The sequence below is a fragment of the Chanodichthys erythropterus genome, chromosome 21 (genome assembly GCF_024489055.1).
Source record: "Chanodichthys erythropterus isolate Z2021 chromosome 21, ASM2448905v1, whole genome shotgun sequence".
NCBI lineage: Eukaryota > Metazoa > Chordata > Actinopteri > Cypriniformes > Xenocyprididae > Chanodichthys > Chanodichthys erythropterus.
This window is the reverse complement of record NC_090241.1, coordinates 19,514,054-19,658,232: the sequence shown is the minus strand read 5'-3', so window position 1 is coordinate 19,658,232 and position 144,179 is coordinate 19,514,054. Positions and strand designations below refer to the sequence as shown.

The 144,179-nt window shown below is 36.3% G+C and overlaps 5 protein-coding genes across 6 annotated transcripts; 2 read left to right on the top strand and 3 right to left on the bottom strand.

Annotated features, from left to right (window-relative positions):
• The first annotated feature begins 33,389 nt into the window (after positions 1 to 33,389).
• On the top strand, positions 33,390 to 88,162 carry pex5la (peroxisomal biogenesis factor 5-like a). Its single transcript, XM_067373403.1, has 15 exons — positions 33,390 to 33,458; positions 44,995 to 45,106; positions 51,563 to 51,757; positions 52,045 to 52,165; positions 54,869 to 54,962; positions 55,177 to 55,206; positions 58,418 to 58,513; positions 71,797 to 71,913; positions 72,028 to 72,171; positions 73,151 to 73,221; positions 75,895 to 76,101; positions 77,871 to 78,036; positions 78,631 to 78,788; positions 87,858 to 88,055; positions 88,144 to 88,162. Exons 1-15 carry the CDS (start codon positions 33,390 to 33,392, stop codon positions 88,160 to 88,162), a joined length of 1,797 nt encoding a protein of 598 aa, XP_067229504.1.
• Positions 88,163 to 91,807: 3,645 nt separating this feature from the next.
• Positions 91,808 to 121,189, bottom strand: usp13 (ubiquitin specific peptidase 13). Its single transcript, XM_067373224.1, has 21 exons — positions 120,986 to 121,189; positions 119,361 to 119,486; positions 116,696 to 116,756; positions 115,516 to 115,637; positions 113,190 to 113,332; positions 111,445 to 111,629; positions 111,167 to 111,261; positions 110,716 to 110,906; positions 110,351 to 110,422; positions 109,362 to 109,455; positions 108,687 to 108,812; positions 104,066 to 104,219; positions 103,618 to 103,792; positions 103,197 to 103,285; positions 102,556 to 102,678; positions 101,918 to 101,944; positions 101,581 to 101,724; positions 98,667 to 98,833; positions 95,035 to 95,227; positions 94,834 to 94,918; positions 91,808 to 93,716 (listed from the first exon to the last, which is right to left on the bottom strand). The coding sequence occupies exons 1-21, from the start codon at positions 121,094 to 121,096 to the stop codon at positions 93,620 to 93,622; spliced, it is 2,580 nt and encodes an 859-aa protein (XP_067229325.1). The 5' UTR covers positions 121,097 to 121,189; the 3' UTR covers positions 91,808 to 93,619.
• A 1,394-nt stretch (positions 121,190 to 122,583) lies between these two features.
• On the bottom strand, positions 122,584 to 127,049 carry ndufb5 (NADH:ubiquinone oxidoreductase subunit B5). Its single transcript, XM_067373807.1, has 6 exons — positions 126,891 to 127,049; positions 126,300 to 126,385; positions 126,126 to 126,192; positions 125,973 to 126,034; positions 125,716 to 125,822; positions 122,584 to 122,836 (listed from the first exon to the last, which is right to left on the bottom strand). The coding sequence occupies exons 1-6, from the start codon at positions 127,006 to 127,008 to the stop codon at positions 122,716 to 122,718; spliced, it is 561 nt and encodes a 186-aa protein (XP_067229908.1). The 5' UTR covers positions 127,009 to 127,049; the 3' UTR covers positions 122,584 to 122,715.
• Positions 127,050 to 127,449: 400 nt separating this feature from the next.
• On the top strand, positions 127,450 to 130,672 carry mrpl47 (mitochondrial ribosomal protein L47). The gene is made up of 7 exons (XM_067373989.1): positions 127,450 to 127,622; positions 127,750 to 127,880; positions 128,719 to 128,779; positions 128,864 to 128,960; positions 129,717 to 129,847; positions 129,940 to 130,035; positions 130,441 to 130,672. Exons 1-7 carry the CDS (start codon positions 127,489 to 127,491, stop codon positions 130,547 to 130,549), a joined length of 759 nt encoding a protein of 252 aa, XP_067230090.1. The 5' UTR covers positions 127,450 to 127,488; the 3' UTR covers positions 130,550 to 130,672.
• Positions 130,673 to 130,820: 148 nt separating this feature from the next.
• On the bottom strand, positions 130,821 to 142,708 carry actl6a (actin-like 6A). Of its 2 annotated transcripts, none has more exons than XM_067373987.1 (14): positions 142,565 to 142,708; positions 142,136 to 142,212; positions 141,872 to 142,046; positions 140,759 to 140,859; positions 140,552 to 140,649; positions 140,267 to 140,361; positions 139,556 to 139,662; positions 139,343 to 139,432; positions 139,189 to 139,250; positions 137,415 to 137,529; positions 137,236 to 137,316; positions 137,040 to 137,135; positions 134,895 to 134,981; positions 130,821 to 133,012 (listed from the first exon to the last, which is right to left on the bottom strand). In XM_067373987.1, the coding sequence occupies exons 1-14, from the start codon at positions 142,587 to 142,589 to the stop codon at positions 132,932 to 132,934; spliced, it is 1,290 nt and encodes a 429-aa protein (XP_067230088.1). In that variant the 5' UTR covers positions 142,590 to 142,708; the 3' UTR covers positions 130,821 to 132,931. The 2 variants fall into 2 exon arrangements, with proteins under 2 accessions (XP_067230088.1, XP_067230089.1); XM_067373988.1 differs by having other exon boundaries at positions 142,127 to 142,212; positions 142,565 to 142,606.
• Between the last annotated feature and the right edge of the window lie 1,471 nt (positions 142,709 to 144,179).

Below are 144,179 nucleotides of genomic sequence, written 5' to 3'. Positions count from 1 at the left end.
CATATTAACCCTAATATGCCAACCAAAACATTGTTAAACTGTTAATTACAAGGGGCAAAGTACAAAAAAGCAACAACAACACTGGCAGGCAGTTTGGGGTTTACCTCAGTAGAGGGCTTTTTAAAGAGACTCAAGGATACTTCAGCAGGGGGCAGTGCCTCCAGCACAGCTGTGACCCAAACCCTTGCCTTGTCCCATCTGTTCCACGCAAGCTCACATGTGCGGAGGTCAAGTGGTGCTGGCATGATGAATTCCCCACCCAGAAACAGAAGAAATCATGCTGCATGCAGTATACAAGGTCAAAGGGCATCATGCTATCTATCCTTTAGATGTGAACATGCTTGACAGGCGTGTAATGCAAACTGGAAGGACAGAGAAAGGCACAGAAGATAGTTTATGGTGTAGGAGTAGATTGACAAGATTGCAAAATATGAAAACAACATTTGTTACATGGCACACCACACTGGGCTGAAGTGTTGAAACCTAAACTCTCTTCCAAAAGCAAGTGAACTGCCTACGGATGCAGCATTTTAGGCATCATAGGCACCCTCTTGACATAAAAGCTGTTCCAAAAGGAAGGCATCTTAATTATTCGGATTCCTAGATACTTTGTTTTGGCCAAATCTTGAGGCAGAATTGTATCCTTTATGGAGAAGCCAATCCCATGATGCATTATAAGCACAGAAATTATGATTATACACAACTGTTCAAAAGTCTAGGGTTGGTAAGATTTGTTTAATGTTTTTGAAGTATCTTATTTTCACCAAGGCTGCCTTTATTTGATGAAAAATATAGTAAAATAGTAATATTGTGAAATGTTATTAATTTAAAAGTATTGTTTTCTAATTTAATATATTTTAAAATGTAAATAGAAATAGAAATCTTTTGTAACATTATTATAATTGTCTTTACTGTCACTTTTGATCAATTTATTCCATCCCTTTCAAAAATAAAATAAATAATTCTTACTGACCCCAGACGTTTGAATGGTACACAGCAAAATCCCCATAGTTAAATCAACTCTGCTTTGAGTACATATGGTCCCTCTCTAAATAGTGTTAAAGTAATGCTACTGAAGCAGAGTTAAAGTTAATGATATATTTAAAGGATTAATTAAGTGATGATTGAGCATTAGTGATGAACACCTGCTGTTAACAAGCAGAATCACTGAAGAAAAGAGAAACACAAAAACTACAACTGACTTTAACTCTGTTTCAGTGTTACTCTAACACTATTTAGAGAGGGACCATATGTACTCTAAGCAGAGTTGATTTAACTCTGGGGATTTTGCTGTGTATGTATATTTAATTAAATGCTAAAAATGTATCATTAAAACAAGTTACACTGAAAAATACTTTTATCCATTATTTGTGTAATATTGTGAGCATTATGCTGTTATCATAGCAACACACTAACAGTTATTGCTATTGGTGTGGTGCGTAGTGTAAAATACAACCATAAAGAATTAGTGTAATTTATTCATAAAATCATTTATCCAAATGTTTTTATGACTGGCTTAAATTATTAAATTAATTCTGCTTGTGTTTTGTGTACTAGATCCATTTTGTAATGCCTTAATCTGACAGAATTAATCATATATTGGGTTAGCAAAAAAAAATCAACAAAAATACATAAACTCTTCATAGTAGGGCTGGACGATATATCGAATGCTTTTGTCACGCGCATTTCGTCAGTAAAGCCGGTTCCCTGATTACCGCTAAATCGCCATCACCTGCTTTCAAATAGAGCGGCATTTAATAGACAGAGCCGTAGTTCACTGATAAGCCACGCAATATCGCGTTCAATATCGACGGCGATTCATATCGATATTGAACGCGATATTGCGTGGCTTATCAGTGAATTACGGCTCTGTCTATTAAATGCCGCTCCATTTGAAAGCAGGTGATGGCGATTTAACTGTAATCAGGGAACCGGCTTTACTGTCGAAATGCGTGTGATAAAAGCATTCGATATATCGCCCAGCCCTACTTCATAGTCTTTATAGACTAAAATATGAGGACTGTTGACAAAATGGCCGGCATGTTTTTGAACTCTGCAAACAGCAGCATGTGTTTCTATTTTGGTCTGATAAAACAGCCCATCTTTTGGTCAGCTCTGATGAGCTTATCCTCTTAAATCACTCACAGTCCTTAAATACTTGAAGTCCAAGCTCAGGCTGCTAGCTCTGTTACTATCACTAGTAATCTTCGACAAACAGATCACTGACAAACTTAAACCGCACACATACAAGAGTGCGAGCGAGAGCTAGAGAACAAGGTTGTATTACAAACACTGACACGAGACATTGGCCTACATGCACATTTCCACCAGGTGTTCAGGGATACAATGTGTGAGTGTGATTGTGTTTGTCTGTGTGTGCTGGACTGACCCCTAACCACACAGTCTGGCTCTACTGTCATGGGGCCTGACTAGTCCAGACACAGATGGCTCTCTCAGGTAGCGTCTGTGTAGTGTAAGGATTTTCTCTATGGAATTCCTTCTGCTGAAACAGCTGGTTTTCTCAGCCAAGCTCACTTCTTCCAGGCTCACTTCTTCCTGAAGCACACACTCCCAACGAATTAACACAAGTACACACCACCATAAATCTAACCGCAGATGCTACAGCACTCATTTTCCTCCCATTATATTTAGCTGGGGGGTTGATATATATAGCCTATGAACTGGATTTCTTATGGCCCCTATCAATCCTATAATATAATATATATTTTTTATTATAATGTATGTCTAGTCTCTTTTGTTGTTACTTTTTGTAAACTATATGTGCACTATTAAATAAATTAAATATACTTTCCTCGTAAAATTATTAAAGGTGCCCTAGAATTAAAAATTTAATTTATATTGGCATAGTTAAATAACAAGAGTTCAGTACATGGAAATGACATACAGTGAGTCTCAAACTCCATTGTTTCCTCCTTCTTATGTAAATCTCATTTGTTTAAAAGACCTCCGAAGAAAAGGTGAATCTCACCGACTGTTACATAAAAGTCGGGATCATCAATATGTACGCCCTCAATATTTGCATATGCCAGCCATTCAAGACATGACACAAGCCAGTATTAACATCTGGATCTGTGCTGAATCATCAAACTAGGTAAGCAAGCAAGGACAACAGCGAAAACTGGCAGATGGAGCAATAATAACTGACATGATCCATGATATCATGATATTTTTAGTGATATTTGTAAATTGTCTTTCTAAATGTTTCGTTAGCATGTTGCTAATGTACTGTTAAATGTGGTTAAAGTTACCATTGTTTATTACTATATTCACAGAGACAAGAGCCGTTACTATTTTCATTTTTAAACATGTGCAGTCTGTATAATTCATAAACACAACTTCATTCTTTATAAATCTCTCCAACAGTGTGTAATGTTAGCTTTAGCCACGGAGCACTATCAAACTCATTCAGAATCAAATGTAAACATTCAAATAAACACCGTACTTACGCGATTAGACATGCTGCATGACGAACACTTTGTAAAGATCCATTTTGAGGGTTATATTAGCTGTGTGAACTTTGTGCTGTTTATGCTGTTTAAGGAAAGCGCAAGCTCGGTGGGCGGGGAGCGTGAGGAATTAAAGGGACCACAGCATGAATCGGTGTATAATGATGCCCCAAAATAGGCAGTTAAAAAAATTTATTAAAAAAAATCTATAGGGTATTTTGACCTGAAACTTCACAGACACATTCAGGGGACACCTTAGACTTATATTACATCTTGTAAAAAACGTTCGATGGCACCTTTAATAGTAATCAGTGCTAGCCAGTTCATTTAGACTAATGTGACTCAGTAGTCTAGACTTGAATATATCTACTGCCATAATTGTTTAGTTACCGAGTACTTTGCTTTGTCAGCAATTATGACAAGCTCTTGCTGTATGTCAATAAATGTTTTCAGGCAAAGCCAGCAGTCTGAAAACAATTACAATATTACAATCAATTCATGGTTCATGTTTTAGTGTCATAACCAGTTTGCATTTCTCCAAAGACATCCTACTAAATTGGATGATGTGAGTGCATCTATAGAAATAGCTCCTTATACTGAGAGCAGCTGAGCATGGCAGATAATTCCTCTGGTGGCAGGGGGCTGTTTGTCAGCAAATAGAGTAAAGTGGATTCTTGCCGCCAGTGAGGAACCAGTACATTATTGTTTGCTTAGTGGAACAAATTGAGTGGTTACAGATAAAAGGGAAATCACTTACAACTCAATGAGAAATATGTTAGAATAAACTTTATCTAAAAAATGTAGGCAGAGGCTATTTACTCAAAGTCATAAGGTGAGACAGATGGTATTTGCACCCGATGTAAAAACATTTTTTTTTCTAGTAACACATAATAATTATAAATTAGTCTACTATTTACTATTTATATATGTGACCACCAAGGCTTGACATTAACTGTTTTGCTCACCGGCCACTGTGGCTAGTGGTTTTCCAAAGTTACTAGCCACTCAGGATTTTAACTGGCCGCTTTTGACATCAATACCATGGGCAAAAATGGCCATATAGATATTTTTAATATTATCTGATCATTTGGCAGCACTTATATTAGGCTGCTGTCACTTTAAGACCTGACGCGTGAATCCATTATACTGTTAGGGCTTGTTCACACAACTTTTTCAAAGCAAAAACGTGAGACTTGGGCAGTGGAATGGGGAAATACGCAAGGTCTCGAGATGCGTTTTTTAAATATTTATAATATTATATTTAAAAATACACATCCGTCTACTGTGTGTTTACATAGAAAAACAATGGACACATTGCAATGTGTTCTGTGTGAACGGCCCCTACACATGCATTTTCTTGAGTGAGGCAAGGCAAATTTAACTCGCTGTCGGAGAGATGAGAGAAAGAAAGCGCAGCTGATATCGTGTATATATTCTGTGGAAAATGAGTATTAGAACAATTTCAGATATTTCAGTATCGATATATATCGAAAAATCAATATTTTTGACAACACATTGCACTTAGTTTATTATTTCAGATGCCTTTTTAAAAGACTACAATTGAAAAATGTATATTATATATAAAATCCACCCGCACTTGTGTTGTCAAGCCCTGGTGACCACTTATATTGTCATGATTCTCTGTGTTTAGTGTTCTTGGACTTTTATTTTGATATTCTTGTGTCTTGCTATGTCTGTTTTTCCCCCCTGTGTTTAGTTCCTGTTTCTATAGTTACTCTTGTCAGTCTCCGTGGTTACTAATGTTCCACACCTGTTCCACATTACCCATCTTGTTATTCTTTGCTTGTGTCAATCTGTAGTTGTCGGTCATTGTCTTTTCACACTTGTTGTAAAGCTGTTGCGTCTCCTGTTACATGTTTGGATTATTACTATTGGCTTCTTGTTTGGATTATCCTTGTGTTTATATGTTCATGGAATAAAGACTACTTGCTAAAAGATCCTCACCTCTCCTTGTCCCTGCTGTAACACCTGTGACATTTGCCATACATATATATACCACCGTTCAAAGGTTTGGGGTCTTTTTTTAAAGAAATTAATACGTTCAGCAAGGATGCATTATATTGATCAAAAGTGTTAGTAAAGACATGTTATAAAATATTTCTATTTTAAATAAATGCTGTCCTTTCTATTGATCAAAGAATCCTTTAAAAAAAAAAAAAAAAAACTATAACTGTTTCCAAAAATATATTAAGTAGCACAACTGTTCTCAACATGATAAGAAATCTTTCTTGAGCACAAAATCAGCATATTAGAAAGATTTTTAAAGGCTCATGTGACACTGAAGACTGGAGTAATGATATATATAAAACAACCTACCAATACTTGTCCTGTACCAGTGTCTCCAGCATCCAGATCACCGTCACGCTGTGTGGCCAGCACTACAACCAGCACGAATCACTCACTATCAATGAAAAAATGACAATTCAATTAAACTTTCTGTATGATGACAATGATCTACATTCATAAACCAACCTCATGAATTCTGATGTCACATACATTTTAATGTCAGACACGTCCTTTACAGGCTGTCTATCTTTGTAACCCAAATGATTTCTGCCTGTCATGGTATACCAGTCCAACTAGCAAACCCTCAAGCAGTGGACCATGTCAATTATATCCCATCCTCAGGCACAGATCCTATCCAGCGTTGTCTGCCAAGGCAAAGGTCAGTCGTGACCCAGGCCCTGGCATGAAATTCTCAAGTCTGAAAATAAAGAAAAACAGCTGTGTCCTGAGTCATTCATTTGATTCAGTTCTCACACTGATAATACTTTGCATCTTCAATAACTCATAATACCTCACAATTTATCTTATCAACCAATTTATCTTAATTATCTAATTTGTTTTTCATCTGAGGTATTTTCCAGTACATTGTTATTGTCGACTAATTTGGGGCTGGTAAATTAGTGCCAACTGGCAACCTAGGGACATGCTAGGAGCTTAGCAACAAAGCTGTGTGACTGAAAAAAAGAGGATTAAAAACAATAAACAAATGTCAGTTTTGAAATGAGAACATTGTTCTCAGTGGCTTAGACAACCTGCTAGCTTCATAAAAATGGTACTGTACCTTTAAATGGTGCTCTGCAGCATGTATTGTATTGATAATAAATAAAACAGCTGGTGATGAACTCTCTCAGTAATTGCTACTTCAGGGGAAACAAGTTCATGCCCAATCATTTCCCAACTTCATTCACTGTAGTTCTGAATTGCCTTGCGTCACATTTGTGACCCGTCGCGTTGTTTTAGGAAATGAGGATGGATAGCATGATTACTCGGATCCCTCCGTGGCTCGTGCAATCAAGACCATGATACTTGTCTAATCTCACACGGAGCCCTTGCTCTCCAGTGCAGCCACGAAGACACGTCTAACAAAATGGCCCTCCACGATGAAGTCCTCAGCAGAGTTTCGGTGATTAGCTTATGCAGATTGACATTTATATAGCCGTGGTAGAGCTCGCTTCTTGCGCTCTTTATCAAAAAAGCACTCAAGTGAAAACACAGCCTCATAGTTCTAGCCTCTATCATTTGTCAGTCCCAAAATGTATGCCCCTCTTCCCAACCTCCTGAGACTGATTGCCACGAGCACTTCATGTTTTTTCCCTCACTTGGAAGAATATTGCTGATGAACAGATCAAATCATGCAGTGCACATCTTTCATTTGGAGTGATGGAGAAGGAACAAGAAAGAAAGCGAAAAGGAGATGATGATGAATTTTCATCTTCGAGTGCATTATGCTTGAAAGGAGCTTTGTAACTCCATACTTTGAGATCAATAGGTGGAAGCTAGTCTAAATCTGTCTGGGCTGTTGAGGGGGACGCCGTGGGCTTCCAGTGCACGGGGCCTTCAGTAGGTAGAAATATCACATTACTGAGATGCCCCTGCAACACAATCTCTGAGTACCACATATTGATCCGAGCTGTTAGGCTTACGCACTAAACTAAACACTTTCACGGCTCTCTGGCACACAGGAGCTCTTGTTTCCAATCACTGTGCTATATTTAGTAATGGCAAGGTCCCTATTGTAGGCCCCCTTTGGCCCATACGTGCTTCCCACAATGTTAGTCCTGCATGGGTTTTAATGGATGTAATTTAACATTGTTGAATCATTTACAGAAAATGTGCAAGGACTGACATATGCTATACATCAGATGATTTCATTATTAAGTTGGAAGAGGTGGTGTTTTGTTGTTGTTGTTTTTGTTGTTGTTTGTTTTTGGGTTAGTACAAGGGAAAGGTAGAATGAAATCGAGCTGTTCCAGCTCACACACACCAAATAAATCATATTTTGTTACCTTTTGGAAATTGGAAGGATTCAATTTGAGCAGATGTTTTTTACCTTCATCAATGTCTTTGACAGAGCTCATTTCCCCAGTATATTTAGCATCTGGCTCAAATTCGCAAACTTAACCACATTCTCAAATAATTTTCAACGTCGTTTTCAAAATCAATATTTTGATCAATTATTCTTGAACTGACCAAAGTATTACAAATTACAGTAATTATTTAGTAATACACCCAACACTGATTAAAGGTTTATAGTGCTTACTGGATGGATGGATGGATGGATGGATGGATGGATGGATGGATGGATGGATGGATGGATGGATGGATGGATGGATGGATGGATGGATGGATGGATGGATGGATGGATGGATGGATAGATGGATAGATGGATAGATGGATAGATAGATAGATAGATAGATAGACACATACATACATAGATACATACATACATAGATACATAGATAGATAGATAATCCGAAAAGTCTTTAGTTTTATCAGATTTATAAAGGAAAGATATGCTGTACCGAGTCTTTCCGAAAACAGCCGAGCTCCTGGAAGCATGCTGTGATAAATTCTCGAACAAGTCCTGTGCAGTGCTGCAGATGACTTACGTAACCCGAACGAAGCGTGTTGATGCACTTTTGCTCTCTCGTTCTGGTTGACATGTGTGCGCGCGCTCTTCCGGGAGAAGTGCCCATACAAGGAATTCCACCCTTTATCATGTAATACAGGGCCATATTCGGGAAAAAAAAATTCTGAAACATCTGAAGGAGTGTATTTGTCACAGAAATACTCTGTCAACTCATTTTTTGAAACTTTGGCCATGTTTAGCAAGAGAATCCAACTCTTCAGCAGTGGAAATAAGTCAGAATGCATGAAATAGCATTAGACCCCCCCTTTATATAACCATGTAGGGAGACATATCATCGCCATATTCCAGGATGACAAAGCCAAGATTCATCAGGCTCAAATTGTGAAAAAATGGGTGGGTGGGAAGGAGCATGAAGAATAACTTTCACACATGAATTGGCACCACTAAATTCATTGAAAGTCTTTGGGATGTGCTAGAGTAGACTTTACAGAGTGCTCAACTCTTGAATTGTCAGTACAGTCTTGACCAAGAATTGATGCACCTCTTGATGGAAATAAATGTTGTGACGTTATTTCCATCAAGAGGTGCATCAATTTTTGGTCAAGATCTTGTATTGACAAAGCAAGAGTCAAGCACTTTGTAAAGTCTACTCCAGCATATCCCAAAGGCTTTCAATGAATTTAAGGTCTGGACTATATTTTGGCTGGGCAGTGTGTGTGTGTGTGTGTGTGTGTGTGTGTGTGTGTGTGTGTGTGTGTGTGTGTGTGTGTGTGTGTGTGTGTGTGTGTGTGTGTGTGTGTGTGTGTGTGTGTGTGTGTATATATATTCCCCCTTCTTTATGTCCATAAAAAATGTAAAGGGACAGTTCACCCAAAAATGAAAATATATTCTATCCTTTACTCATACTCATGCCATTCTAAACCTGTATGACTTTATTCTTTTGAACAAAAAAAGAAGATATTTTGAAAAAATTTGTATTAGTCAATGACAGTTAATGTGGTCCAAAGTTGCACCCTAATGTTCTTTAAAATATCTTCTTTTGTGTTCCACAGAAGAAAGAAATTCATACAGGTTTGGCAAGACATGAAGGTGAGTAAATGATTACAGTTTTTATTATTATTATTATTATTTTGGGGTAAACTATCCATTTAACATCTGTACATGAGTTTAGTTCCTAAATTATATACCTGATAAAAGTGAATTACAGTAGAAAATAAATCATGGACATTGAGTGTCCTTTCAGTAAAACAATGTCCAGGTCAAACATTCTGATCACACCATGCTCCTGGTGCATTGCCGAGCATGTGAAATGGGTTTAATGTGTCTGTCTGGTGACAGAGAGTGGCTCTGACGGCCTCATGTGCAGCTGTGAATACAACCAAGTGATTTCAAAGCAATCTGACGTGGTGCCCATGAAAACAGAGGCGATAAAGCCAGCACCGGTATCTGGCCCCTCTCAGCATTACGTGTGAATGGTTTCTGTTCTCCTAATCTGCTTTCCAGATGTGTGGCTTAAAGCTGCCATATCAGGACATCAAGCTTCCTGACAAAGCTGCCCCGCTGCCACCCGAGGCCAAGCGATTCAGCAGGGGTTGTGACTAGAAAGCGCCCAGCTGGTTAATGCCTGTGTCTCAGGCAATGCATAACACCCAATCAAAGCCGTCCTCCCATTAGAAATGTGGAAGGGCTCAGGCCACTTTGTTACAGATGTCAGAGGGGATTATAATAGGATTGAGTCCAACATGTTTGTGATAGCATGTAGTGACTTTCGTATGGATTCTGATCCTGACCATATTTCACATTTAATAGCCAGTATATTTTCATAAAACATGGAAGTTACTGCAGGACCTGGAAGGTGTCACACAAACATGTTTGTTTGATTTTTTCATCGTGAGAACCTTCCATTGACTTGAAACTGTTGTTTTTGTACTGAACTAATAATATTTTTCATCCTTAAACATTCACAAACCTATTTGCATTTTTAGGTTTAGATTTAGTTTATTTAGCTATTTATTTAATCATTGGCTATAGACTTAGCTATTGACAATAGGTGATTTCAGGTTTTAATCCTTAAAATAAGCAAAACCTGATCCACACTCATGTTGGGTTTTCAATGTTTTATGGGGACATTCCTTAGACAAAATTATTTTAATACTGTACAAACTGTATATCCCCTCACCCTAAACCTACCCATCACAAAAAACGTTCAGCATTTTTACATTATCAAAAAAGTATGATTTATAAGCTGTTACTCATTGGTACCAAAAAATGTCCCCACAAGGACAAGGATTTCAGATATTGCCATCTTTTTGGGGACATTTTGTCCCCATAACGTAGGGTATCTTAAGGGGTTATTTTTTGTGCCATAATTCTCTCAACAAGGCATAGTGTTGTCACAATACCAAAATTATGACTTCGATACGATACGGTCTAAAATACCTTGATACAGATAGTGAATTGATACCATGGCAAATACAAAATAATAGTAATAATAATAATAAACAGTAAAAGTAATTGAATAATATGACAGAACTTAAAATTAATTGTCTTATAAATTAATTTTAAAAAATAAATATTCACTTGACCAGTGTGTTCCTGACCTGCTTTCCCTCCATTCCCATTCTCTCCCCTTTATTTAAATAATAATAATAATAATTATATGCCATGTGAACATCCTTACAGAGATGTTTGCACATCACATTATCAATCGTGTTTACATTTGCGACATTCTGAACAGGTTGAAATGACCAAAGTCTTTTTTTTTTAAATGTAATTTTATAATCACAATATATAATTATTTAATTTTATTTTATCTTTGGTATTAAAAATAAGCAAAAATGCAATCAAACAATATGACACATTCTATATAAGAAAGATACAAATGAAATAAACAGTGCTTTACATTTTTGAGGTAGGCTACAGTAGGTCTAAATTTACTATACACTGATTCTTAATAAATATTTTAAAGTTATTCATTTAGTATTGGGTGATTTTCACCTTTTTCATCTTTTTTTTTTTTTTAATTAACATTAAAGGTGCTCTAAGCGATCATGGGTGGAGTAACTTCCTGTTGACGTTCGAAGTGTTGTCAAACCAAACAGAGGCTAGCTAGACCCTCCTTCCTCCTCCTCCTCCCCCTCCCCTCCGTGCTTCCTGAAACAGTCATGAACGCACATTTAAAATCATTCTTGTCGGTTATTGGCTGGAGCATGTTTATTATGATTCGTGGTCCAGGCTGCACCAGTTTGTTTTTATTGCCATTTTCGGAGCTTGTGGCGACTACAGAGACCGCGTTTTTTTTACAGTGTGTTCAGGGGACAGGCAGCTAGCGGATAGTGAGGAGATGTTTGCTGTATGTGACAAAAAATGTTTTGGCCTAAAAACGCGTGACATCGCTTAGAGCACCTTTAATCACACAGACAGCAGCTGGTTTATTAGGCTGCTGTCACTTTAAGACCTGCACAGATCCAATACACTGGAACACATCCGATTTCCTGTCTTACCAGCCACAGATGAAATCTACCCGCATTTGGTGGGTTGGCGGGTGCTAATGTCAAGCCCTGCCACCAAGACACTTGCAAGTTCTCAAACACATCTGGGGGGACACATGGTTAAATGTCGTTTGGCATTGCAAGGATGAGCCATGTAATGGGGAGGGTTGGGGAAAGCCCTGGCAACCAAGCCCGGAAAATGTATTGCCAAGAAAACCCATGGTCAGTCTCTCACATATGGCAAGAGATGGCCATATAATCACCAAGAGTCAGACTCGACTGGAATGGTTAATTTAATACAAATCAAAATCCCACACAAAGTACTTTACATTTTCTTAAAAAAAAAATAATAATAATAATTAAAAAAAAAAAAAAAAATATATATATATATATATATATATATATATATATATACACACAATAATACATTAATATACAGTATAATTGTTAAAAAACATAGTATGTCTCTCTTTTATTTATTACTTCTTGCTGTTGTTTTGTTTTAAAGTTCACCATAAATGGCATGTGACTGATCACTCTATACTCTATCAACTCATTACAGCAGTAAAAAATATAAATCCATTTTTGTGCTGTTAAGAACCCTCTTAAAAGGGGCAAACCAACCAAAACCTCCAGGTTTAACCCATTTAAGCTGATTTGCCGACCGGTTACAAACATGATAGGCGATAATTACAGGATAATCAGCTAATCATAGTTCCGAAAGGCACTGACCCTTTCATATGACTTCAAATGCATGTTCACTGCATGCTGCATTCACCAAGCTGAAGGGAGCCAACAGATTTTCATACTATGTATTTTTTTTGTAAAACACTGCTATTATTCTATCTATATACTCTTGCTTCTTGTGCCATAGTATTATTTGCTATATGCTATGTGCTACCAACTATAGCATTGAAATTCAGAAAATTAAACCACAAGCATATTGGCTAATTAAGATAAGCTGCAGCTAAAAGGGTAATCAGTATTATTTAATGCCGGTTTATGGCCTGTTTTGTCACATCCATTAGTGGCTACAACAGATATGCCATTTTTCACACAGCATTTCACAGACAATTACAGCTCTATTTAATCATGATCATGCTACATATTGTCATATGGTTTTGCCATGTAATTCATCATTTTTAAGTCAAAGAAATTGTTATTTCTTTGCTCAATTGAGATTTATTTGCTTACAGTACCAGCTGGCAATGGCAGGAAAGTCGCAAGAGTTTTTTTGTTTGTTTGTTAAAAACGAAGCATATGTCATACTCTCATAGGATTTTAAAGTGTTTGCTGAATCATATATATTTGAAAGTAAGGTGGTAGATAACAGTGTTCATTTAGATACATTGGAGTAATACAACTGCAACTTAGCTGGTAATAAATAATTTATTGCTGTCTAGCCAAAAGTCACCTATATGTTAATGAAGTAAAAATATAAAAAAAAAAAAAAAAAACAGCTTAGCAGATATACACATTTTTAAATGTACAGAATTAAGTAACTAAGTTCCAATAAAACAAAATAAATGATGACTCAACCGATGATGCACTACACAGATTTTTTTTCCAATAGAATGGTCTCTGAGAATGCCCCACCTTCTAATAGCATTTTCAGCTGACTAGTAAGTAGCAACTAGCAAACCTTGGTTCAAAATTATGATGTAACTAAGGCCTATGCTGCGTCCGAAATTGCATACTGAGTAGGTACTACATTTGCATTTGAATTTACTTTGTGACCATTATAAAAGTATACTACAGGAAGTATGACTATGGGTGTGAATGAAATTTGCACATACTACATCCGCCATGTTGTTACTGTCACATGACCTACAGTACCAGCGTCAATTGCGTTGCTTCACTTCCACTCACAAATCCCCTTCTGTGGCCTCATGGGATAGTAAAGTGTCCATCAAATGTGCACTTCGGTGGAAGCAGGTCATCCAGGATTTTTTTTTACTGTTTTCTGAATACTATGTATTTGGATATACTACTCTTTTTAGCATACTGGTTTTCGCATATATAGTAGGGAAGTATTCATTGTTTATTTGTTGAAAACTGCTCATCAAGTGATTTTTTGGGATCGTTAACAGTGCATAATCTTTGATAATTTTCTGTCCACACACCCTCTTTAGCCAACTTCAGTAGATATAAACATAGATTTATTACTTTACAAATGAGGATCTTTATTCCCCATCACATGGGTAACCGAGACAATATGGCACAGTGCTGAACTGCTGGATCTTTAGCAGTCATCTATTATAGTGGGTTGCCCTGATGACCTCAGCACCACCGTGCCGTCCTGTGCTAAATTCTCTTGTGTTTCTGCCAACTGTGCCACACTACATTTTTTTCTCCATTAAAGTTCCTCTGTCATGCATCCAGTCTATGCTGCCTCACACTGCCTGTCTGTTGATTATTATCATACACATTTACATTTTTTCCCTCCATTCCCCACTAATATTTTCACTGTTTTAACTTTGAAATTAATCACGTTGTCCAAGGATTTGTCAGCTCTCATGATACCACTTTGTGCAGCTCCACAATCACACACAGACATACACATGAACATGCCCAAACATGTCTTCTCTTACACACATACACATATAGAGATGTGCAAAAGGGGTCACAAGCTTAACACCTGCTACCTTGAAATATGAAACACCTTTCACCTCGTCCACGAATCAAAGGATGTATTGCGGCGAATAAAAGTATCTACACCACCAAGGAAAGAAAATATGTAACACTATACAAATAGTTATGGTAATAAATTCAGTAGTGATAATGGTAATAGACTCAATCGCCATCTTTTATTCTGACTAGTTCCTTTAATCTATCATACAACATCTAGAATCTAGAAAAAAAACAGTAAGAATCATTTAGGCCTGAGACTTATTGTTCATGAAATGTACAACCCAGGCTCAATGGAAATATGCGCCTGTGGTGACATCTCTGAAAAATATCACGTTGCTTCTTGAACATTATGTGACCGTTTCAAAGTGAAATGTCCTGTGAGTGGTGCTAAAAACATGTTCAGTTTTATCTGAAATAGATTAATGTGAATCTTGCAATGTTTTATTATGTTGGTTGTTCCATTTATTGGTATAGTTTGGAAATTAAATGTCCAGTCATTGGCGCTAGAAGATTAATGGTCTATTGGGTTTGAAAATAATGTACCACCTATACTAAACCCTACCCTAAACCTAAACGATAGTGTTTAAAAAAGGTGAAATAAAACTGAAGCAACTATGCCCTTTTAGCTTATTTCTACGAGTCTTTGAGCTCTTTTATCATTACTCATGTTTCAGAGGAGTAGCCAAGAAATCCACATCGCAAGTGCAGAGCTGTACCAGGTGAGCTTCTGAGCAAGTTTACTACATTTGAAGGGCCATATACTGTATTAGGAGCTGGTTATGTGACTCAAATGTCAAAATGTATCATTATTTAACAAATCGTGTTGTATGGTAAAAGTGTTTTCAGGTCATGACATAGTATTGTGCAAGAAACCCTGTAAAAAGTCTTTATTAATCGATAATCTGTTCCTGTAATTTGCGTGAACAGGAATACAAGTTGTTGGTGTTTTACTGCCACTAGTGTTAATTTCTTTTGGAAACTGCCATGAAGTATGTATACGTAGGTACCAAGAAAAAATTTAGGTAGGCACATTTTTCTAATGAGCCTAAGCTGGAAATGTACCAACAGATGTTGCACGCTTGAAGAAGCTTTTCTGAGTAACAGAACCTCTGAGCAGGTATGGTCATGAGCATTAGAGACGCTTGGTATAGCATCATAGATCTAGGACAGCAGCCGAAGGAGGTCTCTTGTGAGGATGAATTGGCTTTTCCTGCCTATTCTAAGTCGAGATAATCAGGCTAGATCTAGTGCAGCCAAGAGAGAGAAAATTCAGAAAGAGACAGAGACTGGGAACAACAGTAAGCTACATTATTGTCCACTGAAGCCCAATAACAAGACAACAGTTCATGACAGAATCATCTTAATCAGATCTGACTCTGAGGTAGGGATGTGCTAAATTTAGACATTAGCTCTGTTCCAAAACCTATTTAGCTGCCTCACTGTCTACTGCCTACATAGTCTTCTGTCTTTTAAGGCAGCTCATAAGTGACTGATTTCAGTACAACAGATTTTTTAATGGAGTTCTAATTTTTATCCATCACACTGCGAAGAAAATTGGCCAAGAAGTTGTCAGAAAATGGAAAAGATGTGCAGCGCTTTGTGTATTGGGGGATTTCTGCTTTTCTATAAGCGCCCCTTACTGTCAGAGAGTGAATTTGCACTTTCATTCAGCCCGTCTGCCATTTTTTTATGTATTGGTCTGAACAAACAACTTGCATTGCATGCATGCACGCAAGTTCTGTCTTAATAAGCAATAATATACTAAGATCACACAAATTTTGTTAAGTAATCTTTTTATACTTCTTGAATGAAGTATGAACAAAGTATTTTTAATGAGCATTTCTTATGCTTCCTACGCCATCTTGGATTTATTGCCTTCTCTGTAAAGGATACATGTGTCACTGCCTTAGAATTTACATAGTCAGCATAATGAAGTTGTCAACCCTTTGAAACATACTTAAAATCCTGTCTCCATAGGTGGTTCGATAGACTTTGGAACAGAATATATTGTGTATGTAAGTGTGCTGCACAGAAAATTTTCTTAGGCAATGACTAATCGGTCTACCTGGAAGTTTGCTAAATGCCCTGACAAAGACAGTGTGGAAATCTTATAAAATGTCTTTTACTCTGTGGTAATTATATAAATTAGCTGTCCCCTGTTCCACTGAATGCTTTTACGGTTTTAATAAAAAAGACAGTTGGCATTTAAAATAGACATAAAGGGATGTTACCTGTTTAGACTGACCCTTCGGAGCTTTAGATTTAAACCTTCTCTCCTGTTTAAACATCTGCTTTTTAAGACATATATGAATGGAGAAATCAACTTTTCCTTGAGCTTTTGATATATAAGAGGTCATCATACTATAAGAATATCCCGTAAGTTTCAGAACTGAAAACTTCCTTGTTAGTACAATAAAAGTTTTTATTGATACCAGGCCCATCGACTGACAGATCTTGGAATGTGCCTCATAGATAGGTGAAACGCTGCCTCTGCAGAAGAAATCAACACCTACTTTATCATTGCAACATTAGCCCCACACACTGTCGTGTTAGGGAAATGAGGAGAAGAGAATAGTTATAGAGGACAAAAATAACATACCTTTCAAAGGATCCTAATGCTAGGAATATGGTTATTTATTTTCAACAATGTGAACGTCTCAGTTGAGCATTATTTATTTGCATTTGCCATTTCACTGTGGATTCTTTGGTAAATCAATCACATTTCTGCGCAGGCTTTTACGATAATGCTTGACAGTAGTGCAACAACATGTAAGTAACTGTGTTGATTCTAATGTCTAATCTGATAATGATACATGTACAGATCAGATGTTCTTTGTCTATGTCTGAGTAAATCAAACCAGTGACTAAATGGTCAACTTCACGTTGTTTCTCTTAGTAGGATGTAGGGCTGACCGATATATCGCATGCGATTGTCACACGCATTTCGTCAGTAAAGCCGGTTCCCTGATTACCGCTAAATCACCTGCCTTCAAATGGAGCGGCATTTAATAGACAAAGCCGTAGATCACTGATAAGCCACGCAATATCGCGTTCAATATCGAAGGCGATTCATCTGCGATAATGAACGTGATATTGCGTGGCTTGTCAGTGTGCGTGACAATCGCATGCGATATATCGGTCAGCCCTAGTAGGATGAAAATAATCTGTTATTTAAATGGTGATTAAATTATACAAAGAAAGCGATCAAAGAACACTCCATTTGCAATCGCTGGATCTGTCATTCAAACAGCGCAAGTTTATCAGTGACTGAGTTCTGGACTCGCACCAAAACTCCCGTTTTGTTCAACAAATTTCTTAGTTACATCACGTTTGCACTGTTAGTTGTGATGTAAGCATTCGTTAGTGTGCAGAAACTGAGTTGCAATGACGAGATCACTGCTTTCAGGCAGTTTATGACCCGTTTAACATTTAAGAGCTATTTACATGCTATTAATTAATTGATTAATAGCTATTAACATGCAGCATTGTGTAATAGACATTGCCACCTTGTGGAATAAAGGTGAATTGCACTTATTCTGTCACTAAGATTCAATTATTGTTGTGAAGAAAAAATATACATACATTCATACACAGCTCGGGTCGTTAGCGACCCTATACAATTTTTACAAAAAATGAATACAAAAATAGGCATTCTTTTATAATTGTATGGTTTTTTTCTTGTTATATTCCTTATATTGAATTGATTGAGGAATACCAAGAAGGTTGATGTCTAACTTTAAAAAAATATGTATTTAAGGGTTAAATAAATACTAAGGTTGCTTATATACATATTGTAATCTTTTAAATACAACTGTTTACATCAGTAGTATGGTATTGCTATAAGCCGATAAATCTGGTTAAATTGGTTTCAATGGAGGCACTGTTTAGAACTAGATAATATAGTCAAAACATCTACCAGGATGGGCTAATGAGGGCCAAACCTTGCCCCCTTGTTTTCACCTAAAATATTGTTCATATTGGCCATATTGTTCACCGTTAGCTTTGTACACATATTCAGGTAGAGAGATATGCATGATGTAACATTTTGCCTCAGCATGAGATCATTGTGATAATAACACTTTCAAAGAGGGTTGTCAAGTCCAAAAGTTTGTGCAGCTCTGCAACTTTTTTGGTGACTGTGCACTCTTTCACTACTCTGCCTTTGTTGAATTCAGGGAGACCCCATAAATACACTGGCCATCTGTGAAAGTCAAAGACTGTAAGCTTGCAGAAAGGCTTTGCTCATCTGTCTTGCTAATGTGCAAGTGAATGCAACGACCTCAACCCCTCCCGCACTAGAGTTAGAAAGAATAATGCCATGCCCCTCTGGTGAATTTTATTTTCAACAGCACACCTGCCTGGCTGACAGCCCCCAGAGACAAGATTGTGGTTTAATGGCACAATGTTTCTTCTGTCCCACAGCCAATGAGAGCAGAGCAGTTGCTAGCACTGTGCTGACGTTAACACTGTTAACCATGGGACGGTGACGGTGAGGCCCAGTTTCTCTTTGTTGTAAACTGTAGGACGCTTGTATAATGACATTGGAACTCCGGCGTTCTGTAATGAGCTGAGCAAAGCAGAGATGTTCAGTTCTTATTAGGTTTATGAATATGAGCTAAAATAATGTTTGTTTTTAAACAGGTTTTTTGAATACTTCCCCAACTTCCATATTAGACAGACAAACAGATAGTCTCGCCCCAAATGCATGCCATCAATATTTATTTTTTTTCTTTCCCCTTGAGATTTGGTCATTTTAAGGGTTAGTTCACACAAAAATGAAAATTATCCTATGATTTACTCATCCTCAAGCCAACCTAGGTGTATATAACACGATCGGAAATATATTTTAAAATAGAAGAGGAGCTTCAGTTTGTTGCACAGCCCTATTTGTTTGAACTGCGAAAGGCATCTAAGCTTACAATACTCCTACATTCTGCATCATACATCGGTTCAGTTGTTATTCATTTGGCACAAGTTGACTTGCGCAGTATGCGTACAATCATCTGGCAGAAGCTGGATATTTTAGATTGTAAAGTTTTAAATATGGATATTTTTCTTACAAAAACCCATCGCCTCGCTTCAGAAGTTTTGAATTATATTTATGATGGATGCATATATTTTGGGCTTTAAAACAGGCCCCCCATTCACTACCATTATAAATCTTTGGAGAGCAAGGATATTTTCGAATATATCGCCGTTTGTGTTTGTCTGAGAGAAGATCATAGTCATATACACCTAGAATGGCTTGAGGGTGAGTAAATCATGGCATAATTTTTGGGTGAACTATCCCTTTAAGGCCAGTAAGGTTTTTTTTAAAAAATAAAAAAAATAATTAATTAATTAATTAATACTTTTATTCAGCAAGGATGCATTAAATGGATCAAATGTGATAGTAAAGACTTTTACATTGTTACAATGTTTTGCCATCATAAGAATAAATTACATTTTAAAATATATTAAAATATATTAAAATAGAAAAAAAGTGAAAAAAAATCAAGCGCACGAAATCGAGGGGAACAACTTAGTAAAGCATGCACACAATTTAGCCTACTATTTTTTTCCTTTCCCTATTTTTATCTTACCGACCCCAAACTTTTGAACAGCAGTGTGTGTGTGTGCATTATAGATAAGCATCATTTTTACTTTTTGTCTCACTCAACCTACAGTGTGTCTGTCAATGAGCCACAAAAGGTTATGACTTTGTCGTCTTTAGTGATTCTGAACATGTGGTCAATTTCATTGCCAATTTCATTGGTTCCTGATTAAATGGTTTACGACATACAGGGTATTGAGGGAAAATCATCCTACAAAAGGCTTATTTATAGTTGTCTGCATATCGTATGAGTATTTTAACATCAAAAAATTACACACTTCGGCTTTAAAGCTGCCATAGTTTTCTCACGAAAAAGATGATTCATGAACATCATCAGAAAGACCTGTTTTGCTGTCTTGCTTTGATACATGAGAAGAAAGATCAGAATTGGAATGATTCTTTGATCTATATGTTGCCGGAAAGGAAACATAACACTTGTAAGGTAATCGCTATCGCACCCCAGAATGGCCTAGACTTGGTTTTTCTAAGGAGCACAGAAGTGAAAAAGAAGAGACAGAATGGAGGGCTGAACAGATGGGAAAGGACACAGAATGACAGCTAAACATGAAGATCTGTGAATGAATATGAGGATGAGGAAGCATGAATAATGTCGCTCAGGGACACATTTATACATGTTCTTTTTGAATTAGACCAGGAAGCAACCATCTAGCAACCACCCACAATGCCCTAGCAACCATTCATAACACCCTGTGCTATAGGCTATGATGCTGGTGATTTTGCACAGTAAAGACAACTCACATTTTCTACATAATATAAAAATCTTATGCTGAATGTAACTGATAAAGGTTTCCCTAGCCGTTAGAAATGATTACACCGCAAAATCCCATTTCTAATAACAGAATCCCATCCTAGTTATTTAAGTGTTGTCAGCAGCAAGAAAACATCCGTGTAAGCTGTTCCTGCTTAGGACAGACACATGGCAGTGCCAGCCAACATCAGTCTTCAAATCCAGAGACTAGATTACCAGTAGCTCAGAAGCTTTTGGCTGTCTGTTTATCCAGACAGTAAGACAGAAAATAACCTTTGACTCTGAAGGTTCATTGAACAACGATGTGATCAATGAAACTGTCATGCTTTTGTATATAGTTTTATCATAAATACATAATGACAGTTTGTTTGAAATTCAGAATTGTATTAGATCCTGTCAGCAAACTGCATATTTCGGAAACGTTTATTAATTTTTTTTTTTTTTTTTTTTTTAAATGCACAGTAAGCATAGTTACATAAACAGCATATGTGGCATACAGTTTTTTCATTTATTAATTTTTTTTTTTTCTGCATGCATTTGTCTTTAAATTAAGATATGCCTCAGTTAAGGTTGACTTTTTAAATAATATATATATAATCAGATTATATTCAGAAAGAATGCAAGAAGAAAGAAGTAGCCTTCATTTAGCAGATGCTATTGGTGGCAATGCACAGTACTAGTGACGGACCTCCCGGCAAACTTAAGGTTACGCACACACATATTGATTTACTGTCATGTTGGGGACTTTCCATTGTATTCTATTGTTTTTATACTGAGCTAATGGTATTTTCTGGCCCCTAACTTAACACATGCCTCTAAACCTATCCTTCACACCCCTTCGTGCCTTCACCTTTGTGCCTTTTCATTAAAATATTTATTATGTGTAATTAAACCGTTTTCTTCTTTGGGACCATTGAATCACCAAAGGGATTTCAGGTTTTACTGTCCTTGTGGGACACTTAGTCCCTACATTGTAGGCAGCACTGACCTATAAACACAAACAAATATCTAAATAAAATGTATTTTCTTTGTCAAAACAAGTAGAAAATGCATCTTACTGTGTGTCATTTTTAACTACATTTTAACATTAAATTTTAGCTGTGTTCTAATAACTGTTATGTGTGAACAAAAATGTAATATACTGGAATATCTCATATTCTAAATGATTGCAAAAACTGATATGCCATTATAGTTTTTATTCTTGATGTAAGGTGAGAATTATCAGGATTGTCAGGTCTGTTCAGGAAATTGTATGTAATTTACACCGTCAAGAACATCCAAAAGCCTTTGAGGGCTCAGTACCATAAGCCGCAGCTTCATCCTTATGAACAGCAAGATCATTCTGGCCACTCCCTAAGCCTATAGCTTCACACCTTTGCGATCCAGCAGAAAAATAGACTCATGGGACATAGTTTATGGGAAATGTTTTGACCTCGGGTCGCACATATGCTGGCAGCTTTCTTATCCAGAAGTGCTCTTTTCCTTGGAGACCAAAGAAGACTCGTGCTGAGACAATCCCAGTGACACACCACAAAGAAGTAGCCTCCCAAAAGCCAGAGGAGAAAGTTAGGACACCCATTAATTGGAGACCTTAAGACTCAAGCTGGCTAAATAATGGCGATAATGGGCTTTGCCGCTACAGAACAAGGGATTTGGAAACAACAGACTGTGCAGGGCATTCACAAAGTCCCAAAACACATTCTGAAGGGTTCTGATCACCAAAAACTGGTCATGCATAGGGTGTCGGCTCATTACCAGCTCTCCGCCCAGTCATTATATTCTCATTAAACAGTCAACAACAAATCATAAGGAGATGATCAGGTCACCCTGCAGAAAAAAGTGGACAGGAAGTGTGCGGTTTTCATAGCTATCTTCATTGTTTCTTCAAAGGGTCTATTACAGGTTTTCTGTAATGTATATTCTCAGTTACCTCCAGCTCAGAGACACAATCAGTGCCTTTTATCTGAATATTTGCACTGTTACTGGATTCAATGTCCTTGTGGTTTCGTATAACATATGCAAACATGCATCCCCACCTCAGGAAAGAGATAATGCAATGAAATGCAATCTCGCTTTACCTTTCTCTCTTCCTCACCGTGCCACCATTTTTGCATGCTGAGGCATGAACCAATTATTTCACATAAATAGATTGGTTTCCATCCGTACGTTGTTTATCATTCTGGGTTGGTAAATTTGTTTGTGTCACCATAATTATTCCTCCATGTAATATTTTCAATGCTCTCATTTCATTTTTTGATAAGATGGCACAGCTGCTCTACAGCTATCAACAAGGGTAATTAAAAAAAAAGTAGTCTTTTATCTCCATACACAAATCAAAACACAGCGATGAAACTCTTAAATTACTTCATATTCACATCACCCCACAATTACTCTAAAATACTACAGCCTTAATGAGTCTCAACGGCATCAGTGACGTTACTGAAAGTTACGCAGGGCCTCATCTACAATGATGTCAAAAACTGGCCCATGTACGGGAGGATGGGGTAAGACGCCACCCAATGGAATTTATTTAGATATGAGTTCAGAATGATAATGCATAATATTTTTGCTATGGAAAATAAATGGAAACATTTGGAAATGCTGTTATCTGATGTTTGCAAAATGTATATAACTATTATTTGATATAAAATGCATTTTTGAAGTATCAATAATGTAAAATACTCTAATGTTTTATTTAAATATACATTTTATCAATCTATTATACTCAGAATTATCATTAAAAAACAAGTCATTTTTAAAAATGTATTAATTAAAAGGCATATTTTATAACAATGAATTTATCTCAGAATAGCAACAATGCTATATATTCAGATTAAGTTATTCTACTAATTCATTATAGCTTTTGATGAATGATAAAGATTAATTGAATAATTAATAGTGCTGTCAATTGTTTAAAAAATGTATTCAAATGAATCACACATTTTTATGTAATTACTCAAAAGTTTTTAATATATTTTTATGATGTAATACTTTCACATTGAATCTCCAAAATAATGTACAAACAACATAAAGATGGTGTATTTTAATTATTTATTTAATGGCATCTTTTTACAATGAATGAAGGCCAGTAACACTGATACCAATACTGATTCTGATGTTTCTATTAAATTGATTTTTTTCCCCCTTAATATTAGCCATAAATTATAGCCATTCAACATTACAGTATAACTGAAAGCCATCATTTTTAACATTTAATAGGCTTTAAAAAAAACAACTTTAAATTTAAGTGAACATAAAACAATCTTCACATAAACCCATTGTAATAAATGTCACATTTAGTTATGTCTTTAATATATAAGGACTCAACGCTAAGGGTTTTTTACCTGCCCTGCTAAAATGCTAATTGCTAAAAGGTAGACATCCGCTTCAGACAGCGCGCCAGTACAATGCATTCATCTAATTTTTTTATTGATCATTTTTAAATAATCTAGCTTTTTTTCTGGAATTATTAAATAAAGTCACATTTCTGAGTAGGTTATTTTATACCAAGGGTCTGACATTACTTTTCCACTAAAACGTATTTTCAATGTCCAATCTAAATGTATCAATCCTCCATCATCAAATATAGGAACTTTTGATATTTAATGTGAAATGCTATACATTTACATAATCAGTATTATCTAGTGACAAAAACATCACCAAATGTTTATCTTCAGATTCCAAATTAATAGTATAGACTTTCAATAAATGTGTTTAAATGAGATTAAGTGGCCAAGAAGACAATTGCTCCATCTCACCAACAGTCCCATTCATAGCCTACAATTCTAAAGTATGAACTTTCAAGTCTAAGTTGCTAATTTGGTTTCATATAAGGCAGTGGAAAGGTAAGGCAAAAAAAGAAGAACTCTACTTCCATTTAACAACTTTAATTGGCTGGCATGTATTCTTCTTAATTCTGCATTCAGATGTTGAAGGTGCTTTTGTGCACCTGAAAGTGCTCTGCAGGGGCTCTCTGAGTTTAGCATTAGCATTTAACGTGTCGCAGAAGAACAAAGGAAAAAGAGGAAAAAAGCTTTTACACAAAACCTGACCTTTAAATGGTTCTTCCTTGGTTTTGTCAGTGGCAGTGGTCTCTGCGCTTCAGTGGCGAGCAGCTCATTATCAAGATTACTTGTGCTGTACAATAAAACTTATGGAATAGACAATGATTCTACATAACAAGGGTTCGGTGAGTCAGATACAAGAAGATGGCTATAGGCAAAGCCTGTTGAAAGAACTATTTACCGGCCACAACGAGCCTCAGCACAAGGACATCTAGATGCCCGATGATTGCAGGGAACCTTCTTTTCCTCTAGCAAAGAAACTCAATGTGAATTGGAATGTCTAATGGTCAGAAAATTAGGCCTACATGGATGACTTCCGCCAAGATTCGGAGTTACATCAGATTTACTATCTTTACTATCCCATGAGGCCACAGGATAGGAGTAAATGGCAGTGAAGCGGCCAACTGACACTGTAAGCCAATGACAATACACATTCATGTAGAAAATGTTTTAATGAAATAAGTTCCACATCAAATGTTGTATCTACTCAGACAGTATGCGAGTTTGGACACAGCTAATGTGAGTCACTGAATCATTCATTTAACCGATCGGTTCAGAAACACTGATTCAGACAGGAACAAAACACACTACTAAATTTTCTGCTGCAATTTTGTGTCTAACATAAAAGTTACTTATTAACATCCTGTTCTAAATGAATGAAATCCCACATACTTTTCCACCAGACCACTACCATCTCTGAAACTTGCTAGTATACTTCCCAGGTGTGTTAATCTATATCTCTGCATAACTATCTCTATACGTGAGCCCAAATAAAGTTTTCCCAGATTAGCAGAACAATGTATTCCATCTCTGCTTAGTCCCTGAAATGCTCTAATTAGATCAGCAGACCAAAGTGCTCCCAGCACAGGGAGAAAATTAAAATCATTAAATGAGCGGGAGGCACAATTCTATGTGCTGCATGACGTACTGCTGCAGCTGCAAACTGGCATAAATGACCACATTGAAGAATTGTTTATATTTATAAAAGGGGACATGCAATCTCTCACTGCACTTCACTTTAATACCCTTTGTTAGAGAACCAGCTGTGACTGTAGAGCACTGTGGATTGGCAAGTTGAGGTCAGCAGTTTGTATTAGGACACAGTGGGTAATATAAAGCAGGAGAACAACTCTGATTTAAAGGTGGCAAGCAGGCGTGACGTCTACTATGAATCAGATTCAGGAACTTTGAGCTGCCCTGTGGAGAAACGGGCAGCTCAACGAAGAAGCTTGTTCTAGACTAAAATGCATGTTTGGAAATCATTTTTTCTTAATTTTCTTTTCAAACTGAATAAAAAAATTGTTTCTATCCCTTACAGTTCCCGTTCTTCGTGATCCCCTGTTTCAAACTTTAGTTAGTGTGTAATGTTGTTGTTAGAGTATAAATAAAATCTGTAAAGAGAAGAAGAACAGAAGTCGCCTACATCAAACGGCCAGTTTGGACTACATCCCTCTACTTCCTTCTTTAATGACGTCACTAAAACAGTTTTTTGACTAACCTCCGCCCACAGGAATACACAAGAGTTGCGTTTGTATAGTGTGTTTGTCGCCATGTCATCGAAACGCTGTTATTTTCATCCCGCAGTCCAATCACCGGGTCTGATTCCGGCTCAAATTGATAGGGTAAAATTAAAGACATGTTTACAATAACACTGAGCGCGTACATCTCCACGTTATGGTAAGAGGCGTGACCTTTCCGGGCAAGATATGCTAAGCTGCTGTCGAATCACAACACAGGAACCGCTGGCACAATCAGAACTCGGGAACCGCTGGCACAATCAGAACTCGGGAAACTTCCCGAGTTCTGATTGAAAAAACAGGGACTTCATAGAACAAGGACGTCATCAGCCCGTTTTTATGACAGTGGAAACAGCGATATACAGATAAGTAAATTATGTGAAAAATACTGTGTTTTTTTTACATGCGAAACATGAACATGTTATATTGCACACTATAAACACAATCAAAGCTTCAAAAAAAAAACACGAAAAACGGGACCTTTAGGGTTCAAAAGTTATTAGCATAAATTTGAGTGCAAATTTTGACAGTTGGTGGCACTAGAGGGTTTTAGTTAGAGACTCCAAAATCGCTGTGGTTAATGTTCAGACTGTCATCTATCTGTGCCAAAGTTCACAACTTCCCCACAAGCGGATCTATGGGCTGCCATAGACTCAATGGAGGGAGAAGAAGAAGAAGAAGAAGAAGAAGAAGAAGAAGAAGAAGAAGAAGAAGAAGAAGAAGAAGAAGAAGAAGAAGAAAATTAAGTGGCCAAGCACCACAGAGGCAGAATCAGGAGCTAAAAATCAAGGCAAGGAGCATCATACCAAATGCAAAAATGAGACATTTGAAAGACATTTGGAAATTATTTTAAGCAAAATCGTTGAAAGCCCATAAATACAATCACTTGTGTAATGTGCTCTATCAATAAACTTTAATTTGATTTGATCTGAACTTCTTTTGACCAATACATATTTTTTATTTATTTTTTTACTTTTGACCAATATGTTGTGGTGGTGCTGACACCAAATAGATCTGGTGTGGTCAGTGTTGACTGAATATGACACAAAGTTTGGTGTCAATATGTCAAATCTTTCCAGAGATACACCCTCAGATGCAGTGTTGATGTGGTATACGAAAACGGTTTTGTCTATCAACACTAAATCCATAATTTTCAAAACTGAAAAGTTATTAGCATAAACACAAGAGAAACGTTGAACAGTTGTTAGCCCTACAGTGATTGAGTTAGAGACTCCAAAATATCTGTGGTTAAAGTTCAGAATGTTCTCTATCTGTGTGCCAAATTTCATAACTTTCCAGCATTTCAAAGAGTGGTTGGGACAGGAGTGTGTTGCTGGTTATAGTTATAGCAGAATTGTACAATAATAAATGCACAAAAAATAACATTGCAATCTCTAGAAATCAATTCCAATAGTACACTGAGTTTAATTTATTGACAAAGAACTTATGTTTAATGTGCTAGTGATCTTCTATAATACAGTATATTGTATGTGTTGGCTCAAAAAAAAAATATGCAAGAGATTGCATCAATTTATTTGAGTTATGACAACTTTGAGTGAATTTACATTCAACCAACAAGCTACATTGAGTTAGAGGAACTTAATAATTTGAAAACACAATTAAAACACAATTTTTTAAGTTTATTACTCAAAAAATGAAGTTGCTCCAACTACCAGAGTTATTGCCCTGGAACCAATTAATCTTATCTATTTCAGTTCAAATCAACAGCTGTCATAGCACTAGCTAACATAACTTATTTAACATGTGCATTTAATGAACAAGTACAATATTAGGGTGAATTCAGGTTGATTGGGACACTTTTTCCAAGTCAACTCAATAGCAAAAAGTGTCCTACTTGTCACTGGCATTGCTTACAGAGTCAGTGTAGTCTGTAGTGTTTACCCTCATGTATCTACTCTTCAGCACAATGGTAATGACAAAAACTTCAACATTACAGAAACTCTTTTAAATGTCAAACATCACAACAAGCACTAACAGGTCTTTCCCTTTACTAAAAACAAATAAATAGCACTTAAAACATTTGGGAATGCTGGGAACTAGAAATCCACTACCTAATTTCTGAAGTTATCAAGACTATTTCATTAAGTTCATTAACTACAACCTATTTTTTTTAGCTAATGCAGAGTTTTGAGTTTAAATTATAGATGATATTAGGTTGATGTAATGATCAACATTATTATGTCAACAGAACTCTACAAAATAATGTTTGCAACTTAAAAGGTTTAATTAAAACAATAAATTTTTAACTTGCAACCACGCATTTATTTAAGTTGTGGTAACAGGTCCCCTGAATAACTTTTTAGAGCATACATTAATGAATAGATATGAAGACCGCATTAATGATATGTGTCTTAATGGACTGGTGGTAGAATTTTTGTTAAGCACGCCAGAGGTTCTGGGTTCTAATCCACCCACGAAAAGTTTATTTTCTCATTAAAGATGTTCATCAGTAATTGCATATCAAGAGCAGGGACACGTTTGTGTGCATTTTGCTTTGTGATTGCACCGGAACGAATAGAGAGTCTCGCAACAGCCTTAAGCGATGGATTAAAGCACTCATTTGTGTGAAGACTGTGCACAAGTACCAAGAGAACACTGTTGCCTTCCGCCACTGACAACAGCAGCAACGAGCAATCAGCATGATTTCAAAAACAACACATTCTAGCACCAGAACCCCTCTTATTTAACACAAACGAATAAATTGCTAATCAACTAGAGATGTTTCTTTTGTATTAGGAGACGTGCTGTGAGATGTTTCAAAAAGTGGTGTGGACAATATCAATGCGGGCAAAAAGTGGTGCGGCTATGTCCTACCCGTCCCACCTTCAAATTTCACCTAGACTTTCAGAGCAGAAGAAGAAGAAGAAGAAGAAGAAGACTAAAGATTAAAGACTAACTAGGTGCCTATGCTTGGCCCCTAATAAGAACACTAACAGATACGCCTACGTACGTTCGGTGCTTGGCCCCTAATAATTATGTTGAGTTCACTGGTATTCAAAAGGTATAAGCTTAAACTTGACTTTAGTGGTAGTGGAGTCCCTGTGAGGACATTTCCCAACATATGTCTCTTCATTTCACAGTTTATTTTTGTTACAGGCCCTTCTTAACTGTCCCTCTTGTACAGACACATAATATTATAGGCAGCGCTGTGTTTTGTTCATACATAATGGCTATTGGTCCTGAGTCCAGTGGGCTGTCAAGACTATTTAATATGAATGTTCTCTTTGAAGCTGCAGGCAGATCCAGCAAATGGACCAAGCCCTGCCAGGAGCTGAACTAGAGATGCATCAAACAACCATGCATTATCCACGCTACTGTTACATAATCCAAAGACTATGCAGAGTGCAAGCACCAGTTATGGAGCAGTTCACCGGATTGTGCACTATTCGGATTTGACATGAGAACTCATTTTAAAATCAGTTCCTGTATTTGAAGAAGACTTTATATTTATATATTTTATTTTTGACCATAATGGAAGAACACTTAATTTCTCAGAATGCTCTAATACCCCCTAAATCTTTAAAATGGTGCCAGACAACATTAAGCAGCTTACAACATGGAAACATAATTTTTTGTCACAGAACTTCTGTTGGACTAATGAAATTCCTCCTGCTGTGCAACTGTGTTGTATTTCTTTGGATTGCAGTTCCATAAAGTCCTTTTTTAATTCATTTTCCAGTTCAATTTCCAACTCATGAATATAAAATTCTGAGTTTTGCCCAACCCCATATCAAACGCCACAAACAGATTACTGCTATCTTCCTAATTACTGCTAATTAGATGAAATATATCAAATCCATGCATTGTGCCTCCAAGATAATTTGGATACATGATTTACAAATGAATGCAAATTTTGTGAAATTCATTTGAAAATGTGACAGATTGTACACGCAGGAGATGTTAATTTACACATTTGCATAAAAAAGAATACTACTATTAAATAAACTGAGTGTAATTACTTATTTGAAATATCACATTTTTGAGGAAGTGATACAATGTGGCAGTATAAAATGCATTTTTACTCATCAAGGGAACTATTAGTTCAGCACCACTGATAGCAGCTGATACCAGGCACTTGTGAGATTATTTACATCATAAGCTGTGGTAATAGCAGCATTACACTCACTACTAGTTTATTTTCACAACTCATTTGTGCACCTGTCTCGTAAATAATGAGTTCAACACCTGTAGAGTAAACTTTCCCTTTTTGGAAAAGCTGGATTTACTGTAGTAAAGTGCAAAATTTAGTTTGAGTTCATTCAAATTCAGTTCATTTCTTGCATACACAATGCTGCAAATTGTCTTCTTTTAAGTTTCAGTAAAGACATTTATAATTATTTCTATTTCAAATAAATGCTGTTCTTTTGAACTTTGTATTCATTAAAGAATCCTCAAAATTTCCAAAAAATATTAAGCAGCATAGCTGTTTTCAACACTGATAATATAAAGATGTCTAATCAGCATATTAGAATTTCTGAAGGATCATGTGACACTGAAGACAGGAGTATTGGCTACTGCAAATTCAGCCACCACAAAAATACATTTTAAAATATATTAAACAGTTATTTTAATTTTGCAACAGTATTTCACTGCTTTTACTATATTTTTGGTAAAACATAAGGTGGACATAAGAATTTCTAAGAGTTTCTCCTCTCCACAGATTTTCTAATAGTGATATCACAAAGGAATTCACAATACATTTTCCATGATATTATATTTAATACATTTACTCATGTTTTGTATCTGGAGGCCCTGAGACCCCAGACATAAGTAATGTAATTTGGAGGACAGTTGACATGTGTATTATGTTAACATATTAACATAATATGTTGTCTATAATCACTTCTCATAACAATAAGAAAAGTATTTTAGTATCTATCTGATGTGAAAGTTTTTTTTTTTTTTTTTTTTAGCTATTAAAATGGCCTTGGGGTCTCTTAGAATCATAGGGCAACAGGACAAAGATGACAAAGAGAAATCATGAAGCAGAGAAGACTCCTCACTTTGTAAGGACTTCTTACATTTTTAATTAAAAAACACTTACACTTTATATCAGTCAACTAAGGCGTAGAAGTTTGTCTGCAGAAAGTGTTTTTTGTCTCCTTTAATAGCATGAAGTTCTCTAGAGAGATGTCTCTCAGGTCACGTACACACAATGGCGCTAGACCACTAAGACACAATCACAGGGTAGAGTGAATGAATTGAGCACTTCTCGTTTTAAGAATGACGACAGTGTGATTCAGAGAGAGAGATTACTTTTCTTATCTCTAATGGCAGAACCATGCTAGATTAGACTGTCAGGGAATACATTTTATCGAAAAAAGATGGCTGGAAAGTTTTAAGGTATAAATTGCGTTGGTTTTTTTATTTTTAATAGAACAAGTTTTTGCAAAGATGCAGTATTTCATCTTTATGCAATCTAATGCTGACGTCACCACAGCAAACGAGAATTTGAAATGTAGAGGTAGAAAGATTTTTTGTTTGAGACTGACTGTTCAAAAATTTAAATTCTGTTATTTATTACTCACCCTTGTATCGTTCCACATCCATAAGACCTTCATTCATCTTCGGAACACAGTGGTAAATTATGTTTGTTTTTTTTGCACAAACAAAGCGCTCACGTTGCTTCATAAGTCATAAGTTCATCAGTCTTAAACAAAAAAATCTTTCTACCTCTACATTTCAAATTCTTGTTTGCTGTGGTGACGTCAGCATTAGATTGCAAAAAGATGAAATACTGCATCTTTGGAGTCACATGGAGTACTTTAATGATGTCTTTTTCCTACCTTTCCGGACATTGGAGCGGTAGTTGCGTTGGAACTCTATGGAGAGACGGAGATCTCTCAGACTTCAAAAAAAAAATCTTAATTTGTGTTCCAAAGATAAACAAAAGATCTTATGGATGTGGAACGACATGTGGGTGAATAATAAATTAAAGAATTATCATTTTTGGGTGAACTAGGCCTTTAAAAGGATAGTCCATATCTGCAATTCAAATTTGAATGTAAAGCAATATAAATAACATTAATTGAATTTCAAAGAAATTCTGTAATATTTATTTGGAGTTTAATTAGTAATTTGTCATTTTTACTTAGAAAAGCACACTTTGCCAAGACAAACTTTGAATGTTTGAAGCATTGTAAGCCTGATGGAACGGACGGACGGGATAGATAGATAGATAGATAGATAGATAGATAGATAGATAGATAGATAGATAGATAGATAGATAGATAGATAGATAGATAGATAGATAGATAGATAGATAGATAGATAGATAGATAGATAGATAGATAGATAGATAGATAGATAGATAGATAGATAGATAGTTAGATAGATAGATAGATAGATAGATAGTGTTACAGTATGTATTTGTATATCTGAAAGTTTAACAAGTTTAAATCCACTGGACGCTGTATTTACTCAGTGCGAGTTAAGCCAAGCTGAACAGAGCTGTCCAATTCAATTTAACCCATTATGTAACTTGGCCTTGGAGCAATAGGATACCGTCTTCCCTAGGGGAGGCAGTGGTTGAATCCTCAAATGACTGACTGTTCAGACTGGCCATACGTCTCTGTCTCTGTAGCTGAGATAAAAGCAGTTGACGACAGCCACCCACCCTATCACTTGCATGACTTCGGTGGCCTCTTTGTGATATGGCACTTCATCACGCAAAGTAAAACCGAGGGGGACGTGAGAAAGAGCATACTGTCACTCCATACAGCTGTTTTCATGTGTGGCTTTAGGCAGTGTTTCATTTTGCTGTGTGTTGTTGACGCTCAGTGTGATCATATTAATCTTATAGCATATAAATCTTTTAGCCTTAAGCACCGTAGGACGAATAATACTTGGAATATATAAAATATTCTGTCCTGACACAAGTCATTGTTGATTTCACTGTTGTAGGGGAAAGACTCTAGGGCTGCAGATAAGACCGTTGCCATGGTCCTGAAGGAGATACCCAATAAGGCGTCCTCAGAAGGCAAGCCCCTCCTCACGGTGACAAACAAGGTGGGCAGAACTACTGCAGCTACCGCAAGAGTGAAACAGCACCTCCGTTCTCGCTGCATGATGATGATAACCAGTGGCAAGGCTTTGACCATCACATGTCTAATCTCTACATTTTAGTCTAAGAAAAAAAATCTGTGTGTCTCTGCAATCATAAATGCCTAACCGACAACACAACTGCAAACACACGCTTTTTTATTTTCCATTCAGAGGAGCTCTGTGGGGTATAAAATTGAGCTTTTCACATCAGGCAAGGCTTGTCACTGGCAATAGAAATTATCATTTCAGATGGACACATGGGACACACATGGATTTAAATCATAGCCTTACAGTATGTTTAGTGATGATCAAGGATTTTACACCACAACCACAATATAGATCACATATTTAAGCTCTAAATATAGGGAAACACATCACCACATGCTTCTAAACTGTAATATACCCTAATAAGCAGTTCAATTTGATATATTTTACATAGTGCTGCACAATATATCAGTACTATAGCAGTTATCAGACTATATTTTAATTACTTTACCTATATTTACATTTAGATTACCACTGCCGTCATCTAACGCTTAATAAATTACTAACAATGTTGCAAATCCCAAAATGAACATACATTTTTTTATATTGTACTTTATCATGTCTAAATTCACTTCACTTATCAATCATTTACAATTATTTTAGTTTTTAGTACTTTAATTTGTAATTTATGACACAAAACAGTATGAAAATTTCATAAAAGGCAATTTAATACAGAATTGTAATAGTGTTGCGTCATTTCTTTTACATGCAGCAAACTACATGATATGATAGCAAACCCAAATTTATTTGATGCTGGATCATTTCTGACAAAAATACATTTCCTTGCTCTTTAGTGGTTGATATTAGTCTAGTGTCATAGCTTTATAGCTCATCTTATTGTTGCCTATGTGGTCTGTGGCTCATTCTGTGTTTAAATCTTTTTAGTTGTGTATGTGTAACTGTCGTCTGTATAGTACAAGTCTGTGTGTTGTATTGATGCCAGACGGATTCTGAACTATTCAATAATAATTGGATTACACCAAGCTTTTGTAGCACTTAACTGGCATCCACTCTTGCTTCACTAGTCACTAAATGAAAGATAATTCAAATATGCCTTTGCAAAGCATGTAGTGGTTAGTTTTGTAATCAGTCAAGACTCAATAGACCAGTGACCTGAAGCCAACTGCACTCCTTTGCTTTGTCCATAATAGGATGAAGGTTAGTTCATTTTTTCAAATCAGGTGAGATCGAACATGGTATGTGAAGCACAGCATCATTCCTCTGTGTAAAGTCTTGTCAATACTGATGCCAGTGTTATCAGATCAATACTGACCTATTTAACACAATGTGGAACCTGTAGTAACTTCGGTCTTGTAAAACAACTAATGGTCCGAATGAGAAGTTGATTTCATTGGCAAAGTTTATTTGGGTGTCATTCGGTTATATTTATAGATACTCGGATATTTATTAAAAAGCCTAAATAACGTTCTGTTGAGAAATTATCACTTCTTATTCTCTGTGTCCCTAAACAATTAATACTATGGATATTTAAACACCTGCCGTCGCTTAAGAAAATTGTAGAATTTACCAGCTAGATTTTATAATTAGCCAGGAACACTGTGTGAATGACAGAGGAAGCAGTTTTTTTTACTAAATTGAAAACACTTCGAGAACCAGGCGTCCTTATTTATACTTTTGAATGTTTTTCAATATTTGATCAAATGAGTAATCATGCTTGTGTTGCATAAACACTTTCTGTTCAAATATCATATTCATTATACAGTTAATTATACAGGCCTCACACATAATTTATAACACAAGATTAAATAGTTTAGGTTTTTAACAAGGTATTACTTTCAGAGCCAAACACCTATGAAAATCATTCCTCATACATGATGCAGTTGTGTACGTTCATGCTGTTATTTATAACATTAATAATTGCCTCAGATGAGCTTATACCTCCCTCAACTTACCTCCCTAACTCTCCCCCTTAAGACTCCCGCTAGCTAAACTGGTTCCAGGTTCCCTTGACAACAATATCTTGGAGTTACCACCAGGAGCTTAGCCCATGTGACACAATTAGTTGAAGTTTTCCATGACATAATTCAGGATATGCCCTCAGGCTCACCACAAAGACAAAAGTGGAGAGGTACAAAATGCTTGTGTTTTGATAAAGCATGACTGAGAAGAACAGAAAAAAATCCTTATATGTGTAATGTGTATATATATATATATATATATATATATATATATATATATATATATATATATATATATCTATGTGTTTGTGTGTGTATATAATAGAGGTTGGCATAGATTAATTTTTTTTAATCTAGATTAATCTAGATTAATTTTGGAATTAATCTAGATTAATCTAGATTAAAATGGCTCATTTGAATTCTGCCGAAGACATTCAGAATATGTGAGATACCCAAATTTTCCCTGCGTCCCAATGTCCATACTATCCATCCTAAATAGTATGTGAGATTAAAATAAGTGTGTGCCAAAGCATAGTAGGTTGAAAAGAGTATGCCAAAAGACCCCGGATGGTCTACTATTTCCGGTAGATTTTCGAAGTGTTGATCCGTGCACACTATAAACGCTAATATTGCCCACAACCCATTGCACGTTGTACGAGGATTCAGTTCAGAACTACAAACACGAGTAAAAAGTGTAAAAAACTACAAAACATGACGAATATGCACGATAGAGGCTGAGAGGCTGTCTGAGTGACTAATAATCAGTTCAAACTGATAGAAAATATTTATTTAATGTTATATGTGTTATTTTTCATCTGCAAATACCAATGTGGACATATAAAGATCTGATTGGCCATTAAGTTTTAAATGCATCTTTATGCATTAATATGAGGAGAGTTCTCCACATGAAAGACTCGCGACTGCAGATCAAAGTGCTGCATTTCTCTCCGATACGGTAGGAAATTAGCTAAATGAAATGTGGAGGGTGTAAGATGATTGACAGGGAAGTTTACGGTGACTGGATGCGACAGAGAGCAAAGACATTGATGCATTTATCACTGTGTGACGTGACGGGCCTGACCGCACCACGGCTTGTCGACCAAAGCAACAGTAACTAAGGGGGGCGGGTGGGTCTTTGAGAAGGGTCAGTTCGGCTAGGTATACATCCACGCTAAAATATCAAGGTGAAAGTCATCATAACTTGCGTAGAATAGACCCAGCTCCCAACCCAACTTTGAGAATAGATTAACGGCGATATTTTTTTTATCGCCCGATAAGAGTCTCGCGTTAACGCCGTTAACGGCCCACCACTAGTATATATATATAGATATATAGATATATTCCTGAGAAGTCCATAAACATGTACCTATCAGTGAATTTATTCTGCATTACAGTTACTGGGAATCAACATTCACAGTAAAGAAATAAATTTGCATAAATTCCTATAATAATCGATCGTTGCTTAAATTAATGATCAATTAATCGATTAACTGTTAATCAACATATTAAATCCAAAGTGAGGGTATCTGTAAAATCATCGTACATAACAGATAGACTTGAAAAGGTTGAAAGGTCTCAACTAGCAGAATACATCAAGCACATTTGTTTCGGTTAGAGACCAAACCATACCAATTTGTATGAAAAAAGCGCCACTGATGCACATGTAAACAGTATACAAGTGATTGCTTTTGCGGCATGTTTTTGTTTGGAACTTTGCAAAACATTAATAAACTTTAATAGATTGATATCTTTATTTAGAGCGGGTGGTCTCAAACAAGCCCAAACACAACATAAGACAATGCGAAGATCACGGAGTGACATGACATTCTGCTTGGCTAAAGCTATAGGGCTTCCAGAATCTGATTGTGTGGCGATCATGATGCAGTGTTTTCCAATGTAATTTTGAAAGGTCAACCAAGGGAAACTGGGTTTGTGTCCGAAGTCGCTCCCTAAACCCTGAAATAGGCCATTATTTTAGGGGACAGCCATTTGTAGTGGTGTCCTAAATCATAGTGGATGTTAGAGTGCACTCATTCAATCCCACAATGCACTGCAATAACAAGTGTACAAGCGGTGTACGCTCAACGGCTAGAGAATTTCCATAATGCAATGTGAAAGTTGTGCACCGAATATATTCCCACATCTGAGCAGATGATGGCATCCAGCTGAATTACCCATCCATGCATTTTCCAAACCACTGTTCCAATGTGGCTAGAGCATAATATCATACAGGAATAAATTACTTTTTAATTGATTATTAAATTGTTTAACTAAGGTTTATACATAGTTCCCATGATAGAGTACAAGATAAATCTTTTCATTACTACTGGAGCTGCCGATTTCAAATTATTATTAAAAAACAAGCACAAACTACCCAAAAGTGGCAGCCCTTCTGGCACACTCAGTGTCTAAATTCACTTGTTTTCATTCACTCTGTCAAGTGAACTATATTAGGGGACTAATGTAGGGAATAGTGAATGAAGGTATAGGAGGCGATTTTGGACACAGCCTGGATCTCGGGTGTGGTGGTTGGGTATAGTGGGTAGGGACGATGTGTAGAGACCAATCGGGACCGTTTTACAGCTGGAGCACTCTTGGATTGGTTGATCACTCAGATTGACAGGTCTTAATTTACCATATGCCACAGAATAGAAGCACACAGCTGAAACGGCACTGAAAGATCATCACTTATCCACCAGGACCTTATTAGTTCTACATACTTTTATTGTGGTGTTTACACATGTAATTCTTATGTTTAGTAAAATCACTGATTTGGAGGTTTTTTGGTAATTGGTTAAATATGTTTCAAAATAAACGGTTAGCCTACCTTATCCATAGCATGTCTTGAATACATTAATACATTCAGAATACATAACTACGGCGCGCTCTCTTCATTTTTCCATGTGTCTGCTGTATGTGTTTTGACGACCTTGCTTAATCGACCATTGAAAAGTTTTATCGATTAAATTATTAACAATTAATTGATAGTTGACTAATCATTAGCATCCCTAATTCATGGGGCTAAATGTAGTTATAAATGCTTATGAGGATCATAGCAAGATGGGACAGAAGCAAATGAATCTCAGAATAGAACATTATGCACTACATGAATAATCAAATCCTAATAAAAACCAAATTATGTGACCTTGATGTTCAAGTCTTAGTTGAATTTGGCATTGCAATATTCATTGTTTGAATTTAAAGGGAGCCTCACACTTATATAACACACTTCAAATGTATTTCCAATGTATCTTTTACTTGATCCTGCTTTTATGTTGTATCTTCCGAGGGACACTTGTAAATGCACCGTTTCTTTCAAACAATGCCAGTAAAGAAATAGGAACAGATTCCAGAGACTAGGCCATCATTTTTAATGGAAATAAGCGTTCAAAATGTAAGCAGAAATTTTAAAAAATTCCTAATACTGTAGGAAGGTTTAAATTAAATAAACCACCAAAGTAGATAAAGACTCTTGTAAATATTCATTGAATATTTATGCGGGTTATCGTTGCGCCAGTAGGTGGCGACAAGTGACTGTCATTTTGAGCCATTAAATGATTCATGATTCAACCGATTCGCTAAAAAAAATCTGATTCAAGAACGAAGCACCACTATTGTGCTGCTCGGAGATGCAGCTGTTAATTCTGCAATCTCAGTCTTACTGGTTACTAGAAGTACTGTTTCTAGAGTGTAAGTTACTCTATTAACTTAAGAATTATAGCACTCGGGCAATATTATTGCTTAACTGGCAAATGTACGTGCATATGCAGCCAAAACTACAATAATCTGGTGTAAATACATAAGAAAAAGCATTTCTAACATCTTTTTAGATATTTCAAGTCAAAAGCGCCAATTACCTCCTTTTGGTGTTTTCTCTTATACCCACACCAGAGCCATAGAGAGACACACTTGTCTGAATACGATTACAGATTATTTGCACATGCGCAGTTTTGTTTGAAATTAATTAATACAGGTGGTGTAAACGATTATTTGAATCGGACTGCAAAGTTTAGCATAACTATAAACAGTACTTTCGGAATCTGCATTCGTGTTGAATAAATTAAGTGCCTGTAAACATACAGGTCACATACAGGTGCCGTCATTTTAGCTAACGTTAGCGTCTCTGTTCCTCAATGGTGTTACACGCTGCACCACCCTCTATCGACGTGAAACTACACGACCGTCTCTGAGTTTTATGTATATTATGGATACTAGCGAGTTTCAGAGAGCTGTTTACACAATAATTAATTCCCTTAACTTACCTGTCCAAGAAAAAGAAGCAAAGTGGACATCACTACTCGGGATTGTCTTCATCGTCAAATCTTTCCACCCCGTACTGACTTCTTCTAGCTTCAGACTCCTTCTAGAGGTCATACAATCAGTACAGGTACGCATTCTCCCGTTGTCACTGCTGGTAATGCAAGATTAAGAAAAAAGTGTGATTAATTTTCGCTTTTGGCATTACCTACATTCACTATGCAACTATCGTATCTAAGATAGCCGTCATCAGCAGCCAATGGACGTGATGATTCTTTTCGACGGTTAGTGGTCACGTCATGGCGAAATACCCCTAAATAGTTTTAAAATAATAGTAGTTAAATGATACTTTAACAATAATTAAATAAACTAACTTTTTTATATAGAAAACTTGCAGTGTAGCCTTGAACTCACACCATTCAGGCACTTAACAAAAACACAATTAAATGTTTAATGTGTTTAACTTTTTAATTTAGCACCAAACGAATGCACTTTTAACTGAAGATACAACAAATGTGTTTCTTTCTCTCAGACAGAACAGCTCAATAAATCCTCTGTCAACCAGATTGCTACTACTGAAATAATCAGACTTGAGTTAATAAAGTAGCCGAACTGTTCTGTAGTGTGATTGTAGTTATCTGCTCTAATTACGAGAATGAGCTTTGTCCCCTTAATAATTCCTATTAATGTCAACAACCAATTTGTGCCAGAAATGAAAAACAGTTTTTAAACAGAATATGGGGCAATCTAATTAAGTTGTAAAGCCCAAAATGTTTCCAAAACAATCCATCCCCCCCCCCCCCCCCCCTCATTATGGCCCTTGTTCTGCTGGCATTAACAAGGGAGGAAATTATGCTTTTATAATAAGGCTTTAGAGGGGCAAAATAAAAGTGAGTTCCAAATCCAGCTCACCTATAGTGATAAAACATCTGAACAGAAGATGCTGTTACATAACCCAGCCTGACACTTCAGAATATTCAGATGCTTGCTGATCAGCAAATCTGAACTTTCTGCATGTGAAAGAAGGCGAAGACAACAAAAGACAGAGTACCCTCATTTTCTTCACTTTCATCAAAAATGTACAAGGTGTTGTAACAGCAGGAGTTCAGCTTGGGTAACATCAGGCATTCCAGCCAGCGAAGGAATAAATCTCCTCCCTGACACTAGCAGAGCCAGAGTTGTCTGTGCAACCCAATTAAGACTGCTGGGTCAGCGTTCTGGCACAGACTCTCACAACAGGAATGTTCTCCCAAGCTCTCTGGCCAACATTCACTGCTTGTGTTATTTATGAATATTCAGTATTTATTTCAAAGCTTCTGTCAAGCTACTGTACGCAGAGATCACAAACCCTCGTACAGTTGCTAGTTTGAAGGTAGAATATGTAGGCTATACCAGAAAATTGCCAAGCCCAGATAGTTTTTGCTCAGAGAAGTATGTTTTTCTATGTCCATATCTAAATTAATTCCTGCTGGACTTTTGTCTCTAGGGTCTTATTTAAGCCCCGGTCAAATTAAAAATAAATCTGAGGGAAAATGCAGGAGCCCTTAATTAAGCCAGTCTTGATAAGGTCAGAGTTTTCAATTTATAGTTCTTTTCAGTTTGTTTTAAATTATAAATATGCAACAGTCTATTAATTTAGGCAGTGTTACTTGAAGCATTTGTTGTTGTTAAATCCATATATAGGACATGTGAATGTGACATGAAATTAAATGTGTGCTGTTTTACAACCCGCAGTGTTTTGATGATACAGCCATATCCTTGCACTATTTGCATGAAACATGTCAGCAACATGCAAACTAGAGGCATTTCTTAGCTTCATCCAGGGGTACAGGCTCCCCGTTAAGTAAAATAGTGTCTCTTTTTTTCTAGGGGTGCCTGGGTGGATTCTCTCCCCAAGTAAATTGATTGCAAAAACAGCTTTAAAGCTTTCAATTCATGTGACATATAGCATTCTTACATTCACGTAGCATATTTACATTCTCTTGAGTACAGTTGTCTAGCATTAATGCAACTATGGGCTACAAATGCTTTCATCAGTTAAATTTATTAACTACAACCTAATTCTTAACTGTAAGCTACATGTACTCTGCTGTTCAAAAGTTTGGGGTCAATAAGATTTTTACTTTTTTAAAGAAATTAATTATAATATTCATCAAGGATGCATTAATTTAACAGTTTTACTATTTTTAAAAAATGCTTTTCTTTTGAACTTTTTATCAAAGTCCCTTTAAGACAAGTCATTTCACTCGGCGGCCATCTTTGAAACGCCTCTCGGGCATTCTGGGCATCATGCCCTATCTCTTTGAATGGGGAAACATCAAATTCTCCAAAACTGTTCGCTAACCTTATGATTACATTTCATATTTGAAATCACCAATGAAATCTAACAACAGCTGGCTCATAAATTTAGTTTCTAAACGCTCGAATCATGACAAAAAACTGTATTTTTCAGGCTGGATCAAGCTAATGCACATGCGCAGACCTAAATGCGCGTCTCTTCAGAGGTGCGCGTCTGACTGTTTCTATAGAAACCGGCAATTCTAACGGCCGCTGAAGTGACGCGATGACTTTACCAGTCGGCGATTGGCTCTCATTTAGAAGGCGTGACTTATTCCGCCATATTGCGTGTTACACTTTCTCCCATTCAAAACAATACGAGTGACACGTCTTGTGTTATGCTATAGTCTTTGTTTTTATTCATTAAAGAATACTGGAAAAAAAAATATCATGGTTTCCACAACCTTAGGCACAACTTTTTTCAATATTGATAATAATAAGAAATGTTTCTTTAGCACCAAATCAGCATATTGGAATGATTTCTGAAGGATCATGTGACACTGACAACTTGAGTAAACTCAGCTTTGTCATTACAGGAATAATTTGCATTTTAAAATATATTAAAATAGAAAAAAAGTTATTTTGAATTGTAGCCTAACAACAAAGTCCCTTTAAGACAAGTCATTTCACTCGGCGTCGGCCATCTTTGAAACGCCTCTCGGGCATCCTGGGCATCTCTATTTTTTAGGCCGGATCAAGCTAATGTGCATGCGCAGACCTAAATGCGCATCTCTTGCGCCTCATTTCGCAGAGATTGTATATTATGGGGAGATAAGAGGGTCTGTATCTCTTACCATTGGAGAAAGCGTAACGGCTAACTTAATCACGTGTGGCACCTCTCAGCCTATCGTGTAATGGCAGTGACATCAGTCGCAACGTTCCCTAGTCTGCCTTCTCTTAAAAAAGACATTTTTATCAAGCTAAAATCTACTAATAGTTCCCAACGAAGGTATTGTTTAGTGTAAAACATTCTGAAGATTGGCAAACAGGCTGTCCATTATTTAAATTATTAGCTATTTCTCCACAAAAGCTGTTTAATCAGTATAGTGAAGCTTCTCATCCATTGACTTCCATTCAAAAAACAGCCTCCGGTCTCATTCTCTGCATACCGCGGGGGGCGGATCGTTAGCTTTAGCCGTTACGCTTTTTTGGCTAAAGGTTGCAGGCTTGCCTTCTAGTGGCTTTGTCATTTCGGAGGCGCGAAACCAGAAACCAGTGCTTCTAACGGCGCTGCAGTGACGCAATGACTTTACCAGTCGGCGATTGGCTCTTATTTAGAAGGCGTGACTTATTCCGCCATATTGCGCGTTACACTTTCTCCCATTCAAAACAATACAAGTGACACGTCTTGTGTTATTCTATAGTCTTTGCTAACAACATTTCATATCTGTTTTATCTGTATTTTTGATACAATAAATACAGCCATGGTGAGCATAAGATAATTCTTTCAAAAACATTTAAAGTCCCCCTGTAGTCAATAATTTTATCCTTTAAAACTCATCTTTGATCACCAAAATGAAACATAAAATTTTTTTTAAAATCCTGTGAAAAAAATTCTTCATGCCTTAAAATAGCTTTAATGTAACTCTACACCCTTTCTTCATTTATTATACGCGAGTCTATAAATATGCTAATTAGAACTTGCACGAGCTCAGAGATCCACTCGGTGTTGACTAATCTGACTAATCACATGGTTATTGTCTTAAAGGATATTAAAAACATATAAACAACATTAAAACTTGATTTTCACCACAGAGGGACTTTAAAAAATAACAGCATGTTTAGTGACTTTTGACCTTCGAAACACTTGATACAACAATTGCGTTGCGTTGTGTTGTTACTATAGTGAATATGACCACACCCAGTGATGTTATTGTTAACTTACAACTTGTCAGAAATCCAGGTATTAAATTCGTACCAAGCAAAATAATACGCAAACAAATTTGAATAGCTACTTATTCAGACATTAACAAGTGTTAGCTTGGTAGCTAGCTGCCTTCCAGTCACGTAGTCACATAAGCAGGCAAATCTGAAAAAAAGGAAGAAAAAAAAGAGAGGGAGAGAAGGGAGGTGGAGTCTAAGGGGGCGAAGATACATACGGATAGAAATGTTTACCTCAGCTGGTGTGATCATCCTTCATGTCTTAAATTATGCAAACAATGGAGATTATCAAATCCAGTTAATAGATTAGCATGTTTCTCTGTACTTACTACATAAATATGCAATATGTAGTAATAAAATAATTTGTCTGCTATTGGGGACACAGATTAAGCTTAAGGGATCTCTTTAATGTTGTAAATGTGTGTCTCTATCCTGACTAAAGGATTACATTTTCAAAAGAGTGGTAGTTATGGCTGAAAGTGCAGATTTGCTGTAGCCATGCACTGCCCACAAAAGTGCTCTCCTCTGATGAGACTGCGCCATGGCTGAATGAACACTATGAGAACAACCAGATGATGATTGATGTGTTTTTTCCATTCCATTCAGACACAAGGCCACCTCTACGCCAGTCTCTCAAGAGAACATACACACATTCTGTCACATAGCACACATAATACACTGATGTGGGCTTTATAAAGACAGTCTCACACCTTGTCATAATTTCATAATTATATTCATACACAATTATATTTTAATGGAAAAACAAGCATGACACATAGCTACTATTTGTGATTTTACTGGTCTGCCTTCTCTCTGTTTAAGTGAGAAAGGGAGAGAGAAACATCCTCAGGCTAGAGACGTTTGTCAGAGGGGGGCAAGGTGAGAATTGTCGTCTCAGTCCTGTAAATAGGCAACAGCTGTAAGGGTGGTGACTACCAGCCTTACCAATCACACGCAGAGATGGTTATGGTGCAATGTAGGCTGCAACTCAAACAATAGGAGAACAGGAGGCCAAGTGTATTAATGTAGATCTCATCACTCTCTTCTGCTTGATTTTTCAGCTGGTGAGCGAGCAACAAGAGAGCCGTCCCTTGCTGAGCCCTTCTATCGATGATTTCCTCTGCGAGACCAAGTGTGATGGAGCTGCCCGCCCAGTAACCTCTAACACAGCAGGTACCAGAGATACTGACCTTCTTGTACTTCCTCAAAAACTTTGCTTCTCCACTATACTATACTTCACTGCACTATACTATTATGCTATAGTAATTCTGTAATGTTAAAGGGTTAGTTTACTTCAGAATTAAAATTTGCTGATAATCTACTCACCCCCATGTCATCCGAGACATTTATGTCTTTCTTTCTTCAGTCGAAAAGAAATTAAGGTTTTTGAGGAAAACATTCCAGGATTTTTCTCCATATAGTGGACTTCACCAGGGTACTATGGGTTGAAGTTCCAAATTGAAGTTTCAATGCAGCTTTACATGATCCCAGACGAGGAATAAGGGTCTTATCTAGCGAAACAATCAGTCATTTTCTAAAAAAATAAACATTATGTACTTTTTGACCACAAATGCTCATCTTGCACTACATCTGCGATGCACCACGCATTACGAAGTCACATTGGAAAGGTCAAGCATGACATAGGTGGAAGTACTTAGCAAGTGTTTACAAAGCGAACATGCAAAAAAAGGTAAAACGATGTCGGATGATTTTTAAGTTGGAGGAGAATTTTTTTTTTTTGCGCCCTACCGCAGAACTTATTTTATTTTGTTGTTAGATTTCTTATTTTATTTTATTTAATTTATTTTCGACTGAAGAAAGACATAAACATCTTAGATGACATGGGGGTGTGTAAATTATCTAGTGAACTGAAGTGAACTAATCCTTTAACAACATATAAACCAACAAGCATAGCAGATTGATTGGATTTTTTAATCTAAAATATACTACCATTCAATAGTTTGGGGTCAGTAAGATTTTGGTTATTTAAATTAATACTTTTATTCAGCAAAAATGCTTTAAATTGATCAAAATCAATAGTACAGTCTTTTATACTATTACAAAATAATTGTATTTCAAATAAATGCTGTTCTTTTGAACGTTCTATTCATCAAAGAATCCTAAAAGAGATTCCACAAAAGTTTTAAGCAGCACAACCATGTTCAACTGTGATGATAATAATAAGAAATGTTACTTGAGCACTAAATAAGCATAGCATCAGGATCATGTGACACTGAAGACTGGAGTAATGGCTGCTGAAAATTCAGCTTTGCCATCACAAGAATAAATTACACTTTAAAATATAAAACAGTTGTTTTAAATCGTAAAATATTTTACAATTTTACTAATTTTTACTGTATTTTTGGTCAAATAAATGTAGCCTTGTTGAGAATTAGAGACCCCTTTTAAAAACTTTAAAACAGTATAGTGTATCCCAATAGTTAAAAAAAAATATTTTGTTGTCCAGTCATTTTCACCTTCTTCCCAGCATGCATATTTGTACAAAAATGCATAGAAGAAATTGTAACACTCCATGGAAACTACAAATAGACCACCCTAAAACACTGTTTTTGTGCATGATTTGAACTTTAAAAAGCACAATTTATCATACCAGTGTTGTTCAATGTTATTCCTGATTGAAATTCAAATCGATTCAAATAGATGTACTTGCATGACTGGAAATAGCTGCCTGGTGGCATTACTAAGATAACGGCAGAGTTGAATGACTTTAAAAGGGACTTTATTAAGCTAAATAGGTAATTTTCAATTCAGTCACAACATTTACTTAATATAATTAAGTCAATTATAATTAAACAAAAGACACGCATACCTTTGCCTTATCAAACCAAACAAAATTCAACTAAACTAATGCCACTGTTCAGACAAATGTGTGATATTTTTGTGTATCCATTAACATAGCAAACCTCAATGGTGGCTGCTAACACCAGATATCGCTCATGCTTACGTTTCTACCCAATTAATTCCTCACAGATGTCGTCTGCATTATATACATCTTCAACACTTATTAGCAGAGCTGACAGACACATTACTAAATGAGGAAGTAAGTGGCCTCTTACTTCATGACAGCTGTATTACGTGAAGTTCACACTGAGAGGCTGAGCAAGTAAAACTGTATTTATTTCACTTGCATTCTGTCTTGCCTACACCACAAAGCAATTAAGACAACCTCTCCTACTCCCTATAGAGTATCTTGTTTACTTTCTGATTGTGGAAAATAGCATATTCAATTTTCCAACAGATTACGTTTGGAAGATCTTTCGATTTGGTTGTAAAAAAGCAGCAGTCTGCTAATTACTGTGCCTCTGAACATAATGCATATTGAGGTTCAGAAATTACCAGGCAGAACTTTCTGCAATCAAAATGTCACATACTTCACAGTATGAAAGATTTTCAGTCTGTCAAACAAATAGTAAAAGTGCCAGTTATTGATTTATGTGTAGTTGAGTATGTAAGTGCCTGACTTGAAATGTGAAGCCAGAGACGATTACTGAGTAAACAATGCATTAAATTCATAGTTTCTTGTTGGTACCACTTTAAATGTTTTTGCACAATGTTTATTAATATATGCTGAATTAAACTACATTCTTGAAGAAGAATTTGAATGATTAGAGGAATACCAGGCTTTTTTAAGCTGTGTCTGTCTATAACAGGAATGGAGCTGATTATAGAAATTTATATTCAGGTCTTTAAAGGGAACTGCTGTAATCTTTCAAAGGAACGCCTCTGAATTCAATTATTATTCTCTGGCAGATTCTCCTGAGTGAGCTTTTGATTAATTTTTCATTTTAGCAATAAAAAAAATCACGACTTGCTTTGGTTTAAGTATTGTCAGAATATCATATTATCAAGGCGTCAGGACTCCTATACTTCTTTATTTGAGACGCTTATGAGATTCAAAGCAAGACCAGTGCATTAAACCATGCTGAATTTTAGCTCTATATCACTTTTTAAGCATCTACAAACTAATTAATAATAATAATAAACCTTCAATGTGTAAGATCATGTAAACTTAAACCTATATTTTTGGTCATTATAACAATTTCAGTACTGGTGGCTTATTCAATGCACACATGCTTATCTGCTTTATCATTTTAACATCAAAACCAGAGAAAATTCAAGATTTCAAAATGTATATATATATATATATATATATAATATATATATATAATATATATATACAGTGAAACCAAAAATTATTCAGACATTTTTTATATTTTCAGTATATTTTTACTAGTGGGTGCAGGACACAGGCATAGTTCATTTATGTAAGCGAGGATAGCAAAATAAAGTAAACTGTGACATGTTACACTCTTCATAATTCTCATTCACTCATTCACAAATTCTTCATACAGTGGACTACCAGTAAAATTGATAAAACTTTGGAACCAAAAATTATTCACTTTGACCTGACCATGTTTTGCTTAAGTGTTGTATGACATAATTAAGATTATTTTTTTATTTATCATATTTACTTATCATATCAGTTTTTTAAATTATAGTGAATAAACAGATTTTTTTTTTTTTTAGAATTGTGCTCCGTGGCTAACGGCTAATGCTACACTGTTGGAGAGATTTATAAAGAATGAAGTTGTGTTTATGAATTATACAGACTGCAAGTGTTTAATAATGAAAATAACAACGGCTCTTGTCTCCGTGAATACAGTAAGAAACAATGGGAACTTTAACCACATTTAACAATACATTAGCGACAGTTTACAAATATCACTAAAAATATCAGGTTATCATGGATCATGTCAGTTATTATCGCTCCATCTGCCATTTTTCGCTGTTGTTCTTGCTTGCTTACCTAGTCCTATGATTCAGCTGTGCACATCCAGACGTTAATACTGGCTGCCCTTGTGTCATACCTTTAACATGAGCTGGCATATGCAAATATTGGGGGCATACATATTAATGATCCCGACTGTTATGTAACTATGCCAATATAAATTCAATTTTTAATTCTAGGGCACCTTTAAAGTAAGTAGGGTTTAGAAGATGTCAAAGTCTGGACAGGTATTTGATGTGCAAGCTGGTCCTTGTGTGGTCAGCAGAGACAAAAGCATGTGGTGTTAACCTGGTTTCAGCTCTGATGTTTGTGCCAGATTTCAGAAGGTGTACTGTCAAGCCCTCAAGGCTTGTGATCATGCAAGCTCTACGCTGGCATCTATATGCATGACTGACCTGCATGGACATTTTTTCTACTACCTGGTTATGAAGACTTCTGTTCTGCAAGATGGCTAACAGGAAGGCAGTAGAAGCTGCAGAATATGTCTGTACTGTCTGTTCTTAATGTTCACATACTGGATAATGGGGGTTCGACCATCTAAAATTTTTATGCTTTAATCTCACCTAACCCTCTACCGCATAGTGTTGCCATATGGCAACATACACTTTGTGTTAATTTCCTTGCCAATTGTCTCTTTTGTTGGTAAGAGAAGACCTTAGTTTAGCCAATGATGTGCTTTGGTTAATTCACATGACATGCAATTTTTTTGACAGACTGCCGTCTCTTGTACAGTATGTAGTTGCTGAAAGCAAATTAAAACGTCAGTAACAAACAAGGACCCGCTCATGTCACATTCACAAAAAAATTGTTAACATCATCTCAGGGAAGTTATGATGACATATTCACCACTCAAAAAAGTTTTTATGAAATTAGTTTTTGGTAAATCGATAAAATGTCTGTTTTGCCATATGGCAACACTGCGCAATAATGGAATGACTTTATTATAATAGGTTAGATAGCTAGCAAAGGCCAGCTGCAGTCTGTTAATATGTAACAATAACAACATTAATGCTAGTGATATAATGTTGATAAGTCATATGTTAAGGACTGCCATGACATTTGTATTATGGATTAAATCAACATCGGAGACCTGCCACCATAGCCAGAATACTGGCCCAGACCAACCACTGGCCTACCATTGTGTCTCAAAAAGGCAGGTGCAAGTGGCTGTAAGTGTATTGTTAGGGTGAAGAGCACCAAATGTGATGTGTACATGTGTCTCACCTCTGAAAAAAAAAATGCTTTTTGAAGTTTCATACAGAAAAAAGGTGAAGTTTCAAGGATTTTGGGGGGTTCATGTTCATAACCTTCCTCTCATAAGATTGCGTAATGTTGAATTTTCATGAACTGCAATGTTTTTGGTTTTATGTCAATGTTTTATGATACATGATGAACAGTATTAGATTTGTTTTTAACTGTCTACATTTGCAATTTAAATAATATTCACAAAAAAACGTAATGAAATTCAAAGAATATAAAGCATTATTCAGCAAAAGGAGAATAGAATAAATAAAAGCACAAGATGTTGGAAAATAAGTATAAGGTGTTGTTTATATTTACTGCTAAAGCTTATAATAGCACCAATTGATTCAATACAAACAATTTCTGAGGAAAAATATTAACTATATACACTTAAACTTATTCTAAGTTATTTCCACTATTGTACGTTGTTGCCATATGGCAACATATCATAAAGTACCTTAAAATAATGTTTTTATCCAAAACATTTTTTTTACAGCACTTCAAGTTAAGCCATTCTAATAAAAGAAAAAGAGTCAAATTTATTTTTTTAATAAATTTATCATGGTTATGAAGACTTCTGTTCTGCAAGCCAGATGGCTAAAAGGAAGGCAGTAGAAGCTGCAGAATATGTCTGTACTGTCTGTTCTTAATGTTCACAGGTTCCACCATCTAAAATTTTTATGCTTTAATCTCAACTAATCACAAAAGCTGACTACATTCCCTCTGAATATTGAATGAGCACATTCTTCTCAAACCTTCATCCTCTTCAGTGGAATACAGTGTTCTGTAGAGAGTGTTCTTGATAAAGTGTGTATGTATGTATATATATATATATATATATATATATATATATAATATATATATATATATATATATATATGCACACACTATATCAAACGCTCTTTGTTCTCTTGGAGAGGAACATGAAACATCAAAGATTATTTGGCACAGGCCCCTGAGCTGTCGGAACTGCCTGCTGTCTTTATTGCTGTGATCACGCAGGTAGATAAGTGCCTAGAGCAATAACTAAACTAGAATATGTTTTTGCTGTCCTTTAAACTCTGGACTTTTGGTTTATGTCATAATTTGAAACTGTGCAAAACCTTGCTAGTTCACAGTTTATTTCTAATGCACAAATGAGACTTCATGACACTGGCTCTCAAATATAAGATAGAACCTTCACCAGGGTTGCCAGGTCTTCACAACAAAACCCACCCAATTGCTACTCAAAACTAGCCCAATCACGTTTCAGGGCATAAAAAGGTTTCCCTTGGTAAAATTCGCATTCCAGGGGCTAAATATCATGCTATTTGGGGTTGCTACAACCCACAGACACGAAAAACAACCCACGGCAACAGTGTTCAAGAACACCGTGGACTTGGCAACACTGACCTTAACCCTCTCAGTTCCTCTTGAACCTTCATTCAATTCACTGAAATGTAATAATCTAGCTTATGCTTGAAACTTGGCATTGGCCATGGGATGCATCCCACTCTTTCAGAACCACTAAACTTTCTGGAGCAGGAAGACAAATAAAAGTAGATGATATTAATTTTCTTTTTGCTTCCTTTGTCCAGTACTGTCCTCCTCTCTGGACTTGCTGGATCTGAGCGAGCCTGGTGAGAGAAGACACAGCAAAGACAGGAAGAGCCCTCTTTCTTCAAAGGGCACGCCATACAGGAAGAAGCCCGATGAAACAGAGCTGATCCAAGTGGATGTTGAACAGAGCACACCCTGTTCCCACACACCTGAAAAAATTTCATTGGACTCAGGTATTAAGTGTCACACAGCTAATGTGAAGGGCTGTTATGTCAAGTAGTTCTCTTGTAAATCAGTCAAGGGAAATCAGATTTTTATACCAATAAAAATGTTTTGGATAGTAATGGATAGTACTTTTTAATTGAGAAGAACATTACGCGCTTACATATCATTATGTACTTGCCCTCTTCAATATGTGCATACTGCAAATGCCTCGAACTTTGGTGTTGTTTGTGTTTTATTTGGGTTGCATTATGATAATATATCTCTGTCAAACAACATGGCCTCATTTTGTTTACAGTAGCAGTTCCATCTTCATTGGACAAATGGGAAGAACTCAACCCACACCCAGAGCGAAATGGTAGCAGAAAGTGGAAACTTGAGAGAAGACGTTCATCAAAAAATTCTGGTGAATTTGTGTGGTAAGTTGCTGCTCTAAAGAAAAAAAATGAAATATGAAAATACTCAATTGCTTTGTCTAAAAGATATGAATAAAAAGTTTTCAGTAACGTGTCTGGCACTGAGACCTGGAGTGCAAAATATCCATAGAACTGCAGCACAGGCCTGTCAATTTTCCATCTGTTTCAAGCCACTAATATTTAGATCACCTCTCAAAAAAACAACAATAAAAAAACAAATATGTTTTTTATCAGAACGTGAGTTTGGGCACTTGTGATCCTTATACAGCACCTGCTGCAGTATTTCAGTCACTAAAAACAGCAGGACATTCTAAAACACTTCACATGAAACTTGAACTTAACATGTATACACCTTATCAGTATTGGGAGTAACACATTACAAATAACTTGAGTTACGTAATCAGATTACTTTTTCAAGTAACTAGTAAAGTAAAACATTACTTTTTCAATTTACAACAACATATCGAATTTACTTTTTCAAATAAGTAATGCAACTTACTTTTTCACATTGACTGACAGCTCTCCTGTCCCCATATTAAGAGAAATAACATGCAGAGGTGTTGTGTGCGCTGTGTGAACATGATGGTTATTGTAGATCTTCGACTAATTGTGAGCATGCATTTACTCATCTCACCTGCACGGAAACATTCATTATTCTTCGAAATGAATAAAAACAGTGAAAAACAATCTCAGAATTTTACGCAAACCTGTAATATGTAATTAACTCTATTAAATTATACAAATATACTTTATGTATTTAATCTAATTTTATTAACCAATGTCTTTGCTGCTGACCTTCAATGATCTAATTCAACCATACTAATAAGCAAAAATGACTTTAGATTAGATTTACGGTGTGTTCCAAACGGGATATATCGCCCTCCGAAGGGCACTTCGGAGTGAAAATAATCACGGCCGCCATATTGAAGGGTCGTTCCAAACCGAAGTGCTCAAAACTCGCCACTTCAAAGGGAACAACTGGGTACAACCCTTTCGAAGGGTACAACTGATGGACACTTCGGGCCCCCATGATCCTTTGAAGTTGTTTGGCATCACAGAATGGGTACAGAAGGTTAGGAGTTCGATTTTACCTATAAATGTATGTATAGTATTTTTCTAAACTACTGTAATATTAAACGAGTTAGATTTTGTACATTATTATGGTCAAAACAACATTGTACTTCAACAAAAATACTTTACAGCTCCTTTTATGAGTCCATTCAAATGTTTAAAATACATAGATACAATATACAATATGGTGTGATAAACCAAAAATAAATAAATAAATAAACTAACGTTAAACAAAGGGCGCAGCTTGCACAATCTACTTCTCCTTGATTGTCTCGTTAAGATGACACTGAAGTGCGTTCCAAAAGAAGAGGTTTTTTTTACCCCTACACCCTTCATCCCTTCGAAGCTCTCACTCTGGAGGGTAAACCCTTTGAAGGGATTAGGGCATAGGGATGAGCCCTTCCGAATGGAACGCAGGGATAGAAATAAGAGTGTTGAACTTCCTTGGCTGAGTTCCACTCCAGTTTTAGACATGCACTCGTGAACTTCCCTAAACACTTCCCCTCGGGGGAATCCCTGCCGCCATTTTGAAGTGCGTTCCACTTCGTAAAGTGGACGAGGGAAGTTTATATGGACAGACCCTTGCTCCCTCGATTTTGACCGAGGGAGCGAGTGTACTTCATATGTACACTTCAGGCAGCTCCATAACCCACAATGCAACACGATTATGACGTCACCGCATATCGCGTTTAATTTACCCCACCACAAACAACTCTATGATATATTAATTATTTTTTAAACATTTAAAACACACATATATACATATAGAATGCTGTATTAAACAATTTTGTAAGGGGACAAAATTAATAATAAATCAGCTCCATTGTGGATTCCAAGTGATCAAGGGCTTAGGACGTTCCAGTTCAGCCCATTGCAAAGGTTCCGCCAGTAGTGGACACTCATGCAACTTAAGCAATGACGTACATCCGAGTCAACGAGACTGAGGGAAGTTAGCGAGGGAAGGGCATTTAAAAAATGAACTGGAACGCAGCCCTTCTCCTATATCCTGTTCTTTAATCTATAATGGCAGCAAAGCTGAAAGGTTAGTTTGAGCTGTGCCTTCTACTGTACAGGAGTGAATTTACATTTCCTTCAGCCTGAGGCTTATTCATTTTACTTTTGGTGTGAAAGGGTCTAAACATTTGCCAAAAATAGAACTTTTTTGTTGTTATTAAAAAAACAAACAAGCAAGCCCAGCCCAGGTGAGAAAAAAATAGCACAAAAGTAATGTAATGCATTACTTTTCATAAAAAGTAAATAAGTAACACAATTAGTTTCTTTTTTAGGGAGTAACACAATATTGTAATGCATTACTTTTAAAAGTAACTTTCCTCAACACTGCACCTTATAGTGATGATGCATACTATATACAGGCAAGCAGATGAGCGCAGATGTATTCTGGGTTCATGTGCTTGCATTATCAATAACGTTGGTGTATATACTGAATTTGGTCTTTTAATATTGCTGCCTTACTACATTAGTACTTAGTACAACCTGGTAAAAAATAACGGGCAATGGAGGAAAGCCTTGTTTTATCTTGTAGGTGGCCATTCTTATTATGGTGTAATGAGAAAACTATTAATAGGTAGCAGTAGCACCTTTTTTTAACATCAATTTCTTATGACACAACCCCAGGTCTATGGATTGCAAGACTCATCTAGACACTGCCCCCAGGAACTCCCTGGAGGTAAATAATAAAGTAGAGGCCGAAGCAGTACCAGTAACTCAAGTAAGTGCAACACCAAGCAACACTTATCACTCTTTTTATGAGTCATGATCATCTGTACATATGTCAGTAACTTTCACATGTTATTTCCCATGTGTCCCACATTTGTAGTGTTGTCAAACATTATTATAAGTTCATCCACTTAAACTGTGAATGGTTTGTCTCTCAATTCATTGTGGAACATTCTGTGCTAATGTCTAGAATTCTTTATTTTCAGCTTAACAGGCAATATGTTAGTGGAAGACACGTAAGCCTCTCTGTGCACTCTTTGTATGAATCGCTGAATGGTCTATGCATTTGCACCATGGCAACAGCATCACCACCAAATTCAATACAAAAAAGACCAAACTTTTTTGGCAATACTTGAGCTACATTCATGGCGAATAATGAACTGAAGTGGTGATTTTGTGGTGGGTCACAGTTTGCAAGCGCTTTCAAATTTGTTGTGGTGCTACAGGGTACAAATGTTACACGCTTTTCATCCCAGTGAAGCATGCAGGTCTGTTGTATTGCTATCTATCATGATTAGATTATTAGAAAATTAATTATTGGCCAGCCACTGTCCTATATCAACATCGGATGTTGTACATTATTGCCCCAGTTTGCTTTGGAAGAAGGCATAAAACTGAAATTACACCAAATATATAGTTTTCAACAGTGGTTGCCTCCTCCAGTACCTTTAATTTGCTCCTCTGGTTTGTAGTCAGGTTAAAATGTCATGTGGTGCGACTTCCCAAAAACGTATCAATACACTACCTTTCTAAAGTTTGGGGTCTATAAGATTTTTTAAAAATCTTTTTGTCTCCTGGCTTGCAGTTATTTGATCAAAAATATGATAAACATTAAATGTAAAAATTACATTTAAAACATTTATTTAAAAAAAAAAAAAATTAATGTTTCTTTATTATGGACACTGTTATACTGGGGGGGGTGTAACAAAATATCGTGTCAAAATATATCACAATACAAAAATACAACAATATGTATTGTGCATAGTGACAATATGTATTGTGTATAGTTCACCAAAAATGAAAATTAATGTGTGAGAAAAAATTCAAGTTTACAGAGTTTTAGTGTCAGTACTACATTAAACAACTATATATAATGTTGAATATAATGTATAATAATGCAATGGGGAATATTTGTGTGTCCTGATAATGCCAAATATCTTATGTTACCAGTAAAAGTGGCCTAAGTTATTTTAAATATATCTTGTCAGTAACAGAGTGCAAGCATATTCGTCTAAAATAATTCTGTATTTTCAGCTTAAGAATCATGAAATATTTTTATTCTGGTGTCGCCGTTGTCCTGTTCATTTGGGTTATCAGCACCAAATCCAAGCCTATTCATTTTCACCTCAATGTAGTACCAAATTTAATCAACAGTACATTTTTGTTAACCTTTTAGCATATGTCTTGGAGTATAACAATACCGTACATCACTGTACATCACTGACACTTATATACTTAAACCCTACATTAGGAATACAGGTACATTTTTCTTACATGACTTAAGACTAGTCATGATGAAGCAATCATTACGCTTGTGAGCTGCATGGTTCTAAAAACATCGAGCTCAAATTGTCTTTTGGCCATGAGGTGCAGTGGAAATGGAATGTGTAATGTTAAAGGTAATTGTTGCACTGACACAGGGTCTGACAGGGCACATTAAATGTAATTATACAGAGCTGCACCAGCACAATGAAGCAAGACCAATTGTCCTTTTTGAGGCCTCCATTATAGCCTCCTGTATGAAATCTGTTTAACTTGGTAACCTTGGTAATTGATTAATATCCAATGAGGCAGGTGGCAAATACTTCATCGTATTCCTTTGATTCAGTCTGCCTGGAAGGCTTTGTTATGCCGAGAATTGAATTGGGGAAATGGAAGTTTTCCTTTGATAGTTCAGCACTTGACATTTAGAGTGACCTAAGAACAAGATACAAATACAGAGGGTGAATTTTAAAGGGTAACTTTATGATTACATTATTCATTAAAATGACAAGCAACTTTAAAGTTTAAGGAGCACTAAAAACATTATTGTTAATGAAAATGCAAAAACTAGGGCCATCAATTTAACCTGTTAATTTAGTGTGACTAATTTTTTTTAAAAAGACACAATTAAAAAGTAGCACAATTAATCATGCCCCCTTGCCTGTACATTAATTTTGCAGTAAGGAATTTCCTACCAACAGAGCAATTTAAAGACAGCTAGATGGAAGATATATGCAATTATTTATGGAATATCCTGTGATTAATTTGATTAAAGAGTTAGTTCACCCAAAAATGAAAATAATGTCATTTATTACTCACGCTCATGTCGTTCTACACACCTAAGACCTTCGTTCATCTTCGGAACAAAAATTAAGATATTTTTGATGAAATCCGATAGCTCAGTGAGGCCTCCATTTCCAGCAATGTCACTGCACCTCTAAAAGATCCAGAAGCTCTGAAGCAGTGTTTTGAAATCAGCCATCACTAGATAATGTTGAAAAGTTGTTATTTTGTTTTTTTTGGTGCACAAAAGTATCCTTGTCGCTTTATAATATTAAAGTTGAACCACTGTACTCAAATGAACTGTTTTAAATATGTTTTTAGTACCTTAATGGATCTTGAGAGGTTCAGTGACATTGCTGGCAATGGAGGCCTCACTGAGCCATCAGATTTTATCAAAAATATCTTAATTTGTGTTCCAAAGATAAACGAAGGTCTTACGGGTGTGGAATGACATGAGGGTGAGTAATAAAAGACATTATTTTCATTTTTGGGTGAACTAACCCTTTAATTAATTGACAGCCATAGCAATAAACTAATATTAAAATATTGTATAGCATTTTATAGTGTTTGTTTCAACATCCGAAGCCGTCAGCAAATGTAAACAGAAGGTTCTTGTTATTTATCATGCCCATATGTCACCCTCTAAATTTGAAACCTCTCCAGATGAAGCCTTTATGACTCCGAGAAAATAAAACCCCTGAGATCTTAGTGTTGTGTTTTATTTTGCAGTAAGCTTGATTTTCATTGCTGTGTGATATACACACAGCAGTGTACTCAAAATGAATGGCTTTGCCGCATGTGAAGCATGTCTTCAGGTGTACAGTGCTGAAAATGGTGTGTATTTGACGATTCATGCTGAGCAAAGTCTCCTGCCATGCTATTTTCAGATTTGCATACTGAGAAAAATGTGCAGGGCAGCACGTTGTGCATGACAAGCCAGTCCAGAGCCTTTATGAGTGTGAGAACATTAAGAGTGGACAGAAAGATCTCAAAAGAGTGAAAGTGAGTAAGAGAGAGAGAAAAAGAAAGAAAACAAGAAGACCCTGTGCTGCTAATGCTGGCATTTCTCCTGGCCTCTGGTATCAGGGGTTTGGCAAGGGCAGGGCCTTTTTTCTTGTCAGAGTGATTGAGAGATGGCTGACCACGTTATCTCTGACTCCTCTGTGTGCATGTGTTTGACAGGGCCGCTTGAGCAAAGACCAACGGTGGGGTAGCACACTACTGTCCAGAAACCAGTCTCTGGAGGAAGAGTTTGAGAGAGCTAAGGCAGCAGTGGAGGTAAGCCAAAAGCTTCTATTTAAGATGTCTATGTGCATCACAAACATTGCCTCATGGGTCATGAGCATTAATGGGCAGTTATCAACATCGGCAATACGTTTTTCTGTATGACTGATGGGGCGGCTGCAGGACTTTTATTTTGAAGGCACTGAGAACACCAGCACTTGTTGTATTCATGTCATTTTCGCTGTTTCGCTGTTCATGTCTTCTGTAGAGCTGCTTTACAGCTGAATTTGTTTCATATTTGATTTATTTTGCAACATTAAGTTATTAACACTGTTATCCCATTTATTATTATTAAAACCCTACATAAATGTAATTTGATGTGTGTCGCGGCTGGGTTGCAAATAAATTAGAAAGCAGGATCTATTAGCAGCAGTAATGGTTTTATTTAGCATAGAACGCAGGTGTCATGGAAACAGAACAACTCAGCTTAACATTGAATGGACAACTGAACAAAGGAAACTGAGGACTTAAGTACACAGAGGTAAACAAGGGAACTAAATGAACCACATTTACATAATTGTAAAATTACAATAATAAATGCACAAAATTTATTGACATAGACCTCACGTTTAATATGTTAGTTTCGTCCTTACATCTACTCAGGGGCGTTTCCTCCGAGTAGGCAAGGGAGGCAGTGTCTCCTCAAAAAAATAGGATGAGAAAATAATCCATATTACATATAAAACAACACACATATTACAAATTATGACATTAAAAAGAGCGCAAATCACACGTATTTCTTAAGGAACATTGCCAAACAGCGACACCAGCAGGTAAAGTTACACAGAGGAGTCATGTTTACAGTCGGAGTCATGCCTCCCTTGGATTTCATAGGAAACCATAGAAAATCATCAGACCCCCGGCGTGCGGTGGGTTTTGTGGGGGGTAATTGAGAATGAATGGGGGAAAGTCACGTGAGAGGAGGCAATGTCTCCGTCGCGCTATGATTGGATGTAATTGGTTATGATTGGATATGATTGGTTTGGTTTGTGCGATAAATCCCGCCTCTTGTTGACATGCGCGTTCCGCGCGTCAGTTTGAATGAACAAATGATGGCGTCAATCGGAAGACTAATTGAAGAGTAAGTAAACAGTTCACCCAGTGAGATATCACTGCTTTATGTCACGTCAAAATCAAACTTGAAATGGACTGAAAGCATGATGACTGGGTTTTTTTTAGTGCAATCAGCTTGGTGAAATTAAAAATACAATTCATGTCTGTGACAGACGGTGTTTACGGAGCATGACTGATGATCCAAAATTTCCTAGGTTGACAATTAAAGAAAAATCGCAATACACACATAAAATATATTGTTTAAATTATTATTGCCTTTAGTTATTATTTTGGAATGAATGTAGAGATGCTTAAAACACTAACTTGATGAGATTGAATTGGTTTTGATAAATAGAGCATTACATTACGTTAATGTGAAATTACAAAATAGAATGTATTTGGTTTCTTTTTTTTGATGTACTGTAATGTTCATTTAATAAGGAAGATGTGTCAACTTTAAGAGTAATCCACATTAATTTACATTGTTTCATAAAAAAAAAGTGCCTCCTCATTTCAGAACACCACTGCACGCCACTGCATCTACTGTAATACAATATATAGTTATTTACATCAACCAATAAATACGTGGATCCGCATTTAATGTTACAATGTCCTGATGGACTAGAGGTAGAATTTTTGTTCAGCGTGCCAGAGGTTCTGGGTTCTAATCTGCCCTTGTGTAATTTATTTTATTTTTTTCTCATTAAAATCAAATATGTTCATCAGTGATTGTATATCAAGAGCACAGATACGTTTATGTGCATTTTGTTTTGTGATTTCACTGGAACGAATAGAGTCTCTGGCCGCAATAGCGTTAAGTGATAGATTGAAGAGCTCGTCTATGTGAAGACTGCGCAGTGTGCACAAGCGCAGCAACAAGCACTCAACATGATTTCAAAAGCAACACATCCCAAAAGCAACACATCCCAGTGCCAGATCGCCTATTATTTAACACAAAGAAATGAATTGCTAATCAATTAGTGATGTTTCTTTTGTATTAGTATACATCTGTGCCACGAGATGTTTCAAAAAGTGCTGGGGACATGTCCCACCCGCAAATTATGCCTATGACCACAGGTGAACACATGCAAACTAAGGGGCCGTTTACACAACACCGTTTTCAACTAAAAATGGAAAACTTTGTATGCGTTTTGGCCATTCATTTACACAACAACGGCCTGAAAATGCAAACTTTTGAAAACAGGTTTTTGAAAACGGTCTAAACAACAAAAACGCTAATCTGTGAAAACGATGAGATCATGCACATGTACATTACATGTTCAGTCTATAGTGTTTCATCGCCATCTAATGGCCTGCCAGCAGAATACAGCGTTTTTAGTCATTTTCACAGATTCTTATAATGGGGATCGTTTTGACAATGGTGTCATGTGTACGCGAAAAACTCGAAGGAAAAACGTCTCCGTTTTAAGCATATCATTGTCATGTAAACATACCCTCAAACAAAACAGAACCAAACCAAAACAGAATATACACATTACAACGTGACTAAATGGGTGGTCACCCTACACTTTTTATTCCATTGACTTTGATTTACAGTATATGCATGCTAATGCAGGAGACAGAAAACACAAGAGATTGTATAGATTGTATAATTTTACATTTTGGATGTATTATGTAATGCAAATTTTTTAAAGGTGCCCTAGAACCAGTTTTTACAAGATGTAATATAAGTCTAAAGTGTCCCCTGAATGTGTCTGTGAAGTTTCAGCTCAAAATACCCCATAGATTTTTTAATTAATTTTTTTAACTGCCTAATTTGGGGCATCATTAACTATGCACCGATTCAGGCTGCAGCCCCTTTAAATTGTGCGCTCCCTGCCCCCCGAGCTTTCGACTATAATACAGTGCATTTACAAAGTTCACACAGCTAATATAACCCTCAAATGGATCTTTACAAGATGTTCGTCATGCATTCTGCATGCATGCGTCGGGTCATGTGAGTACAGTATTTCTTTGGATGTTTACATTAGATTCTGAATGAGTTGAAGGTTTTGCTCCGTGGCTAAAGCTAACATTACACACTGTTGGAGAGATTTATAAAGAATGAAGTTGTGTTTATGAATTATACAGACTGCAAGTGTTTAAAAAATGAAAATAACGACAGTCTTGTCTCCGTGAATATAGTAATAAATGATGGTAACTTTAACCACATTTAACAGTACATTAGCAACATGCTAATGAAACATTTAGAAAGACAATTTACAAATATCACTAAAAATATCATGATATCATGGATCACGTCAGTTATTATTGCTCCATCTGCCATTTTTCGCTTTTGTCCTTGCTTGCTTACCTAGTCTGATGATTCAGCTGTGCACAGATCCAGACGTTCTGCCCTTGTGTAATGCCTTGAACATGGGCTGGCATATGCAAATATTGGGGTCATACATATTAATGATCCCGACTTTTATGTAACAGTCAGTGTTATGTTGAGATCCGCCTGTTTTTCTGAGGTCTTTTAAACAAATGAGATTTACATAAGAAGGAGGAAGCAATGGAGTTGGAAACTCAATGTATGTCTTTTCCATGTACTGAGCTCTTGTTATTCAACTATGCCAACATAAATTAATTTTTTGATTATAGGGCACTTTTAATGCTCATAGTCTAGTTTGACCATGGCTTAACTTCATCATTACTCCAATATTTTACCTTTAGTACAAATAGTATATCACTTTAATTTGCACTTTTTGTGAATAGCATCTTTCACTGTTTGCACTATTTGTTGCTATAATACTTGGTGCAAATAGTATCTACTGCCTTTTTTTTTACACCTAGTGTCCTGTATTTACAGCCAGTGCTGCATTACTGTAATATTGTTCCAAACTCAACAGACAAAGATGGAGTCTACAGACATTTTCCACTTTTTCTATCCTGGTTTAATTTGCAGTATTCAGCAGAGTGGATTTAAATAAACTAAAAGGATTGAATTAGAGCTGAGAGTACTACACTCATTTTAGCCAAAAGCATTATTCAGTTAATTAAAATGTTTTTGCTTTTGTACACTCTTTGGGAAGGCAACCCACCAATGGCTTACTTACACAGTAGATGTTTCTGAACATAATAGATAGTGCACTCAAAAAAAAAAAAAAATCTGTAAATCATTTATTCATCCTCATGTTGATCCAAACCTGTATGACTTTCTTTCGACTGTTAACATATTTTTTTTTAAGTCAATAGTCACCAAAACTGTTTGGTTACCAATATTCTTCTAAATGTCTTGCTATGTTCCACAGAAGAAAAAAGTCATACAGTTTTCGAATTACATGAGGATGAGTAAATTATGATGGAATTTTCATTTTTTGGGTCACCTATCACTTTAAATTTGGATTGAAGAAAATATAGTAAGATCGAAAGAATCAACATGAAGTAACTTGGTCTGCCCTCTACTGCCAAAATAAATGTTTTAATAAGGCCTCACCTTTGTGGCTTTGGAGGAGTTGAAAACCATCTGCTGTCACGAGTACAATGTGATGCTAATTAGCCTCACTCAATAATTGATTGATTATAATGTCATCACTGTTGCTTGTGGAATAAGTTGAACCATATAATAACTTTCCATTGCTCAATGAAAGCAGAAAATAGGCCAGTCATGCAGCATCAGGTGGCAGGGGAGAAGGTATTGTGCTTTCAGAAACTAGATATGGGCTAATTCAGCTGGAGACCCTGCTATCCACCATCAGTTCATCTGCTTCAGTGATCACAACCGCTGATTCATTGGAAGAAATTACTCTAAGGCCTGTCACTCAGACACAATATCGCTTATTCAACCAGAAAGCAATTTTTTGATATAACAGCTACATTTATATCAGTATTTTCAGCAGTTGTGCTTGGGAAAGAGAGTATTTGAAATGTTTATTTTATTTTCTTCATTTTAATTTTAAATGATTAAATTTCAGTCTCCAGTACACAAATTGCAACCAAAACTTGCAAATAAAAATCATGTACATCATCACAATGTCATAATACTACTTAGTGCTGTGTTAAGAGTCCTCACTGCTTAATTGTTTATGTTGCTCTGATGCCTTTCAGTAGTTGCACTTAAAGAAGCCAGCTATTGTATTACATGTGTTGCAGAGGTAGAGTGCTAAACCCAGGGCAAAAACATGGGGGATCTGTAAGAACAGATGAATAATGGAGGAGGAAGGGCATATCTAAAAGTGAGAGCAGTACTTACAGAGTGAAGAACCACTCTGCAGAATTTGTACTGTGCACAGAATCACTGGTTATGCTGTAGCCCTCAAGACAGTGGCTATTACAGCTATAGGGCTAAGATGATGTTCGGTTTGGAAGGGAGTTGGAGGGGGTGGACTTAGTGTACAGTAAGTAGTGATTCTAAGGCTGCAATGCACAAATGGAGAGTTGATCGATAGCACCATCCTTGAGTTTCGATCATTACGGGAACTATGGCCTACACACTGAGAGCTGCCCTTCTGCCTCCAGCCCCCCTAAAACTGCATATATTTAATATGATTATTAGCTGAACGGAGTCCTGAATTATCCAGAAAGCTACTTTATGGGACAGTGAGGCCAGTTTCCAATCATTTTTATTGGTTGATGTCCTGAATGAAGAAATACCTTGAAGCCTAAAATGAACTGAAATGGAGAATCACTAGGCTGGTCTGATTACTGAGCAGTGAGTAAAGAGACAAGATAGATGGAAAATATATTTTATGCCCCAGAGTCTTAGGGGAGCATGTTGGGATGCAGGAAACAGAATATAACTGAAATTATGCTGCTCTTTTCAGAAACAGGCAGACAGCAGAGGTCCATGCCGGATGTTGGCTGACTCTGTGCTGGTCAGGGCCAAATATAACACAAAGGTGTGTTAAATGCAAGGATTTATGCTGTGAATAACAGCGTATTTCATAAATTGTGAATATAATGATGTATAAATACCATGTGCCGGCAGGGAACCTGTTGGGTCATTAAGACTTGTCACTTCCAAACAATAATAGCATTTATTTCACAAAGAAAGAACAGTATGATTGATTATATAGGATTAAGCTTTACAATAGCACTCTTCTAGTAACTCAGAATCAATCTGATCCTTTCCATCTTCTAACATGTTGGACATTTCAAATGATGCAAAATGACAGGGATCGGTTTTAACAGCAGGACTTGACAGCTTGTCAATTCTTTTTTTATATGCTCAACAAACCAAACTCTCACACAGAAAGTTCCTGCTTTTCGTGGGGGAAATACAGCTACTGAAGGAGCAGTAGAGTAATGCGGTTACATGATCAGTTCTGTCCTGCAAACATTTTTGGTAAGACTTTATTTTACAGTGTCATTGTTACACATGTAGTAACTGTAGCAATAACTATAAAATATGCATATTTACATGCAATTAACCCTAAACCAAACCCTCAACCCAACCCTAAACCTTTAGTAAGTACATGCAGTTAACTCTTATTACTCAGTACTTAAAGGTGCCCTAGAATTAAAAATGTAATTTACCTTGGCATAGTTAAATAACAAGAGTTCAGTACATGGAAATGACATACAGTGAGTCTCAAACTCCATTGTTTCCGCCTTCTTATATAAATATAATTTGTTTAAAAGACCTCTGAAGAACAGGTGAATCTCAACATATCACCAACTGTTACATAACAGTCAGGATCATTAATATGTATGACCCCAATATTTTCATATGCCAGCTCATGTTCAAGGCATTACAAAAGGGCAGCCAGTATTAACGTCTGGATCTGTGCACAGCTGAATCCTCAGACTAGGTAAGCAAGCAAGAACAATAGCGAAAAATGGCAGATGGAGCAATAATAACTGACATGATCCATGATATCATGATATTTTTAGTGATATTTGTAAACTGTCTTTCTAAATGTTTCGTTAGCATTTTGCTAATGTAATGTTAAATGTGGTTAAAGTTACCATCGTTTCTTACTGTATTCACGGAGACAAGACTGTCGTTATTTTCATTATTAAACACTTGCAGTCTGTATAATTTATAAACACAACTTCATTCTTTATAAATCTCTCCAACATTGTAGCATTAGCCGTTAGCCACGGAGCACTATCAAACTCATTCAGAATCCAATGTAAACATCCAAATAAATACTATACTCACATGATCCGATGTATGCATGCATGACGAACATTTTGTAAAGATCCATTTTGAGGGTTATATTAGCTGTGTAAACTTTGTTTATGCAGTGATACAGTCGAGACCTCGGGAGGGGGCGGAAAGCGCAAGCAATTAAAGGGGCCGCAGCCTGAATCGGTGCATAGTTAATTATGCCCCAAAATAGGCAGTTAAAAAATTAATTTAAAAAAATCTATGGGGTATTTTGAGCTGAAACTTCACAGACACATTCAGGGGACACCTTAGACTTATATTACATCTTGTAAAAAAAAAAAATTGATGGCACCTTTAAATGTATAATCACACTGTAATACTGATACCTTAACATACTTTTTTTTTTTATTTAGTTAAGTAATTATGATGGATATTAAATATGTAGTAAGTACAACAGGGAGTACTTCAATTTGTCCCTTGACAGTTTTGCTGACTCATATATTCAAAACTCTGTCAGAAGTTATTGTTCAGAAGTTTATTAGAAGCCTCAATGGAATTTGTATGACTTCTATGTATGAGTGTCACGCTCAAGTTTTTAATTGTTTGTCACGTCTGTCTTAGGGGGTTTTATCATTCCAATCATGAACTGACCCTTGGTCTCTTATAGTTTGTAATTATGAGATGAATATATTCACTTGCTCCTCTATTAAAGAGTTAGTCTTTGAGAGTGTTCAAATAATTCTTTGCATCCACCACCCCAACTTTTTCCTATTCTGGACAGCAAGTCAAACTTGTCCACATCCCTCTTATACACTATATGAATGTGTAAAGGTATTATTTTATAAACTAACAATTGTGTATGATGAGCATTTACTGTTTACAAGTTAGATTTATCATTAAAACTTATCTATATATATATATATATATATATATATATATATATATATATATATATATATATATTATAGTTTTGCTTCTAAGGTAAATGTTTAGGTAAAGCATGTTTAGGTAATTTTACTGGAAACTAACACAGAAGTACTAATAAAGAACTATTTTTCAGGAATAAAGCATGTGCTTTTGTGTACTGTCCAAATAGAAATAAAGGTCTCAAACTTGTGAACCAAAGGGCATTCTATTTCAGCAACAAAGACCAATTAGAAAAGACTTTCTCACCCCAGTGGAACAGCATGGCCTTGATCATGTATCTGTTGTTTGAAAATGAGGAAGACCGAGCACTGACCCCCTTTGGAGCCATCAGTTAAGGCCTCTGCCATGGCCTGCTGAGCTACTGACAACATTTCAGACTTTTTTGCGCTTATAGAGCTGTATCAATCTCTCAAGGGATGTACAATGCAGTTTGAGGTAAGAGAACTCTAAAGGAAAGATGCCAGTCTTAAATGACAGACAATGTCACATGGGTGTTCAGGAATGCTTTTTCTGTGCCCCTTGCACAGTAACAGCTTCAGGGTATGTCATAACAGCTCCCGCTATTCTTCATGTATTTTTTTCAGTGTTTCTGACTGTATATTTCAATGAAACATATTTTTAGAAATAGTCCAGGTGCTTTGCACAAAATAGGTGACCAAAGTTGTTAATGTAATAGTTCACCCAAAAATTATTTTTCCCTCTGTGGAACACAAAAAAAGGAGGATTTGGAAGATAATTTTGGTGACTAGAGCTTTCAAAGATGCTTTCAGGATTGGTGAAGAAATCAATTAGACTGCTGTTGTGAACTAGATTAAACCAATTCATTGATTCAAAGGGGCAATTCATGAATCAGACCTCACTATTACTTTTATTAATAACTATTCATGATTTTCGTTGAAGAACGACTTAAATTTTGGGACTTGCATTTACTTACTCAAACCTATCATATGGATTAGAAGACTTGAAAAACATTGTGCAAACTGTATGAGCTACTTTTGTGCAGTGTTATTTTAATATTATTTATTAAATGCTATTTTAGTAATACTTAATATTTCAGCTTTTATTTTTATTTTTTACATTTAAATTTATGAAAGTCTTTTTTTGTAATCAAATGTAGAGGGCTCTATAATTCAGAAATTGAACAAGTGCGAAAAACATGCTGGATTAAAAAAAAATGTCTCTGATATGTTCGGTGAAGATGTGTGCTGTGAAGGATGTACTTAACACCAATGTTCTGGCTATTAAAAAGTTCAGTCGGGCAGTCTTTCTCTGGATGAGAGATAATGAGTCTTCAACTTTGACCTTTGACTAGTTGGATTGTCTCTGTGCTGAGCTGTTGGGGGGAAGAGGGGGTGGGTCATCCAATTACCGTAATTGGCCACTTAGTGAAGCTGTTGCCCATCATAAAACACGGAGGGCCATTTATCTCCTCAACAAAAGATGTCATTGAACAAAATAACATCTCATCAACTTTCAGTCGCACAACATTCTTTGAAAACCCTCATCATAAATACAATCTCTGAGGGAATCAAGCCATAAAGGTTTTTGAAAAGCAGATAGCTCTCTTACATCAGTGCTTTTCAAGTGAATATGAGCCATAATGAAGTAATACTGGGACCTGTATTGATTGGTTGGTGACTTCAACAAATACTCCTGTCGCTTCTGTTTTTATAACAGTAATGTTATGTATTATGACAGTAATGTGTGAGGTTTTGATAAACAAGTATAACAGTGGGTACGGAAAGTATTCAGACCCCCTTAATTTTTTCACTCTTTGTTATATTGCAGCCATTTGCTAAAATCATTTTCATCAGTTCATTTTTTTCCTCATTGATGTACACACAGCACCCCATATTGACAGAAAAACACAGAATTGTTGACATTTTTGCAGATTTATTAAAAAAGAAAAACTGAATTATCACATGGTCTTAAGTATTTAGACCCTTTGCTCAGTATTTAGTAGAAGCACCCTTTTGATCTAATACAGCCATGAGTCTTTTTGGGAAAGATGCAACAAGCTTTTCACACCTGGATTTGGGGATCCTCTGTCATTCCTCCTTGCAGATCCTCTCCAGTTCTGTCAGGTTGGATGGTAAACGTTGGTGGACAGCTATTTTTAGGTCTCTCCAGAGATGCTCAATTGGGTTTAAGTCAGGGCTCTGGCTGGGCCAATCAAGAACAGTCACAAAGTTGTTGTGAAGCCACTCCTTCGTTATTTTAGCTGTGTGCTTAGGGTCATTGTCTTGTTGGAAGGTAAACCTTCGGCCCAGTCTGAGGTCCTGAGCACTCTCGAGAAGGTTTTCGTCCAGGATATCCCTGTACTTGGCCGCATTCATCTTTCCCTCAATTGCAACCAGTCATCCTGTCCCTGCAGCTGAAAAACACTCCCACAGCATGATGCTGCCACCATCATGCTTCACTGTTGGGACTGTATTGGACAGGTGATGAGCAGTGCCTGGTTTTCTCCACACATACCGCTTAGAATTAAGGCCAAAAAGTTCTATCTTGGTCTCATCAGACCAGAGAATCTTATTTCTCACCATCTTGGAGTCCTTCAGGTGTTTTTAGCAAACTCCATGCGGGCCACTTCTGTCGGACCACTCTGCCATAAAGCCCTGACTGGTGGAGGGCTGCGGTGATGGTTGATTTTCGACAACTTTCTCCCATCTCCCGACTGCATCTCTGGAGCTCAGCCACAGCCACAGTCTTTGGGTTCTTCTTTACCTCTCTCACCAAGGCTCTTCTCCCCCGATAGCTCAGTTTGGCCGGACGGCCAGCTCTAGGAAGGGTTCTGGTCATCCCAAACGTCTTCCATTTAATCTTCCATCTGTGCCTTGCCACAATTCTGTCTCTGAGCTCTTCAGGCAGTTCCTTTGACCTCATGATTCTCATTTGCTCTGACATGCACTGTGAGCTGTAAGGTCTTATATAGACAGGTGTGTGGCTTTCCTAATCAAGTCCATTCAGTATAATCAAACACAGCTGGACTCAAAATGAAGGTGTAGAACCATCTCAAGGATGATCAGGACAAATGGACAGCACCTGAGTTAAATATATGAGTGTCGCAGCAAAGGGTCTGAATACTTAGGACCATGTGATATTTCAGATTTTCTTTTTTAATAAATCTGCAAAAATGTCAACAATTCTGTGTTTTTCTGTCAATATGGGGTGCTGTGTGTACATTAATAAGGAAAAAATGAACTTAAATGATTTTAGCAAATGGCTGCAATATAACAAAGAGTGAAAAATTTAAGGGGGTCTGAATACTTTCCGTACCCACTGTATGTCAATATATGTTTTACATACAGTCAAACCAAAATTTATTCAGACACCTTGAACATTTCATTCATTAATACAGTTTATTCACTATAAAAAAAATGGTAATAAAATATGAGTTAAACTGTGTCAGAAAAAAATAATCTTAACTATGTCAGATTATGATAACACTTAAACAAAACATGGTCAGGTCAAAGTCTCTGAATCATTTTTTGTTCCGATTTCTTTTTTTATCAATTTTACTGGTATTCAACTGTATGAAGAATTTTTGGGTATAATATTTCACAGTTTATATATATATATATATATATATATATATATATATATATATATATATATAGATATATATATAGATTATTATTATTATTAACATTTCAAAATAATTTTCAACTATTTTGTCCTTTTGCTTAAAATCAAAGTGTTTTAGTGCAGTCAGTTCGCTGACTAATGCTATCTGAAAGTAATTTATTTATTTTTTTGATTAATCAAACCGTTTAGATGAGATTTCCAAATGTCCTAGATGACTGAGAGCTGAATGATTGCTTGCATGGCTGTGTAAGTCTCCTCTTGCCATCAATATTCATGCACAGTGATTCATTATTCAGATTGCTGAGCACAGAGAGTTCAGAGGCATGTTGATACAGATTTGAGACATTCATAAGTGTGGCACACCTGCAGAGACTCGACTAAAGACTAAGATTTACCCAGAGCATGATTTTACGGAGACATTTCATTTATTTTATTTTATTTTTATTTTTATTTTTTGCAGCTGGTTGCAGATAAAATTTCTAGTTGGATTAAACAAATTCTGTGAATTAATGAATTAAAATGGTATTTCAGCATATCTAAAGTTTTTGACCAGTATGTTTCCTGTGAATCCATGACCTTGATGAGCTTCAGAAATTGCATCACTGTATTGTCACCAAAGGTTTTATAATATATATATATGTGTGTGTGTGTGTGTGTGTGTGTGTGCAGTGCTCAGCATAAATGAGTACACCCCCTTTGAAAAGTAACATTTTAAACAATATCTCAATGAACACAAAAACAATTTCCAAAATGTTGACAAGACTAATATAACATCTGTAACAACTTATAACATGAAAGTAAGGTTCATAAAATAACTTAGAGAACAAAATTTTCAGTTTTACTGAAATTAGGGTGATGCAAAAATGAGTACACCCCACTGAAAGTCTCTGGAGCAAAGCTAAATTTTAGACTACAAATGTCAAATTTAACAAGAATTCAACTACAGGTGAGTCTAATTATTCATTACACAGGTGTCCAGCAGACAATAAAACAATTTCCAAAATGTTGACAAGACTAAATTTAATACAACATCTGTTTAACTTATAACATGAAATTAAGGTTAATAATGTAACTTAGATTACACATTTTTCAGTTTTACTCAAATTAGGGTGATGCAAAAATGAGCATATTGTAGTTATCAAGAATGATATGCTATATGCAATCTTGATTAATCAAGTAATACTAACACATGCATTCAAGGATAAATACATAGACAAAACACTAAAAGAATGATCACATTGTGAATTCGAATACACGTTGATACATTTCTCAAGTGGTAATATACTGTATAAAATATATATAGGGTTAAAAGGGTTTATTTTATTTTCAACGAGAATTAAGTGAGAGTCAAAACTTCCTTCTGGTCATAAACCTTATCTTTGTTACCACAGTAACCAGAGGCCTGGTGTTAGCGGCATTTGGGATGTTACTTGCAGTTTTAGGGGATGGGTTCACAGAACTATGTTGGGACAGTGAGTTTTCTTGATTATTCATTAAATGTGTCTGATTGGCCCAGAAACTACATATCATTAGTTAAATGAAATATTACAGAATGATATAGTATAAAATGTAATATTTTAGGAGAACTGTTTTAATATGGTACTGTACATTGTGTCAACATGTCTTTCTTATTTTTCCTTTCTCAAATCTCTTACAGTCAGACACAGAGTTTTGGGATAAGATGCAGGCAGAGTGGGAAGAGCTCGCTCGCAGGAACTGGTTAACAGAGAATGACCAACCGCAGATTCCCTCCAATGTGTCTCCTTACGAAAAGGTAAAGGAGAAACAATTCAAACAAATGATTAAAAATGTATTTAATAATTTTTCTAGTATGTAAAACCTTCATACATTTTCCACTACTTAATTATTTCCATAATTTCTTCCTCAGGGATACTACTTTCACACAGATAACCCTTTCAAAGACTGGCCAAATGCATTTGAGGAGGGATTACGCAAGTCGAGAGAGGGAGAACTGCCTAATGCCGTACTTCTTCTGGAAGCAGCTGTGCTGCAAGACCCTCAGGATTCAGAGGTGAGGGATTGGGCTTACAAAACAATTGTAAGCCAGGTACTTTCATCCAATCAATGTCTGCACAGCTTGAAAACAGCAAACTACATGTTCTGCCAATCAGACTACCATCATACCTTTCCTACATACAGTGATAAGTGGTAGTTTTGTTCTTGCCCACACTGAACATTTTTACTGATCATGGCATGATTGGCCAAGGCAGGGGGGTCCATGTTCACACTAATTTTCAGTGAGAGTTCTGTATTAGACATCATACTTGACATTGACTGATGGCAAACCATTAACACTCCTGTAACTAAGTAGGGTTCCCTTTTTCAGACGATTTAATGATGTAATAGTTCAGTTACATCCCAGAAAGGATTATCCCTCTTCTCCTGGAATTACCCTACCTCTAAATGATTGTGTCTCCAAAAAAAGCTGAATGTCACCAGATAATATTACAAGCAAATAACATTCCGGGGAGATTTTGCTTGTGAAATATAATGAAGTACTCTATACTCATTGTACCTTAGCAAGTTAAGTGCCCAGACTCAGCCAACCTTGTTAAGATTTATACGGCTCATTAATACATTTTCCATTGTATTCGCAAACTGTAGCCTTGTCAGAAGGATTTTGAAATGCAGTTTCCTCCTACACAAAGTTAATAAGCTTGTCTTCAAATAATTCAGTGTTTCTAACCTTACAAATGTTTCATTTAGGAATCATAGCATAAATATTCATTCAGTCACATAATAAATCATACTAAACTTCAGATATTTGTCTAGCAGTATTGGTACATCCGATGTTTCATTTTCTCCAAGTAATGGCAACACAAATCCATTCAGTTCCTCGCTAACATTGTGTTGTATGTCTGAGCCACAGGCTTTTGAAAATGAATCATTTCCCCCAGGTTAGCACCGTAGCTCCTGCACAATAGAAGCTCCTCGCCGGAGTCAAGGTGATAACCCCAAAGCTCATTGTTCAGTACCTATTTTCTTTTCAGGCTTGGTTGGTGCTGGGAACCACACAAGCAGAGAATGAGAATGAGCAGGCAGCAATTGTCTCCCTCCAGAGGTAAGGAAGTATCCCTGCATGAATCATGTGCAAATGATGTTTTACATTGAGCTGTTTGGCGCATGAAGTTTGAGTCATCACACTTACGATGTGACTGAGTGTTTATGGCAAAGTAGAGTTGGTTTGTATTAGTACGTATGCTTGATGATTGTGAGGTATGAACCGAGATTCTCATCACCATCAATGTCAAGATTAAGGTTAATCAAAAAGTGAATCATCATTCAGAATAGAAATGGTTTAATAAGTAATGAAAATAAGACCCTTCTGCATGTGTAATGCAGACAGGAAGTTCAACCCGAAGAATGTCAAACAGGCCTTGAATCGAACACCTCCATGTGGTTATCTGTGACACCAAATGAGACAAAGCTCTCTGCTGTGTCCTCTCCTGCTCGAGATAAAGGGCTACTGTAATAACCCGGTGATCCAATTAAAATTGCATTTCATAAGCACAGAGGCCTTTGGGAGATTATATTCATTTTGGATAGAACAGCCAGTCATAATCTCATACAATGTTCCACTGAGCGACCGGGGTGAAAACTCCAATCTATGGGTGTTAATCATTGGTGACACTCAAAGCTGTGTTTTGGTACCATGTATCCGCATTACTTTTGAATGGAGTGATTTTAGAATGTCTACCTCACTCATATTATCAAACATAATTTAATATGTCATTTTAAAATGGTGTGTCATCTGTGGTTGGTCCGTACAGTTGCCATGCCCCAATTCACATCCGGTAAGTAGTATGTAATATTAGAACTAGCATGTTCATAATCAGTTTCAGCTGTACTAAAGACGCAAGGAATGCAACACCAAAACTGCCACAGAATTTTTAATAAATATATGGCTCAAAAGGTGAAGAATTGTAGGTGATGAATTTAGCTAAATGCTAATGCAGGTTACATGTAAACAAATAACAAAGTGTGGTGTCAAGACACAATTTTATGGCTAACTGTGTACTAGCTTTGTGTGACTTTTGGTAAAAAAACAAAACAAAAACATGTGCACTGCTGTTCAAAGGTTTGTAGTTGGTAAGATTTTTTAAATGTTTTTGAAATTCTCTTTGCTCACCAAGGCTGCATTTATTTGATAAAAAATTATTGTGAAATATTATTTCACAAAAACTTTCTGAAATGTTATTTCACAAAATCTTTATGCCTAATTCACAACACGTGCGTACACGCATGAATTTGTTCCTAACTTAGTTCTAATGTTGATCAATACGGAGTATTCTAAATGAGCGAACGCGTGCCCAAGGTAAGTAATTTACATAAAACACCCCCAAAACATGTCCATATAAGGGCATTCCATACACCCTTTTCTTTCGTAACTCTCAGCAAACATGGCGCTTTCTAAAGACGCGTTCTCGCACAGTGAGATTTGTGAGCAATGCTAAGAGTATCATCCTTAAAACAATTTCAAATGCAATAAACAACTTTTATACAGACATTACAAACCTCTCATTAACCAGTTGTACATACCCGTATCTGCGTCTTTATGCAGAGCTACTGTAACAGACATAGTCTAGTAAGAGTTGGGCGTGTAAAACCTCACTCCCCTGAACTAGGCCTCCATTGTCGCTGTACCTTGCATGCGTTCCAGATTATAAAGGTTTGTTTGACTACCTTGTGAATGAACAGCCCCAAGACACGGTTGCCACCTTGTGGATAGACTAAATGCTGCAAAAAAAAATTAAATGCGCATATGCGACCTGGTTACAAAAATCCAGCGGTGCGCATACTCTTCTGATGACATTGCGCTCTGTACGCTGAACCTTGCGTACACGTAAATAGTGAAGTATACTTTGGGCTTTAGTGAATGAGACCCATTGACAGCCAATCAGAATCCATCCTGCTGTAACAAGCTTGAGCATTTAAAGTGACAGACAAGAGCGTGACTAAAAAACAAAACAATATCATTAGCAGGCTTATGGAACGGCCATTCGGGAAGGGATTCAGTTGCTCGCTTTTGTTTGGAATGACCCTATGGGTACTGTAGCTTCCCTTGTTGCCCTTCAAAGGTCCAAAAGTGAAGACTGAAATTGTAGTCCTAATATTTCCATAATAAGTTACTTCTTACTCATAAGAAACACTGAAGTACAACCATCTAAGTATGTGAATTGGGACACAGCCGACATCTTATTTGGACTGGAGGGGATGGGGGTTGAGTATACTTTTACCTAAATCTGATTAGATGAGATCAGATTAGATTAGAATTGATATTTCTGATGGATTTAGCAGGTAAATCATCAGCAATGTGCACTGCTTTTGTTTTAATGGACAACAAGAGAAAATGTTTTTACTGACTGTTACAAAGACAACCTAGTAAAAGTCTTTTATTTGGCATTGTTACATTTCCATAATTATTCTTCAATACAGCTGTGTAGCCAATGTTTGGAAATAAACAATATGCAGATGTCACCCTCAGTCTTTTTTCTTACACTTGTAAAACAGGGAACGCAACTTCCATCATAAACCGAGCAAAAGATTTCTTTTAGTTTTATGAAATATGTTTAAATTGTCTCCATGCAGACACATGAGATGACACAAGCGTTCACCCATGAATTAAAACCAGCACTAATAAGGAAGCATCTGCCTCTCATTATGATGGTAGACAGCTAATTAGTGTCCATCAAAAGCAGCGGTTCTTTAGATGCTTCCCCGTATGTGTGTGCAGGTGTCTGGAGCTCCACCCCAACAACCTTCAGGCCCTCATGGCCCTGGCAGTGAGCCTGACCAACACGGGCATGAGGCAGGAAGCGTGTGAGGCACTGCTGGGCTGGATAAGGCACAACCCCAAATACAAGCATCTTCTGAAGAGCCGCACGCACCTGCAGGGCTCACCTGGCTCACGGCGACTCTCCCACTCCTCTTCAACTGGCTGGTATGGTTTCAAATGAATGCAGTGACAATATGTATTGAGGATAATACAGCAGCCCCAAAATTGGTTTGGATACTTAACTTACACTTAATGTATGAATTTCAATACTGTAGAAACAAAATGTTAACAAACAAGTGGTTTCAAATGAATTATTTCAGAACTAACTTAAAGTTTTAGCCATGTTTGCTGTTACATCTAACCAACAGGTCACTTTAGTGAATGTATGAATGAATGTTGTATGAATGTATGTTGTTGTTGTTACGATAAACAACCATTCCTCAACCCCTTCCCTCAACTCCAGTTCTACTTATTCTCCTTACATATATAATTGTTTCTTAATTATATTATTATTATTATTATTATTATTTAATAATTTGCATGGTTTTTATACCAACCCACAGACTGTAAAAAAAGATGGACGACGCACGTTCACTCTCTTCCATTGTAGTAAGTGAAGCCGCCAGTGTGCCAATATGGCACTGAGTCTCGAGTCTGCGCATAGTGAACTTGGAGCCCAAGTCTGCGCAGTAGTGAGCACGAAGAGATATCAAGGTTCCGCCCGCAGAATCGGTTAATACTGCTGAACAACTCATTATGTCGGTGTGAAATAAACAGTGGTACTTCAGTGACTACTTCACTTAGAGAGGCTGTCAATCTCAGCTGTCAATCATTACGTCAAAACCCGCATTTTTATTGCATCAAATAACTAACTAAAAACAAATATATTTAAAGAATGAACACTAGGGCTGGGCGATATATCGAATGCTTTTGTCACGCGCATTTCGTCAGTAAAGCCGGTTCCCTGATTGCCGTTAAATCGCCATCACCTGCCTTCAAATGGAGCGGCATTTAATAGACAGAGCCGTAGTTCACTGATAAGCCACGCAATATCTAAATATATATAAATTGTTATGCGTTATTTTTATATATTGTATTGTTATATAAATGTTGTTTTATATGGTAACACCTTAGTATGGGAAACACATATTAACTATTAACTATGACTTTTTTCTGAATAAACTCCTAATTTACTGCTTATTAATAGTTAGTAAAGTAGTTGTTATTGTGGTTAAGTTCAGGTATTGGGTAGGATTAAGGGATATAGAATACGGTCATGCGGAATATGGCATTAATATGTGCTTTATAAGTACTAATAAACAACTAATAAGCAACTAGTTAAAAGTGATAATTGTTCCCCAGACTGAAGTGTTACCATATATATATATATATATATATATATATATATATATATATATATATATATATATATATATATATATATACAGTATTTCCTGTATGTTTTTTAATTACTATTATTATTTTTAAAAAAAATGTCTTGTTTGTATACCAACCCCTTCCCCCAACTCCACCCCATTAAATTTAACATTTAACTCTAAAACATTAAACAAGCTGGAAAATAACTGAATAAATACATCAAATAATTAGTCTAATTTTTTTATGTCCTACAAATCCTAAAACTTCTACTGTCTCCACTGGTCATGTATTTTAGCAATTTCCTGTGCCTAATTTTTATATGATTAAACTTACAGGGTTATAGCTTTCCCCAACATGTAGTGCTCCAAACACTAAATGGAAAGTTCTTGGAACCAACACTTTAAATCTCTCTAGAGAGTCCCTTTCCCTTTTCTTAGCTATTAAATGACACATTTTGATGATGTTGCTGGTAGGGACGTCCCTGAAGGGCAATGCCTCTGGGTCTCTCATCACTTTCTCTCTCTCTCTCTATCTTTTTATGTCTTCTGCCGTTCCAGCCCCCTGCTGCCAGAGGTGAAGGATCTGTACCTGGACGCTGCCCAGCAGAACTCGGACACTATCGACCCAGACCTGCAGACAGGGTTGGGAGTGCTGTATAACCTCAGCTCCGAGTTCAACAAAGCGGTGGAAGCCTTCAACGCTGCGCTGTCAGTGCGGCCGGAGGTAAGTCACTGTTCAGTGTACTCGACTTACAAACTGGGGCTAAATCATACAGAACCCTAAAGGCAGAGGGCAAAGGAGATAGGGAGAAAGTCACAGGGGCTTACAAAGTGCCTCCAAAATCTTTGAAACAGTTCATTTGAAACTTGAGGGGAGCTTTACCATTCATGAGCGCTGACTCCAGAACCCTGTGGGTCACCTTGTCGACGATTGATGCTTGCTAAGCCAAATTCTGTCCCCCTGTGTAGACTGCATTTACACTCAATCGAAAATCCTCCCCATCTGCTTGACTTGGTAATGTCTGCTTGCCTGCTGGGGGGCTCAGAGCGTGAATACGATGAAAGATAATGGCAATGTGGAAGTGAAACTCTGATACCAGGCTCCTTTTGACTTCTTTGTACAACTGTTTTAGACCGTGTCACAGTACTTAAAGGTCAAATTCATATTTTTATCCCTAAAAGAAAGAGAGCACATCATCACTTAATGGTATTAAACATGGTCGCATGTAACCGCATAATCTTTCAAAAGCAGAGTGATAATTATTTTGATCCATGACACTGAGCCAGAGGGGATTTTTTTTGCCGTTGGTGTGTACAGGACTACCTGCTGTGGAATCGGCTGGGGGCGACGCTGGCTAATGGAGATCGCAGCGAGGAGGCTGTGGAGGCCTACACCAGGGCCCTGGAGCTCCAGCCCGGCTTCATCCGCTCACGTTACAATCTTGGCATCAGCTGCATTAATATGGGTGCTCACAGGTTTGTGACAGAGTTGTCCTTAAAATTATGTAAAACTTCTTCCCAAACTTTTTGGATAAATACTTTTGATCCTGGGTTTATGCCTGAATAAATGCAGCATAATAAAGAAACATTTATTCCTTGATTTATGGATGTTTCTTGAACTACTGGTACTTTTGTGTCCCAGGGGTTGATTTTTTTTTAAGAGTTTTTTTTTTTGTTGCTGTTTGTTTGAAATGAGGGTCATATATACTGTTAAGGAAAATGTTGCCTTTGTGGAAACTGCCTTTGTAATTTATTTGTGCTACTTTTCAGATGCCCTTATGTGTAGATTTTATTATTATACCCTTGGATCTTTAAAATATGAAACTCCATTATATAAACATTATTAATTATGTTTTATGTATTATTATATAAAACATATCTATTACATTTATTGAATGCAAGCAAATATATGATCATCTAAAGTAGGATTAAAAATTGAGGTAAAAGTAATTTTATGTTTATTGTGTGAAAGTAATTTTTATAAATTTTTACACATTATGGCTGTTTTTATATGGAAGTAAATCAGTGGCAAAACACGAGAGGTTGCTGATTTGAATGTAAGAACTTGTCGTATTAATATTTGTATTTGTAAACTAAAATTTACACTCACAGCCCTGATGTGAAAAGCTGAATGTTTCGATTTGCACACGCAGACAACAATCAACACACCTGTGTTACGAAGTTGTAGTTGCAGATTAATAGTTACAAATGTGTAAAATGGCATTCACATAGACAAAATGACAGACACAAATGTTTACTTTACTTCAGTTTCGCTGTACAGCTTCAAATCGGCGCTTACAACCTCTCAGATCTGGCAGTACAAGTTCAATTCCTGGCGCTTTGACTTTTGCTACTTTTTTTGCGATATTCCTGTAGCAAAACTGACTTGAGCACTTGAAAGCAGACGTGAGAGAGCAGAACGGGGGTGGGTAGGGGGGTGAAGCCGTTTTATTGGTCGATGCCTGACCAATGAACAACGCCATCCAGTGCGACTTGGCATGCGGAATAATTGGCATGAGACAATATTTTCATTAAAATCATTAGTTTTAACAGGTTTTTATATTACAGTAAAAGAGTAAAGTTTTAGACCACCAAAACAGCGCGATCTGCTCTATGTAGTGCCATTGCATACAAAAACGTCCAGTTTCATTGGCTGACTCCAACCAATAAACGACTTTACTACTCTTTTACTGTAATATAAAACTCAGTTAAAACTGATGATATTTCAATGATATTTTAATTTTAATGAAAACAGGGATTTTACCCCCCCGAAGCCTCACATTGTTTCCAGTCATGTGAATGCTTCACTTTGCCTGTCAGAATGTTTGAACCCAGACCACTACTATATGAAAGTTCAAGTCCATTTACTAAACATTTTAAATATATAAGCCTGTAGCCTATATTACATCATTATATGTTCTGTCATATAGGCTACAATAAACACCAAACAGCACAATTTACTTGCATCAAACAACTCAGTAGGCTATGTATTATTAGTAATTATTATAATTATTCTTTTTGTTGATCCATTTCATTTACTGCCAAACTTTAAGATGTGAATTATATTATTGAAATAAACACATTTAGGGTTTTCATTTGTGTTTAATGGATAAAACAACGGAGCTGCGATCTCAGGTTTATGGCTGCTGTAAATTTTACCTGCCACAAGATGGCACTGTTTTCGACACTTTTGATGCTTTAAAACATTTCCTGAAATTTATTTCGATTTATTTTCACCCATATCCCCCACGCCCACCATACACACGTTTGACTTTACAACACACAAACGCACACCTTTATTTATTCTCATTCTCTCTTGCTCTCTTAATATGTAATGAGTTTATGCAGATAGATTTTAATAATTTAAATTTAACATTTTTAAAATTTTTACATTTTGTAAAAAAAATTAATTAAATAAAAATAGCGCCCTCTCATGGTATACGAACAGTGAGTACAAATCGAAACATTCAGCTTTTCACATCAGGGCTGTGAGTGTAAATTTCAGTTTACAAATACAAATATTACTACAACAAGTTCTCACATTCAAATCAGCAACCTCTCGTATTTTGCTACTGATTTACTTCCATATTTTTCAGTCAGCATTTTTGCCATGACTTTCTGTTTTATGTTTAGTAGATGAAAATTTTTTTTTTTTTTAAAAAAGGAGGAAAATAAAAAAAAAAAGGTAAAAATGACTTGGTGACCAATGACTTGTGTGTAAGATACACTATATTGCCAAAAGTTTTGGGACTCCTGCCTTTACGTGCACATGAACTTTAATGACATCCCATTCTTAATCCGTAGGGTTTAATATGGAGTTGGCCCACCCTTTGCAGCTATAATAGCTTCAACTTTTCTGGGAAGGCTTTCCACAAGGTTTAGGAGTGTGTTTATGGGAATTTTTGACCATTCTTCTAGAAGCGCATTTGTGAGGTCAGGCAGTGATGTTGGTGAGAAGGCCTGGCTCACAGTCTCCGCTCTAATTCATCCCAAAGGTGTTCTCTCGGGTTGAGGTCAGGGCAGTCAAGTTTCTCCACACCAAACTCGCTCATCAATGTATTTATGGACCTTGCTTTGTGCACTGGTGCGCAGTCATGTTGGAACAGGAAGGGGCATCCCCAAACTGTTCCCGCAAAGTTGGGATCATGAAATTGTCCAAAATGTCTTGGGTATGCTGAAGCATTAAGAGTTCTTTTCACTGTAACTAAGGGGCCAAGCCCAACCCCTGAAAAACAACCCCACACCACAATCCCCCCTCCACCAAACTTTAAACTTGGCACAATGCAGTCAGGCAAGTACCGTTCTCCTGGCAACCGCCAAACCCAGACTCCTCCATCGGATTGATTCGCCACTCAAGAGTCCAGTGTCGGCATGCTTTACACCACTGCATCCGACGCTTTGCATTACACTTGGTGATGTAAGGTTTGGATGCAGCTGCTCGGCCATGAAAACCCATTCCATGAAGCTCACTATGCACTGTTCTTGAGCTAATCTGAAGTCCACATGAAGTTTAGAGGTCTGCAGCTATTGACTCTGAAGAAACTGCAGAAACTGTGACTTCTGCGCACTGTGTGCCTCAGCATGCGCTGACCCCGCTCTGTGATTTTACATGGACTACCACTTCGTGGCTGAGTTGCTGTTGTTCCCAATTGCTTCCACTTTGTTATGATATCACTAACAGTTGACCGTGGAATATTTAGTAGTGAGGAAATTTCACGAATGGATTTATTGCACAGGTGGCAACCTATCACGGTTTCAGACTTGAACTCACTGAGCTCCTGAGAGCGATCCATTCTTAAAATGTTTGTAGAAGTGCCTAGGTGCTTGATTTTATACACCTGTGGCCATGGAAATGACTGGAACACCTGAATTCAACGATTTGGAGGGGTGTCCCAGTACTTTTGGAAATATAGTGTATATGTCAAATTATGTGAAAATATTTCATTTTGTGTATTTAGAATACTAAAAATTTTTAAGATATTAAATTAGCCTTAGCAAGACAAAAGAGTTGGCCATTTTATTGCAAAAATTTCAACACTGTCCTTTCCTCCACAGAATCCTATTAAACACAATGTATAATTTGAGAAAACACTATAGTGGAAATGTTCATATTAACTTTACAAAAATGACAGAATTCTCCTTTGATGCATGTTTGTCCATGTACAAATTAAATAAACTAGTGAACTAGTCAGAAAACGTCTCAGGTTACAGATGTAACCCTGGTTCCCTGAGTAGGGAACGAGACGCTGCGTGGTAACGCATTGGGAACCTTCTGCGTGATGTCGTCACTGAAGCACTCATGTATCTAACCAATCGCGTAGCGAGACGTCAGAGACGGGTGACGTCACGGACCAGGAAACTATAAAGCATACCCGGATGCAGAGCACGCTAGCTTCTGGATAAGTCTGAGACAAATGCTCGCAAGTATGCAGGGGGTACGGCAAGAGACGCAGCGTCTCGTTCCCTACTCAGGGAACCAGGGTTACATCTGTAACCTGAGACGTTCCCTTTCGTGGGAACAGTCGACCCTGCGTGGTAACGCATTGGGAACGCTATCCCAACTGTGCCGTAGCGGCAAATACTTGCCAGGTTATCTTGGCAGAACTGATGACCCCGGAGTGGAGCCGACATCAAGGTTATAAAACCTTACAAACGTGTGCTGACATGACCAGCCAGCCGCGTCACAAATGTCACCGATGGAGACACCTGACATTAAGGCTTTTGATGCCGCCATACCCCGCGTAGAATGGGCACGGACATTCAGAGGAGAAGGCTGTCCGGCCGCATCATATGCAAGTGTGATGGCCTCGACCACCCACTTGCTCATCCTCTGCTTAGATGCAGGGCCCCCTTTCTTAGGGGACCCATAACAGACAAAAAGCTGATCAGTCTTACGCCACAGGGCAGCTCTGTGGACGTAAGTATCCAAGGCCCTCACAGGGCAGAGCAGATTTAGTTTTTCCTGATCCAAAGATTTAAAGGGAGGAGGGCAGAAAGCCTGGAGCACAATGGGACCTGGAACGTGGGTAGGGACCTTAGGGACATAGCCCGGTCTAGGGTGCAGGAATGCTTTCACCATTCCTGGTGCAAATTCAATGTATGAGGGAGCAATTGACAGTGCTTGTAAATCTCCTATCCTTTTCAGAGAAGTGATAGCAAGTAGAAAAATAGTCTTTAGAGTGAGGAACCTCTCAGGAACCTCCTCTATTGGTTCAAAGGGCGCCTCGGCCAACCCTTGTAAAACCACGGCCAGGTCCCAGGCCGGAACCCTTGTGCGCACTGGAGGCCTCAACCTCAGTGTGCCACGGAGGAAGCGAGTGACCAGGGGGTCTCGACCCACCGAAAGGCCACCTACAAGGGGAATATGAAAGGCAGATATAGCCACAACGTAAACCTTTAATGTTGAAGGGGATAGGCCCTCCGAGAACTTTTCTTGGAGAAATGTAAGCACGTGGCTAATAGAGGCGTGGACAGGGTCCACATTAATACGTCTGCACCAGGCAGAGAACAGATTCCACTTGTATAAATAAAGCTTCCTCGTGGCGGGAGCTCTGGAGTTTAATATGGTCTCCACAACCTTGGCTGGGAGACCAGTATCTACGAACCTGGCCCCCTCAGAGGCCAGGCCCATAGTTTCCATAAGTCTGGGCGGGGGTGTATTATCCGGCCGCCCGCTTGTGACAGGAGGTCCTGTCTGAGGGGAAACTCCATTGGGGAGCCGTCTAGTAGGGACACTAGGTCCGAGAACCATATTCTGGTTGGCCAAAAGGGAGCCACCAATATTAGGCTGACCCCCTCCCGGCGTACTTTCTCCAGAACTCCCGGGAGCAAGGCGATCGGGGGAAATGCATACAGACGCCGCCTCGGCCACGTCTGTACCATGGCATCCAGCCCCAGAGGTGCTGGATGGGTGAGGGAGTACCAGAGTGGACACTGGGTTGACTCTCCCGAAGCAAATAGGTCGACTTCCGCTCGACCAAAATTTTTCCATAGGAGATCCACCACATCTGGGTGAAGTCTCCACTCCCCGGGCCTCGGGCCCTGCCTCGACAGGGCGTCTGCTCCCATATTTTGGCGCCCTGGGATGTAAGCTGCTCCACAGGAGGATCTGACGGGCCAAGTAATAAAGTTGGCGAGACCGCAAACCCCCCTGATGATTTATATAGGCGACCACAGCAGTGTTGTCCGTGCGGACCAACACATGATGGCCTCTCAGATCTGGGAGAAAGTGTTTTAATGCCTGAAACACCGCCATCATCTCCAGCCGATTTATGTGCCAGGAGAGCTGATGGACCTCCCATGAGCCCTGAGCTGGACGGCCACTCATGATCGCCCCCCAGCCCGTGAGGGAAGCATCTGTCGTAAGCATTACGCGACGACCAGAAGTCCCCAGCACGGGTCCCTGGGACAGAAACCAGGGATCTTTCCACATGACCAGAGCACGAAGGCATCGTCGTGAGACTTTGATCATGCGAAAAGGATTTCCCCTCGGGGAGAATCCCCTGGTCCTGAGCCACCACTGTAAGGGTCTCATGTGCAGGAGGCCAAAAGGTATCACGTTGGACGCAGCTGCCATCAGACCCAACAGCCTCTGGAACTGTTTTACAGTGAGTGACTGGCCTAACTTCACCCCTTTCATAGCCATAAGAATGGCACTCACAGATAATCTGTTTGAGTGTAAGCATCTTGAACTTGAGCTTCTGGATTGAGCGATTTAACACGCGTAAATCTATGATAGGACGTAGTCCTCCATCCTTCTTTGGAACAATGAAGTAACGGCTGTAGAAGCCTGACAGCTTGCTGGGAGGAGGGACCCTTTCTATAGCTCCCATTTGCAAGAGTGTCATAACCTCTTGTTCCATCACCAGAGACTGCTCGGGGGTCACCACTGTGGGAAGGACCCCATTGAATATGGGCGGGCGAGACCCGAACTGTATTCTGTAACCCTTTTCTATCATGAGCAGCACCCAATTTGATATATTTGGAAGTAGTTTCCACTCTGCCAAAAAATCTACTAAGGGAACCAGTCTCTCGAGACTGGTCTCTGGTGTTTTTTGAGCACTTGGCTCGGTGATCTGACACGGCGCACCGGCAGACAACCGAATCAAGTGGCCGGCCCTCCTCGAAGGACCGGCGGGGACCGCCGTGCCCTGACACACACTGGGTGGCAGGGTTGACGGACTGTCCCCCTGAGGGTGCCGAAGGGGAGCGGGGATTAGATGTATTTTTTCCCGGCTTCCTCTGGAGGGGACCACCCTCATTGGGTACTGACCCACAGATGTCAGGACCGCTTTGAAACCTTCCTGGCGATGATAACGGCCCGCAGGTCCGTTTTACCCTTGGAAGGCTTCTTGTGAGCGGACCGACCCGGTCCCCAAGCTGTTTGTGGGGGAGCTCGAGTGGCCACGCTCACTTTCTGTTGCGCTCTGTGGTGCGCTGAGGAGCTCGTGGACGGCCGAGGCTGCTCCCGCTCAGCAGCCTCGGGGGGAATAGAGCGGCGGGGGATGAACCTCTGGAACGCCGCTGATTGTTTTTTTGCCTCCTGGAACCTCTCGACGACTGTATTTACAGCGTCGCCGAAGAGGCCCGCAGGGGACAGCGGCGCGTCCATAAGGGCAGCTTTGTCTCGCTCCCTTATGTCCGAGAGGTTCAGCCACAAATGTCTCTCCGTAGCCACCAAGGCTGCCATAGACCGGCCGATTTCTTTGGCCGTCTCTTTGGTGGCACGGAGAGCGAGATCAGTTGCCATCCTGATCTCTTGAATACAATCATAAGTGGCCTCCCCGCTCTCATCAATCTCCCCCAGCAGGTCTGCTTGATATGCTTGAAGCAGCGACATGGTGTGTAGACATGCCGCCGCCTGACCTGCTGCCGTGTATGCTTTGCCCACCAAGCTTGATGTTGTTCTTAAGGGCTTGGTGGGCAACGTCGGGGCTTTTAGTGACGATGCCGACTCGGGCGAGAGATAGCCCGCAAGCGTCTCTTCAACCCGGGGCATCGCCGCATAACCGTGCCGTTTCAACCCCACTATATTGCTATATACAGACGTTTGGGGGCTGAATACGCGGTGCTGCACGGGCCTTTTCCACGACCTCGACACCTCGGTGTGGAGGTCCGTGAAAAACGGCAAACCCCGACGCTGGGGTAGCGACCGAGCGGGCAGAAAGCGCTCATCTAGCTTACTTTTTGGTTTCGGTTCTGCCCGCTCTGCTGGCCAATCAATCTTTAACTTGGCCACAGCCCTGGTCACTACCTCCAGGAGCTCCTCATATGCTGGGGAAGAGGATGGCGGGTCCTCTTCCCCAGTCTCGACGCTCACCACATCAACCTCCTCGGAGGAAGAGAGGTGAAGCGCCGGTGTCTCTCTCCGGGGAGAAGAAACCGCAACGCGTGCTTCCGCCGCCTGAGAAGAGACACTGGGGCTGGCGGGTAAAGGGCGAGATAAGGCTGGGCCCGTCTCAACCCCCTCCGCCAGCTCCATCTGCGAACCCCACGACAGTAGCCGGCGCTGCGCCTCAGCAGCAGCAGGACCCGACCCGCGGGGAACGCTCGCCGAGGCACCCTCCTCGAAGAGTGCTCGGCGAGATCTCAACACTCTGAGGGTTAGTCTCTCGCAATGCACGCAGACAGCTCCCTCGAGAGCTGCCTGGGCATGCTCAACCCCCAGACAAAAAACGCACATATCATGTGTGTCCCCGTCAGGAATGTATCTGGGGCAGGGATGCACATACTTCCTGAAACGTTTTTCCTCCGCCATTATAATTGTCTTATTTATATATATATATATATATATATATATATATATATATATATGTGTGTGTTTGTGCAACTCTTGTCCTCAGACGAAGAGATATTGTAATGATACGGGACAAACAACACCAAATAAGACAGACAAGATAACATAGAGCGCTTTGTTGAAGACACAGAAGCTAGCGTGCTCTGCATCCGGGTATGCTTTATAGTTTCCTGGTCCGTGACGTCACCCGTCTCTGACGTCTCGCTACGCGATTGGTTAGATACATGAGTGCTTCAGTGACGACATCACGCAGAAGGTTCCCAATGCGTTACCACGCAGCGTCAACTGTTCCCACGAAAGGGAAATTAATATATATGTTCTGAATAGTCAGTCACAACCCAGGTGAAAAACAGTACATTTCAATAATGTACTTAAAGTGCTCTATTTTTGGGCACTCATTTTGTACTTAATATACAAAAAATTCTTCTTTAGTACTTATTAAGATCATCGTAAGAACATCTAAGTGAGCTCAACTGTGCTATTTTGAGACACCATGACATGTGAACTAAAATGTGCTTTTAATACACTATCTCTGTATTTAAAAAATGTATTTAGATACTACTTATAGTACATTTGAACCCATAGTGTACTGCAAGTGGTAACTAAATATATATTTTTAAATACAGAGATAGTATATTAAAAGCACATTTTAGTTCACATCATGGTGTCTCAAAATAGCACAGTTGAGGGCCAAAATTACCCGTAATTGTAGAAATGCACCATTTTGCAACCTTTTTTTTCTCTTGCAGGGAGGCAGCCAGTAATTTCCTGACGGCTCTTGGTATGCAGAGGAAGAGCAGGAGTCGGCAGCTTTCGCACCAGGTCATGTCTGGAAACATCTGGGCGGCCCTTCGGATAGCACTGTCCATGCTGGACCAGCCAGAGCTTTTTCAAGCTGCTAACATAGGAGACCTGGACTTGCTCATGAAAGCCTTTAACCTGGATATGTGAGCGAGAATACCCTTTAACCATGGCAAATATCCAAAGTACTTAATGGGAAGAACTTTGTCAGAAAGCAACATTTTTTTCTCGCAGAGCACCTTTACATTCCTGAGAACTGAGTGCAGGATGATACCATTTTAATAGATTTGCACATCAGTTTACGATTATCCTAAAGAGCACAATGCCAGGCGAAGATTGTACAAGTATGCCTTAGAGAAAATATCAGCTAGACCTGCAATGTAACAGTGGGAATCGGAGGAGAACTTAATTCCACAACTGATCAGAGGAACGCAGACTTTAAATGTGCAAGAAGAACAATGACTTGATTAGAAATGTACTGTACTGCGTAGACTTTATGTATTGGTTCACTTGCACTCTTTATTTGAGATGGTGGGGTTATTATTGATTTTGGTGGCACTTAGTTCAACCCTGGACATTCCTCACCTGATCTCTGCTGCATCATCCCCTTTATTTCCTGGAGCTTGCAGACCAGATTAAGAAGCCTTACTTTATCGTGCATGTAAAATAAATAATTAAGATGTTATCGGTATGATATCAGATAAAAGCCATTCCTTGCCATACAATGACCTCTTGATATAACTGAGGAGAAGTCTATGTTCCATCAAGGTCTTTTTGTGAAACACCCCACATCTTTGAAATGTTATTGGACATAGCATTATTTTTTACAAAATTCGATGCAGGGAATTCTGATATACTGCCCCCTTTTGCCACAATTATCAGCCTAGATTTATCAGGAAAACAAGTGTCTCTGTTTTTGAAAAAAGCTGCCCAATATCTAAGCCAAACAATTTGTGATTTTTCACAGTTTTATACCCTAAAACTGACGTTATTATTACTCATATTATTAAGGTTTATCTCCAGCTTGCATGACTTTCCATTTTGCTCAACCATTTTTTATTAAGGTTTATCTCCAGCTTGCATGACTTTCCATTTTGCTCAACACGCAAGTGCTTAATATTGAATATGTGCTTCAAGAAAAGTCAGTACATAGGTGAATGATTTTAAAATGCTATGCAAAACCTATAGATTTTTTTTTCTTCATGCAGCCCGGAAGCAGAAGAAAATCCTATAGCATTTTTTTACATGCTTTGTCACTTTTAGGGCTTTTCACACTGTGCTTAAGGGACTAGTTCACTTTGAAATGAAAATTAGCCCAAGCTTTACTTACCCTCAAGCCGACTTCCGTATTGAAGTTACGAAGAAAGTGTAAACTGGCATCATGTCAGTTACACTTTTTCCGTAAGTTGAATAAGGAAAGCGTTTCGTAGCATAACGTAGCGTAAGCTTTGTGAACTGCAAGAGTTTTACACTTTTGCGTACATTAAATACGGAAGGTGGCTCGTGAGGAAGCTATTTATTTTACTTCATAACTTGTTAAATATGGATTTTTTTTTGTTACACAAATGCATCGCTTCTATTCAGAAGGCATTTAATAACCCCCCGGAACCGTGTGGAGCACATATTTACGATGGATGGATGTGGATGAAAGCACTATCTTCAGCTCATACTCATCAATCCCTATCACTGCCATTATAAAGCTCTGATGCGTCAGGATATTTATTAATATTTCCATGATTTTGTTCATCAGAAAGAAGAAAGTCATACATACCTAGGATGGCTTGAGTGTGAGTAAAGCTTAGGCTAATTTTCATTTCAAAGTGAACTAATCCTTTAACCTTGGGTTATCGTCATTCTAAACACCGCTTTTAACCCCAGATAAAGGAATGTTTCATACTTGCAATTTTGAAGCAGAGTTAGCACCGCTTTATACCCGGGGTTAGAAACCCTGACCGGAGCAGGGTTAGCACCGCTTTCGCGAATGTTACAGCTAGACGCTTAGCAACAGACAGCAATGGTGTACTCACATTTGCCTGCTTTGGACAGTCACGGAAACGCTGCGCATTGTATATAAACAGTACATTCAGCATTTTAGAAGAAAAATGTCAAATGCTGACCGTGAACACGACAATTTGAGTGAAGAACAGACCGTTTCATTCACCTTTATAGTCCGATATGCCCCACTCGGCAATACGAGGATGCACAATGCTAGAGCAAGCCAATGTAAACAGGTCGCGTGCTGCGTTTATCCAATCATTGACACTGCAAATATGCAAATAAGAACGTTAATCCAGGGTTTAGGAAAGTACAATGTGAAACGTCAGTTAATGAATACCCAGGATTTATTGTTAACCCCGGGTAAACAGTGTGAAACTTGAGGCAAGAAAACCCAGGGCTCTGTTTACCCGGGGTTTAGAATGACGCAGGGTTAACTATTTCGAGTGTGAAAAGCCCTTTGTGTTGTAATAAGATGTAAATTGGTATAGTAGGGAGAAGATCTGGTAGTCAATGGTCTATTTTACTTTAAATGTTTTGTTTCTTATTTTAAAAGTTTCCCTGATCCAGCTGAGCTTATTTGTAGCATCATATATTTTCATTATCCCCACACAAAGTGGAAGAATTTATTTATTAAATAATATGTATCAATGAACAAGCATGCAAAGCCATTCAAGCACCCATTATCAAGTGTTATTGTTATTATATTTATTTAATTACTGCACTCTGTATTTGTTTTATTATTCTGTATCCGAAACTATTTGAAAAGTCCTGTAAATGCTCATCGATACAGTTAGAACAGACTTGTGCTTTGTAGCCGAATGTTACAGTAGATACTGTAGATTCTCTAATGCCTGAGGCCAAACCTCCTCTTTTCTAGAACTTTATACAATCTCAGGTGTGATTGTCTAGATGAATTCATGCTCCAGAAATACTCCTGATGTATGATCGCATGCCGAATATACTTATTTTTGAATGCTGTAGATTTATTTATATGCATGAACTTGACATGCCTATTTTAATCTATACCCTTCATTTCTATGACTTATTTATCACTGTAATCACAAAATTTTGCATTTAACAATATATATATATATTGATCTGAAGAATACGGCATATTAACCGTAAAATACCTAGAAATAACAAGGAGGTTTTTTTCAATGCCGTGGGTAAAATCTCAACAAGACGTTCTTTATAGTCACTTATATTACTATTGCAATAGCCAGATTTACTAAAGCCTTTAGAATTAGAGGCTCAAATACATTATGCATCATTCAGAGCTGTGTTTCTGAATTTTGTACGTGCAAACTTTCTTAAATGTTTGCCAAAGGCTTTAATAACTCTGGTCCAATATTTAAAAGATAGATGCATACACAAAAGTTATCTTTTAAAATAAAACATTGTAATAGAGTTTGTATGCCTGGTTGTTGCTCGTTGGTTGTATGCCTGGTTGTTGTCGATCAAAAATCATTGCCATGAGTCCATTTAGCTGTTAAGGGACTCACAAACAAATGGTTCCATGGATAAAATCTCCTCTTTCAATACTGGCATCGCCAAATATGAAAATGATACAGATAAACAATTGTGGATTTTATTGAACAATCCAAACATTGATCCACAAGTATGTTTGAACAGATTTTCAAATGAGGATTCCCACATTTGCCATGACTGTGTGTTTATATATATGGATCAGAAAATCCATTAAAAAAAACCTTATAACAAACAAGTGGGCAAGTTTGTATAGTAGCTACAGAATTGGCACACCATTTTTGCAAAAAAAAAAAAAAAGTTCAACAATAAAAACATACCACTTAACCTTCAGTTCCATGAAAAACAGAACTCGCTAAAAATCAATAATATATTGCAAAATGTCAACTGACTAACTTTGGAGTTTTAGTGCACATTCTGAAAAAAAAAAAAAAAAAAAAAAATCAAGGCATGTTTAATAAAGGTGAGGTAAAAGCATCCACTTTCACACCCAATATAAAGACAAAAAAGAGCAGAAAGAAAAGAGAAAGAGAAACAGGAGGAACTGGATATGAATATTCATTCATTGTTAGAAAGAGAGGAAGAGAAAGAGTGAGAGAACCTCAGATGGATACGCCAAAGGAAGACACATGCACAACACGAGGTAAATGGACAAAGACACGGACCTCCCAAGTAACGGGTAGTGCACATTAGAAAGAAACATGACAGGGTACAATCTTCAACAAAATGTGCAACATCAGCTGAAATAAATTGAGATGAACAGGCCCCACCTCAGCCTGAGCGAGATCACGTCGTAAAACAATGAATATTAAACTTTAATTCAGCGCTAACCTTCAGACTGAAGTTCACGGCGTAATAAAACACTTTAATACCAAGAACGAATACGGGTTTTGTTTGGTAATGACATGCTTCTTCGGCAAATAAATGAAATGTCCAAGATTTGAAGGTAATGGAGGTGGAGCCATGTTTGTCAGATATGTTGTAAAGCTTAAGAGCTTGTGATTTGGTAACACTGAGCACCGATACATACATGTATCTGAGATCATTCTATGAATAATACTGCATATAATTCTGCTCTATGCAGTATGTCATCACATATTGCTTAGGTATGGGATAAAAATAGTTTTACATTCTGACTGGAAATAAATGAAACGAAACAACTTCAAATGCATTCCAGTCTTTAAACTGCTAAAGATACGATCAAAGTAAAGCACTTGAACATTGCATGAATATGATATTGGTGCACTTTCTGGTCAGATATCACAGACTGACTGAAAGCTATCATGGACTTAAAGTTGAATGTAATGATATTGTACAAACAAAATATTTTTAAAGCCATGCCAATAAATGAGGCTCAATGTTCTTGAATATATATATATATATATAAAAAGGTCTACTTCTGCCTGAAGGTATAGAAACTGGACAAACTTTTGTAGTTGGGGAGAATAAACCTGAAATATAGATTCCATTATAAAAAACAAAAATTTTTTTTTAAAAATCAGTCGATGATGCCACAAATATGGATCAATCCAAATGCTAGAACATAAATCTAGCACACATCTATCAGCGATAGATACCAGCGATACCTACCAAACAAGGACCACAGTCCAACATTTCAATTAACTTTTTTCCTCTATGGGCATGATTCAAAAACAAATGTTTTTGTGTAATAACATTACATTATAGATCGATTGCAGATTCATCAAAATCCACTTAACATGATCTCTATTTGAAATCTACTCTGACAGATTTTTTGTTGTTGTTGAACAACTAGGTAACCCAAAGAACATGAACTGAACTGAAGTGAGTACATTCTGAGATGGCAGTAATAACATTTGTAAATGCAGGCACGTGTTATGTTTTCAAAAGAAGTACGCCTTGAAAATACTGGCACAGGAGCTTAAAGTATTCAAAGAGAAACATAACAAATAATTTGAGAATATATTAGGAAAATAATCTGCATACGTAAAATTGCACACATCCCACTGTACCTTTAAAGCAGACACAAGACGAACGAATAAACAAAACTCAGACAGACGACACACACACTCGTTTCCCCGCTCGACCGTTCCTGTGGTATTAGTGTCTGTGTGGGTCTTGGCAGGGACTGAGAGGTTCTCTCTCCGTCTCACAGATGTAAATGCTTCCCTAGTTTCCAGCAGTGTCAGTGGTGCCCCACACACCTCTCTGGCCAAATGGCTGTGCATAAGGTTGTGAAGGTCCAGATCTAGCAGCTTGACAGGCGCCGGTAAAAGTACATGTAGCCCAAGTCTTTAGGGGGTCTCTCTGACAAACAAACTTTGTGGTCATTGTAAATCAGCCATCTAGAGAAGTGGGGAAAAAAAATTGAGTTTTACACACACACACATACATCTATTACATTTATTTTTTATTTCTTTCATTTTAAATATTTTTTTTTCTAATAAGCCCATTTTAAAATTCTAATGATAAAATTAAAAAAAAAACATCAAAAATTTATCATTTTTAACTCATTCTTTATTTTTTTCCTAATTATATTTTTTAAAATAATTTTATATATATTATAAATATAAACATTTTTCCAAACAATTAAATTGTATCATTTATTTAATTTTACATTACAATATATATATTTTTATTTATCCATTTATAAATGATAAAAATTATTTATTTTAAACATTTATACTTGTTTATAAACGTAATTATAATTGGTTAAATTATTTATAATTTTATTTATACATACATTTATAAATGATAAAATATTTATTTTAAACATTTATACTTGTTTATAAATGTAATTAAAATAAATAATTTAACCAATTATAATTACGTTTATAAACAAGTATAAATGTTTAAAATAAATATTTTATCATTTATAAATGTATAAATAAAATTATAAATAATTTAACCAATTATAATTACATTTATAAACAAGTATAAGTGTTTAAAATAAATAATTTAACCAATTATAAACACTTATACTTGTTTATAAATGTAATTATAATTGGTTGTATTATTTATTTTAAACATTTAATCTTGTTTATAAATGTAATTATAATTGGTTAAATTATTTATAATTTTATTTAAACATTTATAAATGATAAAATATTTATTTTAAACATTTATTCTTGTTTATGAATGTAATTATAATTGGTTAAAATATTTATGAATTTATTTATAAAAATTAATTAAAACATTTTAAATTAATGTGTAAAAAGTTTTACTTTAAAATGCGTTTTCCTTATATTTATTAAAATAGGTTTTATTTTCTTTATCATTTTAACACATTTACAGGTTTCAATTTTTCAATTTTTACATGTATAATCATTCAACTATACATCATTGTTTGTTCTTTACAGGCACAAAACAATTGTTTTTTAGATGTTCTCGGCAATCGGTCTGATTGTAACATCCACAAAATGAAAATGTGCAAATAAATAACACACATTATAATCAGCATACCTGCCCTCTTTTTTGATATGACACACATAATGACCAGACATTGTGGATGTTCCCATGTGACTGATGAAGGCAAACAGTTCATAACCTTTGAGAAAGAAAAAAAATGAAATGAATGAATGAAATATCAAACCAGCAATGTGTGTACTCCTTAGTATGTGTTGACCCTCTGTTTGTTGAATTTAATAGTCAGTGGGCACTTACGCCCTGGTCCGTCTCTGACGCGGGGGCTGGACAGGTCCTGATCTGGAGAGAGCGAGGAGTCGCTGTGGGCATTGGCGTTTGAGAAGCTGTTATCGTTCGGCTCTGTGTCTGCTGTGTCTGACATAGCCTCAGTCTCTTCCTCACAGTCTGGGTGTGTGAATATCCAGTCAAGAGCTCGCTCCAAGTTGTTGTTCTATATAGTCAGACAAGGAGTAGAAGAAAGACAAAATTTCACTTAACGATACTGTAATACATTTTTACTGCTGCCTTCAGGCTAAAAGACAAAATACTTTCATCACTTGAGTGGAGGAGCTCTTAATAAACATGGACCACTTTTTTAGGTTACTAACAGCCTAACTGGACAAAAAACATGGCAAGCTTTAATTTCACAAGAAAACACTGAACATCGAAAATTATATCCTCAGGCAAAGAGCCATTTTTAAACTGCTCAGACCAGTCGAAAGTCCTTGATTTAACTGAGGTCATTCTAGCGTGGTCAAAAGACTCATTTAGGCATAGGCACTAATCTGAAATAGCGCCATGATTCACTGCAAATGCCAGCAGTGGAAGCAAATGTGCCCTGACGCCCTCATCTTTTCCTGGACAAATGTGAACGACGTAGGTTGAAGATGTCCACTTGTTACTGCGCTATTATTGGATGTTTGAGAGGCTATTTTTAAACACACGTACACACACATGCACAGATACGAAAAACACCACCACACTGACTCAAACACAAAGCCAAAAAGAAATATTCAAGAAGAAGCAGGTCCTGCTATGAAGCAATAATGTTAAACATATAACATTATAAACATCAAAAATTCTGAAAAAAAAAAAAAAATTATATTATATTATATTATATTATATTATATTATATTATATTATATTAATTATATTATATTAATTATATTATATTATATTATATTATATTATATTATATTATATTATATTATATTATATTATATTATATTATATTATATTATATTATATACACACAGTACAGTCCAAAAGTTTGGAACCACTAAGATTTTTAATGTTTTTAAAAGAAGTTTTGTCTGCTCACCAAGGCTACATTTATTTAATTAAAAATACAGTAAAAAAACAGTAATATTGTGAAATATTATTACAATTTAAAATAACTGTGTACTATTTAAATATATTTGACAAAGTAATTTATTCCTGTGAAGCAAAGCTGAATTTTCAGCATCGTTACTCCAGTCTTCAGTGTCACATGATCCTTCAGAAATCATTCTGATATGCTGATCTGCTGCTCAATAAACATTTATGAATATTTTCAATGTTGAAAACAGTTGTGTACTTTTTTTTTTTCAGGATTCCTTGATGAATAGAAAGTTCAAAAGAACAGCATTTATCTGAAATACAAAGCTTCTGTAGCATTATACACAATTCAGCAAGGATGCATTAAATCAATCAAAAGTGGCAGTAAAGACATTTATAATGTTACAAAAGATTAGATTTCAGATAAACACTGTTCTTTTGAATTTTCTATTCATCAAATAATCCTGAAAAAAAATATTGTACACAAATATTTTGTACAATTGTACACATTAAATGTTTCTTGAGCAGCCGATCAGCATATTAGAATGATTTCTGAAGGATCATGTGACACTGAAGACTGGAGTAATGATGCTGAAAATTCAGCTTTGCATCACAGGAATAAATTACTTTGTGAAATATATTCAAAAAGAAAACAGTTATTTTAAATTGTAATAATATTTCACAATATTACTGTTTTTACTGTATTTTTAATTAAATAAATGTAGCCTTGGTGAGCAGACGAAACTTCTTTTAAAAACATTAAAAATCTTAGTGGTTCCAAACTTTTGGACTGTACTGTAATATATATATATATATATATATATATATATATATATATATACACACACATGTATATAGATTTGATGAATAGAAAATTCAAAGGAAAATCATTCATTTGAAAAATAATGTTTTTGTAATATTACACATTTCTTTAGTCACTTTTAATTAATGTAATCCATCCTTGTTGAATAAAACTATCAATTTCTTTTAAATAAAAAAATCTTACTGACTCAAAACTTTTGAATGGTACTGTATATATACATTTAGTTACCAAGCTAATTTGTACTAAATAACAGCATGATCTCTGAAGAACTTCAAACCAATAAAAATCACAATTCCTTAAAAAAAAAAAAAAAAAAAAAAAGGAAAAGTATGAACTTTCAAACATACAGTACATTAAGACAATGTGAAGGTTAGCCAAGTAACCAAACAGTTCAACAGAAGAGATCAGCTTCTCCGATCTCACATGCTTGGTTGAAGAGCAGCGAGTGACAAAACGGATTCTGACATGCTGAAACATGTTGCGTCTGTGGAACATGACGGAGCATGATAATTATATTCCTGCCAAAGAATCACATCTAAAATTTGCAGCTAGGAACAGTTCAAATCAGTAACATCCAATATACAGTGGCCCTAAAAGGTACATGGACACTTTTGTACACTTAAAGGGTTAGTTCACCCAAAAATGAAAATTATGTCATTAATGACTCACCCTCATTTCGTTCCAAACCCGTAAGACCTCCGTTCATCTTCGGAAAACAGTTTAAGATATTTTAGATTTAGTCCGAGAGCTTTCTGTCCCTCCATTGAAAATGTATGTACGGAAGACTGTCCATGTCCAGAAAGGTAATAAAAACATCATCAAAGTAGTCCATGTGACATCAGTGGGTTAGTTAGAAGTTTTTGAAGCATCGAAAATACATTTTGGTTCAAAAATAACAAAAACTACGACTTTATTCATTATTGTATTCTCTACCGGAATCCTTTCCATTGAATTGATTCCATTGAATCCTTTCATCTGTCGGCATTGGTAATGCAGTGGTTGTTTTTGCTGAATAAAGTCGTAGTTTTTGTTATTTTTGGACCAAAATGTATTTTCGATGCTTCAAAATGTGACGGATGTCCTAATCGCCAAAAACAACCATGGCGACGTAAAAGTGCATTACCAATGCCGACAGATGAAAGGATTCAATGGAATCAATTCAATGGAGAGGATTCTGGAAGAGAATACAATGCTGAATAAAGTCATAGTTTTTGTTATTTTTGGACCAAAATGTATTTTCAATGCTTCAAAAACTTCTACCCACTGATGTCACATGGACTACTTTGATGATGTTTTTATTACCTTTCTGGACATGGACAGTATACCGTACATACATTTTCAATGGAGGGACAGAAAACTCTCGGACTAAATCTAAAATATCTTAAACTGTGTTCCGAAGATGAACAGAGGTCTTACGGGTTTGGAACGAAATGAGGGTGAGTCATTAATGACTTAATTTTCATTTTTGGGTGAACTAACCCTTTAAATGCATGAATTTCATCTGCAAACAAATGACATTAGAACTTTTATCAGAACTAACTTGAGCTATTTCTGAAATTACATTTAACCAGCTGGTCTCAAGGTAATTTTTTAGTAGATGGATGTATATGGAAAGTTCACACATATGTTCTAGCAGAGTAACCACAGGCGTAGTTTATCATAATGACATTCATACATTTAAGTTTGACCTAGGTATCCAAATTCTTTTTATGGGCAACTGTCTATGAAGCAGATGAGGCAGGACACTCACTGTGGCTTTGAGAGCCTTGATTGTGTGATGTCTGGGGAAGCCCATGGAGGTGAGGATGGAGATGCTCTCTTCTGGAGGCTGGTTGTCCAGAGCACTGGTAGTAGGGAGGCTGGGGCTGAGCAGGTCTGGTTCCATGTAAGAGGGAATTGCCAGAGGCTCGGCAAAATCTGCAGTTAGTTAGTTTCACAAGAGACGTAAGAGACAGTAATAGTAATAACAGTAAATTATATGCAACTAACCCTAAGCCAAACTTAACACTGACCCTATAGTAAGTACAGTACATGCTGTTAATTAATATTACTCAGTACTTAAATATATAATTACACCGTAACAAGGACACCTTACAATAAAGTGTAAACCAAGTCTTTTATCACACATATACTACATATCACAACACAGACAATGCAGATAGTAGATGTAACACCAAGTATTATGTAGTCCTTTAAATTCAAAGTATCTCAAGAAGAATTTCAGATTCAGTCTAGACTACAGATTTATTCACCAAGTGTGCAGAGAGGATGAAAATATCACACTCACTGCCCTATTGAGATTACACAGATAAACCGGAAATTCAAATGAACACGAGCCATGTAATCCATTCCCTGTAGTCTGCAACTAATCCTTTAATGTTCAAGATCAAATGCTGTGCTCACACACACAAACACACTGTATGACAGCACCATGTTTGGCCACTAGCAACTACAAACTGACCTGCCTCAGCCCTATATGAACAAACATTCTAATTAAGTATTAAAGGCACTCCTGTGTGCCATGCCTAACAATGGACTTTAGCCATGATATTTAATCACAACCTCCAGTTCCTTAATGTTTCTATAAAAACTGCTGCCACTGCACATAATTATGGAAATAATGGAGAAAATAAGTATAGAAATTAAACATAAATGTAATTATTACATATTAATTAACATATTTATTATGAATTAAATATGAATTATACCATTTTTATTCAAATTAGAAGTTATTGTACCATGCAGATATCTAAACAAAAGGGAAATGCATCTCTGAAGTTTCGGTTTTAGATTAGAAAATTTAAATCTAATCTTTATATTATCCATTTTATAATAACATCTAAAATATCTATTTTTATAATTATAAACAGTAAAATTGTAATATTGGGTGAAATTTACTTTTTAAATATATTTTACATTATAATGTAATTATAATTATAGATAGACTGAAAGTATCAATTTTATTATAAAATCAGGCAGAGCAGATTTCTGACTAAATGTTTGATTTAAAAAAAAAAAAAAAAAGATTTTTGCTTTCTTTAGACTAGCCATATATCACCTCCACAGTACAGAAGAACTAATGTAAGACTAAAAAAAATGGTATGAAGCTATGTGTAACACACTCTATATTAATAACCACTGTCAGTGGCGACTATATAGGAACAGGCCCAGCTGTAGCTGTGGAGCCGACGTAAGCCACACGAGTCCAGGAGATGTGAAGCTAATGGTGTTTGGACCACTAGAGACTCTGTTTGTGTGTAGAGAGTCTGATTGTGATCTCAGGTGGCTGCTTAACTGGGGCAAGAAAGTGAGGAGAACAGAATTCCCAGCTCACAGGTGACGCTGAAGTGTGAGGACTGTGTTTATTAGCCAGAAGCACCGTGATAAACAAGGGTGCCTAGCAAGAGACTTGAAATACAACCTTGTGTAAACTTCTTGTGTAAATCTACTCAGCTAGAACATTCTTAGACCAATAATATAAAGCAGCTTAGATCTAAATTGCATTTGGATTAATTCCTTTGGCATGAATCTTTCCCTATCAATAAAACTACGCAACTCTTTACGTCACATGGCATGCTCCGAACATGAAATATTCCCCTGTGGCTGGAACCCAGATAATGAGCCTCACAAAGCACATGCAGCTTATTTATCCTGAATGCAGCATAGACAGCAGTTAAAATGGTCAGTTCTGAAAAAAATACAATTAACTATATATTCCTTTCGTACATAGTTGGGATAGCAAAATAGGAGAATAATTTTCTCCTCCCTTATAAAAGTTTAATAACCTATCTTTTGTTGGTGACGTTCAAGGCTGTACGTCACATTAAACTCTACACTGTTGTAATGCAAATTCATCTTGGTAGAAACCAGACTAATTTGGCAGATGCTTCACATAGCCATGGATATCACCCAGACTACACTATATACAAGAGAGAGAGTTTGTTTTTTTCTGACCACAATGTGTTTTGCAAATTATTGATTTCAACAATGGAATTCATAAGACATTTAGAAACCAAATACTCAATTACAATATTGTATTGTAAATTGGCCTAGTATCTGGTCCACATGTTTGTTGTTGAATTTGAAAATAACTTTTGGATCATAAACAATTTCAATACTAAATTAATTCCCAGTTTGATTTCCAATGAGGCCTAAAGCAAAACCAGTTGAGAATCACCTTAGTAAATATTGTTGTGAAACTGTGCTGGAGTTCTTTAAAAGAATGTCAACTGGATGACTCATATGAAAAAGACTGTAAGTTCATTTGAGTTAAATGTCTACAATGTTCCTTTCGAAGCAGCATGTAATTAGGTGACACTGTCTTCTGCTCAATTAGACTTTTTCCCACACTTCAGTTCCAACAAAATGGCTACAACCTTTTAGCCAATGGAGCTAAAATGGCAGACACGTCAGTGTTTTCCCCATGATTACAAGACTATGTGACCAGGCCATTAGAACAAATAAGATCTCATACTTTTAATACTGTCTCAGCTGCAAGTTTTAGACGATAACAAATATACATAATTTGTTATTTGCATATGGAACATTTTGTAGTTTTACATAATTATTATTATTTTAAATGCTTTTATATGGAATAAGCAAAGGACACAAAGGATATGCCTTTGTTCAAAATGTGTCGGTTCAGTCAAGATACGAGGTCCTACCTGGCTCTTCCATGTGCGCTATTATCCAGTTAAAGGCCATCTCTGCCCCCATATTCCCAGTGTAGTACACTGCCTTCCGACAGGCTTCCAGAGGGAAACCCATCTCTGCCAGTTGCATCACGGATGATTCATCTATTTCTGGAGCTGAGGAACAGGTAAAGAAAATGGTTGCTTCAAATCAACATCCCACAACTAACAATAGATATACAGATTATATTTGAGGCTAATTAAAGCAGTTCATAAAAACTTTTAATACTTTAATAAATATAAAATATTTTTGTAGTGCATGTGTACAGTTATAAATGTATGGAATATTTACAATCAAAGTGGTACTTACATTCCAAAGAGTTGTTTGTTGAACTGTCTGAATGCGAAAACAAGACTTAGTTAGTACAGAGCAAAAGGGAACAATATACAATTGTGCAATTTCAAGCAGGTTGTTTTGATTACACTGCAATTATATATATATATATATATATATATATATATATATATATATATATATATATATATATATATATATATAGATATATATAGCTATCTATATATATATATATATATATATGTGATGGCAAGGCCAAATTTTCAGCATCATTACTCCTGTCTTCAGTGCCACATAATATATATTCAGAAATCATTGTAATAAGCTGATTTGATGCTCAAGAAACTTATTATTATCATCAGTGCTGAAAACAGTTATGCTGCTTATTTTTGTGATACATTTTTCATGATTCTTTGATGAAAAATTTATTTGAAATATAAGCTTTTTGTAACAATTTAAAAGTTTTTACTGTAACTTTTGATCCATTTAATCCATTCTTGCTAAATAAATTTCTTTACAATAACAATAATAATAATAATATTGTCTATATATCTATCTCTCTCTCTCTCTCTCTCTCTCTCTTTCTCTCTATTATATATATATATATATATATCTTACGGACCCCAACCTTTTGAATGGTAGTAGTTTCTCACCTCTGGTGTCTTCAGGAATGACAATGGGAGGTGTAAGGTCAGGCAGTTCCTCTTCTCCTGCCTGTAGCCCTGTTGCCCGGAGGCGATTCAAGTCCAGGAAATCAGGCACATCTACAGATATATCTGTAGCACATAAAAAAGATCTTTGAAGGAAATCATATATATGACAAAAAGATATGTACTGTATGCTGATACACCCAGAACAGACTCTGGCCATTATTCCTTTCCAAACACCTTCCCAACATTTTGCTCCACCACAGAACTGCAAACTTTCTCTGATCCCAAAATTTGTCATGTAGAAAAACAGTGTTACAGTACCCTCTGCTGGACAAGGGAAAAGCTTCTGCTGAACAAACATAACACCTTGCAAACCGATAGTCTTTTCATGCAAGCAATCATGATGCATTGCTCAACATGCACGGCATGTGATGGTCTGAATTGCACAAGAGAGCATGTGATAGGCAGACACAGATGACAAACAAGAACATGACATATTAATAAATCTGCTTTGGCAGGAGCTGAATGGATTAAAAACAAAATGATCCAACATTTTGTACATGCTTTGGCCAGCAATGTGTTACTTTAACTACAACGTGAAGTCAAAATACAACATCAAATCAAGACCACTTAAACTTACACACCTAACTTTTTGGGCACCCAATCAACACCAAATGTGAACTTCTTTATCTGCACAACCATGTACTCGGGGAAAGATGCGAAACGAGAAGTCCTAAGAAGAGAAAAAGACAGAGAAAAAGACAGTCTTAGAGAGTAGGGGTTTTTAACCTGTATAGACAACTTTATTAGCCAGCCTAGGGATTTATGATTATACACTTTATTATAACTTATTATAACTTTCATTATGTATATGTATATATATTATATATATTTTTATATATTTATATATATATATATATATATAAAAATTAAGAAAATAAGAATGTATATTATAATTAAATAGCATATAAGAATATTGTTGATGTAAACCCCATGATATTCTTCTAACTTTTGCTGACTGTTTTGCAAGTCATTCAAAGGTCTCAAAACCAGAACCTTGCTTACTTCACTCCAGCTGACTTGGCTTGCAGCGCAGAGCTCCAGAAGTCTGGAACATTCTCGGGCTCAGTGAAGGCTTGCAGACAGGCAGTGAAGGGGATTCGGGCTCTCACCGGCTCTGGAGGGGGCCGCATGTTCTCCTCAGCTTCCTTCCGCTTACTCTCAAATGCTATTAGCTCCTCTGTACAAACGACAAAACCATAAGCAAATAAAACACAAATATGTCTACCTGCACATTGGATTCATAAAATGTCATTAAACTTAAAAACAAACAAATGAATACACTGGTTTTATTCAAGTCAAAAAATATTTATTATAAATTAATCACCTAACAATATTAGGTTTTATTACTTTTTTAGAGGCAGATCAGGTAGAAATAGCTCTTTAAAGTAATAACCGCACATTTTAACTTTTTGTAGAGCAGGAGCAATGTTCAGATTGTAGAAGGTATTACCTCTGTTGCTGGCTGCCTCCAGGGGTGTAGGAAGCTGCATAAGGTAGTCCACCCGCTGTGTGTACCGCACCTTCTGTGTCTGACAGCACTGCACTCGCTCCTCAACTATGAAGCGAAACACATCGCTGGGGTTCTCTGAGCCTGAATTGTTCCTCTGCAAGTGGCGAAACACAATGTAGCCTATAGAAAGTTTTCTATTCAAGCCATGGCACAGTGGGTAGCACTACACATAAAAAAGCTGTTGTGCTCATGGAAAAACAGGTTTGAATCTGGCCTGTTCCCATTTGCCTTTCCTCTACAACTTTCCTGTCTACTTTTCAGGTCCATTAACAACAAAAGAACATAAGAAGTTTGGTCACACTTCATATTTGGTGTTCTTGAACTACTACGTACTATTGTGTTCATGCAAAACACTTTTGCTGCTATTGAGGGGAGATATGGGTAAGGTTAGGAAGAAATTTGGTGTTATGGTTAGGTTTAAGGGTGGGTTAAAGGGTTAGTTCACCCAAAAATGAAAATAATGTCATTTATTACCTCACCCTCATGCCGTTCCACCCCCGTAAGACCTTCGTTCATCTTCAGAACACAAATTAAGATATTTGTTGAAATCCGATGGCTCAGTGAGGCCTGCATAGTCAGCAATGACATTTCCTCTCTCGAGATCCATTAATGTACTAAAAACATATTTAAATCAGTTCATGTGAGTACAGTGGTTCAATATTAATAAAGTGACGAGAATATTTTTGGTGCGCCAAAAAACAAAATAATATCTTATATATAGCGATGGCCCATTTCAAAACAATGCTTCAGGAAGCTTCGGAGAATTATGAATCAGCGTGTCTAATCAGCTTTTCGGAGCTCCAAAGTCACGTGATTTCAGCAGTTTGGCGGTTTGACATGCGATCCGAATCATGATTCGACACGCTGATTCATAACGCTCTGAAGCTTCCTGAAGCAGTGTTTTGAAATCGGCCATCACTATATAACTTATTTTGTTTTTTTTGGCACACCAAAAATATTCTCGTCACTTTATAATATTAATATTGAACCACTGTACTCACATGAACTGATTTAGATATGTTTTTAGTACATTAATGGATCTTGAGAGAGGAAATGTCATTGCTGGCTATGAAGGCCACACTAAGCCATCGGATTTCAACAAAAATATCTTAATTTGTGTTCGGAAGATTAACGAAGGTCTTTCGGGTGTGGAACGGCATGAGGGTGAGTAATAAATTACATTATTTTCATTTTTAGGTGAGCTAAACCTTTAAAGGGGTAAGGGAAGGGTCAACAGTGTAACTAAACATGTATGTACACAATAATTGTATCAAATGATTCATTCAAATGTTAGTCAGTCTATAAAGTTTCAAAAAGTACATAAAAAGATCGTAAAACAAATCCATATGAATCAATCCAATCTGTGGTCAGTAATTTTATCCCTTAAAACTTATCTTTGATCACCAAAATGACATATTTAAACATTTTTCCTATGAAAAAAAAACCGTCATGCCTTAAAATAGATTGAATGTAACTCTACAGCCTTGTTTCATTTAGTATTGGCGGATCTATAAATGTGCTAATTAGCCCCGCCTTCACTCACTCGCTGCAAAAGACGCAAGACGAGCATAACGGTCATACACATCCGTCTAGCACGTGTTTACATAGAAAAACAAAGGAAAAGTAGCGCATTGGAATGGAAAACGTGTTCTTTGTTAACGGCCCATTAGAACGTCAGTGGAGAAAGGCGTATAGTTCATCACAGCATTGTAATACACCCGCTATATTGCTAAATCTACCCTATTTTTCATTTCAACAGAAAAAAATACCGGGATAGCCTGGCTTCACAGCATGGTAATGATATGCTAAAGCTTTATCACTGGCACATTGACGTGATTGGTAACAAGGTAGTTTGTGATATAATAGATATTTCAAACCGCATTTTTTTCCCCCCTATAAATAAATAAAACCACATAGACATATAAACAACATTAAAAACTTTATTTTCGCCACAGGGGGTCTATAAGAGACACCATTGCTTTATATGATAAACAGACTTAATTTAGGCTTTTATTTACGTTTAAACATTCCACTCACACATCAGTTGTGGTAAACAGAAGCTCAAGCATGTTTGCTTGACATGCGAGAAACAATGAGGTTTATACTCGTGTTACGCAGCACATTCGAGCTTCCGCCAGAACAAATGAGGTTTGAGCAAGTATGACGGAGCTTCTGTTTATGTTTGCTGATCAATTTATATGTGAATAAAAGTGTAAATTCAATCTGTTCATTATATAAAGCAATCCAGAAAAACTTTGGACTAAACCACTCAATTCATATGGATTAGTTTCTGAAGTTGTAGTTGCATGGACTGTCAACGGAGGGCCAGAAATCTATCAGATTTCACTTAAAATATCTTCATTTGTGTCTTACAGGATTTGGAATGACATGAATGCGAATAATTGATGACAATTACATTTTTGGGTGAACTAACCCTTTAAATTCAGGCATCTTTAGGGACAGTACAGAGTTAGCCCGTGATTAAGATCAACGAGGTCATCCTACAGCAGTTTCGCTATTCTGAGGCCATACAGAAATATACCAGACCTCCTCTATCAAGTCTGAGATACCAGAGACCACTGAGCAGAGAACAAACCTGCTGAGGAAGTAGAAATGCACTGTAAAGTCCCCTCACTGTTCACAGGCGTTATGCCATTTCACACAAGGCACTGCTGAAGGCAGCTACAAATAAACCAGTCAACATTTCTGAGCACTAAAAACATTTCAAGGGACTATAGCTCTGTCTTGGTTTAATGAGGTTGACCCTCTTGGTATATGTGCACTGTCAGGACCAAAGCAAATGTTAGCAAAGATTAGGTCTTGATTAAATGTATCACTTCAAAACCAAACAAAATAGAAACATATCAAGCTTGATATGTTTGTGTAAACAACCACATCAAATTAAAAAGGACCCTTTTTATTTTCATAATACAGTTTTCTATCTCTACTGTGAAAGATTCATCTGTGCATGTTAGTTCAAATATAAATATGTCCACAGACATTAACATTGGTTGCTTGTAGGCGTTCCTACTTGACCGCATTATCCAACTATATTAGGTGGCCGATCACTCCCTGCACTCCCATTGGTATTCTCCACATCACATCGCTACTTACACAACCGTTCAAAGGTTTAGGGTTAGAAAGTTGTTTTGTTTTGTTTTTTTAAATAATAATGATACTTTTATTCAGCAAGGATACATTAAATTTATCAAAAGTGGCCTTTATAATGTTACAAAACATTTATTTAAAAAAAAATTATGTTGTTTTGAACTTGAGCATCACAAGTGTTTTCAGCATTGATAATAAAAAGAAATGTTTCTAGAGCAGCAAATCAGCATATTAGAATGATTTTTGATTCTATAGGACCATGTGACACTGAAGACTGGCTTAATGACTGCTGGAAATTCAGCTTTACCATCATAGGAATAAATTACATTAAATTACAATACATTAAAATACAAAACAGCTTTAAAATGTAATAATATTTCACACAAGTGCTGTTTGTACTGTATTTTTGATCAAATAAATGCAGCCTTGCTGAGCAAGGCTTCTTTTAAATGTGACTTTAAAAAAACATTAGAAAATCTTACCAACCCCAAACTTTTGAACAGTAGTGTATTTGTAACTTTGCCACATCACCACTGATCATGATGTTGCTCATATCGCAACATCATTCTGGTCAAAAGCAAATTGCTATCAGTGTGAATGCTCCTTAATAACTCGAATTGACTTTCCTTTTCAGCTGATGTCAACAAGCACTTATATTTTCCAGCCCCTCCCCTCCTACCACCTGTCATAAAGAAGCCATTTTGCATGATCCATTCAATTCTGAAGTATGTCACATTGTAAAATGTAAAATGGGTTGGGAACTGGTTCTTATTGACCTACATAGTATATCTCACATTGTAAAAGTCTAACAGTGTGGCTTCTACTGTTGTTTGTTTTTAAGTCACAGAAAAGTGTCATGGAAGGCAACGGCTTTCATTCTGGACATAGACCAAGTGGGGAGGGTAACAGGAAGCATTATCTGTGTAACTGATAGGGGTATCTAATTTTAACACAGTTGAGAAAGTCACTTGAAGTGTGTGTCTGCCAGTAGAGGGGTAGAGAGTACAGTCCAGTGTGTCTCCTGAAACCAGAGCCTGCTGACAAGACTCAAAGTCTACAAACACGTCTGGGGAAATTCCGGCCAAACCCTAGAAACCCATTTCTCTGAAATCATTTTTTAAAATATATGATAACTTCAAATGATTTAAAGAGATATTTCACATAAAATTATTTTCCTGTGTTGTTCCAAACCTATATGTATTTCTTTCTTGTATGGAACACAAAAGGATTAGTCAAGAAAAATGTTCAAGCTGCTATTTTTCCATAAAATAAAAGTAATTCATCTACATCTTTCAGCTAAAGAAAGTCAAATAGGTTTAGAGTGAAATGAGGGTGATTATATAGAAATTTCATTTTTGGGTGAACTATCTTTTTTAGGCATTAAATCATAATAATCAAGGTAATATTAAGTTTCCACAAAAGAAGCACATAAGATAGAAACACACAGTCGTACCTCCACCAGGTTAATTAAGTGCAGGAAGAATTCGTGAGCATCTTGTTGTCGGTTTGAAGAAAACTCTGGATGTCCTTTACTGACCAGCGATTTGAACATCTTAGGTGAAATCCCTCTTTGCAGTTGCTACAGAAGAAAACAACATGACACATCTAGACTCAGGGTCACCAAACACATTTTAAAATGCCATCAGAAATACTAAGAAAGCTGGATTGCAGCGGGACATTCTAAAAAAACTCTTAAAGGCCACAAAGCTGTTCTTTAGGAAAATAGCATTCAGAATTTTTTTGTTTCATATAGCATGAAATTAAAATAAAAAACAGTCCATGTTTTCTTTGGATGAGAAAGGAAGTATATTATTATGGAAGCATATTTACAATTTGATAGAAATTCAGTGGAACTTCCAAAAATACTATAATTTAGTCATACAAAAAAAGAAGGCCACCCAAAACAATTTAGCTCAAGAATATTAGATAACTGTTGGGATAAAATGTTTAATATCTGATATTGTGTCTTCTCTCAAACAAACATCTAAACCAGATGTACAAGCATATTGGTCTAGCAACCAAGGCAAAACAGCATGCAAAGGACTGCACCTGCAGATCTAGTAAGTTTAAGCAGAGTTATGCAAACCTAATTGAGCCAAATATCAACAAGACAGACCAAGTCAAATACCTTGTATTCTTCTTTCATCACCTGTTCAATTAGTTCTGATTTCATTGGCGGTTTTGCATACTGGCCTGAGAGAAGTCCATGACCAAGTTTTGCCCTTGAAAAATAAGAAAACAAACATTCCAGGTTAGATACCTAAAGGGCATAAAGGGTTAGTTCACCCAAAAATGAAAATAAACTAATATATTACTCAACTCTCGTGTCGTTCTACACCCGTAAAGACCTTCGTTCATCTTCGGAACACAAATTAAGATATTTTTGATGGAATCCAATGGCTCAGTTAGGCCTCTATTGCCAGCAATGCCACCGAACTTCTCAAGATCCAGAAAGGTACTCAAAACATATTTAAAACAGTTCATTTGAGTTCAGTGGTTCAACCTTAATATTGTGCGCCAAAAAAAAACCAAAATAACGACTTTATTCAACAGTATCTAGTGATGGGCGATTTCAAAACACTGCTTCGAATCTTTTGTTTCGATTCAGTGATTCAGATCTCGTGTCAAACTGCCAAACTGCTGAAATCACATGAATTTGGCGCTCCGAATCACTGATTCAAAAGATTCAAAGCAGCGTTTTGAAATCGCCCATCACTAGATAGTGTTGAAAAGTCACACAAAAAGTTTTCTCTTCGCTTTATAATATTAAAGTTGAACCACTGAACTCACGTGTACTGTTTTAAATGTGTTTTGAGTACCTTTCTGGATCTTGAGAAGTTCGTGGCCTCACTGAGCCATCGAGTTAAAAATATCTGTTCTGAAGATGAAAGAAGGTCTTACAGGTGTGGAGAGACATGAGGGTGAGAAATACATGACATTATTTTTATTTTTGGGTGAACTAACCCAACTGCTGCCATATTAAACCAGTAGTAAAGATATGTATAATATTGCATTGCATTGTATTACACAAGAATTAGAAGTAATTTGAATTTCAGAAATAAACAAAGACATGATAAATGTAACATGATATTAACATTCAATGACAAAAACACCTACATCTGTGTGTTGAAATCCTGAGTTGGATCAAGAGGCGAGTAGTCATATATTCTCTGTAGGTTCCCAACATACCTAAAATATAAATACTGGTAAGAAAAGCATTCATTTCTCACTGTTTACACCTGCATATTAAATTCACTGGATAAAGAACCTAGCTAGATGAATTTGACGTTGAATCAAAAACAGTGAGACGGCACAGAATAAGAGCCTAAACACTTTTCTCTGAAATGACACTTCTACAGTGTGATAGCATTCAAACCTAGATTCTTTTTTTTTTTTCTTTTCACAGACCCAATGATAATGGGAGGAGAATGTAGGCGAGTATGTAGAATGAATTGAACCACTGAGGTCTTTAAGGTACTCACGCTCTCTGGAACTCTGGAATACTGAAAAGCACTTGCATAGTGGTGCTCAGGTAGCAGCTGTTGCCCAGGTTTTTGATGCCCGTGTATCCTGGTCCATAAACGGGCTTTAGCTTTAGACCAGCCTCCTGAATCATTTCCCAGTCACTCACACGCAGCTGCACGTGGTTGTCTGTATGATGGCCATTCTCTGTCTGAGAGGGATAGACAGACATTTGTTGTTGTGTTGCTTGTCTTTGCTTAAGTAATTAACTATTGTTTAGAATTGATGCCACAGACCCACAAATATAACATATTTCCCTTCCTACAATATAAAGGAAGCTACATATTTTCATGTATAAAGACCCATTAATAGGCTACCATGAAAAATTACAAATATTATAAATATTTGTAAAATATTATCAGTAATAAATGATGAATAAAGTGTAGGAAAAAAATTAAATTAAAAACATACCCTTTGCATTTGCAGCATATCTATTCCGAAGTGTAACAAATGTTCTGATATGTGAGGATCAAGCACTGCTTCTTCTTCGTCGAAGGAATAAACATCTGCAAAAGAGTGAATGGAACTGAAACACCTTCTATAAACAAAAAAAAGTTTTTTTTTTTTTTTTTGTCTTAATTATGTTTGAGCTTGAAATGTTTGTGTGATATACATGCAGACCAACATATTTCCTGGAAGACTGTGTGAGACATGAAACTGTGTGAAACCTGTCTTGGAGAGACACTTACCTGCTCCATCTGGGGTGATTGTGTTGAGTTTAACTGCCAGAGGGAAGTTGGTTTCTCTGTAGTGCTCAAGGGCATGTCCGTTCCCTCCACTCCCATCAAAGAACCATTTCCCACAGAGGACAGAGCCATCCGTCAGGTTTAGCCACAGGTTTTCTCTCATTTCACACTTGGCGCACTTCCAGCCGCTAATAGGACATAAAGCATATTGCAGACTCAAACAGGCAGGAGAGGAACTCCTCAAATTTCAGTCCAGGTGATGCAGGTGTTATCAAAGTGATGAGGCTATGTTACTCTATAATCCACCAACTATATACTGTAATCTGTTTGTGTAGACCAAGATGAGAGCATTTCCAACACATCAATATATCGGCTAGACCAATCAATTGCCAATATTTTAGGTCATTTTGAGATCATGGTTAAAGAAAAGAGTTAGTTCCCCTTCAGAGTTGTTATTGTTAACAAATACTAAAACTATTTAAAATGTTGGTAATTGAAATAAAGCTGAAATATAATAAAATATGTTAGATGAAAATTTAAAAAAAAATTAAATTAGAAATGTTGCTCTGAAAGTTGGATTTGAAATACTAAAATTACTAAATAAAAATAAATTCAAGATAAATATATAGATTTTTTTTTTAAATGACAAAAGCACATAACAAAATGACTAAAACTGGATCTAAAATGTAAACTAAAAATGTAAAAATAAAAGTTAATTCAAAATATTAATAAATGTTATAATAGAATATAAATAATACAAAAAAAAGTGTTTTTAGACAAATATGGTAAAGAGTGTAAATGTAATCAATTTGGCTAATTTACTATAATTAAACTTTACTACTTTTAAAAACCACATTATATTAGTCATCAGACACCCTGCTTTCCAGATATCAGCATCAGTATATCGGCCACTGAAAACCCTTCCCCAGGGAATTTTGAAAGAAAAGAAAAAGAACTGTTGGTTAACTTTAAAAAAAGTAAGTTACCTGGCTGCCTTAACATTTTGAGTTAATTGAAATTAAAAATTTTAATTAATACAACGAAGGCGATTGGTTTAATCAACAGTAACTCAAAATATTATGTTATCTGAACCACATTAATTATCTAAGTTGATGTGACAAAATAAAAAATGTTGTGATAAATCATGAAAACTTTTTTTTAGTGTTCTGGAATTTCTGGAGTATCCTTATGGAACAGGATTTCAACATGAAACAAAAACTAGATCTTTCAGAGCGCACAGTTACTAATAGTTCTATTGCGATTACCATAAAAAAAGAACACTGTAGGACATCAAAAAAGAATTTAAAGAAATTCTCTCTCTCAAAAAAAAAAAAACTACTTTAATTGTCTAAACTGTTAAAGCTCCATTAAACAGTTCAACAGCAAGACATAAAGATTACACAATATCCAATCAGATTCAATCCTGTAGGCATTTCAGTTTATCTGAAAAGATATAATTTGGTTCCCATTTAATTCTATTTAGAACCATATATTAGGGATATCAAACAATGACTCATCTAAAATGCAGTTAACCAACACCATGTATTGCCTCATAGAAATTTAACCATTCAACTGGGTGTATTAATAGGTTATCCTAAACATATAAACATCAATAGCTTGTTTTGATATTATTTCACATGGCAGGGAAAACAGACATATCAGATTCAAGGGTGTCCTGAAGTAAGCATCAGAAGACTCTAGAGTGCTAGTACTTATGACTTATGACTCAGGGCTTCCACGTGACCAACCTGGGAGGAATTCGAACCCCATTCTCCTGCTGTCTGAGGCTTCTGGCATGTTTAGATACTTGGATCTCCTCTTCCCATGAATCCAACTCCTGCTTTTTGTATGGAGATGGCGCATTGAGGATGGCATCACAGGCTATTGTCACCTGAAAGTTGAAGGGGCATGTGAACATTATTTTATTGCTGTTTCATTGCTAAATATGATATTAAATATATTATGACTGTTTAATAAACCACAGCCAGCTGGAAAGTCATGCAGACTACGGCTAATTAGATTTAAAAATTTTGAAAATAAAACTGAATAAATATTAAGTAATAAAGAAAATAAATATGAGAGAAGCAGCAATAAGTGCACACACCATGCAATTACAAGCATCTACAAGCACAAAGATGTGTGTTCACTTGTGTGCTACTTTAAGTATTGTATGAACAACTAACATAGAACATCATAAACTGTAACAAATTAAGCTTCTTGCATCATGTGTACTGATACAACATGACAACCAGTGAATCCTCAAATATTTGAGATTGGTAAGATTTGGGGTCGGTAGAATGTTTTAATGTTTTTTAAATAAGTTTCTCATGCCCAAAAAGGCTCATTTTATTAGATAAAAAAATACAATAAAACAGTAACACTGTGAACTTGTAACATGTAATTTATTCCTGCATGGCAAAACTGAATTTTCTGCAGCCGTTACTCCAAAGTGTCTCCAAATCAATGCTGATTTGGTACTACATTTCTTCTTATTATTATTAAAGGTGCCATAGAACGTCTTTTTAAAAGATGTTATATAAGTTTAAGGTGTCCCCTGAATGTGTCTGTAAAGTTTCAGCTCAAAATACCCCATAGATTTGTTTTATTCATTTTTTTAATTGCCTATTTTGGGGCATCATTAAATATGCGCCGATTCAGGCTGCACGGCCCCTTTAAATCTCATGCTCCCCTCCCCCGGAGCTCACGCTTGCCTTAACCAGCATAAACAAAGTTCACACAGCTAATATAACCCTCAAAATGGATCTTTACAAAGTGTTCGTCATGCAGCATGTCTAATCGCGTAAGTATTGTATTTATTTTTGAATGACAAAATACCCCATAGATTTATTGTATTTGGATGTTTACATTTGATTCTGAATGAGTTTGATAGTATGCTCCATGGCTAAAGCTAACATTACACACTGTTGGAGAAATTTATAAAGAATTAAGTTGTGTTTATGAATTATACAGACTGCAAGTGTTTAAAAAATGTCTCCGTGAATATAGTAATAAATGATGGTAACTTTAACCACATTTAACAGTACATTAGCAACATGCTAACGAAACATTTAGAAAGACAATTTACAAATATCACTAAAAATATATGATATGATATCATGGATCATGTCAGTTATTATCGCTCCATCTGCCATTTTTCGCTGTTGTCCTTGCTTGCTTACCTAGTCTGATGATTCAGCTGTGCACAGATCCAGACGTTCTGCCCTTGTGTAATGCCTTGAACATGGACTGGCATATGCAAATATTGGGGTCATACATATTAATGATCCCGACGGTTACGTAACAGTCGGTGTTATGTTGAGATTCGCCTGTTCGTCGGAGGTCTTTTAAACAAATGAGATTTATATAAGAAGGAAGAAACAACGGTGTTAGAGACTCACTGTATGTCATTTCCATGTACTGAACTCTTGTTATTTAACTATGCCAAGATAAATTCAATTTTTAATTCTAGGGCACCTTTAATGTTAAAAACAGATGTGCTGCTTTATATTATTGTGGAAACCATGATTCTTTGATGAATACAATTTTTTTTTAATATATATAGCCTTTACTATTACTTTTGATCAATTTAATGCATCCTTACTAAATAAAAGTATTCTATTTTTTTCAAAGCAAATCATACTGACCACAAACTTTTGAACAGTCTGTGTCTACCACTAAAAAAACCCATTCTGCTCTTAATAATTTAAAAAATATCAATAAAAACACAGCACATGCTGTGTATTCAGACATAAATGGTTGATGATTGTGCTTTAAACCACATAAAATTCAGATCTAATCAGAAATAAACTTTAATCTACCTCATTTTAGTGTATACCAAAATATTCCATCATAGGTGAGAGTGGAAAACTAAAACTCATATTACGGCAGCAACACATGACATCACTGCACACAGTAAGAAGGATGAACAGTGAGTATATAAAGTATAAGGCCATCTGTCGACAGAATAAAATGTAATGATGTGATGTTTGACAAGCAAGCACTGAAACTGAAACGGCAGATCAGGCCTTTGGCATGCAGGGCATACAGGGCGCATGAGCACACACTCTCACTAACCAGTGCGGGCAACTCCTCAATATTTGGTAAAGGGATCTCAAAGTGGTCTGGAAATATGACAAGCTTGGCTTCATCTTCATACTCATAATCATCTCCATTAAAATCACGGTTAAGCTCTAAATCTTCAGGAAAGGAAGCAGAAAAAAGTAATTTTTAATCAAGAGCTGAAGGGCCGACTGCATTTAGAACAAGTGCTTGAAAGAAAAAAATGTGCCAAAATAATTAATTAATAAACACATGATGAAACTGCACAAAATGTACACACACAAAAATAGCTTTCTATTCATGTTTGTCTCGTCCTTCTCTTAAAAAGGGTATGATTCAGCCTTTTGATTCAACATTTTCTTTAGCTCCCTTGACTGAACAACTAACATTAAGATTTGAGGTTAAAATGTATATGAATGTATAATAGAAAGTCTAGAGGATGTGACTATCATTTTGTCCTTTTCAGGTTTTTAAAAACCTTTTAAAATAGCTTTTTGCAGTTCACTTAAATAGCCCTGCAATGGGAGGACAAATTTTTGTTCTAGTCTCTCAATTAAAATACAGACTACAAGTTTGGTCCTTATAAAAGTATAATAAAGTAATTCAATTCGTTTGAGTATGAATGTTTTGTCTGCATTAGAACATGGCAACGAGATCTGACAGACTAAAGAAAACACCTGATCAAATCAGTTTGCTCTCCAAACCACTAGTGACAAGCCAGACATTATCCCTAATAGAACAGTCAGAGTGGTCTAAATGACATGTTTGGCAAAGCATTGTGGGTTTACAAAATGACTGGCATCCTTTCTGACGTATCGTCCACAAAGAGGCGTTTATATTGACTGTATGCAAGAGAATAAGAGGCCGCAGGTCCCCCACCTGCTACGTCACACCTCCAATGGCAGAAGTGTGTCAGCCTGGGAGGTTGATAGGGCACAGCAGCTGACAGGCATAGCCGGCCACTGTAAACCAACCCTCCATAGCACAAGATTAGGCCAGGGCAAGCATGTGGCACTTTAGATTTAGAATGGTTACTAACTGCATATACAAATAAATAAGCTAAATTTAGTCCCAGCCAGTAATGACTGGGGTGGCTAAACATAAAAAAATATAAGGCTTATTCAAAAGGGTTTGAGCTAGAAGTTTCAGTCTGGGACTTTTTTCTTTTTTGGGACTTTTTTCAAAACAGACTTACCTAAAAATACTTTTCCATTCCTTCTTCTTGGTATGGCACCCCCTGCAGCACCTGTGGCTTTCTGTAATTAAAATCAGGAAACAACAAGGCTAAATATAACGTTACATTTGCAAAACTGTCTATATAGAACAACAAAAATTACTGAATCATTTTGCAAATTTGATGAAATCTGAATGATGCGCATCTGAAAGCTTTACATATGGGAATGATCGTTCTGTACAAAGCACATAATGGTAAAATTAATTGATTGTGGAAGCCGACTACTGAATGGTTTATGTTGACACACTTTTCATGTAATCCCAAGTTAAAACAGAAAACACAAGAGCTACAAGAATGGGGCCAGCTGTTTGATCCAGACAGGAAAATAGCAGCATTTAACCAGCACATCCAAATTCACTTGGAACTAACAAGAAGCCATTAAATAATTAAGATCCTATTCTAAATGACCAACAGATCAGTCATCGTTAGGCCAATGTATAGGAGCAGGCAGGGAATCAACAAAACTGCTAAGATATGGAAAGACGTCCATTGTAACATTCAAAACACGAGACAATACATTAGTATCTGATGATTTAAAATCTATCATATTGGATTTAGTACATATTTTATGACAAACAATATAGATATGGTGTTTTAAATAATGCAGCTCATTTATCTTCTCTATATGTAACATGTTGTTAATTTATTTATCATGTTGTAAATATATTTACTGTAATTATTGCAAATATTCCTTTAATGCTGGGCATAAGTTGCCTAATCATATAATTATTTACAGTATAGCAGCAGATTCTTAAAACTCTAAAAAAATTAACTTATGATGAAAAAAGTATAGCTGAATCTTCAGCTTCAATTTTTTTTTTTCTGTAGCAGCTAAATAACACCTAAAACCTTTACATTTCATTGGGTAATCAAACTCTAAGCTGTTTTCTAAATCCAACAGTCATCAGTCTCTGCTAAAGTGAATTTTTCCACCTTTTGAAAGTAGTGTGGGATGGCAGATCTTGAACTAGAGAATGCTCACATAACATAAGAGGAAAAAAAGTCAAAAGATATGACTTAATCCACAACTAATTTAATTATAGATTAATTCCATCTGCGCACTATGGATGAAAAACATCTGCCAGTCACGTTACTTAATAGCTGTAAATGACGCATTTGTATGGACGAAACACATCTGGTAAACAGCCGAGGTTGTAGAGTGAGCTGCTATGGGAAATTCTAAATTATTACAATTTGCTTCTACTTTTTTCTAAAATATTTCTTTTTAGACATTAAATGTAAGTTTAAAATACCACAAGTAATTGTATTTTGTTATGAGAGCAGTAACAGTAAAGGGACTATGAAATATTAATGTAATATGTGTGTTCCTCCTACCTTGTACTAATGATGCACAATATACCTGTGCTAGCAAGAAATCACGATACCCTGCTTTTAAAAATGGTGTGATACCTCATTTTACTAGTTATACATTATACTGAAAGTTGTTTTAATAAGGTCCGTATTTCCTGAGTTGCGTCAATGACAGCATCTGTGCAGTTTCCACTTCCTGCAGGCACACTGGCTTTACCAAACTTTATATGTCAGCTCAGCACTGCTTAAAACTATTGACAAGTTAAAGCGATAAAGAAACATGCATGAATGAGAAGTGCAGGACATGCTTGATGGTAAAAAGAGTTATTAAGAGCAGTAAGCTGCCAGAAAGAACTCGATGCAGTACTCACACGCTATCACACACCTGAAGCACCGCGCACAAAGCCGCCTCTCAGACAGCATGCAATCTTTTTCGCAACTTATTGCGTCTAACAGTCAAATACACACACAGTTATATCAAAATGCCCATCTTAGCGAGTATTCACGTAAACGCAGTCAGGTATGACTTAAGTGAATGTAAACAGTGTGTGTCAATAGAGTGGTGCAGAGATGACGTATTTTTGTAGGCCAAACAGGAAGTTTTTTTTTATTATCTTTTTGATGGCCTACTTTCACTATATTTCTTTTCATTGCCTTCAAATTGCACATTGTTTGGAGGACAACTTTATAAATAATGGATTAAAATTGTATTTCTTTCATTAATAATATTATGTTTAATTAACCTTTTTTTCCATCCGATTGATCGAACAAATAATATTGATAGTCAAAATCATCATTAGTTGCAGGCAGCCCTACTACATAAAAAGTAGCCTAATAAATATATGTACATCCACATAGAATCTGCTCAGAGAAGTCCAAAAAAGCGCCACAAGTTCCGCATATCCTCCACCCCTTGCATTAAAGATATAATTCACTGGCACCTTGAGTTTCTGTTAATGCTTTTGTTATGTTTTCAGTTATGTTAAATTGGATGCAAAGTATCTGTTTCCATACAAAAAAATAAAAAATCCAGAAAACACAGTGTGAGTTCTTCATCAAAACACGGATAGGGAACTGTTTCCATCTTCAACAAGTGTTGTACTACCTTAAACCGATGATTAATACATATTACTTTATCTCTTTTGCTTCCTTTGTGATGTTTGTAAGTATGACATATTCAATATGTACAGGTTCCTTTAGAGTGCAGAATGAAATATACAACCACACTTTTACTATTTCTATGAAATTTGAAAAAGAAATTCAATCCAGCAATAAGCTTGAAAAAAAAAAAAAAAAAAGATGTCACTGTTCTTACCTCTTTCACATGCCGCTTTAAGTGCATGTACACACTCTGTCCAGTCTTGCGGTAATGTCTCTCCACGTGTTCTCTTCCAAAACCCAGGAATGAGTTCAAACACACATATAGACCTCCTTCCGATTCCTAAAACAAATGATGAAGCAAGATTTAAGCTAAGATATATTTCATTAAGATATATATAGACATATTTCTACTTAGATTTACCAGACAAGTGTGAATAAAACTGCTATTAGAGATTAAAGCAGACTGTTCAAAGACATGAACATGAACATATACATGAAAAGAAGACACACTTCAACATAGCAGAGCATAATCTAAAATACCTGCATCCTATTTACAATCTAGGTCTTCACTGAATATTAATGTCAAATATCTAGTATGTATTATTAGAAATACAAAATATGGACATAAAAATAAAATTATAAATGAACATTTAATTGCTCAATGCTCACAGTAGTGCCTTTTACTTAAAGATTTAAATGACAATAACATCAAAGCTGCAATAAGTACTATGGTGCTTCTTTTTTGTTGTTGTTGGACATGGTAATAAAATGTTCTTCAGGCATATTGCAATAACATTTTGGTCATGTTTCATGATATATACAGCAATTTTTGGTGGTACCTAAGATTATTCAAATAATATAATTACATAATGCTTGTTTGTTATTTATTAAAGTTATTTTAAGAAATAAATAAATTAAAAACACATATAAACAATCAGAATTATTATTTTCCAAGTCTTTAATAACAAATAAGACACTTCGGAGTTTAATCTGAATCAAAACACTGTGTTACAGGGCCGGTGTGTGTTAGGGTGTTGAGGGCCCACCAGACTGAAAAACCTGTCACTAGCTCCTGGTGACACACGAGCTTGAACAGATAGTGTGTAAAAATAACCTGTCTTTTAGTCTGACATGACGAACTCCAAACAGCTGAGTCACCTTTAAAACTTTTACAGCTGGGAGCTAGTTGTGCACTTTACCCACATTTATGTAAAAGTTCCTATACCGATCGCCAAAATATATGGTATTATACATGATTTGTGGACAGAGCTTGTACACTTGAGAACATAACAACCCACGTTGACCTGGATTCTTTTATAGGTCATGGCTGCTAACTGCTTATTAGTGTAGATTTAAGAAATCCCATTTTTCACCTATTTCATCCTACACAACAGTCGTTGTCTCTTGATATCAAGGAGATTTCATATTTAACAGTCTGACCTCAACAAGTAACACATTACTAGATGTCTAATGTGGATTGGAAGATGCGGAATGCATAAAAACGTGGGACATAATTATTTATTTGACACGCCTTTAAAGACAGAGGACAGAAATGCTCTCTAGTACAAACTAGCGTTCAGACTTGCAGCGTTTATGTTATCATTATACATCTGTATCTCGTATAACGCCAACTGAAAGAGGGAAACTTGGTCACGCTGTAAGATGTAAACACCTCTGTGTTGTTTATTTATTTCTGTAGGCTGTCACATAAGTTGAGCAGGAGAATGATGGCCGAGGATCCCCAATCTCTCTTACGCGCCATACGCAGCTTTTCACGTGTCTGTGGGACGCCAGTTGTTGTTTAACGTTCATGCATGAAGTATTTGACATAATACTCACAGGAGAGTCGTAGGAAAAAGCGCATTCGCTCTTGAAAACCCTGTCTCCTGTCCTCGGTACTCTAATGGTGGGCATGTACGGGACCAGTAGCTCTCCCAGATCTGTAGCCATCTTCACATTCCTGCTGCTCGCACCACTATGAGCCTCGCTGGAGCAGCGTGTCAGGCAGAAGATGAGATGGGGCTATTTTTAAATCATACAGACCCGACATTCCTCATGGACCGAGGGATGTGACGACGAAAACATTGGGACATAGAGGGATGGAGGGTGGTGTATAGGGGAGGGAAACAATGGGTGTCCCCATGGAGAAACAGTCAATATTTGACATGATTCACCCTGACGCCAAGTGGTGACGTTTTCAGATCTAAGCTTAGTGAGTTTGATGTGTTTATCAATGTAGTGTGCTTTCATACTGAATGTGTACAAACGTTTAACGTTGTCTTTTTCTTTTTTGGCTTTTAAAAAGGAAATAGTTTTTACTGAAATATTATATGTATTATGTTGTTTTTGTCATTACTTCAATTTCCAGTTTATGTATATATTATTTGGTTCTTTGCACATTATTATGTAAAGTACTTGATGTATATTGTAATCCTTTTTTTATTGTAAAGCACTTTGAGCTTTGTATGAAAGGTGCGAATAAACAAAGTTTATTATTTATTATTAATTTTAATTATTAATTTTTACATTTTGTGGCAGAAAGCCATTTGCTAGATGATTATCTACTCATGCAAAGTATCTATAACCTACTCTAAATAACTAACAATCAAACATGTTGAAACTGATGTTTTTTTTTTGACTGAAATATTAAAAGGTAAAAATACCTTTTTCTGCCTTTCTTTTGAAAGAGTAATTTATGGAATTTCATTTAATTTTATGAAACCATTTTATAATGGACATCATATTCTGATGTAGTACACTTTACTGTTATTATGGTTCCTGTAAATTTCTGATTCTAGTGCGACTTTACTGCAATAATGTAAATATTTCGTAATATTTATGTTTTGATTCCAATTCTTTTGTTAGTATTTGTTAACTTGAAAACCTTCATGACATTTCTACTTCAGTGAAACATAAAATAAGAAATTGTGAATAATTTGGCCACTCTTTTTTATTAAATAATAATGGAGACAGATTTCAAGCTTCCATAAACATAAATGCATACTGAACAGTCTGAAATGAGTATATTAGGGCTGTCAAACGATTAATCGCATTCAAAATAAAAGTCTGAGTTTGCATAATATATGTGTGAGTAATGTGTGTAAATAATATGTATATATAAATACACACAAATTAATGTATATATTTAAGAGAAATATGTTATGTACAAAAAATGTATTTATATATAATATAAAAATATAAATAAATACATATACTTGTACATATTTCTCAAATATATACATGGATGTGTTTGTATTTATATATACATAATAATTACACACAGTACACCCACATATATTAGGCAAACTCAAACTTTTATTTTGTATGCAATTAATCGTGATTAATCGTTTGACAGTCCTAGAGTAAATGATGACAGAATTTCAATTTTGGGGTAAATCCTTGACATAACACTTAAAAGAATACACAAGAGCAGTAACTTATTTATAATCATTCGTTTATTGGTGCCAGAGGCAAAGAAAAGGGAAAAAAAGAAAATATTTTTTATTAATAACTACACATTATACATTGTATAATGCCTGAATATTTTGGACAGGTATGCATGACCACTCTTAGTTATCAGGGGATGATTTGGGACTGTGGTCAATGAGATTCTTATCAAGTGTCTGAATTTGGAACCAGGGTCCATCTCCTTTTTCTCTCATGTGTCGGCGGACTTCAAGTTGTTTATGTCTACAAGAAAAATAGTGAATAATACATTAGAGATCATCAATTAGGCTACATAAAAACAAGATACATTTCTGTGAGCAGTAAAACCATTTCAAAGTGCCTTTGTTGTTGTGGTACTGATATTAAATGATACCCTAAGGTTTTATAATTCCTTCATTATTTTTTCCCCCTATAGACATTTTTCTCTTTTTCCATCTTCTAATCTTCTAGTACATGGTTTATTAATGACAATGTGATTTACTTGGAGGCACCTCACACCTCAAAATGAACCTCTTGTGTGGATCACCTAAGTGAGCAGAATTTTTCTATCATGATAGAGACGGTTTAAGAAGTACAGAACTATATCATCTAAACCTCTAGACCAGGGGTTGGCAACCTATGGAGGGAATTGCTAGCAGGTGAGCAAAAGCGAGAGAGGTGTATGTATTTCATTCAGATAAAGTACCTCCCACCTGCATACAGAGTTAAATTTGAGGTAATCATTCCTCATAGTAACACAGCTAGATTTATTAAGTTAAGAGTTATAAATAATATTAAAGAGAGAATTAAACTGCGCAAGTCACTGACAGCACGCAGCTCTGACACAGCATTAGTGTGACCACTACGCATCACTCACACACAAGTTACTGACTGACAGCTTGTTCCGCTGTAAATAGTTAACGCTATAAATTTCAACCATAGCTATCCAATCGTGAAAAGACCAGGGGTAAATGCCCTCCGAAAAAGGGCATTTTTTCACATTCCAGAGGAAACAGGACAAAATGCATTTGGTTGGTGAAGTCACATATGTAAATTTTATTCCTCACATAATGGTAAAATATAAATATGCGAGAGGATATGATATATGACATGACCGCGCTACTGTAACACGTATCGCCACAGATATGGCCTGCTGCAGAAGAGTAGCTGGGTATCTCTTCAGCGTCACATCCTGAAGCTCAACATACAGTTGTCTGTATGTTGACACTAAATTATCTTACCAATGCTGATGCTGCTCTCTCACCAATTGCAGTCTTTGATCTTGAAATTAGTGGAAAAATAAAATAAAGCTCATATCTTGCTTTCATTGACGTGAACTCCGCTGAATTTGCATATAGCGTGGGAATTGAAAATTAGATTTATATTAGTTTTGCGGATACACAGTTAAGTTGCCAAGCGTAAATGGAACAGTTCTGTAACAAAGTGGATAGGAAGTAAAACGCATGAATGACCAGGTGTAAATAGGCCCATTGGAATTCTTCTTTAAAATCTAATTTAAACCTGAAAACAAACAAATTTTATGAAAAATTGCTTCAGAAATATTTAAGGTTATACATATTCAATAAATCTAGTTAATCTCGTAAATTTCCAACTGTTTCCTCCTACTTCCTACTCAGTCATATGTATATTATACCATGGAACAAGAAATGAAACACTCGTTTGACAATAAAATGCTTAAAACAGTGGTTCTCACAGTGGCCCCACTCTGTACAAATTATTTGACTAATATTTTCCTTTGGTATTTCTGATGTGACTATGAATACTTTTTTTATTATCAGAAACTGCAAGTGACATAATAAATTAACTGATTCAGTTTGTGATTCCAGATCCAAGATTCTGATTAAGTTATTGAGGTTGAAAATGAAATAATATTTTTTATATATATTAATATATATAAATAATATATATATATATATATATATATATATATATATATATATATATATATATATATATATATTAATATACATTTTTTTTTTGCATTTTAATTAAAGGATTTAATTACCCCATGATTTACTCACCCTCAAGCCATCCTAGGTTTATATGACTTTCTTCTTTCAGATGAATACAATCAGAGTTATATTTATAATCACCCTGATGCTCTCAAGCTTTATAATGGCAGTGAACGGGACCAATGAGTATGAAGCTCAAGAATGTGCATCCATCCATCCATCATAAACGTACTCCACATGGCTCCGGGGGTTAATAAAGGCCTTCTGAAGCCAAGCGATGCATGTGTGTAAAAAAATATCCATATTTAACACGTTATAAAGTAAAATAACTAGCCTCCGCCAGACTGCCTTCCATATTAAACTTACGAAAAAAGTGTAACTGACGTCACGTCAGTTACACTTGTTACATAAGTCGAACACAGAAGGCATAGGACGTAGCGTACGAGTTGAACTGCGAGAGGCGTTACACTTTCTTTGTAAGTTGAATGCGGAAGGCGGTCTAATGGAAGCTAGTTATATTATAAAGCTTGGGAGCATCAGGGGATTAATATAACTCCGTCATATACACCTAGGACCTAGGATGGCTCGAGAGTGAGTAAATCATGGGGGAATTTTCATTTTACAGAGAACTAATCCTTTACATTAGATTTTCTTTAAAATAATATCAAATAATCAACCTGTGCCCCAGCCATGAAATAATATTAGCAGATAAAACTTTTGATTTAAATAATGTATGTGTAAATGTTGAAATTAACATTAAGATTACAAAATGCTTTAAAAGTACTTTGTCATTGTTAGTTCATGCTGACTTTTGGAGTTAACTAATGTTAATAAATGAAACCTTATAGTAAAGCATAACCAAATATTAAATATTTATATAAATAACCTAATTCCTAAATGCAAATGCTTATATGTAAATAAACAGTTCACATGCATGTATAATAGCAATGTGACTTTTTAATGCCATGTCAGCATTTGAGGCTATCTTCATGGCAAAAACGGAGTTACAAAAATACACAAGACCAAACAAAAGGAAAAAAAACAAAACAAAAAAAACAGCAGGAAATATTACATAAGACATCTTACATTAACATACCATGCATGTATATTGTCTATTGTTATAATGTCTAATTTAGCTTAAATTAGCTGAATCGTGTGAAGACAACTTACCTCATTTCAGCCTTCTCAGTCTCAATTTGGATAAGTGCCATCATTTTCTCATAGTCCTTGACTGGGCTGTCATAAAAGGTACGAGCAATCCAACGGGTGATGGGATGCTAAGTTATAATAAATAAAGACAACAAATAAAAGAAAAAAACATCATTATGATAGCAGCAACACAATATACATTTTTTATTCAATTAGCAATGGGCAGTTTTTCTGGGCAGTGTATTTGTGGCATACAGTGTACTTAAATATCAGAATACCTTGTAGTACTCCCAGTGCTCTGGTTCATAATCTTCAGGTATCTCTGCTAACTCAGATTCTCCTGTTTAATGAATTGCAGACATTAATCAAGTTATTATGGCAGGTACAGCAATAATAGGAAGGGAAAACTGTCAGGTACATTAGAAACTTACCTACAAAAACATTAACAAAGGTCACAAGCACTGCCACAGGGATGCCAGTGAGAAGAATGTAATTTCTCTGGAGTAATGAAGCAAGAGAGGAGAGAAAAATTGGAAAATGTTATTTGAATAAGAACAAGCAGCAAGAATATGCAACTGAAGTAAAGTACTTATGACAGGCTTTACCAGCAGGTAAAGAAATCTTCTATCATAGAAGTCAGTGGGCTTGATGACAAACATCCTTTTCCCATGGCTCCCATGACGGACGACAACTGTAAAGGAATAGGCAAAAAAATATTACTAACAATGATAATAAAAAGGATCACTGTAATAGCTTTAATGCATGCAAAACAACTTTTATTCAACAGGAAGTCAATTATAATACTGAAGTGAAGCAAGAGCGATACAGAATATACAATTACCGCTGCAAACCCAAATTATAAACTCAAGATTTTACAATATAAAGTGGAAGTGTTACACACACAATGAGGGCCAAAATATTGTGCTTGTCTAACTTAGTAAAGTGATTGCTTGCATATCAACACACATAAGAAGCTTAAGAAATACTTAGTCAAAAACTGTTAAATATATGTCTATGTAAAAACGCCCATGATGTATTACATACAGCTGTTGAATTTATATATCTATAGGAAGGTTACAGTGGGGATTGTTGTTGAGGCCAGCTTGTACACTTGACATGCTAAGCAAGGTCACTGCTAGTTATAATCACCTTAATCGGTCATATCGTTGTGTTTAGTCAAAATAACCATTCTTTACCTTGTTCTGAACGTGCAACAGTCCTGGAGAGCAGATTCGAAGATCGACATGTTCGTTTCAGTGGGTTTAATCTGGCTGCAAAGGAAGCCGCCGTCCGCAGTACGCTCATGCCCACCATGACTGTTGAGGGAGTGCGTCAACACGCGCTTCACTGATTGGCTGACGCAGAGTGAAGCCGTGTTCACCATTGATGCTCCGGGCAAATTAAAGGTTCGTATCAAAAGATGGACCTTAAAAATACAATATTTTAAAAAAAGAAAGAAAATAATGCTGCTGAAAAATAAGACTATTTGGTAAGATTTGAATCCGAATGCATGGTATATTATAGTTGAGTAATACCCTTCAGTTTGTTGAATTACTCTATATGATTTAAAAAGTAAGTTACACGCAAAAACATGACTAATTTTGATTTTATTTTAAATCATTTTTAATAATTGTACATTATATTGTCCATTCGCATTGTTGTGTGCTGTGGTGTTGAACATTTTGCAACAAAAAATGTGAACTTTTAATGTGGATAATTTGTGGTGATTAATATATACTGTCCGGCAGGTGGCGCTGCACGTTTCCGTTCATTATTTCGTTTGACAATGTCAAAATGGCTGCGGCCGTAACGAGCCGCCTGACTGCTGCTGTCTGCAGACAATTTCAGCGTTTTGTTACAGTGTCTTCACACACAACGCCTCAGTATGCGACCCAAGCGCTGTCCAAATTTCATTCGTGTCAACGAAGGTATGCTTTTCTCGCTGATTATATGTCGGGCTTAAATGTCAATGCATCATGATATTCAGAAAGAAGGGAGCATGTTTTAATATATCACCAATACATTTTAATTCTTTTCATATTTCCCGGAATTTAGGCAAATGTATGACTCGTGGTGGTTCAGAAGTTCCATGAATAACAGAGCACTCCACACTTCTTGTGTCAGAAAAGGATTGGAAGAGTTTTTTGACCTGCCAGAGAACTGGGGTGAACTAACAGTTAAATCAGGTACCAACACTATTAATCACGATTATTGTTCAATTACTATAAGCTTTAGGTTATGTCTCAAACCTGGCAAGTTGAGTTCTTACCTAGGCAGCATTTTGGGGCATCCTTACAATACATATTCAGTACAACATTCTATCTAAATAAGATTTTATATACATATATGGTATCACACTTTACAATAAGGTTTCATTAGTTAGGCTAACATTAGTTAACTACTTTAGTTAACATGAATTAAGAATGAATAATTCTTCAGTAGCATTTACTCATACATTATTAAAATCAAAAGTTGTATTTGTTAACATTAAAGCACTGTTAACTAGAACAGTGAACGACTTAATTTTATTAACTAATATTAACAAAGATTAATTAATACTGCAAAAAATGTATTGCTTGTTGTTAATGTTAGTTAATACATTAATGTTAATGAATGAGACCTTATTGTTTATTGTAAAGTGTTACCATATATATATATATATATATATATATAATAAATACACACACACACCAGTCAAAAGTTTGGAAACATTACTATTTTTAATGTTTTTGAACGAAGTCTCTTATACTCATTAAGGCTGCATTTATATCATAATAAATACAGAAAAAAACAATAATATTGTGAAATATTATTACAATTTAAAATTATGGTTTTCTATTTTAATATACTTTAAAATATAATTTATTTCTGTGATGCAAAGCTGAATTGTAAGCATCATTACTCCAGTCTTCAGAGTCACATGATCCTTCAGAAAGAGTTTTGAAATAGAGTAATCTACCACCATCACTTGATAACACATTGTGTTGATAATATTGTCTCATGACTGTTTTTGTAACCTCATAGGTGCTCCATGGACTGCCAAACAGCTTAGGGGGAAAAGTAATGAAGACTTGCACAAACTTTGGTAATTGAGTCATCTTTACCGTTTGAAGACATTTAAAAAAAATTACAACCAATATTAACCCACATTTCTGGTTGAATTTTTAAGGTATGTCCTCTTGAAGGAAAAGAACATGTTACTCACTTTAGAACAGGAGGCAAAACGGCAGCGTGTTCAGATGCCCAGTCCAGAGCGCATCAAAAAGGTATGCAATGTGTTCAAATTTGATTAAAATTGCTCTGTTTCTTTCTGTTGATAAAATGGAATAACCTTAAAAAAAATTAATACTGGGACAGTACCATGGTACAGTGATGATGCAGCTCTTCCCATGGTATGTACGCTAGTAACGCTACTGTTAAGATTTTGCTTTTATTCCGCAAATAATTACTCAAAAGTGACAGTAAAGATGCCTCATGGTTTCCACAAAAATTGAAGCATATTAGAATGATTTCTGAAGGATCATGTGACACTGAAGACTGATGAAAATTCAGCTTTGACATCACTGTAATAAATTATTTTTTTTTTTAAATATATTAAAATAGAAAAGTTATTTTAATTATTAAATATATTTCAGAATGTTACTGTTTTTTTTTTAATCAAATAAATGCAGCCTGGGTGAGCATTTCACAAACAGAACAAAACAAAATCTTACCAACCCCAAACTTTTGAAAGGTATCATACATAATTCTGTGGCACTTTTCATAAGTAAATCTATTCTTGAGTCTACATTGGATTTTTTCAATTCTTCCACCACTGTTCTGAAAGGACATATTTGCACAACCTGCAAGGTTGTATCGGTTATATTCCTGGTCTCATGATTCATTATTTAAGGAAATGACAGCCAAGAGCAGCTCTTAGTCCTGAAGTATAAGAACAGAGTAAATTTGTGCCTGTTCTATGTTTGTTTAATTCATCAGGTGTACATGGATGAACCTATATCCATTCTGAATTCTTTTAATAGGTTGAAAGGTCAATGATGCGTCTTGACACTATTGTCAAAGAACGTGAGGATGCTCTGCGCTTACTGCAGACGGGACGAGAGAAAGCTAGACCGGGCGAATGGCGAAGAAATGTCTTTGGCAAAACCTTCTGGTAAGCAAATCAAATAAATATTTTGCAGATTGTTCTCTTATGCATATCTATTTTGTGTAACGTAACTTATTATGAACATGTTTGTTCATCAGGTACCGCTTCAGGGAACACCCAATCCCCTGGCACCTTAATTCAAGATACAAAAGGACACGATTCTTTGAACCATCACATGTCGCCCCTTACACAAGGTATGTCTCAAATTTTCTACATTGTCTACAGAAAAATGTTACCCCATCAGAGTAACAATACATTAACTTTTCCGATTTTAACTTGTCATTTTAATCGGATGGAAATAGTGTGGAGCCACTAAGGGGACATTGTGATGAAAAATATGAAATGAGAAGGAAAAATTATATTTCAAAGCTTTTGAGTTCCCCTAAGAAATATTTTCTATTCTTTGTGTGTGAACAATGTCCCCCATGGGGCTCTGTAAAAGTTATTTACATGTGATTTATTCAAATAGCTGATTTATTGTTAGTTTTCCAAGTTCTATTTCTTAATAAACTCTTTGCCTCTCTAACATGTTATTACATTATGTACATTACATTTCTTTGATGCACATAAATGTTTAACTTTGCTGTTCTGAATTTTAGGTTGAGCCTTGAAAAATACCTGAGGAGTAAAATGCGGAAAGAAAAAAAAGAAAAGAGAAACCAAAAAAAGCTTGCAGCGATGTTTCCAAAAAAGACTGCACATGCATGAGACCATTGAAAAGACTTCGCATTTAATGTCTTTTCAACACAATACTTTTTTTCATTTCTCCATAAGTTTTGGAGTTTCAGAATATGTTGTACAGTCAAATAATAAATTCAAACTTGTAACTGAGACTGTGTACCTTCTTTCATTTGTCTTGCTAAATATGCAAATTATTAGGATTGAAAATCTTCCTTTTCTTATGTTCAACGGACACATTATAGGCTGTCCTCAATATGCAAGTCTGAATAGACCAGTTACAGTGGTGGTCAGAATTATTGGCACCCTTGGTTAATATCATCAAAGATGACTAAAAATAAATCTGCATTGTTTATCCTTTTGATCTTTAATTCATAAAATTAGCAAAAATCTAATCTTTCATTGAAGGAAAAGAATTGAAAGTGGGGGGAAAATCACATTATGAAATGTTTATCTCCAAAACACGTTGGCCAAAATTATTGGCACCCTTTTATTCAATACTTTTTGCAACCTCCTTTTGCCAAGAAAACAGCTCTGAGTCTTCACCTATAATGCCTGATGAGTTTGGAGAACACCTGACAAGATCAGAGACCATTCCTTCATACAGAATCTCTCCAGATCCTTCAGATTCCCAGCTCCATGTTGGTGCTTCTTCTCTTCAGTTCACTCCACTCATTTCCTTTTTTTGGTTCAGGTCAGGGGACCATGGAAGAAGCTTCATTTTGTGCTGTGACACATTTTTGTGTTGGTTTTGATGTTTGTTTTGGATCATTGTCCTGATGGAAGCTCCAAACATGGCCCATTATATGACTTCTAGCAGAAGCGGTCAGGTTTTGATTTTTATCTGTTGGTATTTGATAGATTCCATGATACCATGTATCTGAACAAGATGTCCAGGACCTCCAGCAGAAAAACAGGCCCACAACATTAAAGATCCAGCAGTATATTTAACCGTGGGCATGGGGTACTTTTTATCCATGTGTGCACCAAACCCATCTGGTGGGTTTGCTGCCAAAAAGCTCTTTTTTTAGTTTCATCTGACCATAGAAGCCGGTCCCGTTTGAAGTTCCAGTCTTGTCTGACAACTGAATATGCTGGAGATTGTTTCTGAATGAGAGCAGAGGATTTTTCTTGAAACCCTTCCGAACATCTTGTGGGGATGTAGGTGCTGTTTGATAATTCTTTTTAGGCTTTCTGAGACTCAAGACTCAAATAATCTCTGCAATTCTCCAGCTGTAATCCTTGGAGAGTCTCTGTCCACTCAAACTTTCCTCCTCACTTCACATTAGGATGATTTAGACACACATCCTCTTCCAGGCAGATTTGTAACATGTTTAGTTGATTGTAACTTCTTAATTATTGCCCTCATAGTGGAAATGGGGATTTTCAAAGCTTTAGCTATTTTCTTACAGCCACTTTCTATTTTGTGAAGCCCAACAATCTTTTGCTGCACATCAGAACTATATTCTTTGGTTTTACTCATTGTGATGAATGATTAAGGGAATTTGGCCTTTGTGTTTCCTCATGTTTGTACTCCTGTGGAACAGGAAGTCATGGCTGGACAATTTCATATTCATGATCACCCTGGTGTGCTAAAAAATGTAAATATGAATGGGAATATACTTCAGAAATATTTTACTCAAATATTCTAGGGGTGCCAATAATTGTGGCCAACATGTTTTGGAGAAAAACATTTATTTCATAATGTGATTTCCCCCCCCACTTTCAATTCTTTTCCTTCAATGAAAGGTTAGATTTTTGCTAATTTTATTAATTAAAAGATCAAAAGGATAAACAATACAGATTTGTTTTTATAGTCATCTTTGATCATATTTACCAAGGGTGCCAATAATTCTGATCACCACTGTAAAATGTACTAAATATTAGAACAAAAGTACACAATCACTGTACTGATGGTCTTACCCATTCATACAAGATGAGCTCAATTTAGACCAGTTTAACAAAAACAAGTTTATTCCCAAAAGAGCTGATCAATTGTTAAAAGCATAATAAACATTTGGTTTCCTGTGGTGCATTTTCTAGGAAATGGTAGAGTGATGTAAATGAACAAAACAAAACAAAAAAACAACTTTCAAATGTCTTAAGCACTGATACAATTAAGGGGTCATAATTCCCGTGTACCAAAACACATACCTTTGTCACTGTTATTCAAAATTAATCAGGTGGTCAGAAAAGTTTGTTGCCAAACTGGATATGAAAATATTGTGTGGAGGAGTAGAAAAGAGTGCAACCACATTAAACTGTTTAAAATATGGTTTGTTTGCACTAAAAATAACAGTAAGTGTCCTTGTTAGTTCCTGAGTCCACTAAGAAGGCTTTTTCTACTGGGTGGTATATTTTTTATTTTTCTTACATCTCCTTCAGAAGGCAACCAGGTGTTGAAGGAACTGGTTAAGGGCACTTCCTGTCAACACACTGTTTCCCACCTTCCTCATACTCCTGTTTTGAAATCCACATTTGTTGGAAAGTTCCCTAAAGGTAAAAAATAAATAAGTAATAATTATTATATTGTGATTTTGCTGATATATATAGTAATACTAGACACAATAATATAATCCAGTGCCAGTAAGTGGTGTAAAAGCTGGTCGACATGTCATAAAACGGAAAAAAGACGACAACAATGTCATGTGTAGTACATGTACTGTTGCACAAAATCATGTCAGAGGAGATGACAGTCGAAGATGAGACAATATTTTTTAACTAAAAAAAAAAAAATAAAAAGTAAAAAAATGGAAAAATGTAGACACTGAGCAGATCTTCCAAGAAATTGTTTAGGATCTGGGTTTCTGCATATATGGAAACTTTTACTCCCCTGCTTATTTGAAAAAGAACCCACCATCCCACCATCTTATATTCTGCGTAATGAAAGTTTTGTCAGCATTTATTTAAAAAAAAAAACATCCATTATGATGATGTGTGTGTTATACAAAGGGGGGTGGTTAGATAATGTTAGACAAACCCAGTTTTCCTTACAAATCAAGTTTATGTAAATAGGAGTAAAAAGAGTTCTTAAATACATTCAGTTTACACTGCGGAACTCTGTCTAGCTGACAGTTATCCAGATAATTTAAGTAGTTTTTACAAAATATATCGAAACAACCAGAATATCCATTGGTCTCCTCGTCTCTTTAATTTCACCAACAAATCTCATCTTGAAGTATGACCACGTGTCAAGTCAAAGTTATATGTTTAAATTCACAATACACATCATTTACAAGCAGCTTTACAGAAAGTCATAATGTTAAGTCTGTATTGTCTATAATGCCTTTGTGCTTTAACAAGTTTTAGGGCTGGGCGATATGATTATTAGTGCTGTCAAAAGAACCAGGTCAGTACTGAAATTTTTAAAATGTGATGATACCAGCATTTCAAGCGCTGTTGAGGTGATTCTTAAACTCCTGATTGGTCATTGTGTTCACGTGCTCAACAGATATGTCTGTGATTGACTACGATGATCAACACTTCAAAAACATGTTGTAAATAGACATCTTTGGTGCTCTTCACAGAGCGCTCACACAGATACACATGGGAGGATCCCTAATATATCCACTGATAGACAGATCCACTGATAGACACCTTCTTTCAAACGCTCCCACTTTCAAATATCCTGCCAATCACAGACATATCTGTTGAGATCATGAACACATTGGCCAATCAGAGGTGTTTAAGAATCACTCAAAATGCTAGAGGGAAATTCTGGTAGTCACATTTTTAAAATTTCAGTACTGACTTGGTACTGAAGTCAGAATTTTTGACAACACTAAAAATAATGATATAAGTGATCATCCAGATTTAGATCTACCTATACTGTATTTATAGTGTTGTCCAGCAGATAAAGCTTTCACAGGCTTTGCTTTATGCATTTCCCCGATGTCGAAATCGGGTACATATGAATGTCAAGAAAGCTGATTCCTGATATGTCAATGTCCACGGACCACTAGTTCTTTGCCAAGTTGTAAGGATCACTGTTAAATCCAACTGCCTTTAATTTAATTTAATTTAATTTAATTTAATTTAAGAATATAATCATTTATTTTACTCCCAATTTCACAGTTCCCCTACCAAAAGCAGCCATGTTGCAGGATGTTTTGCCTGGAAGTGTCGATTAACAGCAAGTTCTTTTGTACAGTAATTGTTACAAATTCTCTCTCTGCCTCCCTACCTTGATATTTTGAGTGTGATTTATTAGTCCAAAAAGAGAGAATATACCATCAGTTGAAGAATTTCAGGTTTTTGTTTTTTTCCAAAATCTATCTACATGTATAACACAATAACATCGAGAAGAATTATTTTGGCCAAAACACTCATGTAGTTAAAATCTGATATTGTGACAGCCCTAGTGAACACTACTCACCAGGGATGCGAGAATGGAGCCCCCAATCCAGGCGCTAAATCTGCGCTCAACAGTTGTGTTATTGGCTATCAATTTCAAACGCATACTCTGCAGAGAGGACAAAACAACAATTCATGTTATCATACAAAAAAAGCACTGAAAACCCAATGACATTCTAATAGATCTTAGTCAGGTTAGATGCCATATTGAATTTAACAGATGAAACCGAGGCTGTGAGGGACAGATTTAAAGTCTTTACAAAAGCACACACTTATAGGTCCTATAAAAAGGTCCCAACTTCCACTATAAAAGGTCCTAACTTTTAAAACTATTTTCATTTTGTATGTTTGCGGAAAGATGTTTCGTCAGCTGAACAATCGGTATGTTGTTAAACAACAGTACAATAGGGCTGTAAAACGAACTAGAATGTACATTTCCTGAAGAAAATGTGAATGGTGCTTGCAGTGGCAAAACCGGCACTCTTGATTAACATGATGCTAACATAATTACCATCCTGCTAGGATGTTACGAATAATCACGATTAATCGCATACAAAATAAAAGTTTGAGTTTGCCTAATATATGTGGGTGTACTGTGTGTAATTATAAATACAAACACATCCATGTATATATTTGAGAAATATTTTCAAGTATATGTATATTTATATCATTTATAATATATATATATATATATATATATATATATATATATATATATATATCACACATTTTTTGTACATAAATAACATATTTCTCTTAAATATATACATTAATTTGTGTGTATTTATATATACATATTATTTACACACATTAATCACACATATTATGTAGGGATGCTCATTTCGGTTAAATTTCTCGACCGACAACCGACGCTCGTTATCCGATTATTAACCAGTAACTGATAAGATTATAATATTGTATAGCGTATATGATGATAATATGACATATATATGACATTTAATAAAAAAATACATTTGACGAGTGTCTGTGTCTTCCACGGGTTTATTTTAACATGCAAACAGCAGCATAGAACAGATAAACAACAGAACCTGGATTCACATTATCAAATTGTCACGCACCTGCAGCGTTTCTGATAACAGAAAAAAATAATTCAAATAAAAAGGCATAAAATAAATAGGCCTACACTAAATATTTTTCACTTAAATGTTTAACAAATTAAGATGACAAAACAAAAACACGGTGAATCGATTGAAGCTTTGAACAACCGGTATTTTAGAATTTTTTTCCGTCAAATAAAAATAGCAGGCCTACCTCAAGGATTGTTATTTGTTATGACCACGGACGGTGTACGGTGTCCATAAACTACAAATCCTCACGAAAACTTCAGTCAAGCCAGCTCGCGCGTCAATCTGAGAGACCAGCCTCTTACCTTAAAGTGTCAAATTTCTTGGTTTCTGAATGGACGGTTTTGCTTGATTGACAAACGCTAACGTTCGGCCACGATTTATATACCATTGACCTGTCCTAAAACGTTAGCACGCTGTGATCGATTGCTTGGAGATCGCGTGTTTCTCTGTTCGAGAGCGCATTTCCTCTTCTTCACATCTGCGACAAAACAGTTGATTATTTATGAACGAAAGCTCACAGAAACGTGAAAATGGTCTCATTTGAAAGAAAATATCCTAAGCTAAAAGATGATATATTGTGACTGATTGAAGCAGCCCTTATCAAAAGTGCGGGGGTCGATTTCTGTCTTTTCAAAAGTGCGGGGTCGTCTTGACCCCCCTGCCTATCGAAATGGTCAGTACTTCTTTTCGCTCGCTTCATTTTGCTTGTTGCTTAGTGAAATATGTCTGGCACATGTGAAACGCCCCGCGAGTTAACAAATAAGCATATATGTATATATAGCATATTTTTCTTTAACCATGCAGCAAAAAAAAAAAAAAAAAAAAAAACGTTTAACTGATAATATTAATCGGTTAAAATTCTTACTTTCGGTTAACGGTTAAACGGTCAATGTGAGCATCCCTAATATTATGCAAACTCAAACTTTTATTTTGTATGCGATTAATCGTTTGACAGCCCTACAATGCATTGAACACACTGTATTCTATCCCTCACTGCCTTGTTTTATTTATTCCTAACAAAAATTAAATATGGCGCTACACTGACTAAGGTCTATAAAGCAAAATAAAGTGCCACTTACTGGTGGAGTCTTCTGTGAGAGTTCTCGGTTAAGTCTGTCTGTAAAGCCTTGGATGAGAGTGTTTCCTCCTGTAACTACCACACTGCCATACAGACCCTGTCAAAAAAAAAAAAAAAAACAAGGGCAGCATAACGTCATTTGCATTGGCAGCATAGACACAGGACATGTACGTAAAGAAATGGGTTTGAAATCTTACTGGTCGAATGTCTATGTCACACATGCCAACGCTTGTGGTCACAACATGGCCGACTCCCAGCATGGTGTTCCCTGATAGACCCTGTGAAAATTAGAATAGAATAATAGAGAAGAATAATAAAATTTAATACTAGCAATTTTAGAATGAAACTTGGACAGTGTAAAGAGGATATTGCTTGCCTTAGCATTTGAAGGATCGAACAGACCCTCAGGGATCTTAAGTCTTTCCGCTCCAAAATCACAGTTGTACCCATTAGGCAGTTCATAGTGGACAGTGGGCATCTGGGCAGCTACTCTGTAAAGGGCAGATTGAAACAATGTGATTTTTCTTTTTCATTAAGATAAGCATTTAAAGGTGCCCTAGATTCAAAAATTGAATTTACCTCAGCATAGTTGAATAACAAGAGTTCAGTACATGGAAATGACATACAGTGAGTCTCAAACTCCATTGTTTCCTCCTTCTTATATAAATCTCATTTGTTTAAAAGAAAGAACAGGCGAATCTCAACATAACACCGACTGTTACGTAACAGTTGGGGTGTACTCCCCCAATATTTGCATATGCCAGCCCATGTTCCCAACATTATGAAAGGCATTAGACAAGGGCAGCCAGTATTAACGTCTGGATCTGTGCACAGCTGAATCAACAGACTAGGTAAGCAAGCAAGAACAATAGTGAAAATTGGCAGATGGAGCAATAATAACTGACATGATCCATTATATCATGATATTTTTAGTGATATTTGTAAATTGTCTTTCTAAATGTTTCGTTAGCATGTTGCTAATGTACTGTTAAATGTGGTTAAAGTTACCATCGTTTCTTACTGTATTCACGGAGACAAGAGCCGTCGTTATTTTAATTTTTTAAACACTTGCAGTCTGTATAATTCATAAACACAACTTCATTCTCTATAAATCTCTCCAACAGTGTAGCATTAGCCGTTAGCCACGGAACACAGCCTCAAATTCATTCAGAATCAAAAGTAAACATCCAAATGAATACTCTACTTACGTGATTAGACATGCTGCATGACGAACACTTTGTAAAGATCCATTTTGAGGGTTATATTAGCTGTGTGAACTTTGTTTATATCTGTTTAAGGCAAGCACGAGCTCCGTGGGTGGAGAGCGCATGATTTAAAGGGGCCGCACTGCATAAATTGGCGCATTTATAATGATGCCCCAAAATAGGCATTTAAAAAAATTAATAAAAAAAAAAATCTATGGGGTATTTTGAGCTGAAACTTCACAGACACATTCAGGGGACACCTAAGACTTATATTACATCTTTTGAAAACATGTTTCAAAAGAGCAAGGGCACCTTTAACCCATCCAAAAACTCAAAATCAAAAAAGTGAATTATGACATATAAACTTGTACATTTTATAAACACTTCCGTTAAAAAATGTGTCTGTATGATTTTATGTTTTTGAAAGGAGCCCCTTATGCTCACTAAGGCTGCATTTACTTGATCAAAAATACAATAAAAACAGTAATATTGTGAAATAAAATTACAATCTAAAATAAATTGTTTTCCATTTAAATATATTTTAAAATGTAATTTATTCCTGTGATGGTAAATCTAATTTTCAGCATCATTACTCCAGTCTTCAGAGTCACATGATCCTTCAGAAATTATTGTAATATGCTGATTTGGTGCTCATGAAACTTATCTTATTATAAATGTTGAAAAGAGTTGTACTGTTTCATATTTTTGTGTGAACTGTGATCAATTTCTTTCAGGATTCTTTGATGAATACAAAGTTAATTTTAGCGTTTATTTGAAATAATTTTGGTCACATTTTAAATGACTACTGTAACGTTTAATCAATTCAAATGTAATTATTTAATGCATCCTTGCTGTATAGAATATTAATTTCTTTACAAATAAAAATAAAAAAATCTCACTGACCAAAATTTTGAGTGGTAGTGTATGAAAAATAATTGAACTTACTGTTCATCATAGGGTGAATCGGACACCTGTAGCACAGAGGCCTGAAAATCCTGTATGACGGTCTGAAATGACAGGTAGCAACATTTAATACACCTAAAAAATGTGCTTCAGTATATTAAGCAAATTTCACTATGATTCAGTTCTGATCACTTACATTACACATATAGTTATGCCATGAACGGGTAACTTGAGGTAGTTTCTCTTTCTTCTTCCAACTGGCGGGGGCTCCTTCACGAACTGAATCCTTTAAATGAAAAATTCAATTAATTTTACCTACACACCACCACCTCAAAAATATCATGAGAATTGCAACCTCCAAACAGAGATGGTAATATGACTGAAAAGAATAAACGTCAGCAGGCCTCACCTTTGATGCAATCATATACGGAGGTACTATTTCAACACTCAACTCTTGAAACAGCTCTCTACATTGCATACTCATGAAGTCACCAGCAAGAGGAGACTTTACAATGCCTGGAAGATCATAAAACACACATTATAGAAATGTTAACGACTGAAAAACATACATACATACATAAATACATTTTGAATGACCTTGTGGCTTTAAAAAAAAGCATCAAAGGCTATATTCATGATCATAAATAAAAACTAGAAAATAAAAGAAAATCAATGCCATAAATATATTGTAGTAACACTTGAGTATGGGGAATATATTCACTATTAACTATGACTTTTCCCTCAATAACTCCTAATTTACTGCTTATTAATAGTAATAGTACTGGGTAGGAATAAGGGATGTAGAGTATGGTCGTGCAGAATATGGCATTAATATGTGCTTTATAAACAGCCAATATGCAAGCAAATACGCAACTAGTTATTAGTAAAGTGTTAATTGTTCCCCATACTGAAGTGTTACCATAACTGTATACAATTAAACTTCATGCAACATTACAATAAACATAAAATTGATCAGTTTAATATTTGACAGAAATTCAAAAACATTTCCTGGTGTAAAAAACATATTAATGAAATGCGTGAATTAAACTGTGGCATATTAACATTAAAAACAGGTCAGTCCAGTAAAATATGCTTAAAAAGTCTAAATGATTCAAATTACCTTGTTGTAGAACATAACCATCATGCACTGGAATAGCTGTTGTGTGCGTTGATCCACTATCTAACACTAAACCTGTGGATCGTCCATTGGCAAACCTGCAATGCTCAGTAAAGGATTCAACATTTCATGTTCCTGATTGGCTTTTAAGATGGATACCCTGCCCAAATATGAAATTTAAAATCAACAACTGTCATTCCTCTGATACTGTTCAAGCAATTCTAAAGACATGACATTTTCTTCTACAGAGATCTGGATCTTCAGCTAGACAATTAAAATATAGGATACGCTGACAGGACAGCCGATTTACACAAGAAGAAAGCTGGAATGTTGTAATGCTCAAACATTAGCTCAGTCAGCTTCTCTCTCTTCGCTCGTGTGTTCCACTGCAAGATGAAGAAAATAAGATCACAGGAAGTTGAGTGAAGCATCCTAGCAGATGGCACATGTATGATGTGATCTGCAGGTTAGATTTGTGCCATAAAAACAACATACCGAGGCCTCTGACATCAGGACTGGATGCAGACTGGGCTCTGATTTGAAGTGCATTTTGTAGGTGTGATCTAAAATGGCTTGGAAACTGTCCCAGTCCTCAACTTCAGAGAGGAAAACAGAAAAATTAGTTACTGTATACATCCATACACATACATGTACATATACATATAATATACACTGCCTCCAAAAGTTTGGAAACTCTCTATAAAATTGGGGTTTTGGACAATATTGGCATGAATCCTTTTTAATTTGTGATAATTTTGCACTGATAGACAACACAAACTACGAAAACATATTTTATTACATAAACAGTTTATACATAGAAAAAAACTTAAATTTTAGATTCATCAAAATTAGCAGCTATCTGACCTAAACTGGGTTCTAATTGGTTCATTGTATTCTAAACTTCATTGGCAATCAATTGTTGAAGCTATTAAGGTGTGCTGACCCAAACCTGGGCCAAGTTTAAACCAGTAGCCAGGCATCACAGCTGGCAAAGGGGCATGTCTGACTTTGACATGTTTATATTACCATTATTATGTAATCAAAATGAAAATTATTATTGCTGGTCTTCAATGTGTCAAGTTACTTTAATGTATTTGCACCAAAAAATGTTAAGAATTTATGCTGTTATCATCCAAAACCACACTTTGCCAGGGGTGTTTCCAAACTTTTGGAGGGCAGTGTATCTACACACACACACACATACATATAGAGAGAGAGACTATTTGCTCTAAGTGAAAATAGCAGTATTTTCTTTGCAATAAATGTAAATATTTGTTATATGCTATTTGTTAATAAATGCTGTTGGAACTATTTGCACTTCATTGTATTGTGGTACATTAAACAGCATGCAATAACTTATTCAGATTTATTAAAATCATAAAATGATGTGTCCTTATTAGGACATTATTTGTAACTGTCCCTAAAGGCATACTCAATGATCACTATATTCCAACTATAAAATACCTATTAGGCACTTTATTTTCACTTTTCGTATATTTCCTTCATTTTTATTTCACATAAATACCTCTCCGAGCTTATATGTTATGAGAAAAGGGAGAAGAATAAGCTCAGAAAAAGGCAGATTCAAACTCGTTTGCATCAACTTACTCATCCCATTTTTGAGAGGTGACATAACCTCCATGTTTTCTCTAGGGACCCTGAGCTGGTTAGTGTCAATGTAGTAGGTGGTGCCGCTCTGCTTTCCCTTCTCTCCATCTGTCTCCATCGGTGTACTGCCATCCTCCCGGTCCAGAGTCACACCGATCACAGTAGGAAAATCAGCCTAAAAACCACAAAACAATTACATTTTTGCTCAAAACATATGTTTTTCAGCTTTACCACTAATATATGGATTCATCTTACTGTTCACACCTTGGGACAATCCTCTCCTGCATATCCAGCTCTCACCGAGTATGAGCCCATGTCAAAGACAAGAGCTCCAACTTCATCTATATAGGGAGAAAAATGTCCAAAGAGAAACAGATGAGGATACAACTAAGAGGAAAATACGTTTAGTATTCATTAAACAATATGACAATACTGTAGTCAAAAAATATACATGCGAGTCCGTTATAATACATAACTCGTCCTGCAAATTTTATTTTTATTAACTGCGCATTAGTTTAGCAATATTCAGCTGTATTCTGCATTCTATTAAGCATAAAAACCTGAAACGAGGGCTCCGGTTTCATTTTCACAAAATAAGAGCAGAAATAATCATATCATGCTAGTTTGATGGCTAGCGAGCTCATAAACGTGGCGCATTCATTCATTTGATTCTCCCTCCAAAATCGCACTTACCTCCGCCATACACTCCGCCACTCATTTTTACGTCTGATAAATACTGATAGAAGATAACTGCTTGATTTCTTATTTTAAAAGCGGGGATATAAAATAAGAACTGTACGATTCGTATTTTCACTATATCACAACAAAGGAAACGACTCAGACATCTTTGTCTTGGGAAGGATTATGGTGGTTTGCGCTTGAGGTACTTTTAACAGCGCCACCAATCGGCCAGGAGGATGAAATGAAACTTAAAGGGTTAGTTCACCCAAAAATGAAAACAATGTCATTTATTACTCACCCTCATGTCGTTCTACACCCGTAAGACCTTCGTTAATCTTCGGAATGCAAATTAAGATATTTTTGTTGAAATCCGATGGCTCCGTGAGGCCTGCATAGCCAGCAATGACATTTCCTCTCTCAAGATCCATTAATGTACTAAAAACATATTTAAATCAGTTCATGTGAGTACAGTGATTCAATATTAAAATTATAAAGCGACGAGAATATTTATGGTGCGCCAAAAATACAAAATAACAACTTATATAGTTATTCACTTATATAGTTATTATATAGGCCTAGTATATTCATGAAGCTTCGGAGCGTTATGAATCTTTTGTGAGGAAAGACAACTAGCCCCGCGTTTGTGCAGCGCTATGCTATGCTATTCCTCAAGAATTGTACAATTTTTCGAGTTCATTTTTGTTTATTTATTTGTGTGTTTGTTTGTTTTCTTGCATTTAATAAATTGTTCTGTTGTAGTAGTCAGCTAATTGAAATAAACATCCTGGATGCTACAGTTCAAAATAAATCAAAATCACAATGAAAAAGAACACCAAATGGTACAACATGTACTACTTTCATATACATAAAGTATACTTTCATGCATCATATTTACTTTTTATAAGTAGTTCTAAATATTAGGCATAGCAAATGTTTTTAACCAATATGTGTTACCTTCCATTTCATTTATATGAACATGTTAAGAAAAACTCATTTATTCAAAATGTAATACATTGCTGACATTTTTTTCTTTTGAAATGCATTTGTCTAATCATTCATCAATCAGCACCATAAAAACAGACTGAACAAATGGAAAGACCTTATTGTTCCTTCATTGCTGTAATTCTTAGAAACACTCCCATTCATCATATCATTATTGTTCATCACCTATGTAGACATATATGTTGACTAACTAGTATATCTAGAATCCTCATGGATAAAGTATAATGAATAAATAATAAGCTTCTCTCACCCCTCATACTGTTGTGCCATCTCATAACAATCCACCAGTTTTGTTATTTTGTGTATTTGCACTTCAGACAGAAAGGTGAGGAAAAAACTAACACAAAGTTACTAATTTCCACATTGTAAAAGGTTACCAATGAAAATGCATTTTTAGAACAGCCATTTTTGTTAGTATTAGTCAAAGAGACTTTTATGTTTTTCAAGCTGTCTGCAGATTCAGACTCTCATCTTTGGATGGCAGTTCTCAGCTAAAAACTCATGAGCTGTTATTATTTAAATTATTTGTTAATTATTCAATTCAAACAAACGAACAAACAGATCAAACAGATTGCTGTATCAGGTGTGGTTATAAGTACACCACATTAGAGAATATCAAATAAAG

Excerpts from the sequence above, each read along its gene's own strand:
- pex5la (XM_067373403.1), top strand. The coding sequence starts at position 33,390 with ATGGTCCTGAAGGAGATACCCAATAAGGCGTCCTCAGAAGGCAAGCCC. Across the intron at positions 73,222-75,894 it reads GCAATTGTCTCCCTCCAGAG|GTGTCTGGAGCTCCACCCCA; the intron begins GTAAGGAAGTAT and ends ATGTGTGTGCAG. Across the intron at positions 76,102-77,870 it reads CACTCCTCTTCAACTGGCTG|CCCCCTGCTGCCAGAGGTGA; the intron begins GTATGGTTTCAA and ends CTGCCGTTCCAG.
- mrpl47 (XM_067373989.1), top strand. The coding sequence starts at position 127,489 with ATGGCTGCGGCCGTAACGAGCCGCCTGACTGCTGCTGTCTGCAGACAA. Across the intron at positions 127,881-128,718 it reads TGAACTAACAGTTAAATCAG|GTGCTCCATGGACTGCCAAA; the intron begins GTACCAACACTA and ends GTAACCTCATAG. Across the intron at positions 129,848-129,939 it reads GTCTTTGGCAAAACCTTCTG|GTACCGCTTCAGGGAACACC; the intron begins GTAAGCAAATCA and ends TTTGTTCATCAG.
- usp13 (XM_067373224.1), bottom strand. The coding sequence starts at position 121,096 with ATGGCTACAGATCTGGGAGAGCTACTGGTCCCGTACATGCCCACCATT. Across the intron at positions 110,423-110,715 it reads ATTCCAGAGTTCCAGAGAGC|GTATGTTGGGAACCTACAGA; the intron begins GTGAGTACCTTA and ends TTTATATTTTAG. Across the intron at positions 104,220-108,686 it reads ACTTAATTAACCTGGTGGAG|AGGAACAATTCAGGCTCAGA; the intron begins GTACGACTGTGT and ends CGCCACTTGCAG.
- ndufb5 (XM_067373807.1), bottom strand. The coding sequence starts at position 127,008 with ATGGTGGGCATGAGCGTACTGCGGACGGCGGCTTCCTTTGCAGCCAGA. Across the intron at positions 126,386-126,890 it reads TGTTGCACGTTCAGAACAAG|TTGTCGTCCGTCATGGGAGC; the intron begins GTAAAGAATGGT and ends ATTCCTTTACAG. Across the intron at positions 122,837-125,715 it reads ACTGAGAAGGCTGAAATGAG|ACATAAACAACTTGAAGTCC; the intron begins GTAAGTTGTCTT and ends TTTTTCTTGTAG.
- actl6a (XM_067373987.1), bottom strand. The coding sequence starts at position 142,589 with ATGAGTGGCGGAGTGTATGGCGGAG. Across the intron at positions 142,213-142,564 it reads TGGCGGAGTGTATGGCGGAG|ATGAAGTTGGAGCTCTTGTC; the intron begins GTAAGTGCGATT and ends CTCCCTATATAG. Across the intron at positions 137,317-137,414 it reads TCGATCCTTCAAATGCTAAG|GGTCTATCAGGGAACACCAT; the intron begins GCAAGCAATATC and ends TAATTTTCACAG.